This window comes from Dipodomys merriami, unplaced genomic scaffold, assembly GCF_024711535.1.
Source record: "Dipodomys merriami isolate MVZ:Mamm:240054 unplaced genomic scaffold, mDipMer1.0.p SCAF_22, whole genome shotgun sequence".
Lineage (NCBI taxonomy): Eukaryota > Metazoa > Chordata > Mammalia > Rodentia > Heteromyidae > Dipodomys > Dipodomys merriami.
This window is the reverse complement of record NW_027203604.1, coordinates 24684037-24828215: the sequence shown is the minus strand read 5'-3', so window position 1 is coordinate 24828215 and position 144179 is coordinate 24684037. Positions and strand designations below refer to the sequence as shown.

General features: G+C 42.2%; 1 protein-coding gene and 1 pseudogene across 3 annotated transcripts; one reads left to right on the top strand and one right to left on the bottom strand.

Moving 5' to 3' along the window:
• The first annotated feature begins 66576 nt into the window (after window positions 1-66576).
• Window positions 66577-102056, top strand: LOC138834949 (polyadenylate-binding protein 2-like; annotated as a pseudogene).
• LOC138834636 (uncharacterized) lies at window positions 77629-126786 on the bottom strand. 3 transcript variants are annotated; one of them, XR_011374225.1, is made up of 17 exons: window positions 126697-126786; window positions 124204-124241; window positions 122439-122463; window positions 121593-121633; window positions 120507-120531; window positions 120186-120251; window positions 119828-119868; window positions 118795-118837; window positions 118340-118447; window positions 106044-106081; window positions 104984-105017; window positions 104548-104655; window positions 103159-103202; window positions 102160-102376; window positions 82008-82032; window positions 79677-79908; window positions 77629-79383 (listed from the first exon to the last, which is right to left on the bottom strand). XR_011374225.1 is itself a non-coding variant. In XM_070033134.1 (15 exons), exons 1-14 carry the CDS (start codon window positions 126722-126724, stop codon window positions 102167-102169), a joined length of 849 nt encoding a protein of 282 aa, XP_069889235.1. In that variant the 5' UTR covers window positions 126725-126786; the 3' UTR covers window positions 101254-101895; window positions 102160-102166. The 3 variants fall into 3 exon arrangements, 1 of the variants encoding a protein (XP_069889235.1); XR_011374226.1 differs by having other exon boundaries at window positions 104984-105014; XM_070033134.1 differs by lacking the exons at window positions 77629-79383; window positions 79677-79908; window positions 82008-82032 and adding an exon at window positions 101254-101895.
• Between the last annotated feature and the right edge of the window lie 17393 nt (window positions 126787-144179).

Below are 144179 nucleotides of genomic sequence, written 5' to 3'. Positions count from 1 at the left end.
GGAGGCTGGGAAGGGATGTGAAGGGTAAACAAAGGAGGAGGCTGCAATGCTTGGTAAGAAATGTACGCATTATCCTGCCCATGTAATTGTAACTCCTCTGTACAGTATGTTCACAAATAAAATTAAATTAAATTTTAAAAAATTGGACTTTTTTCCGTGGACCTTGTAAGGGGCTTTCAGGCATGCTAGGATGCAGACCGGAGTTGCCTGGGCTAGAAAGATGCAGTCTATTTCTATTTAGCGGCTTGTCTCTCCTTTGGAGAAAGAGTAGATCATTCGGTATTTGAACCCTGATATACAATATTGTTTTAAGGCACCGAATTTCTGAGTGTTCTACCTTGTCATTTGCATCCTGTGCTACCAAACACTTTTCAGCTCTCCCAGAATTGCAAGGAATATAATTGGACCTGTTATTGTTGACAGTATGAGGCACTTTCAGTCTTGCTAGGATGTAGATTATGACTTAGTGGGAAAGGTCGGTGCTGTCCATTTCTCTTTGGAGGCTTGTTTCTCCATTGGGGAAGGAGTAGATCCCCCTCACTTTGGGACCTTAAAACTGTTTTAAGGTCACAAAATTCTGAGTGCTCTTTCTTTTTATTTGCATCCTGTACTTCCAAAACCTCCTCAGCTATCCCAAAATTTCAAAGAAAACTTTTGATCTATGGTTGGTGATACAGAGAGGAGCTGTGAACCATGCCACAATGCACATAAGAGCTACTAGAGGCCAAAATAGGCTGTCTATTTCTCTTTGGTGTCTTGTGTCTTCATTATGGAAAGTATAGAGTATGCACAGCTGAGGCGACAAAAACCAGTTCTGTTTTAAGGTCCCCAAGCTCTAAGGGTCTATCTTGTCGTTTTCATCCTGAACTCCCTAACACTGGTCAGCCCTCCCAAATTGCAAGGAAAAAATTGGGACTGGTTAATGGGGACAGTGTAAGGAGGTTTAAGCCCTCGTAGGATGCAGACCGAAGTTGCCTGGGATAGACCGATGCTGTCTAACTCTCCTTAGTGCTCTGTCTTTCCTTTGGGGAATGTATAGAAAATTCAGAACTTGGTCACCGTAAAATAATAATGTTTTAAAGGGCCGAAGTTCTTAGTGCTCTATCTTATTCTTTGAATCCTGAGTTCCTAAACACTTTTGACTTCTCTCAGAATTAAAAGGAATAAAAATGCACTTGTTATTGTAGACAGAATGAGGCACTTTCAATATTGCTAGTATGCAGAAAAGAGTTTCTTGGGAAAGATGGGTGCTGTGAATTGCACTTTGGAGGCGTGTTTTTGCCTTGGGGAAGGTGTAGAGCTCTCCTTCTTTGGGGGCCTTAAGACTGTTCTAAGTTCCCCACATTCTGAATTCTCTATCTTGTCGTTTGTACCTGAGCTCCCTAACACTGGTCACCTCTCCCAGAATTGGAAGAACAAAGTTTGAACTGTTTACTGTGGATAGTGCAAGGGGCATTAAGCCCTGCTAAGATTCAGAACACAGTTTCCTGGGACAGAACGATGCTTTCTAATTCTCCTAAGTGGCTTGTCTCTCTTTTGGGAAAAGTTTAGAGCACTCAGAAATTGGAGATCTTTTCTTTGTGGTCCTCAAATTCTGAGAACTCTTTCTTGTTTGCATGCTGGGCTCCCAAACCCTCCACAGCTCTCCCTAAATGGTAAGGAAAAAATATTGAGCTGTGGATGGTGACATCAAGAGGGACTTTGAACCATGCCAGTATACACACATGGGCTGCTAGAAACCGATCCATGTTGTCTATTTCTCATTGGGCGCTGGTCTTTCCTTTTTGGAATTTATAGAACATTCAGAACCCTGGCGCCACAAAACAATTCTGTTTTATGTTCCCCACATTCTCAGTGCTCTATCTTGTCGTTTTCATCCTGAGCTCCCTAACACTGGTCAGCCCTCCTTGAATTGCAAGGGATGAATTGGGACTTGTTACTGTGGACAGTGTAAGGGGCTTCAAGCCCTGCTAGGATGCAGATGGCTGTTGCCTGTGATAGAACGATGCTGTCTATTTCTCTTTAGTGGCTTGTTTCTCCTTGGAGGAATTGTAGAGCATTCAGAACTTGGGCACCATAAAATATTGTTTACCTCAGCTAAATTCTGAGTGCTCTGTCTCATCGTTTACATCCTGAGATCTCAAAAACTTTTCAGTCCTCCCAGTTGTAAGGAAAAAACTGAGCCTGTGATGGTGGACAGTATGAGACACTTTCTGTCTTGTTAAGATTCAGACCAGAGCTTCTTGGGAAGATTGGTGCTGTCAATTTCTCTATGGACACTTTTCCCTCCTTTGGGAAAGGAGTAAAGCCCTCATTGCTTGGGGCCCTTAAAACTGTTTCAAGGTCCCCGAGTTCTGAGAGCTTCATCTTTTCTTTGTTTTAAATTTATTTATTTATTTATTTATTTATTTATTTATTTATTTATTATTTTGAACATACTGTACAGAGGGGTTAAAATTACATCGGCAAGATAATGACTATATTTTTAAAAGTATTTTAACGTCCTCCTTTGTTTCCCCTTCCCATCTCTTCCCATCCTCCTCCTGCCCCCCAAACCAATTATCCCCACTGCCCCTGCCCCCCACCCAGCACCAAAGTTGTAAAATTCGTTTTTGACTTGTATTTCTCATTGGTGCAATGGGTCAACCTCTATCCCTAATTTAACGAATTGTTTTTTCCTTCCCCTCCACAAATTATGCCGACATGAAATCCAGTCAAAGCTGGGGTTATACTATGGGGGAGGGACTTACAAAGCAACAAAGAAATAATCTTATAAATGTGTTATAAATAATCGCATGAAAGAAAAAAAAACTTTTGAATACATATATTAGATTTCATTTCCCTAACATCACCTTCTCTCACTTTTTCTGCTTTACTCAAACTTTTGTTTGCATGCTGAACTCGCTGCCACTGCTCGGCTCTCCCAGAATTGGAAGAAAAACATTGGACTGGTTACTGTGGACAGTGTAAGTGCTTTCAGCCATGTTAGGATGCAGACCGGAGTTGCCTGGGCTAGAAAGATACGGTCTATTTCTATTTAGCGGCTTGTCTCTCCTTTGGGGAAGGTGTAGATCATTCAGAATTTGAGCCCTGATAAACAATTTTGTTTTAAGGCGCTGAAGTTCTGAGTGCTCTATCTTCTCGTTTGCATCCTGTGTTCGCAAACAATTTTCAGCTCTCCCAGAATTGCAAGGAACATAATTGGACCTGTTATTGTTAACAGTATGAGGCACTTTCAGTCTTGCTAGGATGTAGATTAGGGCTTAGTGGGAAAGGTCGGTGCTGTCAATTTCTCTTTGGAGGCTTGACTCTCTATTGGGAAAGGAGTAGAGCATATTCAGTTTGGGACCTTTAACCTGTTTTAAGGTCACCAAATTCTAAGTGCTCTATCTTATCATTTGCATCCTGAGATCCCAAACAATTTTGACCTCTCCCAGAATTAAAAGAAAAAAAAATGCACTTGTTATTGTAGACAGAATGAGGCACTTTCAATATTGCTAGGATGCAGAGCAGAGCTTCTTGGGAAAGATGGGTGTTGTGAATTTCTCTTTGGAGGCGTTTTTCTTCCTTGGGGAAGGTGTAGAGCCCTTCTTCCTTGGGGGCCTGAAGACTCTTCTAAGGTCCCCATATTCTGCGTACTCTATCTTGTCATTTGTACCTAAGCTCCCTAAAACTGGTCCCCTCTCCCAGAATTGGCAGAACAAATTTTGGTCTGTTTATTGTGGATAGTGCAAGGGGCATTTAGCCCTGCTATTATTCAAAACACAGTTGCCTGGGACAGAACGATGCTTTCTATTTCTTCTGAGTGGCTTGTCTCTCTTTTGGGAAATGTTTAGAGCACTCAGAACTTGGATACTTTAAAACAATTTTCTTTATGGTCCCCAAATTCTTAGAACTCTTTCTTGTTGTTTGAATCTGCAAGCCCTCCACAGGTCCCAATGTTCTGAGTACTTTATTTTTGGTTTGTACCTGAGCTCCCTAACACAATTGAAGGAATAAAATTTTACCTGTTATTCTAGACCGAATGACGCACTTTCAGTCCTGCTAGGATTCAGAGAGAGCTTCTTGGGAAAAATGGGTGCTGTGAATTTCTCTTTGGAGCCGTGTCTCTCCTTTGTGGGATGTGTAGTGCCTTCCTTCCTTGGGGCCCATAATACTGTCTTAAGATCCCCAAGTTCTGAGTGCTCTATCTTGTCTTTTGCATTCTGAGCTACCTTACACTGGTCAGCGCTCCCAGAATTGGAAGAAAAATATTTGGACTGGTTACTGTGGATTGTGCAAGGGCCTTTAAGCCCTGGAAGGATGCTGTCCGGAGTTGGCTGGGACAGACAGATGTTTTCTATTTGTCTTTAGCAGCTTGTCTCCCCTTTGGGAAATGTGTAGAGCACTCAGAACTTAGGAACTTCAACACAATTTTATTTTAAGGTCCCCAAGTTCTCAGTGCTCTATCTTGTCATTTTCATCCTGAGCTCCCTAACATTGGTCAGCTCTCCCAGAATTGCAAGGAAAAAATTGGGTCTTGTTACTGTAGACAGTGTAAGGGGCTTTAAGCCCTGCTTGAATGCAGAGCACAGTTGCCAGTGATAGAACAATGCTGTCTATTTCTCTTTAGTGGCTTGTCTCTCCATTGGGAAATTGTAGAGATTTCAGAACTTGGGCAACATAAAATCTTGTTTACTGCACTGAAGTTCTGAGTGCTCTATCTTGTCGTTTACATCCTGAGATGGCAAAAACATTTCAGCTCTCAGAGAATGGCAAAGAAAAAATTTGGACCTGTGATTGTACACAGTATGAGGCACTTTCTGTCTCGCTAGGATGCAGACCAGAGCTTCTTGGGAAAGACTGGTGCTGTCAGTTTCTCTGTGTAGGCTTGTCTCTCCTTTGGGGCGGAGTAAACCCCTCATTGCTTGGGGGGGTCTTAAAACTGTTTCAAGGTCCCCAAGTTGTTCGTGCTTTATCTTTTCGTTTGCATCCTGAATCTCAAACACATTTTATCTCTCTCCGAAATGCATGGAATAAATTGGACCTGTTATTTTAGACAATATGAGGCACTTTCAGGCTTGCTAGGATGTAGTGTAGAGCTTCCTGGGAAAAGTCCGTGTTGTCAATTTCTCTTTGGAGGCTTGTCTCTCCATTGGGGAAGGAGTAGAGCTCCTTATTTTGGTACCTTAAAACTGTTTTAAGTTCACCAAATTCTGAGTGTTCTATCTTCTCGTTTGCATCCTGAGCTCCCTATCAATGGTCAGCTCTCCCAGAATTGGAAGAAAAAAACGGGGCTTGTTCCTTGGGACAGTGCAAGGAGCTCTAAGCCCTGCTAGGATGCTGACTGGAGTTGCCTGGAACAGAAAGATGCTGTCTATTTGTCTTTAGTGGTTATTCTCTTCTTTGGGAACGGTTTAGAGCACTCAGAACTTAGGGACCTTAACACAATTTTATTTTAAGGTTCCCAAGTTGTCAGTATTCTACCCTGTAATTTTCATCCAAAGCTCCCTAACACTGGACAGCTCTCCCAGAATTGGAAGGACAAAGTTTGGACTGGTTACTGTGGATAGTGCAAGGGGCATTAAGCCCTGCTAGGATTCAGAATACAGTTGCCTGGGATAGAACGATGCTGACTATTTCTTCTTAGTGGCTGGTCTCTCTTTTGGGAAAAGTTAAGAGCACTCAGAACTTGGAGAGCTTAAAACAATTTTGTTTATGATCCCTAATTTCAGAGAGCTCTTTCTTGTTGTTTGCATCCTGTGCTCCCAAACCCTCCTCAGACCTCCCAAAATTGCAATTAAAAATATTGACCTGCAGTTGGTGACATCAAGAGGGGCTTTGAACCCTGCCAGGATGCACACAGGGACTGCTAGCGACTGAAAGATGTTGTCTCTATCTCCTTGGTGGCTGGTGTCTCCTTTTTGGAAGGTATAGAGCATTCAGAACTTGGGTGCCATAAAACAATTCTGTTTTAAGTTCCCCGCATTCTCAGTGCTCTATCTTGTCATTTTCATCCTGAGCTCCCTAACACTGATCAGCTCTCCCAGAATTGCAAGGAAAAAAAAAAAACCGGGACTGGTTACTGTGGACAGCGTAAGGGCCTTTAAGCCCTGCTTGGATGCAGAACGGAGTTGCCTGAGATAGAACAAGAGTGTCTAATTCTCCTTAGTGGCTTGTCTCTCCTTTAGGGAATGTGCAGAGCATTCAGAAATTGGGCTCCGTAAAACATTGGTTCATGGCACAGAAGTTCTGAGTGCTCTATCTTGTCGTTTGAATCCTGAGTTCCCAAACAGTTTTCCCCTCTCTCAGAATTAAAAGGAAAAAAATTGCACCTGTTTTTGTAGACAGAATGAGGCACTTGCAGTCTTGCTAGGATACAGAGAGCTTCTTGGGAAAGATGGTTGCAGTAAATTTTTCTTAAATGCGTGTCTCTCGTTTGGGGAAGATGTAGAGCCTTCCTTCCTTGGTGGCCTTAAAACTGTTTTAAGCTCCCCAAGTTCTGAGAGCTATATCTTGTCATTTGCATACTGAGCTCCGTAACACTGGTCAGCTCTCCCAAAATTGGAAGAAAAAAAATTGTACTGGTTACTGTGGACAATGCAAGGGGCTTTAAGCCCTGCTAGGATGCTGAACGGAATTGCCTGAGTCAGAAAGATGCTGTCTATTTGTCTTTAGCGGCTTCTTCCCCCTTTGGGAAATGTGTAGAGCACTCAGAACTTAGGGACCTTAACACAATTTTATTTTAAGGTCCCCATGTTCTCAGTGCTCTATCTTGTCATTTTCATCCAAAGCTCCCTAACACTGGACAGCTCTCCCAGAAATGAAGGGAAATAATTGGGACTTGTTAGAGTGGACAGTTTAAGGGGCTTGAAGCCCTGCTAGGATGCAGACCGCAGTTGCCTGTGATACAATGATGCTGTCTATTTCTCTTTAGTATCTTGTCTATCCTTTGGTGGATTGTAGAGCATTCAGTACTTGGGCACCATAAAATAATGTTTACTGAACCTAAGTTCTGAGTGCTCTATCTTGTTGATTACATCATGAGATCGCAAAAACATTTCCGCTCTCCCAGAATGCTAAGGAAATAATTGAACCTGTGATTGTAGACAGTATGAGGCACTTTCTGTCTCGCAAGGATGCTGACCACAGCTTCTTGAGAAACATTGGTGCTGTCAATTTTCTCTGTGGAGGCTTGTCCATTCTTTGGGGAAGGAGCAAAGCCCTCATTACTTGGGGGCCTTAAAACTGTTTCAAGGTCCCCAAGTTTTCAGTGCTCTCTCTTTTCATTTGCATGCTGAACTCGCTAACACTGGTCAGCTCTCCCAGAATTGGAATAAAAAAAATTGGACTCGTTACTGTGGACAGTTTATGGGGCTCTCAGCCCTGCTAGGAGCTAGAGCGGAGTTGCCTGGGCTATAAAGATGCTGTCTATTTCTATTTAGCTGCTTGTCTCTCCTTTGGGGAAGGTGTAGCTAGCGCATACAGAAATTGAGCCCTGAAAAACAAGTTTGTTATAAGGCGCCGAAGTTCTGAGTGCTCTATCTTGTCGTTTGCATCCTGAGCTCCCAAACAATTTTCAGCTCTCCCAGAATTGCAAGGAATATAATTGGACCTGTTATTGTAAACAGTATGAGGCATTTTCAGTCTTGCTAGGATGTAGAGTAGAGCTTCTTGGGAAAGGTCGGTACTGTCAATTTCTCATTGGAGCCTTGACTATCCATTGGGGAAGCAGTAGAGCCTCCTCACTTTGGGAACTTAGAACTGTTTTAAGGTGACCAAATTCTGAGTGATCTATCTTGTAATTTGCATGCTGAGGTCGCTAAAACTTGTGAGCTCTCCCAGAATTCGAAGAAAAAAATTGGACTTGTTTCTGTGGACAGTGTGAGGGACATTAAGCCTTGATGGACGCAGACCACAGTTTTCTAGAGCATTTTGTTTCTTCTTTGAGAAAGGTGTAGAAAGCTCAGAACTTAAGGACCTTAACACAATTTTATTTTAAGGTCCCCAAGTTCTCAGTCCTCAGTCATTTTCATCCTCAGCTCCCAAAACATCCTCAGCTCTCCCAATATTTCATAAAAACTTTTTACCTATGGCTGGTGATGCCTAGAGGTGCTGTGAACCAAGCCAGGATGCACATAGGAGCTACTAGAGACCGAAATATGTTGTCTATTTTTCTTTGGTGGCTTGTTGCTTCATTATGGAAGGGGTATAGGATGCAGACCGAAGTTTCCTGGGATAGAACGATTCTGTATAACTCTCCTTAGTGCCATGTCGTTCCTTTGTGCAATGTGTAGAGCATTCAGAACTTGGTCACCATAAAAAAATAATGTTTTAAAGAGCCGAAGTTCTGAGTGCTCTATCTTGTCCTTTACATCTTTAAAGCAATTTTCTTTATGTCCCCAAATTCTGAGAGCTCTTTCTTGTTGTTTGCATCCTGTGCTCCCAAATCCTCCACAGCTCTCCCAAAATTTCAAGGAAAAAATATTGACCTGCGGATGGTGACACCAAGAGGGGCTTTGGACGATGCCAGGAGGCACACAGGGGCTACTAGAGACTGAACGATGTTGCCTATTTCTCTTTTGGGGTTGGACTTCCCTTTTTGGAAGGTATAGAGCATTCACAACTTGTGCACCATAAAACAATTCTGTTTTAACTTCCCCACATTCTCAGTGCTCTTTCTTGTCCTTTTCATCCTGAGCTCCCTAACACTGGTCAGCTCTCCCAGAATTGCAAGGAAAAAATTGGGACTTGATACTGTGGACAGTGTAAGGGGCTTCAAGCCCTGCAAAGATGCAGACCGCTGTTGCCTGAGATAGAACCATGGTGTCTATTTCTCGTTAGTGGCTTGTATCTCCTTTCAGGAATTGTAGAGCATTCAGAACTTGGGCATCATAAAATATTGTTTACCTCACCGAAGTTCTGAGTGCTCTATCTTGTTGTTTACATCCTGAGATCTCAAAAACTTTTCAACCCTCACAGTGCTAAGGAAAAAAATTGAACCTGTAATTGTAGACAGTATGAGACATTTTCTGTCTTACTAGGATGCAGACCAGAGCTTCTTGGGAAAGATTGGTGCTATCAATTTCTCTAGGGAGGCTTGTCCCTCCTTTGGGGAAGGAGTAAAGCCCTCATTTCTTGGGGGCCTTAAAACTCTTTCAAGTTCCACAAGTTCTGAGTGCTTCATCTTTTCTCTTTTTTTAAACATATTTATTTATTTAAGTAATTATTTATTTATGTTTTTATTGTGAAAATAATGTACAGAGGCATTAACATTACATGGGCAAGATAATGAATACATTTTAATTAAGTATTGTAACTTCCTCCTTTGTTTCCCCTTCCCAACTATTCACATCTTCTTCCTCCCCCACACACACAATGCTGCCCGCTCCATCTGACCCCATGCACCAAAGTTGTGAAGTTCGTTTTCGACATAAGGACTTCTACTTCTCATTGTTGCAATGGGTCCACCTGTATAACTATTTAAACGAATTATTTTTCCCCTTCCCCTCCACAAATTGTACCATCCTGAACCTGATTCTGGATGTTCCTGGCAGAGGTCATTTGGCTGAACACAACCGTGGACTACTTAGAGCCTGATATATCCAGTGCCATCCATAGCAATGGATGGACGTTGGTCCCGTCCCAAACAACTGAGGTCCTGTTCTCCAAACTGTATCAGAGTGCCATAAGGAGAGGTTCAACTTACTCCTCAGGTTGAGTAGAGTGTAGCTGTAAAAGCTGTAATAAGTAGCACTCAGGTGAGAAGATAGAGAAGCAGATATTCCCAGTCAGCTGGAAGTGCCCTACGGGGACAAGCAATTCTAGCTGCCAGATAGGAATGTTTGCAACTGCGGCAGACCTCTGCCTGTGCCATTGTGCAGCAATGCAAACTGCTTAACCTTGACAAACGTCACGGGTGTAGAAGAAACCACAGAGGATTTAAAAGCAGATATTAACCCGAAACACCTGGAGGTTTACCGGCGGCAAGATTCTGGAATTCTTCCTAAGAAGAATTAAAAGTAGTGAAATGCTCTTATGTTGCAATAACTCAAAACCTCATTCTGAGTATTCCCAGCAGACTTCATTTGGCTGAACACAACCGTAGACTAATTAGAGCCTGATATATCCAGTGCCATCCATGGTAATGGATGAACAGTGGCCCCGTCCAAAACCACTAAGGTCTGCGTCTCAAAACTTCAACACAGTGTCATAAGTAGAGGTTCAACTTACTCCTCAGGGTGAAGAGAGTGTAGTCGTAAAAGCTCTAATCAATAACACTCAGGTGGGAAGAACGGGAAGCAGATATCCCCAGTCAGCTGGCAGCAAACTAGGGGGACAAGCACAAATGGATGACACTTATGAATGCTTGCAACCACTGCAGAGCTCTGCAGGTGCAATTGTGCAGGAATGCAAACTGAGTAACACTGCCAAACTTCAGGCATGTAGAAGAAACCACTGAGGATTTACAAGGAGATTTGAAGCCGGAACACCTGGCAGCCTGCCGGCTGCTAGAATCTGGAATTCTTCCTAAGAAGACTTGAAAGTAGTGAAATGCTGTTCTGTTGCAATAACTCAGAGCCTGATTCTGCATGTTTCCAGCAAAGGTCATTCAGCTGAACACAAACGTGGACTACTTAGTGCCTGATATATCCAGTGCCATCCCTAGCAATAGATCGAGGTTGGTCGTGTCCCAAACAACTGAGGTCTGCTTCTCAAAACTTTAACAGAGTGCCATAAGTAGAGGTTCAACTTACTCCTCAGGTTGAGTAGAGTGTAGCCATATAAGTTGTAATCAGTAGCACTCAGGTGAGAAGAACGGGAAGCAGATATTCCCAGTCAGCTGGCAGTGTCCTACGGGGACAAGCATATCTGGCTGCCACATCTGAATGTTTGCAAGTGCAACACAGCTCTGCAGGCACAATTGTGCAGCAATGCAAACTGCTTAGCCTTGCCAAACTTCACGGTTGTAGAAAAAACCATGGAGGATTTACAAGGAGATGTTAACCCAGAACACCTTGAGGCTTTCCGGCAGCAAGATTCTGGAATTCTTCCTAAGAAGCACTGAAAATAGTGAAACCCTCTTCTGTTGCAATAACTCAGAAACTGATTCTGCATGTTCTCGGCAGAGTCATTCGGTTGAACACAACCGTGGACTACTTAGAGCCTGATATATCTAGCGCCATCCCTAGTAATGGATGGACGTTAACCGCATCCCAAACTACTTAGGTCTGGTTCTCAAAACTTTAAAAGAGTGCCATAAGTAGAGGTTAATATTACTTCTCAGGTTGAGTAGAGTGTAGCCGTAAAAGCTGTAATCAATAGTACTCAGGTGGGAAGAACGGGAAGCAGATATTCCCTGTCAGCTGGAAGCATCCCATGGGGATAAGCACAAATGGCTCCCCCTTCTGAGTGCTTGCAACCACCATTGCAGAGCTCTGATGGCGTAATTGTGCAGTAAGGAAAACTGAGTAACATTGCCAAACATCAGGGGTGTAGAAGAAACCACTGAGGACTTACAAGGAGATATCAACCCGGAACACCTGGCTTCCTGCTGGCTGGCAAAATCTGGAAATCTTCCTAGGAAGACGTGAAAGTAGTGAAGCACTGTTCAGTTGCAATAACTCAGAATCTGGTTCTTGATGTTCCGGCAGAGGTCATTCGGCTGAACACAACTGTGGAACACCTAGAGCCTGATATATCCACTGTCATCCATATCAATGAATGGAATATGGTCGCATCCAAACAACTGAGGTCTGGTTCTCAAAACTTTAACAGAGTGCTATAAATAGAGGTTCAACTTAATCCTCAGGTTGGTTGAGTAGAGTGTAGCCAATCAAGCTGTAATCAGTAGCACTCACATGAGAAGAACAGAAAGCAGATTTTCCCAGTCAGCTGGCAGTATCCTATGAAGACAAGCATATCTGGCTGCCACGTCAGAATGTTTGCAACCGTTGCAGCATTATGCAGGCGCAATTGTGCAGCAATGGAAACTGGGAAACTTTGCCAAATTTCACAGGTTTAGTAGACACCACAGAGGATTTACAAGGAGATGTTAACCCGGACCACTTGGAGGTCTGCCGTCAGCAAGATTCTGGAATTCTTCCTAAGAAACCTTGAAAGTAGTGAAAAGCTCTTCTGCTGCAATAACTCAGAACCTCATTCTGAGTGTTCCTGGCAGAGGTCATTCGGCTGAACACAACGTGGACTAATTAGAGCCTGAGATATCCAGTGCTGTACATAGTAATTGATGGGCAATGGTCACGTCCCAAACAACTGAGGTCTGCTTCTCAAAACTTCAATACAGTGTCATAAGTAGAGGTTCAACTTACTCCTCAGGGTGAAGAAAGTGTAGTCGTAAAAGTTCTAATGAGTAACTCTCAGGTGGGAAAAACGGGAAGCAGATATTCCCAGTCAGCTGGCAGCATCCTAGGGGGACAAGCATATGTTGCTGCCATGTCTGAATATTTGTAACCGCTGCAGATCTCTGCTTCCCAATTGTGCAGCAATGCAAACTGAGAAACCTTGCAAAAATTCACAGGTGTAGAAGAAACCACGGAGGATTTACAAGGAGATATGACCCCGGAACTCCTGGCTGCATGCTGACTGGCAGAATCTGGAATTCTTCCTAAGAAGACTTGAAAGTAGTGAAACGCTGTTCTGTTGCAATAACTCAGAGCCTGATTCTGCATGTTTCCAGCAAAGGTCATTCAGCTGAACACAAACGTGGACTACTTAGTGCCTGATATATCCAGTGCCATCCCTAGCAATAGATCGAGGTTGGTCGTGTCCCAAACAACTGAGGTCTGCTTCTCAAAACTTTAACAGAGTGCCATAAGTAGAGGTTCAACTTACTCCTCAGGTTGAGTAGAGTGTAGCCGTACAAGTTGTAATCAGTAGCACTCAGGTGAGAAGAACGGGAAGCAGATATTCCCAGTCAGCTGGCAGTGTCCTGCAGGGACAAGCATATCTGGCTGACACGTCTGAATGTTTGCAACCGAGGCTGAGCTCTGCAGTCACAATTGTGCAGCAATGCAAACTGCATCACCTTGCCAAACTTCACAGGTGTAGAAGAAACCATGGAGGATTTTCAAGGATATGTTTACCCTGAACACCTGGAGGCATGCCGGCAGCAAGATTCTAGAATTCTTCCTAAGAAGCCTTGAAATTAGTGAAATGCTCTTCTGATTCAATAACTCAGAACCTCATTCTGAGAGTTCCCGGCAGAAGTCATTCCGCTGAACACAACCGTGGACTAATTAGAGCCTGATATATACAGTGCCATCCATAGTCATAGATGGACAGTGGTTGGGTCCCAAACAACTGTGGTCTGCTTCTCAATACTTCAACACAGTGTCATAAGTAGAGTTTCAACTTACTCCTCAGGTTGAGTAGAGTGTAGTAGTAAAAGCTGTAATCAGTAGCACTAAGGTGAGAAGAATGGGAAGCTGATATTCCAATCAGCTGACAGTGTCCTACTGGGACAAGGATATCTGGCTGACACTTCTCAATGTTTGCAACCATGGCAGATCTCTGCAGGCGCAAATGTGCAGCAATGCAAACTGAGAAACCTTGCAAAACTTCACGCATGTAAAAGAAACCAGGAAGGATTTACAAGGAGATATGATCCCGGAAAACCTGGCATCCTGGAGGCTGCCAGAATCTGGAATTCTTCCTAAGAAGACTTGAAAGTAGTGAAACGCTGTTCTGTTGCAATAAGTTAGAAACTGATTCTACATGTTCCCAGCAGAGGTCATTCGGCTGAACACAACCGTGGACTACTTACAGCCTGATATATCCAGTGCCATCACTAGCAATGGATAGATGTTGGTCGCGTCCCAAACAACTGAGGTCTGCTTCTCAACACTTCAACACAGTGTCAGAAGTAGAGGTTCAATTTACTCCTCAGGGTGAAGAGAGTGTAGTCGTAAAAGTGCTAATCGGTAACACTCAAGTGGGAAGAAAGGAAGCAGATATTCACAGTCAACTGGCAGCATCCTATGGGGACAAGCACAAAGAGCTGCCACTTCTGAGTGCTTTCAACCACTGCAGAGCTCTGCAGGCTTAGTTGTGCAGTAATGCAAACTGAGTAACATTGCCAAACTTCAGGCATGTAGAAGAAACGACTGAGGATTGACAAGGAGATATATACCCGGTACAATGGGCTGCCAGCCGGCTTCCAGAATCTGAAATTCTTCCTAAGAAGGCTTGAAAGTAGTGAAACGTTGTTCTGTTGCAATAACTCAGAACCTGATTTTGCATGTTCCCTGCAGAGGTCATTCGGCTGAACACAACTGTGGACTAATTAGAGCCTGATATATACAGTGTCATCCATAGTAATGGATGGACAGTGGTCACGTCCCAAACAACTGAGGTATACTTCTAAAAACTTCAACACAGTGTCATAAGTAGAAGTTCAACTTACTCCTCAGAGTGACGAGAGTATAGTCATAAAAGTTCTAATCAGTAACTCTCAGGTGGGAGTAACAGGAAGCAGATATTCCCAGTAGTCTGGCAGCATCATAGAGGGACAAGCAAAAATGGCTGCCACTTCTGAGTGCTTTCAACCACTGCAGAGCTCTGCAAGCGCAATTGTGCAGTAATGCAAACTGAGTAACATTGCCAAACTTCAGGCGTGTAGAAAAAATGACTGAGGATTTACAAGGAGATATGAACCGGGAAAACTTTGCTGCCTGCCGGGTGGTATGATCTGGAATTCTTCCTAAGAAGACTTGAAAGTAGTGAAACACTGTTCAGTTGCAATATCAGAACCTGATTCTGCATATTCCTTTTAGAGTTCATTTGGCTGAACACAACCGTGGACTACTTAGAACCTGATATATCCAGTGCCATACCTAGCAATGGATGGACGTTGGTCATTTCCCAAACAACTGAGGTCTGGTTTTCAAAACGTTAACAGAGTGCCATAAGTAGAAGTTCAACTTACTCTTCAAGTTGAGTAGAGTGTAGCCGAAAAAGCTGTAATAACTACCACTCAGGTGAAAAGAACGTGAAGCAGAAATTCTCAGTCAGCTGGCAGCATCCTATGGGGACAACCACAAAGAGCTGCCAATTCTCAGTGCTTGCAACCACTGCAGAGCTCTGCAGGCTTAATTGTGCAATAATGCAAACTGAGTAACATTGCCACACTTCAGGCATGTAGAAGAAACGACTGAGGATTTACAAGGAGATATGTATCCAGGACACCTGGTGGCCTGCCAGCTGCTAGATTCTAGAATTCTTCCTAAGAAAGCTTGAAAGTAGGGAAAGGTTGTTCTGTTGCAATAACTGAGAACCTGATTATGCATGTTCCATGCAGAGGTCATTAGGCTGAATACAACAGTGGACTACTTAGAGCCTGATATGTCCAGTGCCATCCCTAGCAAGGGATGGATTTTGGTCATGTCCCAAACAACTGAGGTCTCAAAACTTTATCAGAGTGCCATAAGTAGAGGTTCAACTAACTCCTCAGGTTAAGTAGAGTGTAGCCACAAAAGCTTTAATCAGTAGCACTCAGGTGAGAAGAACGGGAAGCAAATATTCCCAGTAAGCTGGCAGTGTCCTACAGGGACAACCATATCTGGCAGACACGTCTGAATGTTTGCAACTGTGGCTGAGCACTGCAGGCGCAATTGTGCAGCAATGCAAACTGCATAACCTTGCAAAACTTCACAGGTGTAGAAGAAACCAGGGAAGATTTAAAAGGAGATGTTTTTTTTATTTTAATTTTAATTTTTTGTGAACATACTTTACAGAGGGGTTACAATTACATGGGCAAGATAATGAGTACATTTCTTATCAAGCAGGTCAGCCTCCTCCTTTGTTTACCCTTCACATCACTTCCAAGCCTCCCCACCCACCCAATCCACCCCCCCTTCGCCCCAAATTGTAAAGTTCGTTGTCGACATGACAACTTGTACTTCTCATAGTTGCAACGGGTCCACCTGTATCCTTAAACGACTTGTTTTCCCCATCTCCTCCACAAATTATACCGACATCAAATATAGTGAAAGCATGGGTTATACTGTGAGGGAGGGACATACAAAGCAACAAAGAAATAATCTTATAAATGTGTTAGAAACAAATGCATGAAAGAAAAACATTTAAATACATATCTAAGGGTTCATTTTCCTAACATGACATTGTCTGACCTTTTCTGCTTGACTCATACATATACTAGATATTGCAAATAAGGGAAACCATGGGACCTATGTTTCTTTGGGATTGGCTTACTTCACTTAATATAATTTTTTCCAAACCTTTCCATTTCCTAACAAATGGGGAAATGTCTTTCTTTCTGATGGAGGCATAGAATTCCATTGTGTATATACACCACATTTTCTTGATCCATTCATCTGCTGAGGGGCATCTGGGTTGGTTCCATATCTTAGCTATGGTAAACAAGGCTGCAATAAAAATAGTTGTGCTGGTAGATTTAGTGTGGTCTTGTTTGTAAACATTTGGATAAATGCCCAAAAGGGGTATTGCTGGGTCATAGGGGAGCTCTATGTGAAGTCTTTTGAGGAACCTCCATACTGCTTTCCAAAGTGGTTGAACAAGTTTACACTCCCACCAACAATGAAGTAAGGTTCCCTTCTATCCACATCCCTCCAGCATCTGTTGTTGTTAGAGTTCTTGATTTTTGCCATTCTAAATGGGGTGAGGTGGTATCTCAATGTTTTATTGATTTGCATTTCTTTCATTGCTATACCACCAAGAAAGTCCGGTAACACATGGAGGCTGAACAACACACTGCTGAATCACGAATGGGTCATGGAAGAGATTAGAATGGAAATTCAAATGTTCATGCTATTCAACAATAATGAACACACAAATTACCAGCTCCTCTGGGACACTGCAAAGGCAGTGCTCAGAGGCAACTTTATAGCTCTGAGCTCCTACATCAACAAATTGGAGAGATCTGAAGCCAACAATTTAATGAAACATCTAAACCTCCTTGAAAAAGAGCAACAAGATAAACCCCAATCCAGTAAATGGAAAGAAATAATTTAAATTAAATCAAAATTAAATGAATTAGAATCCAAAAAAACTATAGAAAGAATCAACAAAACAAAGAGTTGGTTCTTCGAAAAAATTAACAAAATTGACAGACCCTTAGCAAATCTTATCAGAAAAAGAAGAGAACACACCCAAATAAATAAGCACAAGGATATGTTAACCTGGAACACCTGGAGCCCTGCCGGCAGCAAGATTCTGGAATTCTTCCTAAGAAGCCTTGAAATTAGTGAAACGGTCTTCTGATGCAATAACTCAGAACCAAATTCTGAGAGTTCTCGGCAGAGGTCATTTGGCTGAACACAACCGTAGACTAATTAGAGCCTGATATATACAGTGACGTCCATAGTAATGGATGGACAGTGGTCACGTCCCAAAGAACTGAGGTCTACTTCTAAAAACTTCAACACGGTGTTATAAGTAGAGGTTCAACTTACTCCTCAGGGTGAAGAGAGTGTAGTCATAAAAGTTCTAATCAGTAACTCTCAGGTGGGAGGAACGGGAAGCAGATATTCACAGTAGGCTGGCAGCATCCTGGGGGAACAAGCACAAATGGCTGCCACTTCTGAGTGCTTGCAACCACTGCAGAGCTCTGCAAGCCCAATTGTGCAGTAATGCAAACTGGGTAACATTGCCAGACTTCAAGCGTGTAGAAGAAACCACTGAAGATTTACAAGGAGATATGACCCCGGATCACCTGGCAGCCTGCCGGATGCCAAAATCCTGAATTCTTCCTAAGAAGACTTGAAAGTAGTGAAATGCTTTTCTGTTGCAATAACTCAGAACCTGATTCTGCATATTCCCAGCAGAGCTCATTTAGGTGAATACAACCTTGCACTACTTAGTTCCTGATATATCCAGTGAAATCCCTAGCAAAGGATGGACATTGGTTGCGTCCCAAACAACTGAGGTCTGATTCTCTAAACTTGAACAGAGTGCCATAAGTAGAGGTTCAACTTATTCCTCAGGTTGAGTAGAGTGTAACTGTGAAAGCTGTAATCAGTAGCACCAGGGGAGAAGAATGGGAAGCAGATATTCCCCGTCAGCTGGCAGTGTCCTACTTGGACAAGCCTATCTGGCTGCCACGTCTGAATATTTGCAACCGCGGCAGAGCTCTGCAGGCGCAATTGTGCAGCAATGCAAACTGGGTAACCTTGCCAAACTTCACGGGTGTAAAAGAAACCACAGAGGATTTACAAGGAGATGTTTACCTAGAACACCTGGAGGCTTGCCGGCAGCAAGATTCTGAAAATTTCTTAAGAAGCTTTAAAAGTAGTTAAACGCTGTTCAGTTGCAATAGCTCAGAACCTTGACCTCTCTCAGACTTAAAAGGAAATAAAATTGCACCTGTTATTGTAGACAGAATGAAGCACTTTCAATACTGCTAGGATGCAGAGCAGAGCTTCTTGGGAAAGATGGGTGATGTGAATTTCTCTTTGGAGGCGTGTCTCTGCCTTGGGGAAGTTGTAGAGCCCTCCTTCCTTCGGGGCCTTAAGACTGTTCTAAGGTCCCCATATTCTGATTACTCTATCTTGTCATTTGTACCTGAGCTGCCTAACACTGGTCACCTCTCCCAGAATTGGAAGAACAAAGTTTGGACAGTTTAATGTGGATACTGCATGGGGCATTAAGCCCTGCTAGGATTCAGAACACAGTTGCCTGGGACAGAACGATGCTTTCTATTTCTACGAAGTGGCTTGTCTCTCTTTTGGGAAAAGTATAGAGCACTCAGAAATTGGAGATCTTAAAACAATTTTCTTTATGGTCCCCAAAATCTGAGAAGTGTTTCTTATTGTTTGCATCCTATGCTCCCAAACCCTCCACAGCTCTCCCAAAATTGCAAGGAAAAAATATTGACCTTCGGATGGTGACACCAAGAGGGGCTTTGAACCATGCCATGATGCACACAGGGGCTGCTAGAAACAGAACAATGTTGTCTATTTCTCTTTGATCTTTCCTTTTTAAAAGGTATAGAGTATTCAGAACTTTGGCGCTATAAAACAATTCTGTTTTAAGTTCCCCACGTTCTCAGTGCTCTATCTTGTCGTTTTCATCCTGAGCTCCCTAACACTGGTCATCCCTCCCTGAATTGCAAAGAAAAGATTGGGACTTTTTACTGTGGACAGTGTAAGGGGCTTCAAGCCCTGCTAGGATGCAAACCACTGTTGCCTGTGATAGAACGATGCTGTCTATTTTTAGTGGCTTATATATCCTTTGAGGAATTCTAGAGCATTCAGAATCTGGACAACATAAAATCTTGTTTACCTCACTGAACTTCTGAGTGCTCTATCTTGTTCTTTGAATCCTGAGTTCCTAAACACTTTTGACCTCTCTCAGAATTAAAAAATAAATAAAATAAAATAATACAATGAAAACAAATAAAATTGCACCTGTTATTGTAGACAGAATGAGGCACTTTCAATATTGCTAGATACAGCGGAGAGCTTCTTGGAAAAGATGGGTGCTGTGAATTTCTCTTTGGAGGTGTGTCTCTGCCTTGGGGAAGGTGTAGAGCCCTCCTTCCTTGGGGGCCTGAAGACTATTCTAAGGTCCCCATATTCTGAGTACTCTATCTTGTTTGTACCTGAGCTCCCTAACACTGGTCACCTCTCCCAGAATTGGAAGAACAAAGTTTGGACTGTTTACTGGGGATAGTGCAAGGGGCAGATTCAGAACACAGTTGCCTGGGTCAGAACATTGCTTTCTATTTTTACTAAGTGGCTTGTCACTCTTTTGGGAAAAGTTTAGGATGCAGAACAGAGCTTCTTGGGAAGATTGGTGTTGTCAATTTCTCTATGGAGGCTTGTCCCTCCTTTGGGGAAGGAGTAAAGCCCTCATTGCTTGGTGGCCTTAAAACTGTTTCAAGGTCTCCAAGTTCTGAGTGCTCCATCTTTTCTTTTTTCAAAATTTATTTATTTATCTGTTCATTTATTTATTATGTTTTATTGTGAAACACTCTACAGAGGGTTAACAATTACATGGGCAAGGTAATGAGTACATTTTTTATAAAGTATTGTAACGTCCTCCTTTGTTTCCCCTTCCCATCTCTTCCCATCCTCCTCCTGCCCCCCAGAGTCCTCTATGCTGCTGCGCCCCCCACCAATGCTGCACCAAAGTTGTAAATTTCGTTTTGGACATAAAATCTTGTACATCGCATATTTGCAATGGGTCCAACTTTATCTCAATTTAAACAAATTGTTTTTTCCCTTCCCCACCACAAATTACACCGACATGAAATCCAGTGAAAGCAGTGGTTATACTATGGGGGAGGGACTTACAAAGCAAAAAAATGATTTTATAACTGTGTTATAAACAATCGCATGAAAGAAAAGAAAACATTTGAATACATATCTTAGGGTTCATTTCCCTAACATCACCTTATCTGACTTTCTCTGCTTTACTCAAACTTTCATTTGTATGCTGAACTCGCTACCACTCGTCAGCTCTCCCAGATTGGAAGAAAATTATTGGATTAGTTGCTGTGGACAGTGTAAGTGGCTTTCAGCCATGCTAGGATGCAGACCGGTGTTGCCTGGGCTAGAAAGATGCGGTCTATCTATTTAGCGCTGTCTCTCCTTTGGGAAAGGTGTAGATCATTCAGAATTTGAGCCCTGAAAAACAATTTTGTTTTAAAGCGCTGAATTTCTGAGTGCTCTATCTTGTCATTTGCATCCTGTGCTCCCAAACACTTTTCAGCTCTCCCAGAATTGCAAGGAATATAATTGGACCTGTTATTGTTGGCAGTATTAGGCACTTTCAGTCATGCTAGGATGTAGATTAGTGCTTATTGGGAAAGGTCGGTGATGTCCATTTCTCTTTGGAGGCTTGTCTCTCCATTGGGGAAGTTGTAGAGCCTCCTATCTTTGGGAACTTAAAACTGTTTTTAGGTCACCAAATTCTGAGTGCTCTATTTTGTCGTTTGCACTTCAGCATGCTAACACTGGTCAGCTCTCCCAGAATTGGAAGAAAAAAATTGGACTGGTCTCTGTGGACAGTGTGAGGGGCATTAAGCCCTGAAGGATGGAGACCAGAGTTGCATGGGCAAGAAAAATGCAGTATATTTCTATTTAGCGGCTTCTCTCTCCTTTGGGGAAGGTATAGAGCACTCACAACTTGGGAACCTTAAAAGAACTGTTTTAAGTTAACCAAGTTGTGAGTGCTATTTCTTGTTATTTGCATCCTGTGCTCCCCAAACCTCCTCAGCTCTCTCAATACTTCAAAGAAAACTATTGAATTATGGCTTATGACACCGAGAGGGGCTGTTAATCATGCCAGGATGCACACAGGAGCTACTAGAGACCGAAATATGCTGTCTATTTCTCTTTGGTGGCTTGTCTCTTTATTGTGGAAGGTGTAGAGTATTCACAACTGAGGCTCCAAAACACAGATCTATTTTAAGTTCCCCAAGTTCTCAGGGCTCTATCTTGTCATTTTCATAATGAGCTCCCTAAAACTTCTCAGCAATCCCAGAATTGCAAGGAAAAAATTGGGACTGGTTACTAGGGACAATGTAAGGAGGTTTCAGCCCTGCTAGTATGAATACCGAAGTTGCCTGGGATAGACCGATGCTGTCTAACTCTTCTAAGTGTCCTGTCTTTCCTTTGGGGAATATGTAGAGCATTCAGAACTTTGTCACCATAAAACAATAATCTTTTAAAGTACCGAAGTTCTGAGTGCTCTATCTTGTTCTTTGTATTTTAAGTTCCTAAAAACTTTTGACCTCTCTCAGAATTAAAAAAATAAAATAAATTAATAAAATATAATGAAATCAAATAAAATTGCACCTGTTATTGTAGACAGAATGAGGAACTTTCAACATTGCTAGGATGCACAGCAGAGCTTCTTGGGAAAGATGGGTGTTGTGAATTTCTCTTTGGAGGCGTGTCTCTGCCTAGGGGAAAGTGTAGAGCCCTCCTTCCTTGGGGTCCTTAAGACTGTTCTAAGTTCCCCATATTCTGCGTACTCCATCTTGTTGTTTGTTCCTGAGCTCCCTAACACTGGTCACCTCTCCTGGAATTGGAAGAACAAAGTTTGGACTGTTTACTGTGGATAGTGCAAGGGGCAGTAAGCCCTGCTAGGATTCAGAACACAGTCGCCTGGGACAAAACGATGCTTTCTATTTCTCCTAAGTGGTTTGTCTCTATTTTGGAAAAGTTTAGAGCACTCAGAACTTGGAGACCTTAAAACAATTTTCTTTATATTCCCCAAATTCTGAGAACTCTTTCTTGTTGTTTGCATCCTGGGCTCCCAAACCCTCCACAGCTCTCCCAAAATTGCAAGGAAAAAATATTGACCTTCGGATGGTGACAACAAGAGGGCTTTGAACCATGCCAGGATGCACACAGGGGCTGCTAGAAACCGAACGATGTTGTCTATTTCTCTTTGGGCACTGGTCTATCCTTTTTCTAAGGTATAGAGCATTCAGAACCTTGGCTCCATAAAACAATTCTGTTTTATGTTCCCCATATTCTCAGTCCTCTATCTTGTCGTTTTCATCCTGAGCTTCCTAACACTGGTCAGCGTTCCCTGAATTGCAAGGAAAAAATTAGGACTTGTTACTGTGGACAGTGTAAGGGGCTTCAATCCCTGCTAGGATGCAAACCACTAATGCCTGTGATAGAATAATGCTCGCTCTTTCTCTTTAGTGGCTTGTATCACCGTTCAGCAATTTTAGAGCCTTCAGAACTTGGGCACCATAAAATATTGTTTACCTCACCGGAGTTCTGAGTGCTCTATCTTGTCCTTTACATCCTGAGATCTCAAAAACCTTTCAGCCATTCCAGTGCTAAGGAAAAAATTGAACCTATGATTGTCACAGTATGAGACAATTTAGGTCTTGCTAGGATACAGACCAGAGCTTCGTGGAAAAGATTGTTGCTGTCAATTTCTCTGTTGAGGCTTGTCCCTCTTTTAGGGAAAGAGTAAAGCCCTCCTGGCTGGGGGGACCTAAAACTGTTTCAAGGTTCCCAAGTTCTGAGTGCTCCATCTTTTTTTTATTCATTTATTTATTTATTTATTTTTATTGTGAAAACTCTGTACAGAGTGGTTACAATTACATGGGCAAGATTATGAATACATGTTTTATAAAGTATTGTAACATCTTCCATTGGTTCCCCTTCCCATCTCTTCCCATCCTTCTCCTGTCCTCCCCAAATTCTTCCTAGATCCTACGCCCCCCACTACCCCCGCACCAAAGTTATAAATTTCATTTTGGACATAACGACTTGTATATTGCATTTTTGCATTGGGTCCAATTGTATCCTTATTTAAATGAATTGTTTTTCCCTTTCCTCTCCACAAATTATAACGACATGAAACCCAGTGAAAACAGTGCTTATACTATAGGGGAGGGACTTACAAAGCAAAAATGAAATGATCTTTTAAATGTGTTATAAACAATACCATGAAAGAAAAAAACTTTTGAATATATATCTTAGGGTTCATTTCCCTAACATCACCTTATCTGACTTTCTCTGCTTTACTCTAACTTTTGTTTGCATGCTGAACTCGCTAACACTGGTCAGCTCTCCCAGAATTGGAAGAAAAAAATTGGACTGGTTACTGTGGACAGTGTAAGGGGTTTCAGCCATGCTAGGATGCAGACCGGAGTTGCCTGGGGTAGAAAGATGCTTTCTATTTCTATTTAGTGGCTTGCCTCTCCTTTGGGGAGGGTGTAGATCATTCAGAATTTGAGCCCTGAAAAACAATTTTGTTTTAAGGCGCCGAATTTCTGAGTGCTCTTCCTTGTCGTTTGCATCCTCTGCTCCCAAACACTTTTAAGCTCTCCCAGAATTGCAAGGAATATAATTGGACCTGTTATTGTTGACAGTATGAGGCACTTTCAGTCTTGGTAGGATGTAGATTAGGGCTTAGTGGGCAAGGTCTGTGCTGTCCATTTCTCCTTGTAGGCTTGTTTCTCCATTGGGGAAGGAGTAGAGCTTCCTCACTTTGGGACCTTAAAACTGTTTTTAGGTCACCAAATTCTGAGTGCTCTATCTTGTCGTTTGCATCCTGAGCTTTCTAAGAGTGATCACCTCTCCCAGAATTGGAAGAAAAAAATTGGACTGGTCTCTGTTGACAGTGTGAGGGGCATTAAGCCCTGATGGATGCAGACCAGAGTTGCCAGGGCGAGAAAAATGCAGTCTATTTCTATTTAGAGGCTTTTCTCTCCTTTGGGGAAGGTGTAGAGGACTCACTATTTGGGGACCTTAAAACAATTGTTTTAAGGTCCCCAATTTGTGAGTGCTCTTTCTTATTATTTGCATCCTGTACTCTCAAAACCTTCTCAGCTCTCCCAATATTTCAAAAAAACTTTTAACCTATGGTTGTTGATACAGAGAGGGGCTGTGAACCATGCCAGGATGCACATAGGAGCTACTAGAGAATGAAATATTGTGTCTATTTCTCTTTGGTGGCTTGTCTCTTCATTATGAAAGTTGTGCAGTATTCACAACTGAGGCGCCAAACAACAGTTCTGTTTTATGGTCCCCAAGTTCTCAGGGCTCTTTCTTTTCGTTTTCTTAATGAGCTCCCTAACACTGCCCAGCAATCCCAGAATTGCAAGAAAAAATTGGGACTGGTTGATGGGGACAGTGTAAGGAGGTTTAAGTCCTGCTAGGATGCAGACCGAAGTTGCCTGGGATAGACCGGTGCTGTCTAACTCTCCTTAGTGCCCTATCTTTACTTTGGGGAATTTGTAGAGCATTCAGAACTTTGTCACCGTAAAACAATAATCTTTTAAAACACGGAAGTTCTGAGTGCTCTATCTTGTTCTTTGCATCTTGAGTTCCTAAAAATTTTTGACCTCTCTCAGAATTAAAAAAATAAAATACATTAATAAAATATAATGAAATCAAATAAAATTGCACCTGTAATTATACACAGAATGAAGCACTTTCAATATTGCTAGGATGCAGAGCAGAGCTTCTTGGGAAAGATGGGTGCTGTGAATTTCTTTTTGAAGACGTGTCTCTGCCGTCGGGAAGGTATAGAGCCCTCCTTCCTTGGGGGCCTTAAGACTGATCTAAGTTCCCCTATTCTGCGTACTCTATCTTGTCGTTTGTACCTGAGCTCCCTAACACTGGTCACCTCTCCCAGAATTGGAAGAAAAAAGTTTTGACTGTTTACTGTGGATAGTGCAAGGGGCATTAAGCCCTGCTAGGATTCAGAACACAGTTGCCTGGGACAGAACATTGCTTTCTATTTCCCCTAAGTGGCTTGTCTATCTTTTGGGAAAAGTTTAGAGCACTCAGACCTTGGAGACCTTATAGCAATTTTTTTTATGTTTCCCAAATTCTGAGAACTCTTTCTTGTTGTTTGGGTCTTGTTGTTGCCCTCCACAGCTCTCCTAAAATTGCAAGGAAAAAATATTGACCTGCGAATGGTGACACCAAGAAGGGCTCAGAACCATGCCAGTATGCACAAAGGGGCAGCTAGAAACCGAAGGATTTTGTCTATTTCTCTTAGGGCACTGTTCTTTTCTTTTTCGAAGGTATACAGCATTCAGAACATTGGCGCCATAAAACAATTCTGTTTTAACTTCCCCACATTCTCAGTGCTCTTTCTTGTCATTTTCATCCTGAGCTCCCTAACACTGGTCAGCCCGCCCAGAATTGCAAGGAAAAAATGGGACTTGTTACTGTGGACAGTGTAAGGGGCTTCAAGCCCTGCTAGGATGCAGACCGTTGTTGCCTGTTATAGAATGATGGTGTGTATTTCTATTTAGTGGCTTGTATCTCCTTTGAGGAATTGTTCAGCATTCAGAACTTGGGCATCATAATATAATGTTTACCTCACCGAAGTTCTGAGTGCTCTATCTTGTCGTTTACATCCTGAGATCTCAAAAACTTTTCAGCCTTCCCAGTAGTAAGGAAAAAAACTGAACCTGTGATTGTAGACAGGATGAGACTCTTTCTGTCTTGCAAGTATATAGACCAGAGCTTCTTGGGAAGATTGGTGCTGTCAATTTCTCTATGGAGCTTTGTCCCTCCTAGGGGAAGGAATAAAGCCCTCATTGCTTGGAATCTTTAAAACTGTTTCAAGGTCCCTAAATTCTGAGTACTCCATCTTTTCTTTTTTAAAAAGATTATGTATTTATTTATTTATTTTGTGAAAACTGTACATAGGGGTTAAAATTACATGGGCAAGATAACGAGTATGTTTTATAAAGTATTGTAACGTCCTCCATTGATTCCCCTTCCCATGTCTTCTGATCCTAATCCTGCCCCCCCACATTCCTCCGTGCTCCCTCGCCCCCCACCACCCCGAACCAAAGTTGTAAATTTCGTTTTGGACATAACGACTTGTATATCGCATTTTTGCATTGGGTCCAATTGTATCTCTATTTAAATGAATTGTTTTCCCCCTTCTCCTCCACAAATTATAACGACATGAAATCCAGTGAAAACAGTGCTTATACTATAGGGGAGGGACTTACAAAGCAAAAACGAAATGATCTTATAAATGTGTTATAAACAATACCATGAAAGAAAAAAAACCTTTGAATGTATATCTTAGGGTTCATTTCCCTAACATCACCTTATCTGACTTTCTCTGCTTTACTCTAACTTTTGTTTGCATGCTGAACTCGCTAACACTGGTCAGCTCTCCCAGAATTGGAAGAAAAAACTTGGACTGGTTACTGTGGACAGTGTAATGGGTTTCAGCCATTCTAGGATGCAGACTGGAGTTGCCTGGGCTAGAAAGATGCTGTCTATTTCTTTTTTTTTTTAATTTTATTTTATTTGAGAACATACTGTACAGAGGGGTTACAATTACATGGGCAGGATAATGCATACATTTCTTACCAAGCATTGCAGCCTCCTCCTTTGTTTACCCTTCACCTCCCTTCCCAGCCTCCCCCCTCCCCCCACCCAATTATACCCCCCTCACCCCCCACACCGACATTGTAAAGTTGGTTTTGACATGACATTTTGTACTTCTCATTGTTGCAACAGGTCCACCTGAATCCTTAACCGACTTGTTTGTCCCCATCTCCTTCACATGTTATAGTGACATCAAATATAGTGAAAGCGGGGGTTACACTGTGGGGGAGGGACATACAAAGCAACAAAGAAATAATCTTATAAATGCGTTAGAAACACATGCATGAAAGAAACGAAAACATTAAAATACATATTTAAGGGTTCATTTTCCTAACATCACATTATCTGACCTTTTCCGCTTGACTCATACCTATACTAGATATTGCAAATAAGGGAAACCATGGGACCTATGCTTCTTTGGGCCTGGCTTACTTCACTTAATATAATTTTTTCCAAACCTTTCCATTTCCTAACAAATGGGGAAATGTCATTCTTTCTGATGGAGGCATAGAATTCCATTGTGTATATATACCACATTTTCTTGATCCATTCATCTACTGAGGGGCATCTGGGTTGGTTCCATATCTTAGCTATAGTAAATAATGCTGCAATAAACATAGTTGTGCTGGTAGCTTTAGTGTGGTCTTGTTTGTAAACATTTGGGTAAATGCCCAAAAGTGGGATTGCTGGATCATAGGGGAGATCTATGTGAAGTCTTTTGAGGAACCTCCATACTGCTTTCCAAAGTGGTTGAACAAGTTTACATTCCCACCAACAATGAAGTAAGGTTCCTTTCTGTCCACATCCCCTCCAGCACCTGTTGTTGCTAGAGTTCTTGATTTTTGCTGTTCTAACTGGAGTGAGGTGATATCTCAATGTTGTTTTGATTTGCATTTCTTTTATGGCTAGGGATGTTGAACATTTCTTCATGTGTCTATTGGCCATCCTTCTTTCTTCTTCAGAGAAGCTTCTCTTTAAGTCTTTCACCCACTTATTTATTGGGCAGTTGTTTCTTTGAGGATTTGTTGTTGGGTGGTTTAATTTTTTGAGTTCCAAGTATATTTTAGATATGAGACCCTTGTCCGTTGTATGGCTAGTAAAGATCTTCTCCCAATCGGTGGGCTTTCTATTGATCTTGCTAGCTATGTCATTTGCCCTGCAGAAGCTCTGCAACCTTATGCAATCCCATTTGTCCAACCTTTCTTTGATTTGTTGTGCTTCCGGGTCTCTATTCAGAAAATTTCGGCCTGAGCCAAGGAGACCTAGGGTTTCTCCTCTTCCATCCTGTAATGTTTTCAGAGTGTCTGCTTTGAGTTCAAGGTCTTTGATCCATTTGGAGTTGATTCTGGTGCAGGGTGATATAGAAGGATCTAGCTTTAGTTTTCTACAAGTAGTTAACCAATTTTGCCAGCACCATTTACTGAAGAGGCTGTCTTTCTTCCATTCTATTGTTTTAGCTTCCTTATCGAAGATTAGATGGCTATAGGTCTGTAGGTTCATTTCTGTGTTTTCAATTCTATTCCATTGGTCCTGAGGTCTGTTCTTATGCCAATACCAAGTTGTTTTGATTACTATGGCTTTATAGTAGAGTTTGAAATTTGATATTGATATTCCTCCAGCAGTGTTCTTTCCGTTGAGGAGCGTTTTTGCTATTTGGGGTCTTTTATTGTTCCATATGAATTGATGCTGTCTATTTCTATTTAGTGGCTTGTCTCTCCTTTGGGGAAGGTGTAGATCATTCAGAATTTGAACCCTGAAAAACAATTTTGTTTTAAGGCACCGAATTTCTGAGTGCTCTTCCTTGTCGTTTGCATCCTGTGCTCCCAAACACTTTTCAGCTCTTCCAGAAATGCAAGGAATATAATTGGACCTGTTGTTGTTGACAGTATGAGGCACTTTCAGTCTTGTTAGGATGTAGATTAGGGCTTATTGGGAAATGTCGGTGCTGTCCATTTCTCCTTGTAGGCTTGTTTCTCCATTGGGGAAGGAGTAGAGCTTCCTCACTTTGGGACCTTAAAACTGTTTTAAGGTCACCAAATTTTGAGTGTTCTATCTTGTCGTTTGCATCCTGAGCTCACTAAAACTGGTCAGCTCTCCCAGAATTGAAAGAAAAAAATTGGACTGGTCTCTGTGGACAGTGTGAGGGGCATTAAGCCCTGATGGATGCAGACCAGAGTTGCCAGGGCGAGAAAAATGCAGTCTATTTCTATTTAGCGGCTTTTCTCTCCTTTGGGGAAGGTGTAGAGGACACACAACTTGGGGACCTTAAAACAACTGTTTTAATTAACAATTGTTTTAAGGTCCCGAATTTGTGAGTGCTCTTTCTTATTATTTGCATCCTGTGCTTTCAAAACCTCCTCAGCTCTCTCAATATTTCAAAAAAACTTTTGGCCTTTGGCTGTTGATACTGAGAGGGACTGTGAACCATGCTAAGATGCACATAGGAGCTACGAGAGACTGAAATATAGTGTCTATTTCTCTTTGGTGGCTTGTCTCTTCATTATGGAAGTTGTACAGTATTCAAAACTGAGGCGCCAAACAACAGTTCTGTTTTAAGGTCCCCAAGTTCTAAGGGCTCTTTCTTTTCATTTTCATAATGAGCTCCCTAACACTGCTCAGCATTCCCAGAATTGCAAGAAAAAAATTGGGACTGGTTAATGGGGACAGTGTAATGAGGTTTAAGCCCTGCTTGGATGCAGACCGAAGGTGTCTGGGATAGACCGATGCTGTCTAACTCTACTTAGTTCCCTGTCTTTTCTTTGGGAAATGTGTAGAGCATTCAGAACTTGGTCACCATAAAACAATAATCTTTTAAAGCACGGAAGTTCTGAGTGCTCTATCTTGTTCTTTGTATCTTGAATTCCTAAACACTTTTGACCTCTCTCAGAATCAAAAAAATATAAATTCATAACATATAATGAAATCAAATAAAATTGCGCCTGTTATTGTAGACAGAATGAGGCACTTTCAATATTGCTAGGATGCACAGCAGAGCTTCTTGGGAAAGATGGGTGCTGTGAATTTCTCTTTGGAGGCGTGTCTCTTCCTTGGGGAAGGTGTAGAGCCCTCCTTCCTTGGGGGCCTTAAGACTGTTTTAAGGTCCCTATGTTCTTAGTACTCTATCTTTTCATTTGTACCTGAGTTCCGTAACACTGGTCACCACTCCAAGAATTGGAAGAACGACGTTTGGACTGTTTACTGTGGATTGTGCAAAGGCCAATAAGCCCTGCTAAGATTCAGAACACAGTTGACTGGGACAGAATGATGGCTTGTCTCTCTTTTGGGAAAAGTTTAAAGCATTCAGAACTTGGAGACTTTAAAACAATTTTGTTTATGGTCCCCAAATTCTGAAAATTCCTTCTTGTTGTTTGCATCCTGTGCTCCCAAACCCTCCACAGCTCTCCCAAAATTGCAAGGAGAAAATATTGACCTGCGGATAGTGATACCAAGATGGTCTTTTAACCTTCCCAGGATGCACACAGGGGCTGCTAGATAACAAACGATGTTGTCTATTTCTCTTTGGGGGCTCGTCTTTCCTTTCTGGAAGGTATAGAGCATTCAGAACTTGTGCACAATAAAACAATTCTGTTTTAAATTCCCCACATTCTCAGTGTTCTATCTTGTCATTTTCATCCTAAGCTCCCTAACACAGGTAAGCCCTCCCTTAATTCCAAGGACGAAATTGGGACGTGTTACTGTGGACAGGGTAAGGGGCTTTAAGCCCTGCTAGGTTGCAGACCGCAGTTGCCTGTGATAGAATGATGCTATCTATTTCTCTTTAGTGGCTTGTATCTTCATTGAGGAATTGTAGAGCATTCAGAACTTGGGCATCATAAAACACTGTTTACCTCACAGAAGTTCTGAGTGCTCTATCTTCTCCTTTACATCTTGAGATCTCAAAAACATTTCAGCCCTTCCAGTGCTAAGGAAAAAAATTGAAGCTGTGATTGTCACAGTATGAGACACTTTAGGTCTTGATAGGATGCAGATCAGAGCTTCTTGGGAGGGATTGGTCTTGTCAATTTCTCTATTGAGGTTTGTTCCTCCTTTGGGGAATGAGTAAAGCCCTAATTGCTTGGGGGACCTAAAACTGTTTCAGGGTCCCCAAGTTCTGTGTGCTTCATCATTTTTTATATTTATTTATATATTTATTTATTTTTTTATTTTGAAAATTCACTATATAGGGCTTACAATTACATGGGCAAGATAATGAGTACATTTTAATTTTTTTATTTTTTGATGGTTTTAGCAGATTTATTACAGTAGATAATATTACTATTTTGTGTACAGAAATCTCATGCATTTTCCAGGCAATATTTTTTTTAATTTTTATTTTTATTTTTTGTGAACATACTGTACAGAGGCTTTACAATTACATGGACAAGATAATGAGTACATTTCTTATCAAGCATTGCAGCCTCCTCCTTTGTTTACCCTTCACATCCCTTCCCAGCCTCCCCCTACTCCCCCACCCAATCCCCCCACCCTGCACCAAAGTCGTAAAGTTCGTATTCCACATGACAACTTGTACTTCTCATAGTTGCAACGGGTCCACCTATATCCTTAAATGATTTGTTTTTCCCCATCTCCTCCACAAATTATACCGACATCAAATATAGTGTAAGCAGGGGTTATACTGTGGGGCGGGGGGACATACAAAGCAACAAAGAAATAATCTTATAAATGAGTTAGAAACAAATTCATGAAAGAAAAAAACATTTAAATACATATCTAAGGGTTCATTTTCCTAACATCACATTATCTGACCTTTTCTGCTTGACTCATACATATACTAGATATTGATTTTTGTTCCAATTCTGGGAGAGCTGGCCAGTGTTAGGGAGTACAGCATGCAAACAAAAGTTTGAGTAAAGCAGAAAAATACAGATAAGGTGATGTCACGGAAATAAACCCTAAGATATGTATTCAAATGTTTTTTTTTTCTTTCATGCAATTGCTTATAACACATTTATAAGATTATTTGTTTGTTGCTTTATAAGTCCCTCCCACACAGTATAACCCCTGCTACCACTGGATTTCATGTCGGTATAATTTGTGGAGGGGAAGGGGAAAAACAATTTTTTTGAATAGGGATACACGTGGACCCATTGCAACAATGAGATGTACATGTCGTTATGTTGAAAACAAACTTTACAACTTTGGTGTGGGGGGAGGGGTGAACAAGGGCAGTGGGGAGGGTTGGGTGAGGGGCGGGAGAAGAATTGGAAGAGATGGGACTGGGAAAAAAGGAGGACTTCATAATAATCTATGGAAAAATGTAGTCATTATTTTCCCATGTAATAAAAAACCCTCTGTACAGTATTAGCACAATAAAAATAAATAAATATATATATATATATATTTCAAAAAACAAAAGATCGAACACTCAGAACTTGGGGACCTTAAAACAGTTTAAAGGCCCCCAGCAATGAGGGCTTTACTCGTTCCCCAAAGGAGGGACAAACCTCCATAGAGAAATTGACAGCACCAGTCTTTCCCAAGAAGCTCTGGGCTGCATCCTAGCAAGACAGAAAGTGTCTCATACTGTCTACAATCACAGCTTCAATTTTTTCCTTATCACTAGGAAGGCTGAAATATTTTTGAGATTTCAGCCTGTAAACGACAAGATAGAGCAATCAAAACTTCGGTGAGGTAAACAATACTTTATGGTGCCCAAGTTCTGAATATACTACAATTCCTAAAAGGAGATACAAGCCACTAAAGAGAAATAGACAGCATCATTCTATCACAGGTTACTGTGGTCTGCATCCTAGCAGGGTTTAAAGCCCCTTACCACAGTAACAAGCCCCAATTTTTTCCTTGCAATTCAGGGAGAGCTGACCAGTGTTAGGGAGCTCAGGATGAAAATGACAAGATAGAGCACTAAGAATTTCGGGAACTAAAAACAGAATTGTTTTATGGCACCCGAGTTCTGAATGCTCTATACATTCCAAAAAAGAAAGACCATCCCCCAAAGAGAAATAGACACCATCGTTCGATCTCTATCAGCCCTGTGTGCATCCTGGCAGACTTCAAATCCCTTCTTGGTGTCACCATCCGCAAGCCAATATTTTTTTCCTTGCAATTTTGAGAGAGCTGTAGAGTGTTTGGAAGCACAGGATGCAAAGGACAAGAAAGAATTCTCAGAATTTGAGGATCATAAAAAAATTGTTTAAGGTCTCCAAGTTTTGAGTGCTCTAAACTTTTCCCAAAAGAGATACCAGCCACTAAAGTGAAATAGAAAGCGTCGTTCTGTCCCAGGCAACAGGGTTCTGAATCCAAGCAGGGCTTAATGCCCATTGCACTATCCACAGTAAACAGTCCAAACTTTGTTCTTCCAATTCTGGGAGAGGTGACCAGTGTTAGGAAGCTCAAATGCAAACGACAAGATAGAGTACTCAGAACATGGGGACATTAAAACAGTCTAAAGGGCCCCAAGGAGGCAGGCTCTACACCTTCCCCAAGGAAGAGACACGCCTCCAAAGAGAAATTCACAGCACCCATCTTTCCCAAGAAACTCTACTCTGCATCATGGCAATTTTGAAAGTGCCTCATTCTGTCTACAATAACAGGTGCAATTTTTTTCCTTTTAATTCTGGGAGGGGTCAAAAGTGTTTGGGAACTCAGGATGCAAAGAACAAGATAGAGCACTCAGAACTTTGGCGCCTTAAAACATATTGTTTTATGGTGACCAAGTTCTAAATGCTCTACACATTCCCCAAAGGAAAGACAGAGCACTAAGGAGAGTTAGACAGCATCCTTCTACCCCAGGCAACTTCGGTCTGCATCCTAGTAGGGCTTAAACCTCCTTACACTGTCCCCGTTAACTAGTCCCAATTTTTTCTTTGCAATTCTGGGATTGCTGAGCAGTGTTAGGGAGCTCAGGATGAAAACGACAAGATAAAGCCCTGAGAACTTGGGGACCTTAAAACAGAACGGTTTTTTGGCGCTTCAGTTGTGAATACTCTACAACTTCCATAATGAAGAGACAAGCAACCAAAGAGAAATAGAAAGCATATTTCAGTCTCTAGTAGCTCCTATGTGCATCCTGGCATGGTTCACAGCCCTTCTCGGGTTCACCAGCCAAAGGTCAAATGTTTTCTTTGAAATATTGGTAGACCTGAGGAGGTTTTGGGAGCACAGGATGCAAATAACAAGAAAGGGCACTCACAACTTGGGGAAAATTGTTTTAAGGTCCCCAAGATTTGAGTGCTCTACACCTTCCACAAAGGATAGAAAAGTGGCTAAATAGAAATAGACTGAATTTTTCAAACCCAGGCAACTCTGGCCTGCATCCATCAGGGCTTAATGCCCCTCACACTGTCCACAGAGACCAGTCCAATTTATTGCTTTCAATTCTGGGATAGCTGACCAGTGTTAGCGAGCTCAGGATGCAAACGACTAGATAGAGCACTCAGAATTTGGTGACCTTAAAACAGTTTTAAAATCCCAAAATGTGGAGGCTCTACTCTTTCCCCAATGGAGAGACAAGCCTCTGAGGAGAAATTGACAGCACTGACTTTTCCACTAAGCCCTAATCTACATCCTAGCAAGACTGAAAGTGCCTCATACTGTCAACAATAACAGGTCCAATTATATTCCTTGCAATTCTGGGAGAGCTGAAAAGTGTTTGGGAGCACAGAATGCAAAAGACAAGATAGAGCCCTCAGAAATTCAGCGCCTTAAAACAAAATTATTATTCAGGGCTCAAATTCTGAATGATCTACACCTGCCCCAAAGGAGAGAAGCCGCTAAATAGAAATTAACAGCATCTTTCTAGCCCAGGCAACTACCGTCTGCATGCTAGCATGGCCAAAAGCCCTTTACACTGTCCACAGTAACTAGTCCAATTTTTTTCTTCCAATTCTGGGAGAGCTCATCAGTGTCAGCAAGTTCAGCATGCAAACAAAAGTTTGAGTAAAGCAGAAAAAGCCAGATAAAATGATGTTAGGGAAATGAACCCTAAGATATGTGTTCAAATGTTTTTTTTTTCTTTCATGTGACTGTTTATAACACATTTATAATATTATTTCTTTGTTGCTTTATTTAGTCTCTCCCCCTTGCTTTCACTGGCTTTCATGTCGGTATAATTTGTGGAGGGGACGGGGAAAAACAATTCGTTTAAATAGGGATATAAGTAGACCCATTGCAACAATGAGATGTACAAGTCATTATGTTGAAAACGAAATTTACAACTTTAGTGTGAGGGGGGTCAGGGAGAGGGGAGCATTGGTTAGGGGGGGCAGGAGAGGGATGGGAAGAGTTGGGAAGGGGAAACAAAGGCAGTCGTTACAATAATTTATAACAAATGTAAGATTGGAAAGGAAATTCAAATGTTCCTGATATTCAAAAAAATGAGCACACAAATTACCAGCTCCTCTGGGACACAGAAAAGGCAGTACTCAGAGGCAAGTTTATAGCTCTGAGTTCCTACATCAACAAATTGGAGAGATCTGAAACCAACAATTCAATGAGACATCTGAACCTCCTTGAAAAAAAAGCAGCAAGATAAACCCCAATATAGTAAAGGGAAAGAAATAATTAAAATTAAATCAGAATTAAATGAATTAGAATCCAAAAAAAACTATAGAAAGAATCAACAAAACAAAGAGTTGGCTCTTTGAAAAAATTAACAAAATTTACAAATCCTTAGCAAATCTTATCAGAAAAAGGACAGAACACACCCAAATAAATAAACTTGGCGATGAGAATGGAAACATGACCAAAGAAACAACCAAGATTCAGAACATTATAAGGGAATACTTCTCAAAACTTTATGTTAATAAGTTTGAGAACTTGGCAGAAATGGACCTTTTCCTAGCAAATATTGACATGCCAAAACGAAACCAAGATGAGTTAAACCATGTTAACAGGCCTATATCAAGCATTGAAATAGAAACAGCAATAAGAGACTTCCAAGCTAAGAAAAGTCCAGGACCAGATGGTTTTCCAGCAGAATTCTACAAGGCCTTCGAAGCAGAGCTCACACCAATACTCCTCAAAATCTTCAATGAAATTAAAAGAGAAAATTCACTACCGAACACATTCTATGAAGCCATCATAACCCTCTCCCAAAACCAGGGAGGGACTCATCAAAGAAAGAGAATGCTCTATACCTTCCAAAAAGGAGAGACCAACTCCCAAAGAGAACAGACAATATCGTTCGGATTCTAGCAGCGCCTGTGGGCATCCTGGCAGGGTTCAAAACCCTTCTTGGTATCACCATCCCTAGGTCAATATTTTTACCTTACACTTTTGGTAGAGCTAAGGAGGGTTTGGGAGCACAGGAAGCAAACAACAAGAAAGAGTTCTCAGAATTTTGGGACCATAAACAAAATTGTTTTCAGATCTAAACTTTTCCCAAAAGAGAGACAAGCCACTAAGGAGAAATAGCATCGTTCTGTCCCAGTCAACTGTATTCTGAATCCTAGCAGGGCTTAATGATCTTTGCACTATCCACAGTAAACAGCCCAAACTTTGTTCTTCCAATTCTGGGAGAGGTGACCAGTGTTAGGTAGCTCAAGTCAAACGACATGATAGAGTACTCAGAATATGGAGACCTTAAAACAGTGTTAAAGCCCCCAAGGACGGAGGGCTCTACACCTTCCCCAAGGAAGAGACACGCCTCCAAAGAGAAATTCACAGCACCCATCTTTCCCAAGAAGCTCCGCTCTGCAATCTAGCAATATTGAAAGTGCCTCATTCTGTCTACAATAACAGGGGCATTTTTTTTCCTTTTAATTCTGGGAGAGGTCAAAAGTGTTTGAGAACTCAGAATGCAAAGGACAAGATACAGCACTCAGAACTTCGGCGCCTTAAAACATTATTGTTTTAGGGTGACCAAGTTCTGAATGGTCTACACATTCCCCAAAGGAAAGACAAGGCACTAAGAACAGTTAGACCGCATCGATCTATCCCAGGCAACTTCGGTCTGCATCCTAGCAGGGCTTAAACCTCCTTACACTGTTCCCATTAACCAGTCCCAATTTTTTTCTTGCAATTCTAGGATTGCTGAGGAGTGTTAGAGAGCTCAGGATGAAAACGACAAGATAGAGTTCGGGGAAGATGGAGGAGGAGAAGCTGGAATCTGAACAAGCTCTAGCATAGAAAGCAGTTTTCGAATTCCAGTCAACAGTCCTAAGCCAGAGAATCACACCAAGTGTGCCATCACAGGACAGAGAGTTAGGCCAGAGAGGGGAAACCCAGGCAAGGAGACACATCTGAACGCTTGCCAGGAGCCGTCGCAGTAGCTGCAGCGGTGGCGGTGGCGACCGCAGGGCACCATACCTGAGCCACAGAGAGTCCAGGATGAAGGAGCCAGACAAAGCTGCGAGCGGATTCTACTCAACACCAGCAAGAACCGACAAGGAGCGGACATCATCCTGCAGTTCTCAAACCAGAGGCGACCCAGGAACCAAGACTCGGTGTGAGTAGAAGCCTGACGTCCTCCCTCCTTCACAGGGAGCAGAGGATGGAAGGCCACCCCTCCCCTCCAATATCGGAGATCTCCATCTTGGATACTGACAAAGCTCGGCGGAGCTGCTAGCTCCAACTCAGGCCTTGGAATAAAACGACTCATTTAGCAGGTCACAAGATCTTAATGGCAGTGTGACCTGCCAGACTCAGCTCCACCGAGGGAAAAGTCACCCAGCTTGGGCGCCAGCCCTGATTACCCTAGTCACTGGGTAATCAGAGCCAGAGGCTGTCCCTCCCTCTAGCAGCCTCGACAATCAATTGAAATTCAGTAAACATAAACCCTGAGAATGGCTCCAGTCTGGGCTCTGTGAGTTTTTCACAAAATAGCCCCAGGGAAAAGCTACTGTTTGTTGAAAGGCCTCAACTCTACCCAGAACCTAGCCTCATCACTGCATCCCCCTCTTTTGTGATTCTCAAAGCAGATCAGCCTCATATTAAACTAACCTGGGAGGAGGATCTCAAAATCCTGGGTAAAACAGAGCACTTTTCTGCCTGTTCAAACAAACTGACTTAAGAAACCAACCAAGCCACAGGACCACAAGCAGACCAGAGACTTCAACAAGAGTCTGGTTAGAAACACAAGGGAGATACAGGATTTTTCCCAACCCTCCCCAAAAAATCAAAGATCTTTTCTTCTTCTTCTTCTTCTTCTTCTTCTTCTTCTTCTTCTTCTTCTTCTTCTTCTTCTTCTTCTTCTTCTTCTTCTTCTTCTTCTTCTTCTTCTTCTTTCTCTTCTTCCTCTTCTTCCTCTTCTTCCTCTTCTTCCTCCTCTTCCTCCTCTTCCTCCTCTTCTTCTTCTTCTTCTTCTTCTTCTTCTTCTTCTTCTTCTTCTTCTTCTTCTTCTTCTTCTTCTTCTTCTTCTTCTTCTTCTTCTTCTTCTTCTTCTTCTTCTTCTTCTTCTTCTTCGGTACCTTATATAAAATTTTTTTTTCTTCTTTTCTAAAACTTTTTTTATTCTTCATTTTTTGCCTTTTTAAAAAAATTGTTTTCCAATAACTTTTTTTTCCTCTTTTAATTTTTATTTTAGGGATACGTGAATTTGCGTTTTTCTTTCTTTTTTGTCTTCTTTCTCTTTTTTTCTTTTTTAATTATCTTTTTGTTTAGCTCTACTGAACTTCTGATCTTTTTTCTTCCTTTCTTATCCTTTTAACCTTTTCCTCTCTTTTGTTCTTCTTTATCTGACTTAACTCTTGTCCTGCACATCCTCAGATAAACCCATAGTTAACTAGTAGACCCTATCCCCCATTGTGTACACATTTAATCCACAAATTTATTACTCAATTCAAAACCTCTGAAACTTAAATTCCTTAATAGCAGTACTACCTCTTTATACCTATATAATAGCTTAAACATTTTTATTTTAAGTTTTTCACATCTCCTCTATGTCCTCCCCTTCTCTCAATATATTCACGTTCTTCTCTAAATAGATTGTTTTCGTTTCTCCATAATATTATTAATTTTTACTTTTCTATTTTTTCTGGTCTCTTTTCTTTTCCCTTTCCCTTTCTTCTTTTTTCTCTCTCTATATTTTCATCCTACCCAACCTATTTCCTGCATTGAGATTAGGACTTAGTTAACTCTCCCTGTGCCTCCCCACACCAATCTATTTCTATTTTTTACCCACATCTCGCCCTAACCCTAACAATTACTAGTTTTCCAAATTCTTCTCTGCAGTTTGAAGCCCATTAACATACAGTTGTTTGATGTTGAAAGATGTATCTGTTGAACTAGATTGTATCTGTAAACTATTGACTGTACAAATTCAGACTTTGGTTAATGGGTGCCTTAAATAGCACAAAACTGGTGCTATTTTCATCTCAAATGGGCAGAGTAAGCCGGAAAAACACAAGAAAAATGGCAAATCCGGGTATCTCAATTCCCAATCTTGATAATCAGGGGACAGAACAGATAATGAGAAATCCAGAGGAGAGTTCCCAAATAGCTATACAAACACTGCTGGCAAACATGATAAATGAAAAGATAGAAAATATACAAAGGACTCTGTATGAGGATGATAGGGAGAGAGAGGAGGGAATCCAAAAGTTTATACAGGAATATCATAAAGTGTGAGGAAGCTACTCAAAAACTGATACAGGATTTGCATGACCAGCTTGAGAATACTCAAAGAGAAAGGCAGGAATGGCAAGAGCAGGCTGAGAACACTAAAAGAGAACTGCAGGAATCCCACGAATGGGAGGAAGCTAATCAAAGAGTAATACAGGAACTGAGAGAGCAGGAAGAGAATACACAAAGATCACTAAAGGCATTCATGGAATCCATTAACAAAGAGCTGAAGGAAGTCAGGGAGACCACAAAGGGAATGCTGAATGGAACCCAACAGAAGGAATGGGAGTCCAAAGAAACCATAACCAATCAACTAAGTGATTTGAGAATAAACACTGAACACCAAATTAAAGAAGAAATTAATACAAGATCTAAAACAGTTTCAACAAAGAATTTGAAGCCATGAAAGCTGACCAATTAGAAGGAAAAGAAATTTAAGAAAAACAAGGTAGAAAGTCTTGACAGCAGGTTAAACCAGGCAGAAGATCGAATCTCAGGGATTGAAGACAGCCTAGATATTATAGAGAAAGAACATACAACCATCCAAGACAAGTCCAAGAAATATGATAGATCTATCCAACACTTGGAAGACACCATCAGAACGCCTAATCTAAGGATAATGGGTATAGAGGAGCACCTATAAACAGAAGTTAATGGTGTAGGAAATTTTTTTAACAGGATCCTAGCAGAGAACTTCCCAAACATACAAAAAGAGAGGACTATTCAGATACAAGAAGCTTTTAGAACCCCAAATAGACTAGACCAGAATAGGACATCCCACCAACACATTATAATCCACGCAGGATCAACTCAGACCAAGGAAAAGATCCTTAAAGCTGTCAAGGAGAAAAGGGTAATCACCTATAAAGGGAAACCAATTAGAATCACCTCAGATTTCTCAGCAGAGACAATCAAAGCAGGAAGAGCCAGGAATGATGTATTCCATGCCCTAAAAACAAACAACTATCAACTATGAATACTATACCCAGCTAAACTCTCCTTCATAACTGAAGGCCAAATAAAAACCTTCCATAGCAAAGAAAAAATGAAACAATACATCTCCACCAAACCAGCCCTACAAAAGATTCTTAAAGATGTCCTACACATAGAAAACCAACAAGACCACAATAAAGGTCAAGAAACTGCACCCAAACTGAGAATCCAAGAACCATAGGAAGAACCGAGTTTTCGCAGCCCCCAAGAAGGTGGATAACATGGCAGGAACTCCCAAATACCTCTCAGTCCTATCTCTTAACGTTAACGGACTGAACTTTCCAATTAAGCGACATAGACTGTCTAGTTAGATTAAAAAACAAGACCCTTCTATCTGCTGCCTGCAGGAGTCACATCTTGCCCATAAAAACAAAAACATTTTCAATGTGAAAGACTGGAACAAAATCTACCAAGCAAACGGCCCCCATAAACAGGCGGGAGGTGCAATCCTAAGAGCAGATAAAATAGACTTCAAATTAAAATTCATGAGAAGAGATAAAGAAGGTTGCTACATACTAATTAAGGGATCTCTCCTTCAGGAGGATATTACAATTCTAAATATCTATTCGCCAAACAATGGAGCACCCAAATTTATGCAAGAAACACTACTTTCCCTCAAATCCCATATAAATCCAAAGACATTAATTGTTGGGGATTTTAACACACCACTCTCCCCACTAGATAGATCAACTCGGCAAAACTCAACAGAGGAGCTGCAGATCTAAACAGCTGCATAGATCAACTAGACTTAACAGACATCTACCGAACATTTCACTCAGCAGCATCAGAATACACGTTTTTCTCAGCAACACATGGAACATTTTCTAAAATAAACCACATTTAGGCCACAAAGCAAACTTGTCTAAATTCAGAAACATTGAAGTTATACCTTGCATCCTCTCTGACAACAAGGGAATGAAAATAGAACTCAACACAAAAGCCACCAAAGAAAGTCCGGTATCACATGGAGGCTGAACAGCACATGCTGAATCATGAGTGGGTCATGGAAAACATTAGAAAGGAATTTCAAATGTTCATGCTATTCAACAAAAATGAACACACAAATTACCAGCTCCTCTGGGACACAGCAAAGGCAGTACTCAGAGTTAAGTTTATAGCTCTGAGCTCCTACATCAAAAAATTGGAGAGATCTGAAACCAACAATTTAATGACACATCTAAACCTCCTTGAAAAAGAGCAGCAAGATAAACCCCTATCGAGTAGAATGAAAGAAATAATTTAAATTAAATGAGAATTAAATGAATTAGAATCCAAAAAAAACTATAGAAAGAATCAAAAAAAGAAAGAGTTGGTTCTTCGAAAAAATTAATAAAATTCACAGACCCTTACCAAATCTTATCAGAAAAAGAAGAGAACACACCCAAATAGATAAACTCAGATATGAGAATGGAAACATCACCACGGAAACAACCAAGATTCAGAACATTATAAGGGAATACTTCTCAAAACTTTATTCTAATAAGTTTGACAACTTGACAGAAATGGAATTTTCCTAGCAAATATTGGCATGCCAAAACTAAACCAAGATGAGTTAAACCGTCTTAACAGGCCCATATTGAAATAGAAACAGCAATAAGAGTCCTCCCAGCTAAGAAAAGTCCAGGACCAGATGGTTTTAGAGCGGAATTTTACAAGGCCTTCAAAGCAGAGCTCACACCAATACTCTTCCAACCCTTCAATGAAATTGAAAGAGAAAGCTCACTACCCAACACATTCTATGAAGCCATCATAACCCTCTCCCAAAACCAGGGAGGGACTCATCAAAGAAAGAGAATTATAGATCCATTTCTTTGATGAACATTGATGCAAAACTTCTCAACAAAATTTTGGCCAATCGAATTCAACAATTCATCCAAAAAATCATACACCACGATCAAACACGATTCATTTCAGGGATGCAAAGCTGGTTCAACATACTCAAATCAATTAATATTATTCATCACATCCACAGCGACAAGGATAAGAATCACATGGTTATCTCAATAGATGCAGAAAAAGCATTCGACAAGTTCCAACACCCCTTTATGATGAAGGTTTTGGAAAAATTAGGAATCCATGGAACATTCCTCAGTACAATAAAGCCTGTATATGACAAACCTACAGCCAGCATTATACTTAATGGTGAAAGACTAAAGCCATTTCCTCTTAACTCAGAAACAAGACAAGGATGTCCACTATCTCCAATTCTCTTCTATCTAGTATTAGAATGTCTAGCTACAGCAATAAGACAAGATGCAGACATAAAGGGGATCCAAATAGGGAAACAAGAAATAAAACTCTCTCTCTTTGCAGACGACATGATCTTGTACTTAAAGAATCCCATAGACTCCACTCCCAAATTACTCAAGCTGATTCAAAACTTTGGCAAAGTAGCAGGGTATAAAATTAACCCCCAAAAACCAATGGCTTTTCTATATGCCAACAATGAGAAAAGTCTGGCTGAAATTAGGAAAGCAACTCCATTTGTAATAGCCCCACAAATAATAAAATACCTAGGAATTGACTTAACCAAAGAAGTGAAGGACCTCTATGATGAAAACTTTAAAATCTTGAAAAAGGAAATCAACACAGAACTTAAAAAAGGGAAAACCTCCCATGCTCCTGGATTGGAAAGATTAACATCGTGAAAATGGCAATACCTCCCAAGACTATCTACAAATTCAACGCGTTACCTATCAAAATTCCACCATCATTCTTCAAGGAAATAGAAGAGGCAATCCAAAAATTCATATGGAACAATAAAAGACCCCTAATAGTAAAAACGCTCCTCAATGGAATGAACACTGCTGGAGGAATATCAATACCAAACTTCAAACTGTACTATAAAGCCATAGTTATCAAAACAGCTTGGTATTAGCATAAGGACAGACCTCAGGACCAATGGAATAGAATTGAAAACACAGAAATGAACCTACAGACCTATAGCCATCTAATCTTTGATAAGAGAGCTAAAATAATAGAATGGAACAATGACAGCCTCTTAAGTAAATGGTGCTGGCAAAATTGTAGAAATCTTGTAGAAAATTAAAGCTAGATCCTTCTATATCACCCTGCACCAGAATCAACTCCAAATGGATCAAAGACCTTGAACTCAAAGCAGACACTCTGAAAACATTACAGGGTGGAATAGGAGAAACCCTAGGTCTCCTTGGCTCAGGCCGAAATTTTCTGAATAGAGACCCGGAAACACAACAAATCAAAGAAAGGTTGGACAAATGGGATTGCATAAAGTTGCAGAGTTCTGCTTGGCAAAGGACATAGCTAGCAAGATCAATAGAAAGCCCACGGATTGGGAGAAGATCTTCACTAGCCATACAACAGGCAAGGTTCTCATATCTAAAATATACTTGGAACTCAAAAAATTAAATCCCCCAACAACAAATCCTCAAAGAAACAACTGCCCAATAAATAAGTGGGCTAAAGACTTAAAGAGAAACTTCTCAGAAGAAGAAAGAAGGATGGCCAATAGACACATGAAGAAATGCTCAACCTCCCTAGCCATAAAAGAAATGCAAATCAAAACAACATTGAGATACCACCTCACCCCAGTTAGAATGGCAAAAATCAAAAACTCTAATAACAACAGATGCTGGAGGGGATGTGGACAGAAGGGAACCTTACTTCATTGTTGGTGGGAGTGTAAACTTGTTCAACCACTTTGGAAAGTAGTATGGATGTTCCTCAAAAGACTCTACATGGACCTCCCCTATGACCCAGCAATTCCATTTTTGGGCACTTACCCAAATGTTCACAAACAAGACCACACAAAAGCTACCAGCACAACTATGTTCATGGCAGCATTATTTACTATAGCTAAGATATGGAACCAACCCAGATGCCCCTCAGTAGGTGAATGGATCAAGAAAATGTATATATACACAATGGAATTCTATGCCTCCATCAGAAAGAACGACGTTGTCCATTTGTTAGGAAATGGAAAGACATGGAAAAAATTACATTACATGAAGTAAGCCAAGCCCAAAGAAACATAGGTCCCATGATTTCCCTCAATTGCAATAGTTAGTATATGTATGAGTCAAGCAGAAAAGGTCAGATAAGGTGATGTTAGGAAAATGAACCCTAAGATATGTATTTAAATGTTTATTTTTCTTTCATGCATTTGTTTCTAACGCATTTATATGATTATTTTTTTGTTGCTTTGTATGTCCCTCCCCCACAGTATACCCCTGCTTTCATGTATTTGATGTCGGTATAATTTGTGGAGGGGAAGGGAAAAAACAAGTAGTTTAAATAAGGATACAGGAGGACCCATTGCAACAATGAGAAGTACAAGTTTTCATGTCGAAAAAAAACTTTACAACGTTGATGGGGGGTGGGGAATATTTGGGTGGGCAGGAGGCTTGGAAGGGATGGGAGGGGAAACAAAGGAGCAGGCTACAATGCTTGATAAGAAATGTGCTCATTATCTTGCCCATGTAATTGTATCTCCTCTGTACAGTTTTTTCACAATAAAAATTAAAAAAGATTAAAGCATAGAAAAATAATAAAAAATGTATTCATCACCTTGCCCAGGTAATTGTACCCCTCTGTACAGTATTGAAACAATAAAAATAAATAAATTTTAAAAAAGGAAAAGATGGAGCATTCAGAACTTGGGGACCTTGAAACAGTTTTAAGGACCCAAGCAATTAGGGCTTTACACCTTCCCCAAAGGAGGGACCAGCCTCCATAGAGAAACTGACAGCACCAATCTTTCCCAAGATGTTCTGGTCTGCATCCTAGCAAGACAGAAAGTGTCTCATACTGTCTACAATCACAGATTCAAATTTTTCTTTACCACTGGGAGGGATGAAATGTTTTTGAGATCTCAGGATGTAAACGACAAGATAGAGCACTCAGAATTTCGTTGAGGTAAACAATATTTTATGGTGCCCAAGTTCTGAATGCTCTACAATTCCTCAAAGGAGGTACAAGCCACTACAGAGAAATAGACAGCATCTTTCAATCACGGGCAACTGCGGTCTGCATCCTAGCAGGGCTTAAAGCCCATTACAGTTTCCACAGTAACAAGTCCCAATTTATTCCTTAAAATTCAGTGAGAGCTGACCAGTGTTAGGGAGCTCAGGAAGAAAACGACAAGATAGAGCACAGAATTGTTTAATGGCCCCAAAGTTCTGAATGCTCTATAACTTCCAAAAAGGAGTGACCAGCTCCCAAAAAGAAATAGACAACCTCATTAGGTTTCTGGCAGCCCCTGTGGGCATCCTGGCATTGTTCAAAGGCCCTCTTGGTGTCACCATCTTCAAGTCAATATTTTTTCCTTACACTTTTGGGAGAGTTGTTGAGGGTTTGAGAGCACAGGATGCAAAAAAACAACAAAGCTCTCAGAATTTGGGAACCATAAACAAAAATTGGTTTAAGATCTCCAAGTTCTGAGTGTTCTAAACTTTTCCCAAAAGAGAGACAAGCCACTAAGTAGAAATAGAAAGCATCGTTCTCTCCTGCGCAACTGTGTTCTGAATCCAAGCAGGGCTTAATGCCCCTTGCACTATCCACAGTAAACAGTCCAAACTTTGTTCTGCCAACTCTGGGATAGGTGACCAGTGTTAGGGAGCTCAGGTACAAATGACAAGATAAAGTACTCAGAATATGGGTACCTTAGAACAGTCTTAAGGCCCCCAAGGAAGGAGGGCTCTACACCTTCCCCAAGGAAGAGACATGCCTCCAAAGAGAAATTCACAGCACCCATCTTTCCCAAGAAGCTCTGCTGTGCAGCCTAGCAATGTTGAAAGTGCCTCATTCTGTCTAAAATAACAGGTGCAATTTTTTTCCTTTTACGTCTGGGAGAGGTCAAAAGTGTTTGGGAACTCAGGATGCAAAAACAAGATACAGCACTCAGAACTTCGCTGCCTTAAAACATAATTGTTCTACGGTGACTAAGTTGTGAATGCTCTACACATTCCACAAAGGAAAGACAGGGCACTAAGGAGAGTTAGACAGCATTGTTCTATCCCATGCATCTTCGGTCTGCAACTTAGCAGGACTTAAACCTCCTTGCATTGTCCCCATTAATCAGTCCCAATTTTTTTCTTGCAATTCTGGGATTGATGAGCAGTGTTAGGGAGCTCAGGATGAAAACGACAAGATAGAGCCCTGAGAACTTGAGGACCTTAAAACAGAACTGTTTTTTGGCACCTCAGTTGTGAATACTCTACACCTTCCACAATAAAGGGACAAGCCACCAAAGAGAAATAGACCCCATATTTCCATCTGTAGCAGCTCCTATGTGCATCCTGGCATGGTTCACAGCCCCTCTCGGTATTACAAGCCATAGTTCAAAAGTTTTCTTTGAATTATTGGGAGAAATGGGGAGGTTTAGGGAGTAGAGGATGCAAATAACAAGAAAGAGCTCTCAAACTTGGGGATCCTAAAACAATTTTGAGTGCTCTACACCTTCCCCAAGGAGAGAAAAGCCTCTAAATAGAAATAGACTGTATTTTTCTATCCCAGGCAACTCTGGTCTGCATCCATCAGGGCTTAATGCCTCTCACACTGTACACAGAGACCAGTCCAATTTTTTTCTTCCAAATCTGGGAGAGCTGACCAGTGTTAGCCAGCTCAGGATGAAAATGACAAAATAGACCACTCAGAATTTGGTGACCTTCAGACAATTTTAGACTTCCAAAATGAGACGCTCCACTCCTTCCACAATGGAGAAAAAGGTGCAATTGTGCAACAATGCAAACTGTGTAACCATGCCAAACTTCACGGGTGTAGAAAAAACCATGGAGGATTTACAAGGAGATATTTACCCGGAATTAACGGAGACTTGCCGGCAGCAAGATTCTGGAATTCTTCTGAAGAAGCCTTGAAAGTAGTGAAATGCTCTTATGTTGCAATAACTCAGAACCTCATTCTCAGAGTTCCTGGCAGAGGTCATTCAACTGAACACAACTGTGGACTAATTAGAGCCTGATATAACCAGGGCCATCCATACTAATGGATGGACAATGGCCGACGTCCCAAACAACTGAGGTCTGCTTCTCAAAACTTCAACACGGTATCATAAGTAGAGGTTCAACTTACTCTTCAAGGTGAAGAGAGTGTAGTCCTAAAAGCTCTAATCAGTAAAACTTAGATGGGGAGAACGGGAAACAGATAATCCCAGTCAGGTGGCAATATCCTAGGGTGACAAGTACAAATGGCGACCACTTCTCACTGCTTGCAACCACTGCAGAGCTCTGCAGGCACAATTGTGTAGTATTGCAAAAGGAGTAACATTGCCAAACTTCAGGCGTGTAGAAGAAACCACTGAGGATTAACAAGGAGATATGAACCCATAACACGAGGCAGCCAACCAGCTGCCAAAATCTGGAATTCTTCCTAAGAAGACTTGAAAGTATTAAAAGGCTGATCTGTTGCAATAACTCAGAAACTGACTCTCCATGTTCCCAGCAGAGGTCATTCGGCTGTACACAAGTGGACTACTTATAGCCTGAAATATCCACTGCCATCCATAGCAATGGATGGATATTGGTTGCATTCCAAACAACTGAGGTCTGTTTCTCAAAATTTTAACAGAGTGCCATAAGTAGAGGTTTAACTTACTCCTCCAGTTGAGTAGAGTGTCACCGTAAAAGCCGTAATCTGTAGCAATCAGGTGAGAAGAACGGGAAGTAGATATTCCCAGTCACCTGTCAGTGTCCTACAGGGAACAAGCATATCTAGCTGCCACGTCTGAATGTTTGCAAACGCAGCAGAGCTCTGCAGGCGTAATTGTGCAGTATTGCAAACTGTGTAACCTTGGCAAACTTCATGGGTGTAGAAGAAACCACGGAGGATTTACAAGGAGATATTAACCGGGAACACCTGGAGGTCTGCCGGCAGCAAGGTTCTGGAATTTTTCCTAAGAAGCCTTGAGAGTAGTGAAACGCTCTTATGTTGCAATAATGCAGAACCTCATTCCCAGTGTTTTGGCACTGGTCATTCGGCTGAACACAACCGTAAACTAATTAAAGCCTGATATATCCAGTGCCATCCATAGTAATGGACCTACACTGGTCATGTCCCAAACAACTGAGGTCTGGTTCTCAAAACTTTAACAGAGTGCCATAAGTAGAGGTTCAACTTCCTCCTCAGGTTGAGTAGAGAGTAGCTATAAAAGCTGTAATCAGTAGCACTCAGGTGAGAAGAACAGGAAGCAGATATTCCCAGTCAGCTGGCAATGTCCTATGGGGATATGGGACAAGCATATCTGGCTGCCACGTCTGAATGTGTACAACTGCGGTAGAGCTCTGCAGGTGCAATTGTGCATCAATGCAAACTGCATAACCTTGCCCAACTTCCTGGGTGTAGAAGAAACCACGGATGATTTACAAGGAGATATTAACCCGGCATACCTGGAGGCCTGCCGACAGCAAGATTCTGGAATTCTTCCTAAGAAGTCTTGAAAGTAGTGAAACGCTCATCTGTTACAATAACTCAGAACCTCATTCTGAGTGTTCCTGGCAGAGGTCATTAGGCTGAACACAACCGTGGACTAATTACAGCCTGATATATTCAGTGCTGTGCATAGGAATGGATGGAAAGTGGCCGCATCCCAAACAACTGAGGTCTGTTTCTAAAAACCGTGGACTAAGTAGAGCCTGATATATCCAGTGCCGTCCATAGTAAAGGATGGAGAATGGCTGCGTCCCAAACAACTGAGGTCTGCTATGCAAAACTTCCACACAGTGTCATAAGTAGAGATTCTCTTTACTCCTCAGGTTCAGGAGAGTGTAGTGGTAAAAGCTTTAATCAGTAACACTCAGGTGGGAAGAAGGGGAACCAGATATTCCCAGTCAGCCGGCAGCATCCTAGGGGGACAAGCACAAATGTCTGCTACTTCTGAGTGCTTTCAACCACTGCAGAATTCTGCAGGTGCAATTGTGCAGTAATGCAAACTGAGGAACATTGCCAAACTTCATGTGTGTAGAAGAAACCACTGATGATTTACAAGGAGATATGAACCTAAAACACCTGGCAGCCCGCCTGCTGCCAGAATCTGGAATTCTTCTTCAAAAGACTTGAAAGTAGTGAAACCCACTTCTGTTGCAAAACTCAGAACCAGATTCTGCATGTTCCCGGCAGAGGTCATTCGGCTGAACACAACGGTGGACTACATAAAGCCTAATAAATCCAGTGCCATCCATGGCACTGGATGGACATTGTTCGCGTTCAACACAACAGAGGTCTGGTTCTCAAAACTTTATCAGAGTGCCATAAGTAGAGGTTCAACTTCCTCCTCAGGTTGAGTAGAGTGTAGCCATAAAAGCTGTAATCAGTGGTACTCAGGTGAGAAGAACGGGAAGCAGATATTCCCAGTCAGCTGGCATTGTCCTAAGTTGGCAGGGACAAGCATATCTGGCTGTCACCTCTGAATGTTTGCAACTGAGGTAGAGCGCTGCAGGTTCAATTGTGCATCAATGCAAACTGCCTAACCTTGCCAAACTTCACGGATGTAGAAGAAATCATGGAGGATTTACAAGGAGATATTAACCCAGAACACCTGGAGGCCTGCCAGCAGCAAGATTCTGGAATTCTTCCTAAGAAACCTTGAAAGTAGTGAAACGCTCTTCTGTTGCAATAACTCAGAACCTCATTCTCAGTGTTCCCGGCAGAGGTCATACGGCTGAACACAACCATGGACTAATTAGAGCCTGATATATCCAGTGCCGTCCATAGGAATGGATGGACAGTGGCCACATCCCAAACAACTGAGGTCTGCTTCTCAAAACTTCCACACAGTGTCATAAGTAGAGGTTCTACTTACTCCTCAGGATGAAGAAAATGTAGTGGGAAGAGCTCTTATAGTAACACTCAGGTGGGAAGTACGGGAAGCAAATATTCCCAGTTAGCTGGCTGCATCCTAGGTGGACAAGCACAAATGACTGCCACTTCTGAGTGCTATCAACTACTGCAGAACTATGCAGGTGCAATTGTGCAGGAATGCAAACTGAGTAACATTGCCAAATTTGAGGTGTGTAGCAGAAACCACGGAGGATTTACCAGGAGGTATTTACCCGGAACACCTGGAGGCCTGCTGGCAGCAAGATTCTGGAATTCTCCCTAAGAAGCCTTGAAAGTAGTGAAACACTCTTTTGTTGTAATGAAACAGAACCTCATTCTGAGTGTTCCCAGCAGAAGTCATTCCGCTGAACACAACCGTGGACTAATTAGAGCCTGATATGTCCAGTGACGTCCATTGTAATGGATGGACAGTGGCCACGACCAAAACAACTGAAGCCTGCTCCTCACAACTTCCACACAGTATCATAAGTAGAGGTTCTACTTACTCCTCAGGGTGAAGAAAATGTAGTGGTAAAAGGTCTAATCAGTAACACTCAGGTAGGAAGAACAGGAAGCAGATATTCCCAGTCAGTTGGCAGCATCCTAGGGGGACAAACACAAATGTCTGCCACGTCTCAGTGCTTGCAACAACTGCAGAACTCTGCAGGTGCAATTGTGCAGTAATGCAAACTGAGGAACATTGCCAAACTTCAGGCATGTAGAAGAAACCACTGAGGATTTACAAGGAGATATGAACCTAATACACCTGGCAGCCCGCCTGCTGCCAGAATCTGGAATTCTTCTTAAGAAGACTTAAAAGTAGTGAAACGCACTTCTATTGCAAGAACTCAGAACCTGATTCTGCATGTTCCCGGCAGAGGTCATTCTGCTGAACACAACGGTGGACTACTTAGAGCCTAATATATCCAGTGCCATCCAGAGCAATGGATGGAGGTTGGTCCCATCCCACACAACAGAGGTCTGGTTCTCAAAACATTAACAGAGTGCTATAAGTAGAAGTTCAACTTAATACTCTGTTTGAGTAGAGTGTAGCCGTAAACGCTTTAATCAGTAGCAGTCAGGTGAGAAGAACAGGAAGCAGATATTCCCAGGCAGCTGGCAGTGTCCTACAGGGACAGGGACAAGCATATCTGGCTGCCATGTCTGAATGTTTTCAAACATGGCAGAGCTCTGCAGGCACAACTGAGGTCTGCTTCTCAACACTTCAACACAGTGTCATAAGTAGAGGTTCTCCTTACTCCTCAGAGTGAAGAGAGTGTAGTGGTAAAAGCTCTAATCAGTAACAATCAGGTGGGATGAAAGGGAAGCAGATATTCCCAGTCAGCTGGCAGCAACCTAGGGGGACAAGCACAAATGGCTGCCACTTCTGGGTACTTGCAACCACTGCAGAACTCTGCAGGCACACTTGTGCAATAATGCAAACTGAATAACATTGCCAAACATCAGGCGAGTAGAAGAAACCACTGAGGATTTACAAGGAGATATGAACCCGGAAGACCTGGCAGCCTGCAGGCTGCCAGAATCTGGAATGCTTCCTAAGAAGACTTGAAAGTAATGAAACGCTGTTCTGTTGCAAGAACTCAGAACCTGATTCTACATGTCACCGGCAGAGGTCATTCTGCAGAACACAACGGTGGACTACTTAGAGCCTGATATATGCAATTCCATCCATAGCAATGGGTGGATGTGGGTCGTGTCCCACACAACTGAGGTCTGGGTCTCAAAACTTTAACAAAGTGACATAAGTAGAGGTTCAACTTATTCCTCAGGTTGAGTAGAGTGTAGCCATAAAAGCTGTAATCAGTAGCACTCAGGTGAGAAGAACCCGAAGCAGACATTCCCAGTCAACTGGCAGTGTCCTATGGGGACAAGTATATCTGGCTGCCACGTCTGAATGTTTGCAACCATGGCAGAGATCTGCAGGCGCAATTGTACAGCAATGCAAACTGCGTAACCTTGCCAAACTTCCCGGGTGTAGAAGAAACCACGGAGTATTTTCTTTTTTTTTTTCTTTTCTTTTTTCATTTATTTATTTTTTATTGTGAAAATACTGTACAGATGGGTTACAATTACATGGGCAAGATAATGAGTGCATTTCTTTTTTTAATTATTTTTATTTTTAGTGAACACACTGTACAGAGGGGTTACAATTACATGGGCAGGTTAATGCGTACATTTCTTATCAAGCATTGCAGCCTCCTCCTTTGTTTACCCTTCACATCCCTTCCCAGCCTCTCCCCGCACCCCCCACCCAATCCTCCCCGCCTTCCCCCCCCTCGCACCAACATTGTAAAGTTCGTTTTTGACATGAAAACTTGTACTTCTCATTGTTGCAACAGGTCCACCTGTATCCTTAAATGACTTGTTTTTCCCCACCTCCTCTACAAGTTATACTGACATCAAATATAGTGAAAGCAGGGATTATATTGTGGGGGGAAGGACATACAACGCTACAAAGAGATAATCTTATAAATGCATTAGAAACAAATGCATGAAAGGAAAAAAACATTAGAATACATATCTAAGGGTTCATTTTCCTAACATCATATTATCTGACCTTTTCCGCTTGACTCATACATATACTAGATATTGCAAATAAGGGAAACCATGGGACCTATGTTTCTTTTGGCCTGGCTTAATATAATTTTTTCCAAGTTTTTCCATTTCCTAACAAATGGGGCAATGTCATTCTTTCTGATGGAGGCATAGAATTCCATTGTGTATATATACCACATTTTCTTGATCCATTCATCTACTGAGGGGCATCTGGGTTGGTTCCATATCTTAGCTATAGTAAATAATGCTGCCATGAATAGTTGTGCTGGTAGCTTTTGTGTGGTCTTGTTTGTGAACATTTGGGTAAATGCCCAAAAATGGAATTGCTGGGTCATAGGGGAGCTCTATGTGAAGTCTTTTGAGGAACCTCCATACTGCTTTCCAAAGTGGTTGAACAAGTTTACATTCCCACCAACAATGAAGTAAGGTTCCCTTCTGTCCACATCCCCTCCAGCATCTGTTGTTGTTAGAGTTCTTGATTTTTGCCATTCTAACTGGAGTGAGGTGGTATCTCAATGCTGTTTTGATTTGCATTTCTTTTATGGCTAGGGAGGTTGAGCATTTCTTCATGTGTCTATTGGCCATCCTTCTTTCTTCTTCAGAGAAGTTTCTCTTTAAGTCTTTAGCCCACTTATTTATTGGGCAGTTGTTTCTTTGAGGATTTGTTGTTGGGGGATTTAATTTTTTGAGTTCCAAGTATATTTTAAATATGAGAACCTTGTCTGTTGTATGGCTAGTGGAGATCTTCTCCCAATCCGTGGGCTTTCTATTGATCTTGCTAGCTATGTCCTTTGCCGTGCAGAAGCTCTGCAACTTCATGCAATCCCATTTGTCCAACCTTTCTTTGATTTGTTGTTTCCGGGTCTCTATTCAGAAAATTTCGGCCTGAGCCAAGGAGACCTAGGGTTTCTCCTATTCCACCCTGTAATGTTTTCAGAGTGTTTGCTTTGACTTCGAGGTCTTTGATCCATTTGGAGTTGATTCTGGTGCAGGGTGATATAGAAGGATCTAGCTTTAGTTTTCTACAAGTAGTTAACCAATTTTGCCAGCACGATTTACTGAAGAGGCTGTCTTTCTTCCATTCTATTGTTTTAGCTACCTTATCGTAAAAGCTGTAATCAGTAGCACTCAGGTGAGAAGAACAGGAAGCAGATATTCCCAGTCAGCTGGCAGTGTCCTATGGGGACAGGGGAGAAGCATATCTGGCTTCCATGTCTGAATGTTTGCAACTGTGGCAGAGCCCTGCAGGCGCAATTGTGCAGCAATGCAAACTGTGTAACCTTGCCAAACTTCACGGGTGTAGAAGAAACCACGGAGGATTTACAAGGAGATATTAACCCGGAACACCTGGAGGCCTGCCGGCAGCAAGTTCATGTGTTCTAGAAACTTGGTTACCTTTTTTCTAGAAGATGCCAGTGAGAGGGTTCCTCTGAATTTGTATTTCTTTGATTACCAGCAAGTTCTTTTAGCATCTCATGCATCAGAAAATGTCTTCAAACCAGGGTGTGAATGAAGTGATCCAAAGGAAGGCTTGGCTTCATCCATACGTTTTAGAAACAGCCTGTTGGCATTGGTGGCAGCTCAAACCGCCTTCTCCTCGACCTTTCATGTCCCTCTGTGTGGTGTTGAAGATCACTGGTGCCTAGAGGAAACGGATGAGTGCTGCTAGGGAATATGCTGGTCTGATTCACATGGTTGGCATTCTGTTTCCATGAGCTTTCTCCATTTGATAGACTCAGAGCAGACTGCAGGTTATTTTTGCCTCTGTAGCACCAGTACCTTGTTAAAGTTGTTTCTTCATCTATCTACTGAAAGCATTGACAGGAGACTCAGGGTGGGACCAACTTTTAGGGAAGTTTGGCTCCTGCCCTGTACTGGCTGCCCTGGGCTCTGTATCCCTGGCCCCGTGTGCTACTCTGTGATGGTGGGTAGCCTTGCATATCCTCAGTAAAGTGAAGAGGTGGGGCAAAGAGAAGCCCCTGTGGCTGTTCAGTCCTGAGTCAGAGCCTGCCTGTGGTTGCATTGTCCTTTACCCAGTTTATGGTTCTCCTCAATATGAAGCTCTGGCCCCAGCCCCCTATGACACTGTCCTCCCTCACAGTGTCCAGTGCCTGAGTGTTTTCCTGAATCCAGTGAGACATGCTCCTTGTTGGACATGGCTTAATACCTCTGTCCTCTGCGGGATAAATCAACGTGCACTGTTGTGACAGAGGGGGAGATCACTCCTGTGTTCCTTCCCAGAGTGTATAGGGAACAGTGTTGCTGTGTTCCATTGGGTTGTCGAGGATAGGGAAAAAAATCTGTGGCCTCTTTGCAGGGGGTGCTGAGATACTTTGGCCCACACTACCCAGCATCACTGTGGTGAGGCTGCTGGCTGGGTCCAGTGCCTTGCCCTCTGTGTGCTTGTTCTGTGTTGTGATGTCAGGTCTTATTTGCATGCTTGTTTATGCAGCTGGTCTGCCTGTTCTCATAGCCTGGCCAGTATGGACTTCCCTCAGGTGTCATAGGAACTGTTGGCCCAGATAGGCCCCAGAGTGAAGGTTGCTTCAGATGGATACACATTGTTCTGGAGGCTGCTGAATGGTTAGCTGCTCTGGGACTGCCCTCCTTTTGAGTGCTCTGTTTACCCAGTAGCTTCTGGCCCAGCTTGCCAGCTTGGCAGTTCTGTCCCTGAAGCCATCTTTCAGCTTTCCAGTCTGGATGGCGTTCACAGCATAGTCTCAAGGATGACATAAGTGTCCTATGTCCAGTGTTCCAGAGAGGAATTTTCTGGGTTACTTCATTATGTACTGTTGGAAGACAGCACAGGGAGAGAGCTCAAGGCAGAGGGTCTACAGATAAGAGACAAGGTGTTGAAGTGGGTACATGGTGGTCAGGAATGCTGGAAGGTACCAGGCATGGAGGCTACCAGGCCTCAGGTCAGCTCCATCCTGGTTGGAGGCACCTTTTGCTCCAGAGCCCCTCAGTGGAACCAGCTTTCTTTGTAGCCTAGCTGTGCCCACATCTGTCAGCTTGTAGCAGACAAGGCCAGTCCCAGGCTGGGAACCTCCCCCAAGGAATTGGTTTTGTATAGCTAGCATGAATTCCCCAAGAAAAGGAACTCTATCTCTACCTCCAGGTAGCAGAGGGGAAGTGATGATCCCATACTGTTGGTTCTACTTCCTGTGGAAGCTGCATCTACTAGTCTGTACACACTGGGCCTCAGTGAGGGGTACATTGGTGCCCCTCTGTTTTCAGACCGTCAATGCATTGAAAAAGCAGTCTCAGAGGTGCAGTGGTACATGCTGGACCAGGAGGCACAAGTGACATGCCTACTGTCTGAGAAGCAGGAGCTGGACCTGATGCACTGGGGAGGGACTCTGCCTTGTGGTCCTCCTGTGCTGTCCTCATCCACACATTGCAGGAGAGATACACATTGAGGTCTCTGAAGCCAGGACACTAAGTGTCAGACAGGGTAGCATCTTACTATTTCTGAGCTAGAACTGGAGCTCCTTCCTTTCCTCTGTCTTGAAGTGCAGTGGCCCTTAGAGTGTGATTACAGAGAAGGATTACAATGACCATTAATTTCTCCTGGGTCCAGTGCCATTGGCTGGGAAAGGCATTCTAGAGGCAGAAGGCACACCAAATCAGGCATGTGACTTGTGGAAGGCCATGTGCTTTCCCCAAAAAGCTAGCCCTGTCTAGAGCAGTTATTATCTGAGGAGCATTTTGTCCTTGGAGGAGAGGAGTACACAGGTCTCAGTGGGCCCTTGCTATCTGTAGCCATACCAGGACTGCACAGGCTCACCCATTGTCCCATGCAGATGAGGATACTGAGGCCGCAGTGCTGGCATAGAGGCTACTTCAGGACTTGGCATACCCCTGAAGCAGGCATGTATGGTTCATGCCGGGGGCTGGCCTTGCATGTGACACTCTCCTTTCCATAGACAATGACAAGAAGCAAATCAGAAGGTCAAGGAATTGCAGGCCATCTAAGAAGCAAGAAGCAGACCTCAAGCAGAAAGTCAAGGTGTGTTTCCTCACATCAGCCTACATGTGCGTCCTGCAGAAGCTGGTGGCTGCTCTCCTGCCACCCCAGGCCTTTCTTAGCTGGGAATGCATGTGCACTATTCGGAATGTGATAACATTAGCTGATTGTCCCTGTGTATCAGTGAGACAGTGCACAGGTACTGTGCAGGCCAGTGGAGCACAGCAAGTACTCTGGGAGGCTCACACACTAGTAACAGAAAATCCATAGAAACCTGAGGGGTAAAAAGCTATCAAAGATAATATGCAGTAGAGCGTATAACCCTAACAAGAGTTGAACTGCCAGAACACAACTGAATTGGGTCTCTATGTCAGGCCACCTGACCTGCATGCAGGCTGTGCTGCTTTGCTGGACTGATATGCCTTTAGATCCTTCCTGTCGCTTCTGTTGTCTGAAGGAAAGGATTCACCCTCTGTTGGAAGTCTGGCCAGCTGATTCCCTACATCCCCTGTTCCTTCAGCTGCTGGCATTTTCCTTCCCCATTTGCCTTCTTTGTCATCTTCTCCCTGACTTTTATCTCTCCCTCTGCAGCCCTTGGTCCTCCTCAGAATTTGTGTAGACAGCCAGATTTGTCCTCTGTGTCATTTTGTTCTCCTGACTTGACCAGGTACCTAGGCAGGGGTAGCTGCATTGGGCTTGTTGATTGGCTGACTACTTGGTCTTAGTTTTCTACCCATCCTATTCAGTGACTTGTTGAATCCCAAGGTGAGAGATGCAGTAAAATCTGTCCTGTCCTTACAGTTGTATATGTGTGCTGATTATGAGCAGCAGCAGACTTAAGAGGCAAGGAGGTATCTTGGGTGATAGGCACATCATACTGTTAGGGAACTGAGGGCTGGATGATAGTGAGTTACCACAGACATGGCTTCAGGTGTGTAGTGGACAGAGATGCTCTAGAAGTGGATGACAAAGGTGTTACCTAGAGGCACTCGGTGCAGGCAGGGTAGGCTTCTGTAGTCACCTGTGGTGACTGAACTGAGAGGTCACTGGTCCTGGGAAAAGCTGGCACAAGATTGTTGTTGCTTGTATGACATTCATTTATTTTTTATCTATTCATTTTTGGTAGTTGTGAAGTTATAACTCAGGGCTTCACAGTTGCTATCAGTTGACCTACCCTGTGACTCATGCCTCCATTCTTTTCTGCTTTGATTGTGTGAAAGAGAGAGAGAAACAGAGAGAGAGAAAAACAGAGAGAGAAAGAGAGAGAGAGAGAGAGAAACAGAGAGAGAGAGAGAGAGAGAGAGAGAGAGAGAGAGAGAGAGAGAGAGAGAGAGAGAGAAGGTGAGAAGGTGCATGGGTATACCGGTGCTTAAACTCAGGGTCTCTTGCATAGCTTTTTTGCTCAAGGCTAGTTAGTGCTCTATATTACTTGAGCTACACCTTTACTTTCAACTTTTTGCAAATTGCAATCCTCAGATCTCAGCTTCTCCTGGCTTTTCAACTTGCAGAAGCAGTTGTCCTGTCTCCTAGAGCTTACTGTCCCCTGTCCTCTATGCCTGCCTCCCACAGGATCTGAAACGGAAGCTATGCAGGAGCAGGATGTAGCATGCAGTTGTCATGAGAAACATGAAGTCTGAGCTGCTGTGGCTGCCCAGGGTGGATTGCTAGCTGAACTGACTCCCAGCAGGAAATGCACCATGATGTGGCTGTGCTGCCTCCAGCTGAACTAGTTCCTGGTGCCTCGTTACGGTGTGGCTGTTGGAGTGACTCTTGCCAGTCCTATAGGAAGATGAGGTAAAGTGGATAGGTTTCTCACAGAGGAGCTGGGCCACCAGGAGAAGCTGCAGGAAGCTCTAGTTGACCTGGAAGTGGAGAAGGAAGTGAGGGCCAAGTGAGTGAGCTAAACTTGTGGGGCTGCCTTCTGCTCTGTCCAAATGATCCTGGTCATCTTATTCACACCCAAAATCTGCTAATCTGAAGTTTGGCTGCTGCTGTGCTGGTGGGAATGTATGACTATGAGTTTGCCTGTCAGTTGTGTTGTGGCCAAGGATGATCCTGGGTTGTCTGGGTGGGCCAAGTACCTCAGGGAGGTGGGGAGGAAGGCCTGCCCCAGCGACTGCCAACTGTGTGGATGGTGGAAAGGGTCCCTGACCCTAGGGATGTGGGTGTCTCTTGCTGATGGAAATCAGAAAATAGATCCTCTCTGGAGCTTCCAGAAGGATCATAGCTGGTACCTTGTGTTTACCCAGTGAAACCCAGTTTGGATTTCTCAAGACTGGATTTATTGAGGCTGCTGAATGTGTGCAGTTGCCCTAGCATCAACAGAGATCTGGCTCAGGAAAAAAAAGGCACATAGCATCTGTGAGAGAGATGTAGTGGGCACTGTGTGTTTTCTCTCAGCCTCTGCTGGTACTTGGCAGGTGCTCTGTGAATATATCCCATACTGGCAGCATTGAAAAGGAAACCGAGGGTCAGAGAAGCCTCTTCTTACCCAGTATATATCAAGTTTGGTCTGCACTAAGCCTGCTGCTTTTCCCACTGCTTCTCCCTGGTGACTCTTGCTGGCCTTGCATGCTGTGCCCAGCACACACCAGGCTACTGTTCATAAATCATGTCCCAGTCTCGAGGAGAGCTAGTGCCTGTCCATCACCTTGGCCCTTGTCAGCTGTCCCCACCTCACTGCTACTTCCTGAGCTGCCCCCATTTGGATGGTGAAGAGTCTATTCTTTCAGGAGAGCTGAAGGCTTGGGGTACCACAAAGTCTCTGACCCTTGTGCTGTGCCTCAAATCCAGCTAGTTTATCAGGTGCCAAGACATCTCCATGCCAAGTACCTTTCCGTTTCTCTATCCATAGCATCATTTGTTTGAAATTAGGGCTATAAAGTCATTGAAATTCTGCAGGAATGATTATTGGCTATGTGAAATTTGTCTGTCTGCACTATAAAAGGTGCTCAGATAAGACCTGCCATGTGGTGATGTAAAAGCACTGGCTTTGAAAAATTACTCACCTTGTACCTGCTGGCCCATAGATGGCTCCATAAATTCCAGTCCTGTGCTAGGCACCCCAGGAGTGATTGGAGGCTGATCCAATCCACATGGTCCTCATGCCCTGCTTCAATTCCAAAGGAGCAATGAGGATTAGCTTTCTGGAATATGGATCAGCAATGTGCAAGCAAGTTGGAAAGTGGTGTCCCTTGCCTAGTTCTCTAGGCCTGCTGGTCCTAGCTTGCCCAGCATTGGAAGAAATACAGTTGTGGCATTAAATCCATCTGTATGAGACTTGGCATCCTGCGAGATAGCTGGAAGATGGAGAGCAATGGATCCTCAGGGTTCAGGACTCAGCCTACACTGTGGGCACAGGCAGCTACAGGACCATTGCACTCTGGTTTTCCTGTGACTTGAACTTGAATCTGTGAGGCCAGAAAGGAATGAAGCTGAAGTATGCCTTGGAACTTTAGCAGCTCAGACCAGCAGGACTGAGTTCGTATGACTGGGCTCAGGAAGGGGCAGAATGGCTTCAAAGATCAGGAAACTTGGCTTTGTCATTGTCATCGTCGTCAGTTGTACATGGTATTTGTTTGGTCTGTAGTGAAAGGCCCATAGTTGTCTTTTCAGAAGTTGCTGGGGAAGCTGTGGAGAGGGGAGAGATTGGACCAGACCATGGGCTTGAACCTCAGGTCGGTGGGCTGCTGCCCTTATCTCACTCCTTTGGCAGCTGGCTTCTGCTGTGGTCCTGCCTCTGGCAGGCAGCCTCAGCTCCTCGTTTGGGTTTTTTTATCTCTCTTTCTGAATGGGAGCAGGAGCTTTTGTTCCACACTGCCCAGGTTTATCATGGTATTTTGACCGTGGGAGGGAAATAGAGCTGAATTGTTCAACTTGTTATTCAAACAAAAGCACAAGTTAGTTAACCTTTGTGGAAAATTCCAACAGTGGAGATCCAGTGTCTATCCCTCTTTCAGGACTCAGTGTATGCTGAGGAAGTTACTGCTTTGGGGGATAATCATTCCTTTTAGATAATGGTAATCAGTGGGAGTGCACTGAGATTTAGGGCTAGAATCCTATCATGGCTGAACAGTCTTGTCCCACTCTGGTCCCTGTAGCAGATTGTTGCTGATTGACAGCAGGCAGGGAGAAGGATAGAGAGTGAGCTGTAGATTGGAGCTGTTGAGTGGTCTGCCCCTAAATGCTGGTATTGTGACACAGCACAGGGCTGTTCTCATTACTCATCCCTCTGTCTACTGTCTCATCCCTTTGAGGGCCACTGTTTATGTTCTTCCAGCATAAGTTCTGCTTGCCATTCTGCTGTGATCTGCAGACTGGCCACTTCCCATCTTAATCCCTGTGCTCTAGGTCTCAGTGAGGTGGAGGACTCATCCTTCCAGATGAGCCATTGAACATGGGCCGAGGCCCATGTTTGTTTTCTGTGCTCAGATTTAAAGACTTCCAGCTTCCTGGTTCTCTTTCCTGCTGTTCTGGGAAGCAAGGCCAGGACTGAGACTGTCTTATAGAGCTGAGCTGTCATTAATTACGATGTTCACCACTGGCTTAGAAATCTGCCACTGCTCCATGGCAGAACTGCCTTCAGTTCAATGTCTCTTGGCAATACATCTTGATTTCCTTCTTGCCTTTTGAAGTCACAGGGTGCCTTTTGGGCCACTGTTCCCTTTGAACTCCACTTGCAGAACTGAGGCTCATGGAGGCTGTCCCAGCAGGCTGTTGGTGGGGGCTTCTTTCTGCTCCTGGGGCAGCTTTGGTCTGGTGAGAAACCTCTGGGTCTTGTTTCTTGTTATGAAGAACACAGGCCCTTTGTGCCCATCTGGACTAGCCCTGTTGAGTAGATGGCATACTGGTTTGCCCAATGTCTGCAAAATACCATTTGCTTCATGCCGCGGACCGGGTTCTGTCGGGACGACGGAGGATACCTAGGGGAGGAACCTGGAATAGGATGGGGAGATGGCAAACAGACAACTCACACACATTAGGAGTGGATGCTGAGTGCTGAGTGCTGAGTGCGATTTAATGCAGAGGATAACAAACTTTTATAGCAAAAAGTCTCCATAAGAAAAGGCAAAAGGTTACATAATCTTGCTGCAGGGCTTCATTCTTGGGCGGTCACCAGCTGGTCGCCTGATAGGCACTTGTTTCCGGCTTTACCTCTATTTTTAAGAAATACAATTGGTTTCAATGATTGTCACCAATTAACCACTACTTTTTTCTATAGAGGCCTTAACTGTCTCATTAAGATCTTTCCTGTTCCTTCTTTAATAGTAAGCACCACGGAGGCCTAGATCTATACTTTTTTCTATAGAGGCCTTAACTGTCCCATTAAGATCTTTCCTGTTCCTTCTTTAATAGTAAGCACCAAGGAGACTTAGATTTAGCAAGTCTCTTAGTAAATGAGGAAGTTCTTTCTCCTAAGTAGTTATCTCAGCAATTGCCATACATTCTTTCTGTTCTAGCCGCGCCTACAACTTTTTGTAAATTTCTCACAATTCCTTCTGCTGGAGTGACTTTGTGAAACCCCCAATACTTTTATATTTACTTATAACTTGTCTACTAGCCTCCATAAGAGGGGTTTCAGGGTAGCACTTAACTCTGGTGAGTTAGTCATATTTTTAAGACACTCATCAGATATTGGAGTCGTCAACACTCTTAAAGAGCTTTGAATAAGGGAATGTTGACAATGAGTAAGTACAATGAGCAGTAGAAACAGTAAAAGATTAATAGGCACTCTTATGAGGAAAAGATAGGCAGAAACACATCTTTTCCAGGGGTTTTGCCAGCCTTCTCCCAGGAGTAGGCCTCTTAGAAGCCCTATTCTCCGAGGTAGACTTCGGTGAAGTCCCAAAACTTGGAGATAGGTTTCTGTAAAGCCCCATTCTCTGAGGTAGACTTCGGTGAAGTCCCAAAACTCAGAGATAGGTCTTGAGGCCCCTATCATGGTCTGATAGATGGTTTCCCATGCTAAGCAGACTCTACTGGGGTCGGCGTGGCAGCTTCAAGCACTAGGAGCTGCTGCTCTGACCAGAGTAGCATAGGCTTCCATGGCCAGTTGCAGTTTCCACTCTCTTAGTCCTTTGCAACTATTTCTATGCCCAAGAGCCCTGTTGTAAGCATGGCTGATCCTTGAGTGCTGTGTGCAACAGCATTCTGTGTTCTCCTCTCTGTCCTGGTCTAGGCCCCAAGTAGGGTTGCCTGTATCTTCTCCAGGACTGAGTAGAAGGGTGAACCTCCCCCAGGTGATGAGGTTCCCTCAGATGAAACACCCCTCCCCAAGGTGGCTGCCCTGCTTTGGTGGCAGGATCAACACAGGAGCACAGTACTGCTCCTGGCTCCTGCTGTGATGAGCTGGCAGGATCACATCTTGTCCTAAGGAAGTATCTTCTGGCCTGACTAGACTTTCTGAGAGGCAGAAGGAGTAAACCTTGTTGTGGCCCTGGTCTCCAGAAGCTCCGTGGTTAGTGGCTTCTGTTCAGGGAAGATTCTTCTGTGCTTTACCTGTTGTCCTGCAGCTTTGTGGGGAGCTAGTATCTTGGAAGCCTCAGTGCTGCAATGTGCCCGTCTCCTGTGCAGCCCTGTTGTGTTGTACTTGTTGTCTGGTCAGCCTTGAACTCAGTAAACCTGGGCTCCACGCCCATGTTATACTCTTCTCATGGGGGAGGCAGACCTACTAAATTTTGTCTCACCAGAATCATCTTGAGCTTGAGGGCAGCGACAGCATGTGCATAGCATGTGTGTGAGACCCTGAATTCAGATCGCATGTGCTTCTTGTCGCAGCACCAAGAAGTCGAATAAAAAGAATACTTCCACATTAAGGTGGTGTACCTGTAGTCCTAGGTACTTGGAAAGGTGAGGCAGGAGGACTGCTTGAGCCCAGGATTTCCATGCCAGCTGAGGTGATCTAGTGTTGAGTCCTAGGTACTCCACAAAAAACAAATCCCATGGAGTTTGGAGAAAAAGAAAATTTTTTTTTCTTCCTCTTGCTTTTCTTGGGGGTGGGAAGTTAGAAGTTTTAGGCCACCTATTGGAACCTTCTGTGCAAGGAAGGTGACTTGGAAAATCTGTGCCTAATGAGATTGAACATGCTGCAGGGAATGGGTGGAAGGGGTTGTAGGAACAGAGAAGAGTTGGACCCTCTCCTGTGGTGTGTCCCTGCAGGCGAAGTTGCTCATTAGTACATTGGAAAGTCATGCCCAGGTATGTGTGACAGCTAGTTCAAGGACCCACTCCTAAAGCAGCTGCACCAGTGGCCTGGGAGTGTGGCCTTATTGAAGGGAAGGGGTGCACTTGTACTAGGGCCAGTACTAGCGACAGTACTAGGGCTTGAATTCATGGCTTGGGCATTGTACCTTAGATTTTTTCCTCAAGGCTGGCACTGTACCACTAGAGCCACAGCTCTTCTTCCAGCTTTTTTGGTGGTACGTTGGAGATAGGAGTCTTACCATCTTTCCTGCTTTGAACCACAATCCTCATATCTCAGCCTCCTGAGTAACTAGGATTACATGCATAGGCCACTGGTACCTGGACATTTATTTTTCTTTCTACCCTATGTTTTTATTATCTTTAGTTGTCAAATGGGTTACTAGTCATTTTGAGTACAGTGCCTCTTATTGGTCTTTTTAGCCTTGCCATCATTTGTGGTAGTCAGATCAAGCATTGTGGCTACCACTAGGTGGCACTGTTCCCTTTTTTCTTTTTTTCTTTTCATATAGTTTTAATTGTAAAAAATACGGTACAGAGGGGTTAGTTACATGAGTAGGGTAATGAGTATATTACCTATTGAGCATTATTACCTCCTCTTTTGTTTTTCTCCTACCATATCTTCCCTCCCACCTCCCCAACTCCTCTCTCCCCAAAGTTGTAAAGTTCGTTTTCAACATAGTGTCTTATACATCTCATTGTTACAATGAGTCTACCTGTATCCTTATTTCAGTACTTTATTTCCCTTCCCCTCCCCAAATTAGAAAAATATTGATACAAGATGCAGGGAACCAGAATCAAATACAGTGAAAATGAGTTATGCCATGGAGGAAGAACATCATTTTTACAATTTGGATTTCTGTGTCTGAGAAATCCAGAGGGATTAGGGGAGGTGGAGGCAGATGAACAAGTTGGCTGGGTAGGTCAGTTAGAGTAAAGCATGAGGAAGAGGCTTTGGACTGTCCATCTCATGACTGTCCAAGCTGTGATATGTCCTGAGCACAAGGTCACATGGCTTGGGGGAGCTTAGGCTTGACATTGAGAGTCACTGGGTAGAGAATGATAGTAAGTATATATGATGCTGTGATATGGGACATCAGGGCCTAGTGTGAGCCTGGTGTGTTGGGTGGTGGCTAAAGGATTTAAAGTTGAGGGCAAACATGGACAGTGGCCATATGATGAACTTGGTCTCATAAGGTAGTCTGTCTGGAGAGTGACAAGTATGGAAAATGGATGAACAGAGACCACTATTAACTACACAGGGCTGAATAGGGGATCTAGAGGAAGAGTAGAAACAGGCCTATAGGAAAGATAGGGACAGTGCAGTTCATCCAGGACAGGAATGCAGCTGCTGTTCATAGAATATTAGCTATTTTAGTAGAGTAAGGCAAGGACATGTACATATCTCACAGTTAAAGCAAAATGTCACTCATTTATGATTGAAATCTCAGCACATGGGAAAAATGGGAAACTCAGTAAATGATTGATTCCCAGTACTTGTGCCTGAACTCAGGGCCTGGGCACTGTCCTTTATTAGCTTTTTTGCTCAAGGTTGGTACCACTTAAGCTCCACTTTTTGCCTTTTTTTGGTGGTTAATTGGAAGTGAGAGTCAGGCAGACTTTCTTACAGGGGCTGGTATCAACCATGAGTCCTTAGATCTCAATCACTTACATAGCCAAAATTCCAGGTATGAGCCACAAGGTTTATATAAAACATACAGTAAGCATAATACTGAATTTTAGACTGATGGTTGCCCTGACTCTGAGGATGAGACAAAGGTGTATTGAACATCCTCAACTGTGCAGTCAGGTAAGGGATAGGAGGTCATGTCAGACCAAAGCGGTAAAACTCTCTCCATTTAGAGAACACATAATTATATAGGAATTCTCCAGATATCAATAAAAAGTTATTTGCCTAATTAACAAGGTTAATCAGGGTTACTGGAACCAGGGGACAATGGACATTCCATATAGTAGCAGTTTACAATAACATCAATACAGGCTGAGAATGTGGCTTAGTGGTGGAGTGCTCGCTTAGCATGCATGAAGCCATGGGTTTGATTCCTCAATGCCACATCCACAGAAAAGCCAGAAATGATGCTGTGGCTCAAGTGATAGAGCACTATCCTTGAGCAAAAGAAGCTCAGGGACAGTGCTCAGGTCCTGAGTTCAAGCCCCAGGACTGGCAAAAAATAATACCACAAAACAGGAAATACCTCTCCCTCCTTGGCCTTCCCCTCCTCTCTTGAAAGTACCCATTTTTTGTTGGCTTTGACTTAGTCTTGTAAAAGAATTATACTGTTTGTGCTCTCCACAGTCTCTTACACTTAATTAATTTGTAATCCATTGCTTACCACCTAGTGTGTTTACTTGTAGATTTGTAGGCTGCCAAAAATGTTGGGAAACCATGCAACTTACATTACTCTGGATCTGGTTTGCTTTGCTTAATGTTGAGTGAGAATGCAGGCAAGAATTAAATGTATATACCACAGAATTGAGATATATAAGGAAAGGGGTGGGTTGAAGGAGGGTGAAGATGTTCAAATGGCAACACAGATCAATATGCATTGTACACATGGCAAAAAATTCAAAACATACCTTAAAATTATGTAAGGGAAGGGGGTTTGGATGGTTGGGAAGGGTGGGTAAGACTGTTGAAAGGGAGCGGTGATGGGGGGGGGGGCTGCGGGCCGTCAGGGATCTGGGCCGGGGCAGTGGCGCCATCTTCTGCTGGGGGGGCGGTGGGGCGGCCAGGGAGGGGGCCCCCGAGGGTCGCAGGGGACTAAGGGAATGGCCTGGAGACTGAGGAAGTGGATCCTGGGGAGTTGCTGCTGGAGCTGGAGCTGGAGCTGGAGCCCAAGCCTGAAGAGGAGCTCCCATGTGCCCGCCCCCCTCCCTGGGAGCTCCAGGCCCTGGGCCTGGCTCGGGAATGCCTGGCAGCCAAGAGGAGGAGGAAGAGCCGGGACTGGTAGAGAGTGATCCAGGGGACAGCACCATTGAGGACTCGGAGCTGGAAGCGATCAAAGTTCACGTCAGGGAGATGGAGGAAGAAGCTGAGAAGCAAAAGGAGCTACAGAACGAGGTAGAGAAGCAGATGAACATGAGCCCACCTCCAGACAATGCTGGCCCAGTGATCATGTCTATTGAAGAGAGGATGGAGGCTGATGCCTGCTCCATCTATGTTGGCAATGTGGACTATGGTGCAACAGCAGAAGAGCTAGAAGCTCACTTTCATGGCTGTGGTTCAGTCAACTGGGTTACCATACTTTGTGACAAATTTAGTGGCCATCCCAAAGGGTTTGCATATATAGAGTTCTCAGACAAAGAGAGTGAGGACTTCCCTGGCCTTAGATGAGTCCCTTTTTAGAGGAAGACAAATCAAGGTGATTCCCAAATGGACCAACAGACCAGACATCAGCACGACAGATGGGGGTTTCCTGCTACCGTGCCAGGACCACAAACTACAACAGTTCCCGATCTTGATTCTACCGTGGTTTTAACAGCAGGCCCCAGGGGCACGTCTACAGGGGCCGGCTAGAGTGACATCATGGTATTGCCCTTACGAAAAAAAAGTGTGTATTAGGAAGACAGAGAGGGGGAAAAAAAGAGGAAAGAAGGGGGGAAAAAGAATTTTAAAAAAAAAGAAAAACAGATGACCTTGAGGGAAAAAAATATTTTTTAAAAAAAGATATACTGTTGGAAGGGGGGAGAATCCCTTAACTAACTGCTGAGGAGGGACCTGCTCTGGGGAGTAGGGGAAGGCCCAGGGGGTGGGTCAGGGGGCTGCTCATTCACTCTGGGGATTCGCCATGGACACGTCTCAACTGCGCAAACTGCTCCCCATGTTTCCCTGCCCCCTTTATTCCCTTGGGGGCTGCTCAAGGGTAGGTGGGCTTGGGTGGTAGGATGGTTTGTTTTTTTTTACCCAGGGCTCTGGAAGGACATCAAACTGTTCTGCTTGTTACCTTCCCTCCATCTTCTCCCTGCCTTTCCCAGACCCCACCTGCCTGCTCCTGTCCTGCCAGGTCTACCACCCACCCCACCCCTCTCTCCAGCTCTCTGCCTCTCCAGATTGCCTGGTGATCTATTTTGTTTCCTTTTGTGTTTCTTTTTCTGTTTTTAGTATCTTTCTTTGCATGTTTCTGTTGCCATAAGATCTCCAGTTCAGCTCCCAGCAGCTCCAGTGTAAATTTCTCTTCCCCCTGGGGAAATGCACTACCTTGTTTTGGGAGGTTTGGGTGTTTTTGTTTTTCAGTTTTTTGTTTTATTTTGTTTTTTCCTTTGCCTTTCTTTCCCTTTTTTTGGAGGGAATGGGAGGAAGTGGGAACAGGGAGGTGGGAGATTGGATTTTGATTATTTTTTTTAGCTCATTTCCAGGGGTGGAATTTTTTTTAATGTGTAATGAATAAAGTTGTATTGAAAATTTAAAAAAAATGTTGAAAGGGATGGCATTGATCAAGATGCAGTGTACTCATAATCTGCTTCAGTGAATGGCAACTTCTTTGTCAGTACTTTCCTTTGCCTCAGAGCACTGCCTGAGTGCTGTGAACCTCTTATTTTTTGGTTTGCATGGTGGTTTCATCATGTAGGCATTAACCACTGATGATCCAACACTGCCTTGGCCTCTGTTTCTCTAGGTGAAAAGCCCCAGCCTTTTGATCCAGCCTTTGGCTTTCTGGGGCCCAGCCCCAATCTGAGGCTTCCATGGACTGCCCCCCATCAGCCAGCTCAACAACACACAGCAAGTGTCATCACTGGGGATCTCAAGAGTAGTAGCAACTGCACACGGGCCAGACCTGCCTCATGGTATCACAAGGTACTACTTTCATATAGTGAATTTCCAGTGCTGCCAGAGTGGCAGTTTACTTAACTATGTCCTAGCAGGCTTTTTGGATAGAAATTAACAAACTAGTTTCTAAAGTTTGTATAGATGTGTGTAGAATGGGCAGGATAATTTTGAAAAGGATCAAGTTCAAGAAAGTTACAAAGTGCTTGGGACACTGAAAAGTTGGGACAAAGACAAGACAGGTAAATGAATAGAACAGAATGAAAAGTTCAGAAGTAATCAAGAATATAGTGTCCATTATTTTTTTAATTGAAAGTGTCATGATAATTCAGTGAGAGAAAGAGGATCACTTCAAATGGTGGTACAACACAGAACATCTGTGTGGAAGTAGATGAGCCCAAACTGCAGCTTATACACCAAACAGAACTCCAAATGTCATGTAGGCCTATAAAGAGAAGCCAAAACTCTGAAAACATACAGAGCATGAATTAATTATACTTGGGAAAAATAGAGTGTATTGGACTTTAGTTTGCTTTCAAAGGGATCTAACAAAAGGACAGACTATTGTGTATTGGCAATGTGTGTGTGTGTGTGTGTGTGTGTGTGTGTGTGTGTGTGTGTGTGTGTGTGTGTGTGTGTGTGTGTGTGGCTGAAGATGTATACCAAAACTATGTAAAGATTTCTTTTCTCTAGTATTGGGGATTGAACTCAGGACCTAAGTACTTGCTGAGGCCAGGTTAGAAAGGCAGAAGTTGGGGCTCAGTGGTGGACTACCTGCCCAGTATGTACATGGTCTTGGCTTTGAGCCCCATCTTACTTTTTTGAACTAGTACTTTTTTGAAAAATTGATTTATGAGATGTGGTATATGATTGCTAAATAAGGACATGAATAGCTGTAGCATTAGTAGGCCTTAGGGGAGTCACATGTTAAGATCACAGGGTACTGAACTGGTATGAATGTTCCCTAAAGACTCAGGGTGCTAGAGGAAGAGGGTGGAATCTTTGATATGTAGGGCTTGGTGGAAAGAGATTTATGTTATTGAGGTGTGCCCAGGAAGGGACTCTCGCTCTCTCTGTCTTTGCCACCGCATTGCTGGAAGTTGAGCAGGCTCACTTCTACCAAGGTGCACAGTGTTGTTACAGGACCCAAAGCAGTGGTGCCAACTGACACAGACTGACACCATGAATGAGTGATCATCTGTTGTTGGTAGAGAATAATACAGAATATATGTGTTGCTGTTGAGCATAGAAAATGATACAAATAGTCACTTTGGAAATAATTGACAGCTCTTTGTGCACTTGGAACGTAACCCAGCAATTCCGCGCTTAGATATTTACCCAGGCTACAGTGTAGCCTCATAAGGACTTGTTTAAAGACACTTATAGGAGCTTTATTTATAGTATCAGCAAAGAGCAGAAACAGAGAGATGTGTGTCAGCAGGTGACAGGATATGTGAGCATGGTACATCTACACAAGGAATAACATACAGAGCAGTGAGGAGCAGACATGCAAGAGATATGCTGAGAGGTGAAGCTTGAATTCATAAGGTTTGTGATTCTGTTTACCTGAGGTGTTGTAAAAGGTGACACCAACTGCTTTCAATGGAAGCACTACCTGGATGCATATGCAATATTGGTGCAGCTTTTTTAAAAAAAAAATACATTTTTATTGGAAAAATACTGTACAGAGGGGTCACAGTTACATGAGCAAGGTGATGAGTACATTTCCTATCAAGCATTGTTACCTCGTCCTTTGTTTTCCCCTACACTCCCTTCCCTCCCCCACCACCCCTCACCCTTGCCTAAATTGTAAAGTTCGTTTTTCAACAGTGTCTTCTGTCTGTCATTGTTACAATGGGTCAACCTGTATCCCTATTTAAGAATTTTGTTTTTTCCCTTCCCCTCCCCAAGATAGAGAAGTGCATATACAAGATGCAGGGCACTGACATCAAATACAGTGAAAACAGGAGTTATGCTGTGAGGGGGGAACATACAAAGAAACAGAAAAAAATCACATGGTATATTATAAATACATTAAAAACAGTAGCAAGAAAGAAAAACCACTTGTGTCCCTATCTTGGGGTTCATTTTGCTTAACATCATCTTAGCTGGTCATATGTACATAGCTTTTGAACTTTTCTGCTTGTCCCAGACATATACTAGTTATTGCAAATAAGGGAAACCATAGGACCTATGTTTCTTTGGGCCTGAAAGACTTCACTTAGTACAATTTTTTCCAAGTCTTTCCATTTCCTAACAAATGGGGGGATGCCATTCTTTCTGATGGAGGCATAGAATTCCATTGTGTGTGTGTGTGCGTGTGTGTGCGTGTGTGTGTGTGTGTGTGTGTGTGTGTGTGTGTGTGTGTGTGTGTGTAACATTTTCTTGATCTATATATCTACTGAGGGGCATCTGGGTTGGTTCCATATCTTAGCTATGGTAAATAATGCTGTAATAAACATAGTTGTGCTGGGTAGCTTTAGTATGGTCTTGTTTGTGATCATTTGGATAAATGCCCAAAAGTGGGTCATAGGGGAGCTCTATGTGGAGTCTACTGAGGAACCTCCATACTACTTTCCAAAGTCATTGAACAAGTTTACACCACCATCAACAATGCAGTAGGGTTGCCTTCTGGCCAATGCCCTTCAGCATCTGTTGTTATTTCTTCATAATAGCCATTCTAACTGGGGTGGGGTGGAATCTCAATATTATTTTGATTTGCATTTCTTTTGTGGCTAGAGAGGTTGAGCATTTCTTCATAGATGTCTATTGGCCATTCTTATTTCTCTTCAGAGAAGTTTCTCTTTAAGCCTTTAGCCCACTTATTTATTGGGAAGTTGTTTCTTTGAGGATTTGTTGTTGGGGGATTTAATTTTTTGAGTTCCAGGTATATTTTAGATATGAGACCCTTGTCCGTTGTATGGCTAGTGAAGATCTTCTCCAATCTGTGAGCTTTCTATTGATCTTGCTAACTATGTCCTTTGCCATGCAGAAGCTTTGCAGCTTCATGCAATCCCATTTGTTCAACCTTTCTTTGATTTGTTATGATTCTGGGTCTCTACTGAGAAAAATTCAGCCTGTGCCTAGGAGCCCTAAAGTTTTCTTATTCTGTCCTGTAATGTTTTCAAGGTGTCTGCTTTGACTTTGAGGTCTTTGATACATTTGGAGTTGATTTTGGTGCAGGGTGATATATGAGGATCTAACTTGAGTTTTCTACAGGTATTTAACTAATTTTGCCACCACCATTTACTGAAGAGGCTGTCTTTCTTCCATTCTATTTTTTTAGCTCCCTTATCAACGATTAGGTAGCTATAGGTCTGTGGGGTTCATTTCTGGGTTTTCATTCTATTCCATTGGTCTTGAAGTCTGTTCTTGCGCAGTACCAAGCTGTTTTGATTACTAGGGCTTTGTAGTAGAGTTTGAAATTTGGTATCTATATTCTTCCAGCACTGTTTTTTCTGTTAAGGATCATTTTTGCTATTTGGGGTCTTTTATTGTTCCATATGAATTTTTGGATTGGTCTGTTCATTAAAGAATGAGGTTGGAGTATTGATAGGTATTGCATTGAATTTGTGCTGTGCCTTTTTCTAGAGTAGATCCTTTGTTGTGTCCTCCCATTGTCAGTGCCCAACACTTGCTCTTTTGCCAATCTTTTGGAGTCATTGTGGTGCAGGGTGCACTGAAGCAGACCCACTGTACCTGTTCCTCCCTTGGTGGCTGGCTGCTGGTGGTGAACACCACCTGTGTGTCTCCTGCCCGTATTTTGGCTGGATGGTTGACAGCTATGTTTGAGACAAAAGTCCTAGGCCAGAAGCCTGAGTCTATCAATTGCAACCTATCAGGTCCAGCCCTTCCCCCAAGGAAAGAAAACAAAAACAATAGGGAAAGGTAGGAAAGGATTTTGGTGAAAATATCCATTTTGAGAAGATGGAACAGAAACATTTCAGCTCATCTTTGGCATACAGAGATAGGTGAGCTTGTAGGTATAAGTAGCAGAAGAACTGGGGTGTTTGAGTTATGTGTATGTAGGCAATTTTGATTAATCAGAGCAGTCTGGTTGATCATGACCTCAGCTCTGGTTATGTAGCCGGGTCCTGGAGAGATCCTCATCCCTGGAAGGCATGGTACGGCTGTACTTGTGCTTGTAGGTGATCATGTCCAGTGATGTCTGTGAGGCTCTGTCCTTCCTGGAATCCAAGGTGACTGCAGGTTTAAGACAGGGACTGGAGACATTTAGGCACTTTTTCAGGGAACCTGGATGTTGTAAAAATCTGTCAAGGAAATACCCAGTTATTATCTTTAGCCATGAAAGAGAATGACAGGTCATGTGTCACTATTTAGGCAAACCTCTTTAGTGACGTGAGAGGCTTCTATGCAGTGACAGATATTAGATATACTGAAACTAGCAAAACTCCTCTCATTTGGTGAGACAAATTTTCATAGTCTCTTGCGTTGACATGTTTGTTTGGGTGTGTGCCTGTGTGTGTGTGTGTGTGTGTGTGTGTGTGTGTGTGTGTGTGTGTGTGTTAGAGATGAGTCAGAGTTTCCTACCCTGGCTGACTTTGAAACATGATCCTAAGATCGTAGCTTCTTTACAGGTGTGAGCTACTGGCACAGGCTCTAATGATGTCTGGTTTTTTGTTTGCTTGCTTGTTTTATTTTTTGTTTTTAAGTTTTAAAGAGTTTACTTAGTAAAGAGAAAGTAAGGCAACTTAGAAAAATGAGCAGCAGGACCAAAAAACTGGTTGTCCTTCTAATGTTTTTTGATAAGTGAAAATACTTGATTTTGATTAGATCTACCTAGTTTGTCATTTTTTTCTTTTGAGTGATTTTTCATAGGCTGCATGGTTTCCCTCATTTGTACTAATTAGAATATGCCTATAAATCTTCATGTAAACCCAATGGATAGCAAAAGACAATAAATTACACTTGGACATGATTGATTTGAGGAGGACAGAGGTCTCAATAGCTATGTGCATATATGATCATATAAAATGATGCTTATTGAAATGAACCAAGAAATGGAAACAAGAGGTTTTTTATTGTACTGTTTGTGGTTCTTTTTTTTCTTTCTTTCTTTCTTTCTGTTTTTTTTATTTCTGTACCCCTTGTCTTTTATATAAGTGTATCTGATTAGGGGAGGGGGGTAAGGAGGAGGCACAGAAATGGTGGAACAAAGGGTGAACCAATTCAGCAATGAAACCCACTAGTCACTACATTGGAAATGATCTATACAACTTGGGGGGGGGCAGGAGAAATGGGAGGGTAGGATTAAGGATCATCTTCTCCCCACAGTTTGTCAAGTTTCAACATTTTTGAAAAGTTCAAATCTTTAAAGAGCTTTGAATATCTTTATCACTTTTGTCAAAAAATTTGTTGTGTGCATGGTGGTCTATTTCTTATGCTGTTAAGAAGTGTGTGTGTGTGTGTGTGTGTGTGTGTGTGTGTGTGTGTGTGTGTGTGTGTGTGAGTGTGTGTGTGTGTGTAACTGGGGTTTGAACTTGACCTTGTACTTGCTAGTCAGGCACACTACCATTTGACCCCCAACCCTAGCCATATACTGACTGTAAAAATGGTAGTACTGCTAGCCTCCTAATTTTTTTAAGATTGTCCTGCTGTTAAAGATTTGCTTGTTTAAAATATGTTTTAGAAATAGGTCATTGATATATGAAAAATGCCTTGTGTATGATGGTTTTACAGTGAATTTATGGATTCGTTTGGAGAGAGCTGTCATTTTAACCACAAACCTTCCAATCCCTGACACAGCATACCTCTACATTCATGTCAGTTTTTTCAGCAATCCTTCATAATTTTTTTAATTTAATTTAATTTTATTTGTGAACATACTGTACAGAGGGGTTACAATTACATGGGCAGGATAATGCGTACATTTCTTACCAAGCATTGCAGCCTCCTCCTTTGTTTGCCCTTCACATCCCTTCCCAGCCTCCCCCCTCCCAATCCCAACCCCAATCCTTCCCCTCTCCCCCCACTCCCCCTACCCCCGCACCGACGTTGTAAAGTTTGTTTTCTACATGACAACTTGTACTTCTCATTGTTGCAACAGGTCCACCTGTATCCTTAAACAACTGGTTTTTCCCCATCTCCTCCACAAGTTATACTGACATCAAATATAGTGAAAGCAGGGGTTATACTGTGGGGGAGGGACATACAAAGCAACAAAGAGATAAATGCGTTAGAAACAAATGCATGAAAGAAAAAAACATTAAAATACATATCTAAGAGTTCATTTTCCTGACATCACATTATCTGACCTTTTCCACTTGACTCATACATATACTAGATATTGCAAATAAGGGAAACCATGGGACCTATGTTTCTTTGAATCCTTCATAATTTTAAATGTACTGCCTTTACAGATTGTGTTTGTTTACAGGTGCCAAGTCTTATCAATTCATGAGGAATAATGTGTGCTCTTACAGCTAATCCAAAGAAGAATTAGAAGTATAAAATGTCTTCAAAATTTAAAATAAGATATGGAACCCTGAGACGAATTCTTAAGTATATGCCACCCTGGGAAGCAAGTTAGTATCCTGAGGCCTATATGCAGCTTCAGTTTACAGGACAAGCTTCTGTAGCAGAACTCATTTCTCTTAGACTCCCATTTTTTTCAACTCATGTTGTGAATAGCTTGATGGTAATAAATGTTAGCTGTGTGTGGTAGAAAAGATACAATTTTCCCTTTTATTTGTGTTCACGTTCAAGGCTTCTGAGGCCAAAATACTTCCACTTTGTAATTGTGAAGTGCAGGTTTCAGGGTGACCACTGCCTTTTTAAGTCTGTTATGCCAATTGGCATGACTCTTGTCTAGTCACAGAACTAATCACTGCAGTGCCCTGGATAAGCATCTCTGAGTAGTTTTACCCACACTTAGATCAGGAGGCTTCTAGAAAATAAGCCTTCTTCCTGCCCATTAGAGGTCTGTTGGTCCCTATTCTTTGTTTTGTGGTGTGAGGGCTCTGGTTGTGTATTCGTCTTCTGAGATTCTCAGCAACTCAGCCTGAGTTGCTGTTCTCAAGAGGAGCTTAGGGTTTCAGATGGGCCACCAAAAATTGAGAGCTACACTCTTTCCAGCAGACTGAACTTGGTTCCTGAATACCAGGGCTTCTTGATCTCCCCACCCCCATCTTCCTTTTTCATGTGCCCTGTTCCTTTTGATCTGCTGTCCAGCGTCATGCTGGCCTGAACAGTGTGTGGTGAGTATAATATCTTGCCAGAGCTCTTAGGGGACATTTCAGTAACTTACTCCACTCATTAGCTTATTCCCCCCCCCACACACACACTAAGTTGTCCTATGTTTTATTTATACATAAATAGCATGTATTACATAAAAAGTATGTATTCTCTTTACAAGATTACATAGTACACATGACATTAAAGCTCCCTGTATTGCCACTCCTGACCCCAGCTCTGACATGGCAGTGAGCAATCCATGATGTATTTGGGGTGCAGCTTTCTAAAATATGTTCTGTAGTAGTAGTAGTAGTAGTAGTAGTAGTAGTAGTAGAGCTGGGTTGAGCTATGTCCCCAACCCTAGGGTATATAATGTAAGAGTATCCTTTGTACTCCTTTCCTAGGATGCACATTTGTGCAAGCACTTTGGTACACGCAGTCATGCTCTCTGCTTGAGCCCTTTGCTAAACATCCTTTGTAATGGCTCATGTGATTGGTCCTTCTGCAAGAGCAGTGTCCCAGCCTCTGTGCCTTTGCTGCCTTGCTTAATCCATAGGCAGGGCTTGAAGAATAGGAGATTCTTGCTGTAGTTCTGGAGACAATTCTCCACCTCTGAGGCTGGCTCTTTTCCTATCTTACAAATAGTGCCTTCTCTTTTTCTTTGGTCCCGATCTTGGGTCCAGAACCTGGATACTGTCGCTGAGCTTTTGTGCTCAAGGATAGGACTCTACCACTTTGAGTCCCAGTGCCATTTCTGGCCTTTTGGTAGTCAACTGGAGAGAAGAGTCTCAAGGATTTTTCTGCCATGGCCTTGCTTTGAACTTTGACCCTCAGGTCTCAGCCTCCTGAGTGAATATCTAGGATTACAGGCCCAGTGACTATTTTGCTTAGCAAAGAAAGTTGATTTTTATATAACCTGTGCAGCCCAAGAGAACTCAGTTGTCTGTGGAAGCGAGTGGTAAATGGTGAGCAGTGAGTGCTGGAGTAGTACTGAGGAACACGAAGGAACAAGCTACAGTGAACCCAACAGTCTCTGCGGGTATCTGGATCATTAGCCAATCCTTAACAGTCTCATTTAGTGTCAGATGGTAATTGTGACATCATTTTGTCCAATGTCAGCTTGAGTGCGGCTGGTAAACCCTTCATATGATCTCTACTGTTTTCCACAGAGGCATGCAAGTCTATGATTCTGTCAGACTGAGGAGTTTAGAGTCATACCCAACAGCAACCACAGAAAGGAAACCAACACAGTAATGGGGCCACAGAGTTAAGAAATGTAAGACTATATAAAAATTCATTTTCAGAGATCACATTTCCCCCTCCCTCAATTAGCTCCCTACATAGGCTAAGTGTGAATATACCATTAACTGAGCACCACAGACATTTGAGTGGAGTTCTTATTAGATGGCCACATCTAATAAGAGAGAATATTCTCAAGGATTTTCCTTCCTCAGCTGCTTTCATTGTGTGTGACAAAGTTAGGTGTTAGGAAAAACCTCAATATAGGAGCACATGTAGGTATGGAGCAGACATTTATGCCTCCTCACTAAAGTCACTTTTACTATCCTCCTGTTATTACACCTATGAAATTACTTCTTTTTTCTAGGAAAAGAACTTGTCTCTGCTTCAATATGCATAAGAAAAAAAACCCACAGGTCTTTCACTGAAAAGATCACTGAAGATGCAGAGGATAGACATAGTATGTGATGACCCTTCCTCTAGGAATAAAGGATGATGAGGAAGACATTGCGGACTGAGGTACCTCAGTGAAGAAAGAAATGGCTGTGAACCTTCTGTCCCAGCAGAGCTAGTTGGGACATTGGGGTCCAGTCAGGTGGGGCAGCTGTCAGAATGTGTCCTGTCTCCTGGGACTGTCTTCATGTCTGGGTCGAGTGGGGCTAGGGATTCTTTGGTTTCTATGTCTGCTCACAGGTGAACATCTCAAGCGCATGTGGTGCTTTCTGCTCTCCACAGTGACATGTCCACAGCTGCCTTGTCAGGGAAAAGGGTTTTTTGCTAGGCTTCCTGAATACTCTGTGACAGAGAATGGGCCCGCCCAGCCTCCTCTCCTCCTCCTGCTGCTGCAGCAGGTAACACTACCACACAGTGTTCCCTGGTAGCCATGGACCAAGTGTGCCCATCAGTGCTTTCTGTGCGGATGTTCTAGAGCTTACCGAATTCTTGCTCTTCCCAGTGCTGTCAGGAGGAAGTTGTGTTGCCAAAATATCTTAAAAGTTGTGCAAGAGGCCCTGGGGCATGAATCCCCAGCATTGGCTCCATTAGTTAATTCAGGTGACCTGTTTCTTAAGAGCTTAGATGGGTTCTCTGATCTACCCCAGATTTGTCTAGGGAGGGTTCTCCCAGGGGTCTGCCTCCCCCATATTCTCTTCTCTTGAGTGCTGGCCAGCAGCTCCTTCCACCCCACCTGCCAAGGTGCTGGCCAGAAAATGAAACCCGAGGACTCTGTACATTGGTTCGCACATGGGTTGGTGGGTGGGTTGGTTTTTCCATCCATGTCTGCATTAATTTAGACCATTTGTGTGTAGTCATTGGGCAAAAGAGAGGAGATGGGCTGGCCATGTTCTTTGGATTGAAAGGCTCTCCCTCATGGATTCCTGAGCAAGAGAGCTTCTGGTAGGACCTTTTGTGTACTTCCAGCCCAAGGAATGGTCTCTTCAACATGTACTCCTGGGTAGTTCTTCCTCAATGGACCCAGGTAACCGCTGGAATAGGCCCTTCCCTTTGTGTGTGCCTTTGCACTCCTGACCTCTCAAAGTCCATGCACCCTGGGAGAATGCAAAGAGGATTGCCAGGCTTTCTCTTTTACCCTGTGAGTTTTGTTCTCTTTCATTTCCCATTGGAACACAGAGACCTGTGACCTGAATCAGAGCTTTCCTCCTCCTCCTTTTTGTCTTCCTACTCCTACTCCATGTGCAGATAAGAATCCACCAGCAAGGGAGGTGAGCAATCTAGAATAAGGTTGTCTAGTCTGTTGGCTGCCAAGAACAAGGAGAGATATGGGGCAGGGGTGTCCTCTGAAAGCTAGCTGTTTGAGGACTGTGCTCCCTAGTGGACAGGCCCAGTGACTGTACCACCTTGAAAATGACTTGAGTCCACAGATTTGAACTGTTTGGATTGGGGCCGGGGGGGGGGAGGTTGGCTAGAGAGTGGTTATTGTGTACCTTGTTTTCCTAGAAATAAACTTTAGTTGTAAGAAGAGTAGATATAAAGGAAACAGCAGGTCATATGGGATAGAAGGCAAAGGATTAGTGAGGCAAAGGGCAGGTGTGTGGCAGGGGCTGGTGCAAAGTGGAATTTAGCTCTAGAGTTGGCTGAAGAGTAAGGAGGAAGTTTCCATGTATGTAGCAGATTGTGGTCAAGGCATTTGTGCTGGTGCCTATTGCTCTAATGCTGAAGATGATGAGGAGTTGCCAGTGCTGGCCACAGTGCTGGTGTAAGGTCCGTGGATGCTTAGACAGCTGGAGCTGGTCCTGCAGCTGCAAGCAAAGCAGAGAAGATCCAAAGTCCATGTTGGTATAGGGACACAGTCCTGCCCACTGCCTTGCAGAAGGAGCTCTGCTTACTAAGGTACCCTGAGGTCGATGTAGGTCCTGATGACACTCATGAAGTTATTGTCCTTTCATGATGTCATCTCCCCACCACACCCAAAAATATTCTGCTGTCTGTTTTCCATACAGTATGCACACTCCTCCTCTGCGCTTGAATAACCTTGTCTTGTATACATAGTAGGATTCTTTTCTTTCCCACAGAGCCAAAGGGCCAAACTTACCCTCAAGTGTGACTGATGTGTCAAGAGGTTCCAGATGTTCTGGGCATGTTTTTGACATATATATCCAGCCCTTCTCTCCACTTAACTTTTCCTTTCAAAAGTTATCTTTCAAAATCTTCAGTGAGCTTTGAGTTTTTTGCATGTGCATCCAGCCCTTCTTCCCATGCTATTTTTCCTTCCAAATGATATCTTCTGTATTCTCTTGTCTGGTTGAAGGCATGTCACACAGCTCCTGAAGAAAATATAGGGATAGGGTTGACAGCAATTCTTTGATGTCCCCTTTCTGGGTAGTGCCCATGTCTGTCCCCACCCAGCCCAGCACAAGTTGTTGGGGTCCTGGGTCACAGAGGAGTTCCATATGGAAGGTTCCCTAGTTGGTTCAGTTTAAAGCCCTCCCTTCTAAAGGAAGCCTCTCTATCTCTCTACCAGTTGGACACTGGTCTGTCAATTCTGTCTTACAAGGAAATTGTGTTGTGCACATATACTTGTGCATGTTGTTACCTACCTACTTGCCTGTCGGCCTGCCTTCCAGTACTGGGGCTTTGAACTCGAGTCTCATGTTCTTACTTGGCTTTTCTTTGTTTTATGTGGGTTTTTTGTTGTTGTTATTTGTGTTGTGTTGCACTTAGTGCCTAAAACTGAGGGTCCGGGCACAGTCCTTGAGGATATTTGCTCAAAGGTATTGCTCTAATCCTTGAGTCACAAGCTGTACTTCTTAGTTTTTTCTCTTATTTTATTGTAGATAAAACTTTCATGGGCATTCCTGCCTAAGCTAGCTTTACACCGTGATTCTCAGCTCTCCATTTCTCAGTAGCTAGGATTACAGACAAAATTTGAGCCTTTTATTGTTCATGGAGACAATATTCTAATTATTCTAAAATATTTGGTCAAGATTTTGAGTCCAGCTTCTCCTTCCTCCCTCCTTACCACCTCGTCCCCCTCATCCCCTTCCTCCTCCTCCTCCTCCTCCTCTTCCCTCCTCCTCCTCCTCTTCCCTCCTCCTCCTCCTCCTCCTCTTCCCCCCTCCTCCTCCTCTTCCCCTCTCCTTCTCCTTCTCCTTCTCCTCCTCCTCCTCCTCCTCCTCCTCCTCCTCCTCCTCCTCCTCCTCCCCCTCCTCCCCCTCCCCCTCCCCCTCCCCCTCCCCCTCCTCCTCCCCCTCCCCCTCCCCCTCCCCCTCCTTCTCCTCCTCCTCCTCCTCCTCCTCCTCCTCCTCCTCCTCCTCCTTTCTTCTTCTTCTGTTGGAAAGCTTGATTTCTGGGCTTGGTCACTGTCCCTGCACTCTTCAGCTCAAGGTGAATGCTCTACCACTTGAGCTACCAAGCTACTTCCGGTTTTCTAATGGTTGATTGGAGACAAGAGTCTCACAGACTTTCCTACCCAGTCTTGCTTTGATCCATGATTCTCAGATCTCAGCCTCCTGAGTAGCTAGGATTATAGGTGTGAGCCACCAGCGCCTAGCAAGAGTCCAGGTTCTTCTAAGACATGAATCAAGAGCTTACAAAATTTGGCCATGCTGTCTTGTAAGATCACTTGTACCTCAAAGGATACATGAACAGGCCAGAAATAGTCACAGTATATTATGGAGTATATTATGTGCTTTCTGTTTCAAAGGCTGTGTGTAAAAACTGATTACTACCTTGGTTTATGTGACAATAAAAGGCAACTTGATATCCCTGGCAGAAAGCATCTATGAACTCCATGGGCTGGAAGGTAGTCAAGCACAGTTTACACAGGGATACTAAAAAAATTATCTGCTATGACTGAATCTTAAGTCCATTTTGGCAGTTGGGAGAAACGGCATTGGCTGAGTTCACAGTTTGTATTTCCTACATGAAGATTTTTGAGTTCAGACATTAATTTGCTTGCATTAGTTTCTTCCCTGGGTATGAGCAGTGGGGGTGACAAATCTAACTTGTTGCTTCTCAAGAGGAATAGGCAACTTCATACATAGAAAGTTTGAAGTGTGTCTTTTTTATGGATTTTGTATCTCAGGAGGTTATTGAGGGCTATTGTTTGCTTAGGTGTAAGGTCGAAGTAGTTTCTGAGAAAATACATGTACCTCATACAGTGGTACACGGATTAACAAATCAGTCAGGAAGCACAGAATCACATAAAATCCTGGCAGTCTCAAAGTATACAAACCCTTCATGAACCAGATTTCTTCCAGAAATTGGAGAAACCAGATTTCTTCCAGAAATTGGAGTTTTTACCTAAATGGCCAATTTTTATCCAATGCTTGTATAAAAAAGAAACTAGTAAGGCTATTACACTTAGCCTTACTTGGAATCTGACTTTTTTTCCTTAACACAATCATAATGGTAGAACACTTACTTGATTTGAGGAACTGGGATGCCAACTGAAATGAAAGGAATATAGATATCAGCAGGATGACTTACACTTTAATTTTGACATATTTGCACACACTCTTAGTAGTCTGACTGACTATTGGAAAGATATGAGAAATCATGGCAAAGTCAAAAGGATCTCAAAACCAAAGGTAAGGTAATTGTATAGAGAACCCCAGCAGTCTTTTCTAGATGTGTATCTCAACTCTGTTTAGGTCATTTATCAGTCATGAAATACTTAATCCAAACAACAGAAGATCCCTTGCATGCAGATTTTAATGCAATCCTACCACTCGTAAGTGTCCACTTGCAACAGATATTAGTTGTTAAGGGCCTACTCTTCTACCACACCAGCAGCAGAATCTGTTGTGCACAGTGGACATTGTGGGGGTTTCCTGAGACTGGTGTTACTGTGGTGGGTGAACTCAAACACACATTATGCAAACGCCTTACCACTTAAGCTGTGCTCCTGAGTCCCTTTTTTGGCTTTTCTTAATGTTGAATAAGGTCTCCCTTTTGGCCTAGATTACTAGTGTGCACTACGATCTTCTAACGATTGCTTCTCAAGTGGCTGAGATGGCAAGTGTACACTGTCACACCAGGTGTTTTATTGGTCAAGGTGGGTCTCATGGACCCAGGCTCAGGCTGCCTTGAAAGGCAATCTTCCCCCTCTAAGCCTCCTGAGCAGTAAGACTATAGGCGTGAGCCACTGCAAATCAACTGTGTTTTCTTTTCTTTTTTTTTGTGGGTGGGGGTTCCGGTCGTGGGGCCTGAACTCTGAGCCTGGCTCTGTCCCTCAGCTCTTCAGCTCAAGGCTAGCACTCTACCACTTGAGCCACAGTGCCACTTCCAGCTTTTTTTTTTCTGCTTATGTGGTACTGAGGAATCGAACCCCAGGGCTTCATGCATGCAAGGCAAGTGCTCTACCACTGAGCCACCTTCCCCACCTTCCCAGCCCTCAAATGTGTTTTCATAACTAAACCTTATTTAGAAAGAGATAATGGAGGGGGGGAAATGACTGCTCTAAAACATAGTTTTCCAAACTATAACCAGTGAGTTATAAAACCAACTTACTAGATTGTGACCAGCATTTTTATGGGAAGAAATAGAACAGGATAGAAAACATGAAAAGGAAAGCGTCCATTATTTTGGTGAGACAATGGATTACAAGGAGTATAAACTCCATCACAAGGAGTGTAAACCCCATCACAAAGTCATTATGTTGAATACTTACAAAATTGTGGAAAAAAATGTTTAATTAGAATTTACCACCTGAAAGAACCCTCAAAATTACAAAGATTCTAATCATAACTTATTCAATTGAAGACAAGGGGGCGCTCACAGCAGGGAGTTCCCCACATCCCCTCGCCCCACTTCAGTGACTTGATGGCAGCAATGGCCCCTCGGAGCCCAGGTTCCACCTTGGCAGGCTCAGACAAAGGCCTCTCCCCGCTGCCAAAGACGCAGCACCCTTGGGTGGTGGCAGGCAGGGCACAGCGAGGCAAGAAGAATGGCAGAAGCTTTCACAGGCTGGAGGATGGAGACCTCCGATGGCCTTGGAAGCTGGCCAGCATTCTAGGCCATGGAGCCAACAGATCTGGCACCAGGGGTGACCTCCCTGCCCCACAGGGACCTCACCTCACCACAAAGACAGACAAAGGCCCTAATGGTCCTGGAAGGTCAGCAGAGCCCTGGATGACTAAGTGCAATGGGTGGTGGCCCAAGCCGTTGTGCCCACCGGAAGCCCCAAAAATTTACTGGCTGCTTGTAGGTCTGTGTATATAATATGAAAAAGCTGCTCTCAACTTCCCCAGCCTTTTAAAAAATGACTTTTAGTCCATCTGAACATCCCAGATGTGAGGAGGTTGCTGATGTATGACGAAGTTGAGGTAGAAAGTCACACCTGTCAATGCCCATTTGTTTGTAAAGACCACAGAACTGTCTTCTGGAAGTGACTTTGAATGGACAGCCTCCAGGTGAGATAGCCAGGGAGACACTCATCTATGTTTGTCCTATGGATGGAAGACATGCAACAGAGGACACATAAGAAGGAAAAAGAGAGGACTAGCAAAGACTTTTTCCAGTGACAGCCATTGATCTGTGGACATCTCATTCCCCTTGCTGTATAGAGTTGACTGTGCTTAAGGACCTTTGATATTCTGAAGTACCTGTTGTATTGTGCCTGTTCTGTTGGTTCAGGTTGTCTAGCTTTGTTGTATATATGTATTTTAGTTAATATTGTTACATATTAGCAATAAGTAGTAGCTAACTCGTAAATATCTGTTTTGGATGGATTGTGCCACCTCAGGGCAATGAAGTCAGGACTTACTTCAAGGTTGGCAGAGGGTAGGAGGAAGAAGCGTGCAGGGAGAGATATGTGCAGCTGTGATCAGATTAATACTTTGATTACAGCCATTGATGATTATGGTTCTGGTTGTACCATAGGGATGCAAATATTTAGTAGAAACAGTCTTGCTAATACTTTAATAGTATACCATAAACCTACTAATGAGCTTAGAAATTTCTTAGTATATCTTGCTTTTGTCTCATTTTAAACTGAGCATAAAGAAAATGCAGTATTTTAATTGTAATTCTTCTGTCTAGAAGCCTGATGCCATTTTTGTCTTCAGTGAAATTCTTTCCCTAAGAAAAGCAGAAATACCTTTTTTTACCAGAAAGATATTTTCTGTAATGCAATGTTAAAGGTTATTTTTTAAAAAACATAATAAACAAAGCAACATTTTGATTTCAGGCAAAAAGGGTTGTCTTACTAATTCAATGGAAGCTTCAACAGGCACATTTGGGGCATCTAGAAATAAAACTAAGAATTTTATGTTAATCTTTTTTTTTAATTTAAATTTTATTTTATTTTATTTGAGAGCATACTGTACAGAGGGGTTACAATTACATTGGCAGGATAATGCATACATTTCTTACCAAGCATTGCAGCCTCCTCCTTTGTTTACCCTTCACCTCCCTTCCCAGCCTCCCCCCTCCCCCCCACCCAATCATACCCCCCTCCCCCACCACACCGACATTGTAAAGCTTGTTTTGACATGACATTTTGTAATTCTCCTTGTTGCAACAGGTCCACCTGAATCCTTAAACGACTTGTTTGTCCCCATCTCCTCTACATGTTATATTGACATCAAATAAAGTGAAAGCGGGGGTTACACTGTGGGGGATCTTTAATTAAATGTGACTTGGTAGTTTCTCCAGCAAATCAAGTTGACTACCAGGACTAATGAGCACAGGTAGCCTGTATAGAGACATAATCCTTTTTACTGATCTTCCCAAAGAACCAGATTGTAAGTTTCATTGCTTTTCTAACAATTATGTTTTATTTCAAAGTATCAGCCACTTTCATTACTGTATAAATTACTTGAGTTTCTTTTGTATTGCTTTCCTTACCATTTCCTAAACATTTTAATTACCAATTTCAAATCTCTCTCTCTCTCTCTCTCTCTCTCTCTCTCTCTCTCTCTCTCTCACACACACACACACACACACACACAGACATACACACACAGACATACACACATATAACTTTCCATTCTCTAAATTACTTTGTAAGCATTGCTTGCGTTTCACAAATTTATTCTACTGGAATTTTTACTTCCTTTAACTCAGAAATCTATGAATGTCAATGGAGACTTCTTTGTTCCAAGGGAATTCAAAAGCAGGCATGTGACAAAATTATTCCTCCTATACATCTGTCACGTGACTACTGATATCTCCTTGAAATAAAACAACTAATGATTGTGCTGAAACTTTCTTTTTCATTTGGTAGTACTAACATTTGAGCACAAAGCTTTGTGCTTGGGAAGCAGGCACTCTCCCAGCCCGTTCTGCATCCCCTCGGTGTTCCATACTACTGTCCAGAAAGAGTAAGTACTCAGCCTTTTTCATGGAATTCTATTTTTGTGGTAAGAAACAGCATCACCTCTTGGCTTTAGTGTTTAGAAATTTATCTGAGGCTCCCTTCCCACCTGAGCAAAGTCTCTATCAATTGCAGGTAAGATACTAGGACATCCCAGGGTTTTTTCCTGATTTCATAGCCTGTGTATGTGGATAGCCCTATGCAAGAGTGCATTACTCACTATGTACTCAGTATTTCCTTCAATATTTGTCCCATCACCCTATATAACCCCAAGAGAAACATTGCATATAACTTTTTACACCAAATGTCTGTAAGACAATACTGTCTTCACTATGGAAGTTGGCCTTACTTCAAATACACACCAATGTGCATATAGAAATATCAGACAGACAGAGTGATACCTTGCATGAAAAGAGGCACTGAGGGAGCTGCATTCCTGTCATATTCCCTTTCCTGTGGTTTCCTCATCTTCACCATAAATATTGTCTCTCTCTTTTTATATTTGTTTCTTTTTTTGCTGGTCCTGGGGGTTGTCCCTAAGCTTTTCGTGCTCAAACCGAGTACTACCGCTTGAGCCGCAACTCCACTTCCAGCTTTTCAGTAGTTTATTGGAGATGATACATTATACAGGTCTCTGGGCATTCACACACAGGGAGACCAAAGAAGAATGTTCTCAGGAAAGGAACACAAAGGTATACCTTTACAATAACAGTTTTTAAAATGCATCTGCCCTGAAGTGAGATGTGAAAATAACATTCATGATCAAACTCTGCTTGTAGCAGTACTGATTAGGTCAATGAAAGCTTTCACTGATTAAAAATTCTCCTGCAAATCTTCAGTTTCCTCTCTCTCTACTGGCAACAGTATGTCACATAATTCTTGTCCCTGACTTAAGCTAATGATTAAATTTCCATAGCACCTTTCAGGATGTCTGGTGTTGACAGCACCACGGGGAATGGATAGACTTCATTTGGGGTTTCTGGTGCCACCTTTGGATCTTTGGATCTCATCTATCATGAAGGTTACTAAGAAAGATAGTTGGGGAGGGGGGAGGCAGGGAAGGGAGGTGAAGGGTAAACAAAGGAGGAGGCTGCAATGCTTGGTAAGAAATGTATGCATTATCCTGCCCATGTAATTGTAGCCCCTCTGTACAGTATGTTCTCAAATAAAATAAAATTAAATTAAAAAAAAAGAAAGATAGTTGCAGAAAATGGTGTAATAAATCAATTTCACATACCAGAAAGCCACAGACTGGCAGATCTTCACTAGCCATACAACAGACAAGGGCCTCATATCTAAAACATACTTACAGCTCAAGAAATTAAATTACCCAAAAAACCCAAAGTGGGCTATTAGTCTTCTCTAAAGAGGAAATAAGAATGGCCAAGTGTAACCAGGTGCCAGTGGCTCACGCCTGTAATCATAGCTCAGGAGGCTGAGATCTGAGTATTGAGGTTCAAAGCCAGCCCAGGCAGTAAAGTCCCATGAGACTTTGATCTCCAATAAACCACCAGAAAATCAGAAGTGGTACAGTAGCTCAAGGGGTAGAGCACTTGCTTTGAGCTGAAGAGCCAATAGACAGTGCCCAAGCCCAAAGTTCAAGCCCCACAACTGCAAAAAAAAAAAAAAAATCGCCAAGTGGTACATGAAGAAATACTAACAAGCCTGGCCATAAAAAGAATGCAAGTCAAAACAACGCTGAGATTCCACTCATCCTAGTTAGAATGGCCATTATCAAGAAATCTAATAACAACAGATGCTGGCAGGGATGTGGCCAAAGGAGAACACTACTACACTGTTGGTGGGAAAGCAAACTGGCCCAACCACTCTGGAAAGCAGCATGGAGGTTCCCCTATGACCCAGCAATCCCCCTTCTGGGCATTTACCCCAATGACCATAAACAAGGCCATACTAAAACTACCACCACAACCATGTTCATTGCAGCATTATTTACCATAGCTAAGATATGGAACCAACCTAGATGCCCCTCAGAAGATTAATGGGTCAAGAATATGTGTTTTATATACACAATAGAATTCTATACTACCAACAGAAAGAATGGTATCACCCCAATAAGGAAATTGAAAGACTTGTAGAAAATCATACTAAGTAAGCCAGTCCCAAAGAAACATAGATTTCATGTTTCCCCTCATTTGTAATCATTAATATATGTCTAAGAGTGTCCTAGCAGATGATCACAACAGTTCAAAAGCTATGAACATATGATCATATAAGATGATGACAAGCAAAATGAACTCCATGGCATGGAAACAAGCTTTTTATTGTGATTTTTAATGTATTGTGTGAAGTTACTTCTTTTTTCTATGTTTTTCCCTATGGTTTGTCCTCTGTTGTCACTATATTTGATTTGGTTCCCTGGGTATTGTATATATGTTTATCTGAATTAGGGAAGGCGGAAGGGTAACAACAAAATGGTGAGACAAAGGTCAAAGTGCAAACCAATGCAACCGCATTACAAGACAATATGTTTAAATGAATTGGAGGAGCAGAAAGGGAGAAAAACGAGGGAAAGGGTAACAAGTTTGACAAGAAATGTACTCACTACCTTATGTATGCAACTGTAACCCCTATGTGCATCACCTTGACAATAAAATAAAAAATAATCAGCTTCACGACAGAAAATCAAAAGAAAATAAGTTATAGGATGGAGGAAGATAGTGGAGGAGCAGCTGGGGTCTGAGCTCTTGCAAAGAAACCAGTTTTAGTGTTCCAGCAAAAAATCCAAGGCTAGAGAGTCACACTAAGTATCACACTAAGTAAGCCATCATAGTACAGAGATTTTGTCCAGACAGGAAAAATTCAGGCAGCCTGCTTACAACACAGATTTGAGCATATTCTGGTAGTGGTGGAATTGGAAATAGCAACAGACAGAGCCCAGGACACACGTGCCAGAGATAGAGTGTGAGCGGCTTCTCGCTACCAGAGAGAACTGAATAAAAGCAAAAATCTTGACCCTGCTGGCCACAGACAGACTCAGATCATGGATGGTCTGAAAAACCAAGGTTAACTACTCCACAAAAGACATTCCCACTCTTCACAGAACAATGTTTGGAAAGTAGCCCTTCCCCTACCACCCGAGGATACTGGCAAAGATTGGGCCAGAGCAGCTAGCAGAAAACTCAGGCCTGTAACTGTGGTGCCATTTTTCATCAGGGCAAAGGAATCTGACCAGTGGGACTCAACTCCACCCATGGGAAAGCTGCCTACACCAGAGAGTGTACCTCCTCCCAGGGTGGGGTGACTTTAGGTAAACAAAGCCAGAGGCAGCTCTGCCACTCTTAGCCAGCTTAGCCAGCTGCAGGGTAAAATAATTAAAAACTGGATACACATAAACCCGAGAGTTGGCTCCATGCTGGGCCACAAGAGTGTCTCAGAAGCTTGTCCCTCTGGGAAAAGCCACTGATTCCAGACAGCCCACAACCCCACCCACACAAGCTCCCTAATGACCACTCCAAGCTAGAGAAAACAGCCACCTCCCTCCTGTGTGACACACTAAACAGATTGCCCTCCCACTGAGCTAGTCTGCTCAAACTGATTTAAGAAACCAACTAAACCACAGGAAAACTGAGCACCACAAGGAAATCAGAGGCTTCATCAAGAGACTGGATATGGACACAGGGGAGACATAAGATCCCCCAAATGAATTGAAGATTAATTTTTTGTAATTGTATACTTTTAAATTTTGTCTAATTTTTCATTGTTTTTGTTTTATGTTTTTCTCAGAGATATAGCTGACAGTTATTATTAGGTCTACTCTTTGTGGGCATACTTAATTTAGACTTTACTCAGTTTTCTATTTCTCAATCTTAGTACTTTATACTTCTATCATTCTTTAAGTTTTCCATTTATTTTTTCATCTTTTTCCTCTCTGAATTTAGGTCTTAGTTATCTTTTCTTCCTTCCCTACATTCCTCTATAATCTTATTTTCTCCTCCTAATGTTCCTTATACCTCTTAATGTCTGACACTCTGCTCCTTTCTTGATTTTCTTAGTCTATTGATCCCGAGTTGTTTTTTAGCTAGACTGTATCTGTATTCATTTTGACTATGTCAAAGTGGCTCATCAGGTTATCCTTTTGGTTCAGATTGATTTAAACCTCATGACAGATTGGTTCACTGGTTACAACTGTATATAATCCCCACTCAATTCACAATAACCCTCCCCCCCCAACACAAAGAAAAGCAGAGATGGATAGGGGAATACCTACCTATGATTTTGTACATTTAAAATCTGTGCAAATACATGGCGTAGGATTGGATTTTGTCTTAAAATTGTGCTCTGAAGTGTATTGGACTTACTTACATATCCAAAAAAGAGATATAATGAGAAAACTTATCTTTGGTTGTAACCTCAAAGTCTGTGCCACTACAGGGCTCTGGATTGGTTGGTGCTTAAGAATGTGTGCTGGCATAGAATTGGATATACTCAAAAAAAAAAAAAAAGGAGAGAGTGAAAATACCCATAGTTGATTGTAAACCTCCAAAGTCTGTGCAATTACAAGGCTCTGGGTTGGTGCATGCCTTAAAATAGTGTTCTAGCATGGAATTGTTTTTGTTTTCATTCCCAAATTGGCAGAAGAAGCCATAGAAACACAAGAAGAATGGCAAGTCAAGAAACCTCAAGTCCCTCAAGATAAACAGGCAACAGAGCAGGTAATGAAAAATCCAGAAGATAGTTCTTAAAAGTGCTCTACAAACACTATTAAAACCATGCTGAATGAAGATTGAAAGCCTGTATAGGGCTATGCATAAGCATGATGAAGCTAACAAAAGATTAATAGATGATTTCATGGAATCCACAAACAACTGAATGAATTCCAACAGAAGGAAAGGGAGTTCAATGGAAGTATAGCCATTCAACTAAGGGATTTGAGAGTAAACACTGAAAAACAAATCCAGGAGATAAAGAAGTCCATACAAGATCTAAAACAAAGTTTCAACAAAGAAATGGAAGCCATTAAAACTGAACAATTGGAAGGGAGATTAAAAAAAAAAAACAAGTAGTCTCTACAGTTGGCTAGATAATGCAGAAAATTGAATCTCTGGAATTGAAGATAGCCTGCAATTTACAGATTAAGAACAATTATTCAAAACAAATCCAAGAACAATGATAGATCCACTCAAGAGAAGACAGTATCAGAAGGCCTAATTTAAGGCTAATGAGTGTAGTGAAGGCCCTAAAGGACTAGGAAATTTATTTAACAGAATCCTAACAGAGAACTTCCCAAACATCAAAAAGGATGGGCCCATTCAGACATAAGAAGCCTTTAGGACCCCAAATAGACCAGACCACAATAGGACATCCCACCACCACAGGATCAATAGAGACCAAGGAAAAGATCCTTAAAGCTGTCAGGGAGAAAACAATCACCTATAAAGGAAAACCAATAAGAATAACTACAGCTTTCTCAGCAGAGAGCATGAAACAAGAAGAGCCTGGAATGAAATATGCCATGCCCTAAACACAAACAACTAAGAATAGTGTACCCAAGATAAACTCTTCTTCATAACACGAGGACAAAAACCTCCCATAGGAAAGAAAAACCAAAACTATATCTCTCCAGCAAACCAGCATTACAAAATATATTTAAAGATGTCTTACATGTAGAAAACCAAAAAGAACACAATAAAGGCAGAGAAATGCCTCCTAAACAGAGAATCAGATAATCATAGCAAGAACCCAAGAGGCACAGTCCCTAAGAAGGTGGATATCATGGCAGGAACTACCAAACATCCCTCAATCCTAACTTTCCATATTAATGGTGTTAACAACATAGCTTGTCTAGTTGGATCAAAAAGCAAGATCCATCTATCTTTTGTCTTCAAGAGACACACCTTGCCCACAAAAACATATTCTGAAAATGAAAGGCTGAAATAAAATCTACCAAACAAATCACCCCCATAAGCAGGCTGGAGTTGCAATCCTAATACAAGATAAAATAGACTTCATATTAAAATTATCAAGATGAGAGAAAGAAGAACATTACATACTAATAAACGGATCACTCCTACAGAATAATATAACAATTCTAAATATCTATACACCAAATCTGGAGCACCCAAAGTTATCTAAGAAACACTGTTTTCCCTAAAACCACACATAGATCCAAAGACATTGATTGTTGGTGACTTTAACACACCACTTTCCCTGCTGGATAGATCAACCGGAAAAAACTCAACAGAGAAACCTCAGATCTCAACACTTGCATAGACCAACTATACTTAACAGATATCTACAGAATATTTCCCCCAGCAGCATCAGAATGCATGTTCTCAGCAGCACATGGAACAAAGCAAATCTGTACAAATTCTGAAATACTGAAATTCCCTGCATTTTCTCAGACCACAATGGGATAAAATTAAGAGCTCAACACAAAAGCCACCAAAGCAACTCAAAACAACATTGAGATTCTACCTCACTGCAACTAGAATCACTATAATCAAGAAATCTAATGACAACAGATTCTGGAGGGGATATGGCCAAAAGGGGACCCTACTACGCTGTTGGTGGAAATGTACACTTGTTTAACCACTCTGGAAAGCAGTAAGGCAGTTCCTGAAAAGACTACACAGAGAGCTCCCCTATGACCCAGCAATCTCACTTCTGGCACTTACCCAAATGGCCACAAACAAGGTCTACCAGCACATCTGTTTATCAAAGCATTATTTATATTATTTACCAGAGCTAAGATATAGAACCAGCTATGGAACCAACCAAGATGTTGCTCAGTAGATGAATGGATTTAGAAAATGTGGTGTACGTATACAATGGAATTCTGTGACACTGCCCTATTTGTAAGGAAATGAAAAGACTTGGAAAAAAATCAAGCAAGCCAGAACAAAACAAACATGGAACCATGGTTTCCCTCATTTATAAAAATTAGTATAAATCTAGGACAATCCTAGCAGATGAGCAAAATAACTCAATAGCTACGTATATATGACCAGGTAAGATGATGCTAAACAAGACATGGAAATGAGGTTTTTCTTTGTTGTTCTTGTTTTCAATGTACTATGTGATTTTTTTCCTTTTGTATTTTCCCCCTATGTTTTATCCTATTGTCACTCTATTTGATTTTCGTACTCTGGGTATTGTATATATGTTTATCTGAATTAGAGAATGGAAGGGTAACAACAAAATGGTGAGGCAAAGGACAAAGGGTGATACAATATGTTGGAAATGAACTGTACAACCTGGGGGTAGGGGTTGGGGATGAGGGAAAGTGGGAGAAAAATGAGGGAGAGTAAGAAGTTCAACAAGAAATATACTCACTACCTTACATATGTAACTGTAACCGCTCTATATCACCTTGTCAATAAAGGTTTAAAAATGTAAAAAAAATAAAAGAAGCTATAGATGTGCAGACCCCATACCTGTAAGACGGGGGGCTCCAGAAGTTCATGGTTACTGGGTTGTGGTCCCTTTTCCCTTCATCCATCACTCCAAGCACACTTTCAAACTGGGTTTCAGCTCTGCTAATTACACAGAATCTACTCCATGGAGTTTCACTCCTGCATCTATTATACATTCTTTATATAGAGGCAGTGTCTTCAGGCAGTGATTCAAAAATACATACCAACTTTCTTCTTTTCCTTTCATACCTCCTGCTGATAGGGGAAAAAAGAAACTCACAGGGTACGGCTCATGGTGAGTTCTGTTTGCACAGCAGTTTGGTTCTCCTGGTAATCTTTCTGTGTGTCTGTGTGCCAATCCCAGAACTTGAACTAGGTCCTAGGTACTGTCCCTTGAAATTCTGGCTAGTGGCTGGCACAGCCCCCCAGTTCTAGCTTCTTGCTACATAATTGGAGCTAATTCAGAGCTTGGAGGACTTTCCTGCAGAAGCTGGCTCAAACCTCAATCTTCAGATCTCAGCCTCCTGAGCAGCTAGCTAGGATAACATGTATGAGCCATGGGGACTGAACGCCCCTGGTGACCTAAGTAAATGAGACTTCGGGACACAGTGGTTAGGACAAAAGACCAGTGTTACTTTGTTAGGCTTTCCTCTCAGGAAAATGGCCGAGTTATAACATATTTCTACCATCTTGCTGATTCAGAGTTGAGAATCAGAGTGTCCCCTCTGTTTAGCCTCCAATGAGATTTCCCTAGTTACCAGCCCACCTAGTGAGAACTAACATACCTGACCAGGTACAGGGCATGACCACCATTAATCCCTTCTGAGAGGAGGTGTGTTTTATCTCCTTATCTGCTAATGCGGACCTGGTGACTTCGACACCTCTCTATTCTGTGTTAGGAAGCTTTCAGCAACACCACCCATGGAAGAATACAGTCAAACCATGCCTAGACCACAAAAGCCCTGGAAGCAATCACAGGCCACACAAGCTTTTCACTGTTGTTGAGTTTAATAGTTGAGTGAAAATTATGAAATTATGCTTAAACCTAAAGAGAAACAATTTCTCCAGATAAAAAGTCCTAGTGTGAGGGGGGACCAAGATGGTGACGTGGCAGTAGGGAAACGCCACAGCTCTCCCCAACCAAAAAGAGAGTTCGAGTTCCAACGCTTAATCTCCCCAAGAGACCGTCAACAACAAAAAGACGAACACTCAGAGAAAAACCGGAGGTGGAAAATAACAAAAAAAGAAAGAGGAAAAGAAGAATTTCAGAACAGAGAAGAGCGAAGACCCCTCCCCCAACCTTTACTGGCCGCGCGGCAGTGCGCCAAGCCACCGGCCAGCCAGCCCGGCGGGTGCTGCCGGAGCCCCAGAGACACAGGGGGCCGCCTGCAGATCACCCGTGCAGAAGCCACCTGAGCTACCAGTTTGCAGAACAACCGATCACCAGGAACAGAGAAACCTACCAGCCGGGAGTCTCCACGAGAATCCCACCCCCACCCCTCACAATCCACCCAAGCAGAGAGGCTCCATCCCGCCAAAGCTGCCCACCACCGGCAGCGTGACAAAGGGACCTGTCTGCAGACCAGAAGCCGCCTGAGGCACTAGACCCAAAGACCCGGCGGGGGTCGCCCAGGTCCCAGAGGCACAGGGGGCTGCCTGCAGATCACCCGCGCAGAAGCCGCCTGAGGCACCGGACCTGCCTGATCGTGATCGCAATGACCCAGTGGGGGCCGCCCAGGTCCCAGAGGCACAGGGGGCTGCCTGCAGATCACCCACGCAGAAGCTGCCTGAAGCACCGGTGTCAGACCCACCGGATCTCTACAACCCACGAAGAGGCCACCTGAGCGTGGACACTGTGGACCCGACAGCTTTGATAGAGGCAGAGACAGAAAAAAATCACACAGAGCCACCACCGCCCAGCCCAGCCCGCAACCACCCCAACTGAACTCGGATTGCAACAACAACTGACGACCTACACCACACAGAAACAACCAGCTCCAGGGTGAGTACCCCACAGGGAACAGTGTATCCCTCAAGGGAGACCAGAGCTGGAGGGAATCCCCAGACCCTGACCTAGACTCCCTACCCCAACACCCGGACCACAGGACCCACTAAAACTGGGAACTGTTCAAGAGCTCCACCAGCCCGTGGAGCACACACCACTGGCCAGGCCAGAGCAAGAGTGCCCCTGGAAGGGAGCTTAAATGCCCAATCCAGGAACAGTGCCCCTGGGTCAAGACTACCAACAGTAGAAGAAATTTGAACTCTGTCCTCCAGGCTGCATAACCTAGGTGGTATACACATCAGCACAGGCCTAACGAGCGTGCTCCAGGCTGGGGCCGGAACCAGGCCCGGGGATCTGGCACCTGAACAACACAACCAACTCCTCCCAATTGAAGTAAAAAGCTGAGCATATGCCTCAACAGAGGGGAGAAAATCAGGAAACAGCACTCCCCGGGAAGCACGCCTGTGACTACAAAAGAAGCCCAAACCCCACCAAAACTCCACCCATATACCCTAGGCTGGAAATTGGGCAACACAGGCTGCCAGCACCTGATAGTAAGCAGGAGCTCAGGCTGATAAGGCGGCTCAGCAGTAGAGTGATAGTCTTGGATATATGAGGCCCTGGATCTGATTCCTCAGCATCACAAAAGCAAAAAGGGTCAGAAGTGGTGCTGTGGCTCAAATGGTAGGGTGCCAGCCTTGAGCTGAAGAGCTGAGGGACAGCACCCAAACCTAGAGTTCAAGCCCACAACCAGCCCAAAACAAACAAACAAACAAAAACACATCAGGAGCCCATAGCAGACTCCAGTATTTGGAAGAGTGCATCCAGAGCATCTGATCTTCCCAAGAGCACCCGTAGGAGCAAACACAAGCAGTCTAGGCTGCTCAACCCTTCCAAAGGCGGGAATTGCCAGCAATCTACAGCAGACTGCTGAGAATCCTAAGTAGGTCAGAATAGCAGCTGGAAATAGGCTCCCAACAGAACCCAGATCAGGCACAGACTCTCTCTAGCAATACAGAATCAGCAACCAAGCAAAGACAGACACACCAAAACAAAATTGCAGAAAAGTCTCCTGAACCCCCATGCAAAAATCACAGAGAAAAATCACAAGGTTTACCACCACCCAGGACAGCAAGCTCACCTCAAAAGCCAGCAGCCATGCAGGGGAGAGCCTCAGTGGGAGCAAAGCAGGAATGGAAGACAAAAGCTACATCCAAGGGTTGCTGGAGGCAATGACTCAAGAAATAAAGCGAGAAATTGATCAGAAATTGAAAGAGCACAAGGATGAACTATCAAAAGAGATACAGGATATCAAACAAGAGTTGGATGCAAAAATAGAAGCTGCACAAACCTCAGTAAGAAGTGAGATAAACACCAAATTAGAGGTAATACATACTGAGATCAGTACTCTGAGAACCAACATTGAATCCATAAAGGGATCCATTTCCTCCATGCAAACCACAATAGAAGCCACGGTCAACAGAGTGAATGAAATGGAAGGTAGAGTGTCAGATACGGAAGACAGAATACACCAACTGGACCAAAAAGTGACAGATATGGAAAAATCACTCAAATTAAACCAAAGGGAAATTCAAGAGCAAGCAGATAATGCCAAGAAATTTAACCTTCACATAATTGGAGTGGACGAAGGTGAGGAATTCCAGAGCAAGGGAATGCAACACCTATTTAACAAGATAATCAGTGAAAATTTTTCCCACCTCAAAAACGACCATCTTACCTACATTACAGAAGCTTATCAAACACCCAACAAGCAAGATCCCAGGAGAAACACTTCTAGACACATTATAGTAAAAATGATAGATCTGAATAATAAGGAAACAATCCTACATGCAGCAAAAATGAAGAAGGAGCTATACTACACCGGGAAAAAAATTAGAATCACTGCAGATCTCTCCACACAAACAATGAATGCAAGAAAAGCCTGGGAAAGTACCATACGAGCCCTGAAAGCCAATAACTGCCAACCCAGACTGATATATCCGGCAAAGCTAGCATTCACATTCGATGGAGAACTGAAAACTTTTAATAGCAAAGAAAAACTAAATAAATACATAAACATTAAGCCAGCATTACAAAGAATTCTAAGAGGGGGGACACAACCTGAAGAAAGCAACCAGGAACTGGGACCTGCCCCAAACAGGCATTACTCAAAGTCTAACTGAGCAAGCACAGGAGGAAAGGAAAGAAGAAAAACTTAGGAAAATGGAATGGGAGGGACAACAATGCATCTCTCTATACTTTCTCTTAATATAAATGGGCTGAATTCGCCAATTAAAAGAAAACGAACTGAGGACTGGATCAGAAAACAAGACCCATCCATCTGTTGCCTTCAGGAGACCCACCTCTCAGCCAAACATACAAACAAACTCAGAGTGAAGGGATGGAAAAGGATCTACCAATCAAACGCCCCCAGTAAGAAAGCAGGTGTAGCTATCCTGATATCTGACAAAATAAACTTTTCATTAAAATCAGTACAGAAAGACAAGGACGGACACTACATATTAATAAAGGGAACAATCCAAGAGGAGGATATAACCATCATCAACTTATATGCCCCAAATATTGGTGCACCCAGATATGTCAAACAAATGCTCTCAAACTTACAGAATAAAATAGATCCCAATACGATAATACTAGGAGACTTTAACACACCACTCTCACCAAAGGACAGGTCTACCAACCAGAGGATTGGCAAAGAAGCTACCGAATTAAGTGAGGCCATACTTCAAGTGGAATTAACTGACATCTACCAAGTATTTCACCCTAAAACAACACAGTACACATTCTTCTCAGCAGCTCATAGAACTTTCTCCAAAATAGACCATATCATAGTTCATGCAAGGAATTTAAGCAAATACAAAGGGATTGACATAATCCCCTGTATCCTATCTGACCACAGTGGAATCAAGCTGGCTCTCAATAACAAAGCATACCGCAGAAATTTCTCTAATACATGGAAATTGAACAGCATACTCCTTAACAATGCCTGGGTAATGGAAGAGATCAGAGAAGAAATAAAGCATTTCCTACAACTCAATGAAAATGAAAACACCTCACAAAGAAACTTGTGGGACACAGCAAAAGCAGTCCTGAGGGGCAAATTTATTGCCCTCAGTGCCCACATCAAGAGAATGGAGACAGACCAAGTAAATAATCTCATGTTGCAATTAAAACAGCTAGAAAAACAAGAAAAAATGGGACCTAAAGTTACTAGATGAAGCCAGATAACCAAATTAAGAGCAGAGATTAACCAATTAGAAAATCAGAAAACCATAACCAAAATAAACCAAACAAAAAGCTGGTTCTTTGAAAAAATAAATAAAATTGATGGCCCATTGGCTAGATTAATTAAAAAAAGAAGAGATGAAACCCATATTAATAGGATTAGGGATGCCATGGGAAACATCACAACATGTACCCAAGATATCCAAACAATTCTAACAGACTACTTTCAAAAGCTATATTCTCTAAAGGAAGAAAATCTGGCAGAAATGGATGCATTTTTAGAGAAATACAAGTTGCCCAAACTGAGCAAATAAGAAGTTAACCAATTAAATAAGCCAATATCCTATAATGAGATACAGGAAGCTATCAAAAGTCTTCCAACAAAAAAAAGCCCAGGACCAGATGGATTCACAGCAGAATTCTATAAGACATTTAAACAAGAACTAATACCCATACTCCTCAAGCTCTTCAGAGAAACAGAGAAGGAGGGAGCTATCCCAAACTCATTCTATGAAGCCAATATCACACTCATCCCCAAACCAGGCAAAGACCCAACCAAAAAGGAGAATTACAGGCCAATTTCCTTGATGAACACAGATGCAAAGATCCTTAACAAGATTCTAGCTAACAGAATCCAGAAACACATAAAAAAAAATTATACACTATGACCAGGTAGGTTTCATCCCAGAGACACAGGGATGGTTTAACATACGTAAGTCAATAAATGTAATCCAACATATCAACAGAGCCAAGGTCAAGAATCACATGATTATTGCCACAGATGCAGAAAAGGCCTTTGATAAAATTCAACATTCATTCATGCTAAAAGCTCTGGAGAAAATAGGAATAGAAGGAACATTTCTAAAAACAATAAAAGCCATTTATGACAGACCAATAGCCAATATTATACTTAATGGGGAAAAGCTACAACCAATTCTCCTAAAATCAGGAACAAGGCAAGGATGCCCACTGTCTCCACTCCTCTTCAATATAGTCCTGGAATCCTTAGCCAGGGCAATAAGGCAAGATAAAGACATTAAAGGGATTAGCATAGGGAAAGAAGAAGTTAAACTATCCCTTTTTGCAGACGACATGATACTATACCTTCACAATCCCAAAAACTCCATCCCCAAACTCTTAGAAATCATAAATCACTTCGGTAAAATAGCAGGATACAAAATAAACCCACAAAAATCAGTTGCCTTCCTGTACACTGACAATGTACAAGAAGAGAGGGAAATAAAGGGAGCAATCCCATTCACAATAACCTCCCAAAAAATAAAATATGTAGGAATTAACCTAACCAAAGATGTAAAAGAACTATTTAATGAGAACTATAAAAAGTTAAAGAAAGAAATTGCAGAAGACACTAGGAAATGGAAAGACCTCCCATGCTCCTGGATAGGCCAACTTAATGTAGTAAAAATGGTAATACTTCCAAAACTAATATACAAATTCAATGCAATTCCTATTAAAATCCCAATGATGTACATCACTGAAATACAGAAAACAGTCCAAAAATTCATATGGAACAACAAAAGACCTAGAATAGCCAAAACAATTCTAGGGGATAAAGACAATATGGGAGGGCTATCCATGCCGAACTTCAAACTCTACTACAGAGTTATAATAACAAAGACAGCATGGTACTGGCACAAAAACAGACCTGAAGACCAATGGAACAGAATAGAAGATCCAGAAATAAATCCACAGGCCTACAGCCAGCTGATATTCGACAAAGGAGCCAGAGACATACAATGGAAGAAACACAGCCTCTTCAACCGCTGGTGCTGGGAAAACTGGGCAGCCATATGCAGAAAACTAAAAGTGGACCCCAGCCTATCACCATGCACCAACATCAACTCAAAATGGATTAAAGACCTTAACATTAAACCTGAATCTCTGAAACTACTGCAGGACAGAGTAGGAGAGATACTTGAACTAATAGGCACAGGAAGGAACTTCCTGAACAGAGTCCCAGGGTCACAAGTTGGAGAGAGACTCGACAAATGGGACTACCTTAAAATAAAAAGCTTCTGCACAGCTAAATCTATCGCAACTAAGCTAGAAAGACAACCAACTAATTGGGAAAAAGTATTTACCAGCAACATATCAGACAAGGGGTTAACATCCTGTATATACAGGGAACTCAATAAACTAATCCCTCCCAAACCTAACAAACCAATTACTAAATGGGCAAGGGAACTAAAGAGGGACTTCTCAAATGAAGAAATAAAAATGGCAAAGAAACACATGAGGAAATGTTCATCATCCCTGGTGGTGAAGGAAATACAAATAAAGACAACCCTGAGATAACACCTTACCCCAGTCAGAATGTCCCACATCCACAAATCAGCCAACAACAAATGCTGGAGGGGATGTGGAGAAAGAGGAACCCTATTACACTGCTGGTGGGAATGTACACTTATACAACCACTTTGGAAAGCAGTCTGGAGGGTCCTTAGAAAGCTAAAGATTGACCTCCCTTACGACCCAGTCATACCACTTCCAGGCATTCACCCTGAACAACAGGAACCAATATACAAGGACACATGCATGTTTATTGCAGCACTGTTCACAATAGCTAGGATATGGAAACAACCCAGATGCCCCACCACAGATGAATGGATCCTAAAATTGTGGTATCTATACACAATGGAATATTATGCAGCCATTAGAAATGACAAGATAATGGCATTTGCAGGGAAATGGATGGAGCTAGAAGGAATCATGTTGAGCGAGGTAAGCCAAGAATGAAGAGACAAATGGTACATGGTCTCCCTGATAAGTGATGCTAAATCCAAAATGTTAGGTGATACGACAAAACTAACAGGACTTAAGAAACAAAGAACTCCCACTCATCTGGTTGAACCACTACTAAATATCCCCATGCTGCTGATCACATATATGGTATATAACATGTGAACACCGTTATATGTTACAGACTGTGATAGACAATTTGCTCCCGGAAAGTTAGAATGAACTTGTGACTTTAAATGAGCATCATTATTACACAATACTGTGAAATTCCGGAAATTATGTAATCACTTAATCACACAAAAAAAGAACCTCGGGGAAGGGAGGGAGGGGATGGTAGGGGGAAAACAATGGAGGGGGTAACAATATTCAAGAGGAAGTGTACTCATTACCTCACTCATGTAACTGTAACCCTCTGTATAGTATCTTTACAATAAAAAAAAGTCCTAGTGTGTGTGTAACAACCTAACATTTCCAATGATTAAACTTCTTGCTTCAGATCCAGATCCAGAGCTGGAAGATGGTGCTAGTCCCTATGCTGGTTTCAGTTCTGGTTGGTTCCGGTTGGAGTTCAGGAGTTGCTTGAATAGAATGATTGGAGCTGGCCCTGCAGCTGCAAGAGGTATAGAGAAGATCCAGAACCCATATTGATGCCCTCTGACTTTCAGATCGAGCTCTGACCTGTTTGTCACCCCAGAAGTTGATGTCAGCCCTGACTGCATCCACAAAGTGATTGTCTGGTTAATTGCCACCATCCACAAAACTTTCCCATAGGTTATACAAACCCCTGTCCCCTTGTATCATCTTGCCTTGTGTGCATAGTAGGGCTAGCTTTTCTTTCCCTCAAACCCAAAGGACCTAGCTTAGTCACCCTCACCTGTGTCCTATGCCTCAGAATTTCCAGATGTTCCAGGTGAGTTTTTTATATAAACATTCAGGCCTTGTCTCCAGTTCGCTTTTCGTTCTAGAATATACCCTTCAGTGAGCTCTGAGTCCTGGGCATTTGCATCCAGCTCTTCTGCCCACGCAGTTTTAGATTTCAAATGACAGCCTCTGTCATCTGCAGTCTGCTGTGGAGGCATGTCACAGAGTTCCTGAGGATAATCATGGGATAGAGTTGGCATCAGAGTGTGTCCCAAACAATTCTTTGATGTCCCCATCTGGGCACTGCACTGCTGCTGGGACTCCTTCCTCTATTAGCCAGGAGGTCATGCCTGTCCCTTCCAGCCCAGTGGAAGTCATTCAGGTCCCAGGTCATAGAGGAGTTCCTGATAGAAGCTTCCTTAGTTGGTTCACCTTAATGCCCTCCCTTCTCTGCCAGTGGACACTGGCCTGCCTGTCAACTCCATCTTATGAGGAAATTGTGTGTGTGTACACAACACTCTTGTGCATGTGGTTACCTACCTACTTGCCTGCCTTCCTTCCAGTACAGGGGCCTGAACTCAGTGTTTCATGTGCTTACCTGGCTTTTGTTTTTGTTTGTTTGTCTGTGTTTTGTGCTGCACCAGGGCCTTGGACTCATGGTCTGGGCAGCCCTTGAGTTTTTTTTGCTGTACTTTGCAATGTTTTTCTTAAGCATTGCTGCTTCAGCTACCTTTGAACCGTGATCCTCAGCTCTCTTATCTTCTCAGTAGCTATTACAAACCTTACTCAGCTTTCTTGTTCAAGGGTGGTACCATGCCACTTGTGCCACACACTCTAGTTCCAGGTTTTTGCCTGTTAATTGGAGATCAGTTGCATGGCATTTTTTCCCCTGTGGTGGGTTCAACCTTGATACTCTAGTCTCAACCATGTGAGTTACCAGGATTACAGGCATGAGCCACCAATGCTAGGCTAGAACTTCACTTCTATACAAGACACAGAAAGATGCTCTTACCTCTTCATCAAGTTCTGGGTATTCCACACCGTCTTTCATGGGACCTGGGAAGAAATAGAGTAACTGTCAGTGTGTTGCTAGTCCACTGACTGAAAAGTGCTCAGGGAGCTTTTCTGGCTCAGGATATTGGCCCATGAAGCTAAGTGGTTGATGATCATAGACTAAGTTGTTGCTGTATTGTCTTCCTGCATGGAGAAGAGATGGAGAAGATGACCAGCAAAGAAATTTAACACAGAAACCCAAACCATGCATCTAATGACATCTGAACCCAAAATGGACAATCTAAAATTACATTATATATACAAAAACTTCCAATAGAAGCGTCTCCTCATTCTTTGTACACACTTTGAAACTCATCTCGAAGCTTGTTCAAATATTGAAAGGCAATTTCAGTTTTTGAGCATTCCATCATGGTCCTACCTATTCCAACATGGTCCTGTGTTTTAGAGGATTCCCAGTTAAACGCCATCAGCATGAACTGGACTCCATTTTAGTAAATTTCTTGTATCATATTTTATCACGCCTTTTTGTCAAAATATGTCAAATATAGAAGATGAGGCAATATTAAAATAGAACAACATTTAACAAAAAATAAAATAAAATAAAATAGAACAACATAGCCAGGCACCAGTGGTACCTGTAATCGTAGCTACTCAGGAGTCTCAGATCTGAGAATCATGGTTTAAAGCAAAGCTGGGCAGGAAAGAAAGTCAATGAGACTCTTGTCTCCAACAAACTGCTCAGAAAAAGCCAGAAGTGGTGTTATTACTCAAGTGGTAGAGGGCTAGCCTTGAGGAAAGACGAGCTAAGGGACAGAACCCAGGCCCTGAGTTCAAGCCCCAGGATTGACCAAAAACTTAAAAAAAAGAACAACTTAATATGACAACCTTTTTTTTTTCAGTTTGTCATCCTCATAGTAATGTGTGCATACCACACCCTTACATTTTCCCTGTGGTCAGGAGAAGCAGGCAACTTTGAGCCCCTCTTCCTGAAGTTGTGTCCTTAACAACACAGAACCTAGCCGGGTATCAGTGGCTCATACCTGTAATCCTAGCTACTCAGGAAGCTGAGATCTGAGGATCATGGTTCAAAGACAGCCTGGGCACGAAAGTCTGTGAGACTCATCTCCAATAAACCACCAGAAAAACAGAAGTAGTGCTGTGGCTCAAGTGGTAAAGCACTAACTGAAGAGCTGAAGGACAGTGCCCAGGCCCAGAGTCCAACCCCCATGACCAACAACAACAACAACAAAAATAAGAAGACAGAACCTTCCATCCCTACCTTAGCTTAGCTTCAGCTAAGTTTTCAGTTTCCTCTCTCTCTACTGGCAACAGTATGTCACATAATTCTTGTCCCTGACTCAAGCTAGTGATTAAATTTCCATAGCACCTTTCAGGATGTCTGGTGTTGACAGCACTACGGGGAGTGGATAGACTTCATTTGGGGTTTCTGGTGCCACCTTCGAAGATCTTTGGATCTCATCAATCTTGAAGGTTACTAAGGAAGATAGTTGCAGAAAATGGTGTAATAAATCAGCATCACAACAGAAAACCAAAAGAAAATAAGTTAGGCAGAATTTATACTTCTCATGTATGGTTTCCCATTTTTCTAAAGCACAATCCATGCTTGTAAGATGGGGGCTCCAGACGTTCATGGTTACTGGGTTGTGGTCCCTTTTTCCCTTCATCCATCACTCCAAGCACACTTTCAAACTGGGTTTCAGCTCTGTTAATTACTCAAAGGGTCTATTCCATGGAGTTTCACTCCTGTATCTAGTATTATACATTCTTACCTAGTCTTCAGGCAGTGATTCCAGAATACTCACCGAATTTTTTCTTCCTTTCCTTTCGCACCTCCTGCTAACAGGGAAAAAAGAGACTCACAAGGTACCGCTCATAGCAAGTTCTGTTTGCACAGCAATTTGGTTCTCCTGGTAACTTTTCTTTGTGTCTATGTACCAGTCCCAAAGCTTGGACTCAGGTCTCTTGAGGTTCTAGCTAAAGTCTGGCAGTTACCCCACCCCTTCCAGAGCACCCCCCCCCCAAGTTCTGGCTTCTTGCTATGTAACTGGAGCTAATTCAGAGCTTGGAGGACTTTCCTGCAGAAGCTGGCTCAAACCTCAATCTTCAGATCTCAGCCTTCTGAGCAGCTAGCTAGGATAACATGTATGAGCCATGAGGACTGAACTCCCCTTGTGACCTGAAGTAAATGAGACTTTGTGACACAGTGGTTAAGACAAAAAAAATCAGTGTTGTTAGGCTTTCCTCTCAGGAAGATGGCCGATTTATAACATATTTCTCACCATCTTCCTGATTCAGAGTTAAGAATCAGAGTTCCCCCTCTGTTTAGCCTCCAATGAGATTTCCCTAGTTACCAGCCCACCTAGTGAGAACTAACATAACTGACCAGGTACAGGGCATGACTATCATTAATCCCTTCTGAGAGGAGGTGTGTCTTATCTCCTTATCTACTAAAGTGGACCTGGTGAATTCCAAGTTTCCCACTTCTTCAACACCTCTCTATCCTGTGTTAGGAAGCTTTCAGCACACCACCCTTGGAAGAATACAGTCAAACCATTCCCAGACCATAAAAGCCCTGGAAGCAATCACAGGCCACACAAGCTTTTCACTGTTGTGTTGAGTAGTTGAGTGGAAATTATAAAATTACATTTAACCTAAGTGCAACAATTTCTCCAGATAAAAGGTCCTAGTGTGTACTTTATAACCTAATGTTTCCAATTATTAAAATTCCTCCCTCAGATTTGTTGATAAGATTCTATCTCTGTTTCATTTTTCATAACTGGTGTTATTTTTATGTGGTGGCATTAACAAAATTAAAGAGAAAAACAAAAGTACCATTTATATTTCAAAGTACAGTTATCTTACCTCCACAGGCTGGTTGGTCAATTTTTCTTCACATGAATCTAGAAGGACACAAAATAATGCTTAGCTCATTGGAGATTATTTCTCATTAATGTCTCAGAGAACTTAGTGTGTTGTGGAGGAAGGTTTGCATGACGGCTCTATAGGGCCTAACTCTATAGGGCTATGGTTGACCAACAACCACAGGTTGAACTGCAAAAGCTGCAGAAGCAAAGGAACAATAAAGAACAGGGCTTCTAGCTTTCCAAAGAAGTCCAACTACTCTAAGCAATGTAAAGCAACATATCTTTCATGGAGTCAAAACTTAAATTGACCTGAAAATTAAATGACTAAATCTTGTCTCTTCTTCAGATCATTTTGACGGTAGGTAGAATTGACACTGCCTTGGCATCTATCAAGCCTTCAATTTCAATCAGGAATTGCTTCTGGTTGAAATTGGCTTGACATCTGTCGAAGTCCATATATTGAATTTATATTGAATTTGCCTCAGGTGCTGTATACTTTTAATTTGTGTAGTGGAAAGAGCAAGATATAGGTACATGTATCCATTTACCCTCTGTTATAGAAGCATTACTTAAGAATTTTTTCAGTATTATAATGTTATTTTTTTAATAACCACTGTAAGTGGGTATTGAATCTGTTTACTCCATTTAGGAATAAATGTTAAAGAAATTAAATATTAAAATAAACAATAAATTCCATTAAAGAAAAGAAATGGCTGAATCTCAGTAACAGCAACAAGCATTCTGGCATTTTAACCCATGCTAGTTCAGCACAGTCCTCCACAATCGGTTTCTGTGGTCAGCTGAAAAGCAGCAGATATATTCATGGTGTACATTCTGAAGCCAGGAGACAGGGAGTACAACTGGGATTCAACTCCCCCAATTCCTCTTTCCATGGTAAACATGGTCATTTTTTCAGTCTGATAGAGCTGTATGTATGTCTGTTTTCAAATAAGTCCAACTTCCTCAGTGAAGAAGCACTTTCTTTTAGACATGTGATGTAAAACATTACATGCAAGTGTTTCTCTTGGGGTTACATAAGTCGAGGGGTAAATATTAGAACATATATCAAGTAAAAAGTGAGAAATGACCTTTCAGGTATCTAAAAGGCACACTCCCATGTACAGCTACCTACATACACAGGGCTCTGAGAGTGATCAGAGAAGATCCTGGGGATGCCCTAGTCTCTCACCTGCAATTGATATTGAGGATTTGCCCAAATAGGAAGGGGAGCCTCAGGTAAATTTCTAAACACCAAGGCCAAAAAGTGATGCTGCTTCTCAACACAAAAGCAAAGAGTCCTGAAAAATGCTAAGATGTTTACTGGTTTTACACGGGAAAAGAAAACAAGTATGGCTCATGTGGTAAATATAGGGTGCCTGCTTCTCAAGCACCAAACCCTGAGTTCAAACTGTACTACTGCCCAGCTATAAACAAATTAATTTGTAAAAAGGAAGAAACTTCAGTGCAATTATTGTTATCTACTGCAAAAAGACATTAGTCATCACAGTGACATATAATCAATGACTTTGTGGAACTTGTCCAGCAAAGTAGGGGAAAAAATTAACTAAAATGTAGAGTAACTACAATAAGAGTAACAATCTTGAGGTTTCTAGAGAATGAGTTTGTCACACGCCCACTTTTGAATTCCTGTGGAACAAACAAGAACCTCAACTGGCATTTCTAAAATTCCTATAAAATTCCAGTAGAATAAATTGCTGACACAAGGAAAGAATTGAAGCAACATATTATAAAATGACAACTGAAATTAATAATTGAAGGCTTTAATTAGGTCTGGATTAAAAGTAAGGCAATCCAACAAAAATTCACAAAGTAGATTTTTAAAACCATAAAATTCTCAGAAGTTCTCTCAAATTTTGAATGAAACATAATTATTACAAAAGCAATGAAACTAAAATCTGGTTCTTTGAGAAGACCAGTAAAACTGGCATGTCCCTATAATGGCTACATAATGATTATTCTTAGTCGTGGGTTATCAACTTGATACAATGAGAAACAACCACTGCATGACTAGCATGCTTCAGAATGTACCTATCAAGATGTTTCAAGAAAGAATTGAGGCATCAGGACTTTGACCTTATGAGTAGATCGATCCCTTGGTGGGATTCAAAATAGGTAGGGCTAGTGGACGACGGTGAACAGTACGAAAAAGGCCCTAGGAGGAGGATGGAGGTCACTACGGGTGAAATTAATGAATGAATAAGTGAGTGGGGACATCTCTGCTGACCCATGGATACGGCAAGCACACACAGAACATTGTGAACAATTTTATGCCTGATCAATGAAATATACAAATCTTGAGATTTTTACATTTCAAGGCACAGACAAGACAATTGGAATTACATCATACCTATTAAATAAGTTGAAGCAGTCTTCGTAACATTAAAGAAAGTGCTAGGTGATGATGATCAAGTTAGTGGAATCACCAAATTCTCAAATGTTAAAACATATATTAGCCATGCTATGAAAAACTGTGTTCCTTAGATATTTTTATCCCATTGAGATAAAAAGTTAAATCTACATGAACTGTCCCACAGGAATGGACCCATAGGCTTTACCTATAGACATAAACTGGAAGAAAACATGATGGCCTTCACAAGGTGGATGGAATGGACATTTTCATTTCTTCATATGGTGCAATATCATTCCATGTTGAAAGAAATAAGCTCTCGTGGTCAAAAGGGCATGAAGCAACCATAAATGAACACTGATTTGTGACACCGGTTATGTAGAAAAAGCTACATAACCTAAAATTCCATTTATATAACATACAAATTGTAGATACCAAGGTGAGTACACATGAGAATCTGGTGGATACCTCACTGATGTGGATATTAACTTATACTTCTACAAAAAGGAAAAACAGCTGAGTTACAAGAATTATCGAATCTGTCAAGGTTCAGTACAATACTTGGGTAAGTTACAGACATAAGCTGATCTCTAGCCATAAAGGAAATGCAAATCAAAACATCACTGAGATTCCACCTCACCCCAGTTAGAATGGCCATTATCAAGAATACTAACAGTGACACAGAGATTCCGGGACGAAGGAGCCAGACGCAGTGGGCGAGAGGATTCTACTCAACACCAGCAAGAACTGACAAGGAGCGGACATCTTCATCCTGCAGTTTGCAGACCAGAGACGACCCAGGATCCAAGACTCGGCGTGAGTACAAGCCCGACGTCCTCACTCCTTCTCAGGGAGCAGAGGAGGGAAGGCCAGCACCGGTGATCTCCATCTTGGATACCGACAAAGCTCGGAGGAGCTGCCAGCTCCAACCCAGGCCTTGGAATGAAACAAGTCATTTAGCAGGTCACAAGAACTTAACGGTGAAGTGACCTGCCAGACTCAGCTCCATCCAGGGAAAAGTCACCCAGCTCAGGCGCCAGCAATTGGAGTGGCTTTCCTCACTGGGTAACCAGAGCCCCAGGCTGCCCCTCCCTCTAGCAGCCTCCACAATCAATTGAAAACCAGAAACCCTGAGAATGGCTCCAGGCTGGGCTCTGTGAGTTTTTCACAAAATAGCCCCAGGGAAAAGCTACTGTTTGTTGAAAGGCCTCAACTCTACCAGAACCTAGCCTCATCACCCCTCTTTTGTGATTCTCAAAGCAGATCACCCTCCTATTAAACTAACCTGGGAGGGGGATCTCAAAATCTTGAGTAAAGCAGAGCATTTTTCTGCCTGTTCGAACAAACTGACTTAAGAAACCAATCAAGCCACAGGACCTCAAGCTGACCAGAGACTCCAACAAGAGGCTGGTTACAGACAAAAGGGAGATACAGGATTCTTCCCACCCCTCCCAAAAAAATCAAAAACAAAAATCAAAGAACTTTTTTTTCTTCTTCTTCTTTTCTTTTTTCTTTTTTTTTTTTTTGGTACCTTATATATATAAAAAAAATTTTTCCTTTTCTAAAACTTTTATTAATCTTTAATTTTTGCCTTTTTTGAAAAAATAATTGTTTTCCAGTAACTTTTTTTTCCCTCTTATAATTTTTATTTTAGGAATACGTGAATGTGCGTTTTCCTTTCTTTTCTTGTCTTCTTTCTCTTTTTCTTTCTTTCTTAATTATCGTTTTGTTTTTTGTATAGCTCTACTAAACTTCTGATCTTTTTTTTTCCCTTTCTTATTCTTTTCACCTTTTCCTCTCTTTTGTTCTTCTGTATGTGACTTAACTCTTGTCCTGCACATCCTCAGATAAACCCATAGTTAACTAGTAGACCCTATCCCCCATTGTGTACACACTTAATCCACAAATTTATTACTCAATCCAAAACATCTGAGACTTAAATTCCTCTATCTCCCTCCTGTTTTCTCAATATATTCACATTCCTCTCTAAATAGATGGTCTTTCAATCTCCATAACTATATTAATTTTTACTTTTCAATTTCTTGCTGGTCTTTTTCATTTCCCTTTCCCTTTCTTCTTTTTCTCTCTCTACTTGCATCCTACCCAACCTATTTCCTCATTGAGATTAGGACATAGTTAACTCTCCCTGTGCCTCCCCACACCAATCTATTCCTATTTTTACCCACATCTCTCCCTAACCCTAAAAATGTCTGGTTTTCCAAATTCTCCTCTGCGGTTCAAAGCCCATTAACATATAGTTGTTTGATGTTGAATAGATGTATCTGTTGAACTAGATTGTATCTGTAGACTATTGACTGTATAAATGCAAATGGTGCTTGATGGTTGCCTTAAGATAGTGTTCTAGCACAAAACTGGTACTATTTTCATCTCAAATGGGCAGAGTAAGCTGGAAAAACACAAGAAAAATGGCAAATCCGGGTATCTCAATTCCCAATCTTGATAATCAGGGGTCAGATCAGATAATGAACAATCCAGAGGAGAGTTCCCAAATAGCTCTACAAACACTGGTGGCAAACATGATAAATGAGAAGATTGACAACTTACAAAGGACTCTGTATGAGCATGATAGAGAGAGAGAGGAGGCATCCCAAAAGTTTATACAGGAATATCATAAGCGTTAGGAAGCTATGCAAAAACTGATACAGGATTTGCGTGAACAACTTGAGAATACTCAAAGAGAAAGGGAGGAATGGCGTGAGCAGGCTGAGAACACTCAAAGAGAACTGCAGGAATCCCACAAAAGGGAGGAAAGAGAACTGCAGGAATCCCACAAACGGGAGGAAGCTAATCAAAGAGTAATTCAGGAATTGAGGGACCAGGTAGAGAATACACAAAGATCACTAAAGGCATTCATGGAATCCATTAACAAAGAGCTGAAGGAAGTCAGGGAGACCACAAAGGGAATGCTGAATGGAACCCAACAGAAGGAATGGGAGTCCAAAGAAACCATAACCAATCAACTAAGTGATTTGAGAACAAACACTGAACACCAAATTAAGGAAGTAAAGAAATTCATACAAGACCTAAAACAGAGCTTCAACAAAGAACTTGAAGCCATCAAAGCTGACCAATTAGAAGGAAAAGAGATAAAAAACAAAGTAGAGAGTCTTGTTAGACCATGCAGAAGATCGAATCTCAGGGATTGAAGACAGCCTAGATATTATAGAGAAAGAACATACAACCATCCAAGACAAGTCCAAGAAATATGATAGATCTATCCAACACCTGGAAGACACCATCAGAAGGCCTAATCTAAGGATAATGGGTGTAGAGGAACACCTAGAAACAGAACTTAATGGTCTAGGAAATTTGTTTAACAGGATCCTAGCAGAGAACTTCCCAAACATACAAAAAGAGAGGCCTATTCAGATACAAGAAGCTTTTAGAACCCCAAATAGACCAGACCAGAATAGGACATCCCACCATCACATTATAATCCACACAGGATCAACTCAGACCAAGGAAAAGATCCTTAAAGCTGTCAAGGAGAAAAGGGTAATCACCTATAAAGGGAAACCAATTAGAATCACCTCAGATTTCTCAGCAGAGACAATAAAAGCAAGAAGAGCCTGGAATGATGTATTCCATGCCCTAAAAACAAACAACTATCAACCAAGAATACTGTACCCAGCTAAACTCTCCTTCATAACTGAAGGCCAAATAAAAACCTTCCATAGCAAAGAAAAATTGAAACAATACATCTCCACCAAACCAGCCCTACAAAAGATTCTTAAAGATGTCCTACACATAGAAAACCAACAAGACCGCAACAAAGGCCAAGAAACTGCACCCAAACTGAGAATCCAAGAACCATAGGAAGAACCCAGTTTTCCCAGCCCCCAAGAAGGTGGATAACATGGCAGGAACTCCCAAATACCTCTCAGTCCTATCTCTTAACGTTAACGGACTGAACTCTCCAATTAAGCGACATAGACTGTCTAGTTGGATTAAAAAACAAGACCCTTCTATCTGCTGCCTGCAGGAGTCACATCTTGCCCGTAAAAACAAACACATTTTCAATGTAAAAGGCTGGAACAAAATCTACCAAGCAAACGGCCCCCATTAACAGGCGGGAGTTGCAATCCTAATATCAGATGAAATAGACTTCAAATTAAAATTCGTGAGAAGAGATAAAGAAGGTCGCTACATACTAATTAAAGGATCTCTCCTTCAGGAGGATATTACAATTCTAAATATCTATTCGCCAAACAATGGAGCACCCAAATTTATCAAAGAAACACTACTTTCCCTCAAATCCCATATAGATCCAAAGACATTAATTGTTGGGGATTTTAACACACCACTCTCCCCATTAGATAGATCAACTCGGCAAAAACTCAACAGAGAAACCACAGATCTAAATAGCTGCATAGAACAACTAGACTTAACAGACATCTACCGAACATTTCACCCAGCAGCATCAGAATACACGTTTTTCTCAGCAGCACATGGAACGTTTTCTAAAATAGACCACATTTTAGGCCACAAAGCAAACTTGTCTAAATTCAGAAACGTGGAAGTTATACCTTGCATTCTCTCTGACCACAAGGGAATAAAATTAGAACTCAACACGAAAAGCCTCCAAAGAAAGTCCAGTATCACATGGAGGCTGAACAACACACTGTTGAATCAAGGGTGGGTCATGGAAGAGATTAGAAAGGAAATTCAAATGTTCATGCTATTCAACACAAATTACCAGCTCCTCTGGGACACAGCAAAGGCAGTACTCAGAGGCAAGTTTATAGCTCTGAGCTCCTACATCAACAAATTGGAGAGATCTGAAACTAACAATTTAATGACACATCTAAACCTCCTTGAAAAATAGCAACAAGATAAACCCCAATCCAGTAGACGGAAAGAAATCATCAAAATTAAATCATAATTAAATGAATTAGAATCCAAAAAACTATAGAAAGAATCAACAAAACAAAGAGTTGGTTCTTCAAAAAAATTAACAAAATTGACAGACCCTTAGCAAATCTTATCAGAAAAAGGAGAGAACACACCCAAATTAATAAACTCAGAGATGAGAATGGAAACATCACCATGGTAACAACCAAGATTCAGAACATTATAAGGGAATACTTCTCAAAACTTTATGCTAGTAAGTTTGAGAACTTGACAGAAATGGACCTTTTCCTAGCAAATATTGACATGCCAAAACTAAACCAAGATGAGTTAAACCAGCTGAACAAGCCCATATCAAGCATTGAAACAGAAACAGCAATAAGAGTCCTCCCAGCTAAGAAAAGTCCAGGACCAGATGGTTTTACAGCGGAATTTTACAAGGCCTTCAAAGCAGAGCTCACACCAATACTCCTCCAAATCTTCAATGAAATTGAAAGAGAAAGCTCACTACCCAACACATTCTATGAAGCCATCATAACCCTCAACCCAAAACCAGGCAGGGACTCATCAAAGAAAGAGAACTATAGACCCATTTCTTTGATGAACATTGATGCAAAACTTCTCAACAAAATTTTGGCCAATCGACTCCTACAATTCATCCAAAAAATCATACACCATGATCAAACAGGATTCATTTCAGGGATGCAAAGCTGGTTCAATATACACAAATCAATTAATATTATTCATCACATCAACAGGAACAAGAATAAGAACCACATGGTTATCTCCATAGATGCAGAAAAAGCATTCGACATGATCCAACACCCCTTTATGATGAAGGTTTTGGAAAAATTAGGAATCCATAGAACATTCCTCAATACAATAAAGGCTGTATATGACAAACCTACAGCCAGCATTATACTCAATGGTGAAAAACTAAAGCCATTTCCTCTTAACTCAGGAACAAGACAAGGATACCCACTCTCTCCACTTCTCTTCAATCTAGTATTAGAATGCCTAGCTACAGCAATAAGACAAGATGCAGACATAAAGGGGATCCAAATAGGGAAAGAAGAAATAAAACTCTCCCTCTTTGCAGATGACATGATCTTGTATTTAAAGAATCCCATAGACTCCACTCACAAATTACTCAAGCTGATTCAAAACTTTGGCAAAGTAGCAGGTTATAAAATTAACCCCCAAAAATCAATGGCTTTTCTATATGCCAACAATGAGAAAAGTGTGGCTGAAATTAGGAAAGCAACTCCATTTGTAATAGCCCCACAAAAAATAAAATACCTAGGAATTAACTTAACCAAAGAAGTGAAGGACCTCTATGATGAAAACTTTAAAATCTTGAAAAAGGAAATCAACACAGAACTTAAAAAATGGCAAAACCTCCCATGCTCCTGGATTGGAAAGATTAACATCGGGAAAATGGCAATACTTCCCAAGGCTATCTACAAATTCAACGCGATACCTATCAAAATTCCACCCTAATTCTTCAAGGAAATAGAAGAGGCAATCCAAAAATTCATATGGAACAATAAAAGACCCCGAATAGCAAAAACGCTCCTCAATGGAAAGAACACTGCTGGAGGAATATCAATACCAAATTTCAAACTCTACTATAAAGCCATAGTAATCAAAACAGCTTGGTATTGGCATAAGAATAGACCTCAGGACCAATGGAATAGAATTGAAAACCCAGAAATGAACCTACAGACCTATAGCCATCTAATCTTCGATAAGGAAGCTAAAACAATAGAATGGAAGAAAGACAGCCTCTTCAGTAAATGGTGCTGGCAAAATTGGTTAACTACATGTAGAAAACTAAAGCTAGATCCTTCTATATCACCCTGCACCAGAATCAACTCCAAATGGATCAAAGACCTTGAACTCAAAGCAGACACTCTAAAACATTACAGGATGGAATAGGAGAAACCTTAGGTCTCCTTGGCTCAGGCCGAAATTTTCTGAATAGAGACCCGGAAGCACAACAAATCAAAGAAAGGTTGGACAAATGGGATTGCATACGGTTGCAGAGCTTCTGCAGGGCAAATGACATAGGTAGCAAGATCAATAGAAAGCCCATACTAGCCATACAACGGACAAGGGTCTCATATCTAAAATATACTTGGAACTCAAAAAATTAAACCACCCAACAACAAATCCTCAAAGAAACAACTGCCCAATAAATAAGTGGGCGAAAGACTTAAAGAGAAGCTTCTCTAAAGAAGAAAGAAGGATGGCCAATAGACACATGAAGAAATGTTCAACATCCCTAGCCATCAAAGAAATGCAAATCAAAACAACATTGAGATATCACCTCACTCCAGTTAGAACAGCAAAAATCAAGAACTCTTAACAACAACAGATGCTGGAGGGGATGTGGACAGAAAGGAACCTTACTTCATTGTTGGTGGGAATGTAAACTTGTTCAACCACTTTGGAAAGCAGTATGGAGGTTCCTCAAAAGACTTCACATAGATCTCCCCTATGATCCAGCAATCCCACTTTTGGGCATTTACCCAAATGTTTACAAACAAGACCACACTAAAGCTACCAGCACAACTATGTTTATTACAGCATTATTTACCATAGCTAAGATATGGAACCAACCCAGATGCCCCTCAGTAGATGAATGGATCAAGAAAATGTGGTATATATACACAATGGAATATTATGCCTCCATCAGAAAGAATGACATTTCCCCATTTGTTAGGAAATGGAAAGGCTTGGAATAAATTATATTAAGTGAAGTAAGCCAGGCCCAAAGAAGCATAGGTCCCATGGTTTCCCTTATTTGCAATATCTAGTATAGGTATGAGTCAAGCGGAAAAGGTCAGATAATGTGATGTTAGGAAAATGAACCCTTAAATATGTATTTTAATGTTTTCATTTCTTTCATGCATATGTTTCTAATGCATTTATAAGATTATTTCTTTGTTGCTTTGTATGTCCCTCCCCCACAGTTTAACCCCCGCTTTCACTATATTTGATGTCACTATAACATGTGGAGGAGATGGGGGCAAACAAGTCGTTTAAGGATTCAGGTGGACCTGTTGCAACAATGAGAAGTACAAAATGTCATGTCAAAACCAGCTTTACAATGTCGGTGGGGGGGGGAGGGGGGTATAATTGGGTGGGGGGAGGGGGGAGGCTGGGAAGGGAGGTGAAGGGTAAACAAAGGAGGAGGCTGCAATGCTTGGTAAGAAATGTATGCATTATCCTGCCCATGTAATTGTAGCCCCTCTGTACAGTATGTTCTCAAATAAAATAAAATAATATTAAAAAAAATGATTATCTCTTTGTTGCTTTGTATGTCCCTCCCCCACAGTATAACCCTTGCTTTCACTATATTTGATGTCATTATAACTTGTGGAGGAGATGGGGAAAAACCAGTTGATTAAGGATACAGGTGGACCTGTTGCAACAATGAGAAGTACAAGTTGTCATGTCCAAAACGAGCTTTACAAAGTCGGTGCGGGGGGGGGGGGGGGAAGGGGGGGAAGGAGATGGATTGGGATTGGGGAGGAGGGGGGAGGCTGGAAGGGATGTGAAGGGTAAACAAAGGAGGAGGCTGCAATGCTTGGTAAGAAATGTACACATTATCCTGCCCATGTAATTGTAACTCCTCTGTACAGTATGTTCACAAATAAAATTAAATTAAATTTTAAAAAATACCAAGTAAAAAAAAAAAGAATACTAACAGTAACAAATGGTGCATATGTCCAAAGGGGAAGAATACCTATTATACTGTTGGTGGGAATGTAAACTTGTTCAATGACTCTGGAAAGTAGTATGGGGATTCCTCAAAAGACTACACATAGAGCTTCCCTATGGCCCCAGCAATTACACTCTTGTATATTTATCCAGTAGAACACAAACAAGGCCATATTAAATCTTCCAGCACAACCAGGTCCGTTGCAGCATTATTTACCATACCCAGTATATGGAATCAGCCTAGATGCCCCTTGATAGATGAATGGATGAAGAAAATGTGGTACATACACACAGTGGAATTAAACTCATCCATCAGGAAGAATGATATTGTACCATTCATAAGGAAATGGGGGAAAAATCATATTAAGCAAAGCCAGACCCGGAAAAACACAGGTTGCATGGTTTCTCTCATTTGTGGTAGCTAGAATGTCCCTATAATTCTGTAAGTAAACACACTGATGGTTTCAAAAAATAAAAACACTGGGACATTATATAGGTCTTTAGATATTCACAGACAGTAAGACCAAAGGAAAGAAAGACAAAGGCACAATACCCATGTGCATCTGATCATGTAAAATAATAAAATAAAAAATATTGAAATGACCTCCATGAAATGGAAATAAGGGTTTTTGTCCTTTATTGCTGTTATTGTTTTCTTCTTTTTGTCTTCTTTGTTGGTTTATCTCACTTTGGGATGGTAAGGAGGGGCCATAGAAATGGTGAGCAATTTGTGAGCAAATGTAGCAGTGGTCATCTCTAGACAATAGGTTGAAAACTAACTATACAACTTGTGGGTTGGCATGGGAGGGAAAAACTGGGAGAGAGTGAGAGAAGGGGTAACACTGTTCAAAAAGAAATGTACTATTTATCTGGCTTATGCAACTATAACCCTTCTTTTTTCTGATTGCATTTTTTAATACTTTTTGTTGTAAAAATACTGTACAGAGGGGTTACAGTTACATGAGGAAGGCAATGAGTACATTTCCTATCAAGCACTGCTACCTCCTCCTTTGTTTTTCCCCTACCATCCCTTCCCTCCCACCTCCACAACTAACTCTCCTCGCCCCACCCCCAGACTCCACCCCCACTGTACATCTCATTGCTACAGTGGGTCTTATATCACCTTTTAATAACAATTTTTTAAATACTGTTGCCATGAATTGAGATGTAAGAATGACATTCATGATAAAACTCTGCTTGTAGCAGTACTGATTAAGTCAATGAAAACTTTCACTGATTGAAAATTTTGATGGAAATATTCAGTCTTTCTCTCTCTAGTGGTAACAGGCATCACATAATTCTTGTCCCTGACTCAAGAATTCCCACAGTACCTTTTAGTATGCCTGGTTTTGACAGCACCATGTGAGGTGGACAGACTTCATCTGGGATTTTTGGTGCCACTTTTGAAGGTCTGCGAATCACATCTAACATGAAAGTTACTAAGGAAGATATTTACAGAAAATGTTGTAATAAATCAGCTTCACCACAGAAAACCAAATCAAAATAAGTAATGCGGAACTTAAACTTCTGATATGTGGTTTCCCTCTTTTGCAAAGTAGAGCCCATACATGGAAGACTGGGGTTCTAGAAGTTCATGGTTACTGTGTTGTGTTCCCTTTTCCCTTCATCCGTCAATCTAAGCACACTAGATCCTCCCTCCCATTAAAATCTGGGTTTCAGCTCTGCTAATTACTCAGAGTTTACTTCATGGAGTTTCACTCCTGCATCTATTATACATTCTTTATCTAGGGGCTATGTCTTCAGGCAGTGATTCCAGAATACTTACCAAATTTCTTCTTATTTTCCTTCTTCTTTGTTTGTACCTCCTGCTGTTGAGGGACAGCGGGGAGACACTCACAATGTACTCTTGGCAAGTTCTTTTTGCACAGCTATTTGGTTCTCCTGGTAATGTGTGTGTGTGTGTGTGTGTGTGTGTGTGTGTGTGTGTGTGTGTGTGTGTGTGAGCTTGAACTTAGTCCTAACACTGTCCCTTGAGCTTTATGGCTGAAGGCTGGCACTTTTACCACTTGAGCCACACCCCCCATTCTGGTTTCTTGCTAGTTAATTGGAGATAATTCAGAGGCTGGGGGACTTTTTTGTCCAAGCCAACTCAAACTTCAATCCTCAGATTGAGATAGGATTGCATAAGCCACAGGGCCTGAGCTGCTTTGGTGACGAAGTAGGATAGACCTCAGGAAAGAAGTCAAAGGACCTATATTCCTTTGCTATGATTTGCCCTCATGAAAATGTCAGCAGGTGGCCACTTTATAATAAGAGTATATTTTCATCATTTTGCTGATTCAGAATTCAGGATCAGTTTTCCCTACTTACCCTCATAACAGGGTTAAGAAAATAGGAGCTAACAGTCCCATGGAGAAGTGCCTGAGCTTATGTGGTAGCCTTGCTTTATAACAGCCCCTCTTGTGAGAACTAATATATCTGGCAAAACCATCCTCAATCCCTGAACTTTTGACTTCAAGTTCCCACTTCTTCATCATCTCTCTATGCTGGGTTAGGAATCTTCCAACGTACCACCCTTTGAAGGAACATGGTCAAACCATACACAAATCACGGAGGCCCCCAAGCAGAGAACAATTACGGAAAACACACAAGTCTTCAGGATTATTGAGTCAAGCCTCACCTCCACTTTCAGCTTTTTTTCTGGTTAACTGGAGGTAAGTGTTTTCACAGCCAGCCCAGGCTAGCTTCAGACACCAATACTATCAGCCATTTTGGATTTGCTAGGATTATAGGCATGAGCCACCCATTCCAGCCTGGAATTTCATTTGTGTGTAAGAAACAAAAAAAAGTGCACTTACTTCCTCAAAATCCTGGTTTTTTGCGCCATATTTTGTGGGACCTAGGAAGAAATAGAGCAGTTGGCAGTATTTTGGTAATTGGTGATGCAAATCACTCAGGAAACATTTCTGACTGTGGATGTGGGATGGGACGTGTGGGTGGTTGACAAGGATAGATTGAGTTGTTCCTGACCCATTCTTCTGCTTAGAGGAAGGATAGCCATGAAAATATGCAGACATTTAAAAATATGACACTACTACCAACAAAAACCCCACATGTAATCTGTTGTTCTGATTCCTTTCTTTCCTGTCAGTCTTCCACATAGAGGGTCTACCACTGCATCTCACACGGCTTCCCACCTGGGATGCTAGCACCTACCTGGGCGGTCTCTGTCATCATTCCTCAAGCTCAGATACTTGTCTGAGTCCAAAAGTGGTCCTGCATCTGGAGAAAAATCAGTAGAGACTATGGCTTGGCCCATCCTGACTCCAAGCAGGCAAATCCCTGCTGGTGTACAGAACATCAGCCTTATCTTTCCTTCAGTTTACAGATTTTCCCAAAAACCTCCATGTTCATAGCCTTACTGCCAAAATCATTTCTTTCGCTCAAATCCAACCTTCCTGATCAATGAGAACCCAGAATCAGGCTTGTAGACATAAGCCAGTAAGGTATTCCAACAGCAAGTGCATGAATACATACCACTACCACATGGAGCTTCGGATATCTGCAATTACAAAAATGAAAAAGTAAAAAACTGTGAAGATCACATCAGGCTGGATGCTTTACACTTTACATGGTTTTTCTCCTCAATACTTAGAAAACCAAACCAAAAACAACTGTTTAGTCAATGGCCATGTGCCCCCCCACAGCCATGGGGTAGTATACTTGTGGCAAGGGGAAGAGCTTTTCCTGAGAGGATATTTCTCAAAATCCATTAAGATATTCAAATGTATAATCCTTAAATCAAGGAGGAAAATCTGCGTGGTCAAAAGTACTTCTGAAAGTGATTTCAACTGTCCTAGAGTCAGGTATCCACAGGGAGGAGATTTTCACTCAACTATATCTCTCTAAAGGAATTACTGTCCATCCATGGTTGGACTGTCATATCTATTTTGGTTGAAAAGAGAACATTATTTTTGGTGTGTCTGTGGTCTGTAAATGTGCCAGCACTGGGGCTTGTACTCAAGACCTTAGGGTGTGTGTGTGTGTGTGTGTGTGTGTGTGTGTGTGTGTGTGTGTGTGTGTGTGTGTGTGTGTGTGTGTGTGTGTGTGTGTGTGTGTGTGTGTGTGTGTGTGTGTGTGTGTGTGTGTGTGTGTGTGTGTGTGTGTGTGTGTGTGACTGGAGGTGGAACTCTGGACCTAGGTGCAGTTTTGCTCATGGCTAGTATGCTACCACTTGAGTCACACACTTCTAGCATGTTTTTGGTAGTTAATTGGAGATAGAGTTTCACAGGCTTTCTTGCCCAGTCTGGCTTCAAACCACAATTTTTTCAGATCTCAGCAGCCTTCTGATCAGCTAGATTATAGGCTTGAGCCACCCTACTGGGCTCACTTAGCTTTTTTATTCAAAGCTGGCACTCTGCCACTAAAGCCACACCTCCACTTTCAGCCATTTCCTGGTTAACTGGAGATAAATGTTTCACAGAGTTTTTTTCTGCCCAGGCTTGCTTTGAACCATAATCCTCAGATCTCAGCCTCACAAGTAGCTAAGATTGATTATAGGCATGAGCCACCCAATTCTAGGCTACAACTTCCTTCCTATAAAAGACTCAGAAAAGTTCTTACCTTATCACATCCCTGATATTCTACACTTTCCTTTGTGAGACCTGGAAGAAACAAACAGTTGTCAGTATGTTGGTAATTGGTGATTGCAGATCACTGGAGGAGTTTTCTGACTATAGATGTGGGACTGGACCTATGGAGGTGGGTGGTTAATGAGCATAGACTGAGTTGTTGCTGGACCATCCTCTTGCATAGAAGGATGGCCACAAACATATGTAAACATTCAAAAGTAACAACAGAAATTCCACACAGAATCTGCTGTCCTGATGTGATTTCTTTCCTTCCTGTCTTCCACACAGAGGATCTAACTTGACTGCTCCTGGGTCCATCTCACATTGCCTCCCACCTGGAATACTGATTTCTACCTGTGAAATCGACCCTGGTAAAATTCAGGTACTCCTCTACATGTTCAAGGGAGGGTATATCTGGAGAAAAATCAGTGGAGGTTGTGGCCTATCTATTCCTGCCTGTACCGGGTGATGACATGCTCGTTCACAGAAGATCGACCTTATCTTTCCTTCAATTTACAGACTTTCCCATGAACATTCGTGTTCATAGCTCTTGTAGCAAAATCACGTTCCCGCTTCTTCAACTTCAACTTCTATGCTATATTAGGAAGCTTCCAACACACACCCTTTGAGGAACTCCAACCCTCTGGGTCATCAAGAACCCAGAATCAGGAAGTGGAGCAGTGGTTCAAGTGGTAGAGCACTACCTAGTCAGTGCTTAGGCCCTGAGATGAAGCCCCAGGATTGACACAAAAGAGAAAGAAAGAAAGAAAAAGAAAACAATTAGGGTTGTATATATAAACTAGTAAGGTATTCCATCAGCAAATAGATGAATACATACCACTACTACTCGGAGAAGCTGACACCTGCAATTACAAGAAAACTGTGAGAACTGTGAGGCTCAGGCCAGGCTGGATACTTTACACAGGTTTTTCTCCAGAAATATATAGAAAACTAGACAGGAAATAATTGTTCAGTCAATGGCCATAGACTTCCCTCCCCAAAGCCACCGCAAAGGGTTAGAGCTTTTGCTGCAGAGTATATTTCTGAAGATCTAATAAGTTATTCAACTACAATCCTTAATTCAAGAGGGAAAAATCTGTGCTGTCAAAAATACTTCTATCATTCACTTGATAATCAGTGAAGTGATTTCAATTGTCCTAGAGTCTGAATCAGTAGGTAGATTTCCACTCAACTACATCTTTGTAAAGGAATTATGACTTTCAAAGATTAATGGCCTAATGGTTAGTCTTTCACAGCTAAATTTGGTGAAAACTACAACTTCATTTCTTTGTGTGTGGGGGGGACATGTGCTGGTTCTAGGGCTTGAACTCAGGTTGCAGGCACTGTTCCATAAGCTTGCTCACTCAAGGCTGGCACTCTACCACTTGGACCACACCTCCACTTTCAGCTTTTTGCTTGTTAATTGGAGGTAAGAGTCTCATGGATTTTCCTGCCCAAGAAGCTGGCTTTGAACCTGTGTTTCCAGATTCTAGCCTTCTGTGGGTAGGATTTACAAGTAAGCCACTGGAGCTTGACTCTCTGGGAGAATTGAAGCAACCCAGACTTTGGGAAAGAGTGGGTAAGTCAAAGGACCTGATTAATTGGTTCTGATTTGCTTTCAAGAACATGTCAGAGGTTGGACACTTTATAACAAAGATAGTTTTCACCACCTTGCTGATTCAAAGTTCAGGAACAGACCTGTGCCCTCTGTTTGGCTTCCACTGAGTTTCCCCTAGTTACATCACAGTAGGGCCAAGAAAATGAAGGTGACAGCAGTCCTGGAGAAGTGCCTGTGTGTACTTTATATCAGCCTGTCTTGTGAGAACTAATGTGCGTGGCTGGCATTTACCATTTACCTGTCCTATCTCCTCATCTCCTTGTGACTTCAAGTTCTCACTTCAACAGTTCAACACGCTGTTAGGAAACTTCCAACACCACCATCCTTTGAGGAATACAGTCACACCATACCAAACCACAGGAGTCCCCAAAGCAATAGTAGAGGACACTCCATTGTTATGTTCTTCACTAGTGGAGTGAAAATTATAAAACCCTTCATCTAAAGAGGAACACTTCCTCCAGATAAAGTCTTCTTAAGTGTGTACTTTACAATCTGACACTTGCAATACTTTAATTCCTTCTTCAGATCTGTTGGTAAGATCCCATAGGATCTCTTCCTAACACTCCTGAACATTTAATGATTAGTTTTATTTTTATATGTGATATTAATTGAAAGGTTAAAAAATAGCCTATCACCAGTGGCTCATGTCTGCACTGCTAGCTACTCAGGAGGCTGAGATCTGAGGATCACAGTTAGCCTGGCAGGAATGTCTATGAGACTCTTATCTGCAGTTAACTACCAAAAAGCCAAAAGTATAGTTGTGACTCAAGTAGTAAGGTGATACATTTCAGCACAAAAGCTAAGGGACAGTGCCCAGACCCTGAATACAAATAAAAGACCCAGCATACACTGAGAGAGAGAGGAGGGGAGAGAGAGGAGGAGTGTTACAGAGAGAGAGAGAGAGAGAGAGAGAGAGAGAGAGAGAGAGAGAGAGAGAGAGAGAGAGAGAGAGAGAGAGATAAAAGTACCAGAAAGGCTATCTTACCTCTACATGTTTAGTCTTGGATTCTTCATGTAATAAATCTAGAAGGACACAAAGTAATAGCTTACTGGAGGTATTTCTCAGGCAACTTTGGGTGATATGGGAAAAGATTTATTTTACCTACTCTATAGGGCACACCCTAATAGCTGTAGTTGACTAACAACCACAGGTTATGCTCCTAGACTATCCCTCCAGAATGGTCCAAAGGAGGCAAAGGGAGGATGATAAACAGAGCTTTGAGCTTTCCAAAGAAATAGAACCCCTAAATCAGTGTGAAACACCTTACCTCTGATGGAGTAAACACTCAAATAAACCTTACAGCAGAATGACAGAACCTTGTCACTTCTTCAGACCATTTTGATATTCAGTAACACCAACACTTCTCTCTTGGCATTTTTCAAGCTAGTTTTAATCAGAAACTGCTTCTGGTTGAAATTGGCTTGGTAAATGCCAAAATACACATATGCAAATCTGAACTTATTATAGAGGGTTTTGCTTTTGGTACTGTGGACCTTCACTAGTGTAATGGATATAATACTAGAAGGAAGATATAACCACATCTTATCCATTTGCCCTCTGTTATAAAAGTAATACATTATTTAAGAGAGAAAATTACTGACATTAGTATAGTTTAAAATACTACTATACATGATAGCTTTATCCTTCTAGTCTTTCTTCCTCTGCTCTGCATGTGTCCATAGTCACTCTGTGAGGTACTGTTTATGTGCAAGCAAGCAAATCAGCCAACCAACAGGGACCAGGGGTGTTTGGCCCCTGTGGAGCCTGAGGCTCTTTAACTCAGTGAGGGTGGCAATTCCACTGATAGGGCAAGACCTAAAATTCAGGGGAACTCGGGTTCTTGTCAGAGGCAGCTGGTGAAGCTCACAGGGTGTCAGCACTTCTAGGGGCTATAATTACAAGAACATTAAGTATTGTTCATTTCTTGTTAGGTTTGTGCTGAGGAGTGAGCCAACACTGATAGAGTTTCTCTGTCCAATCAGTAACACAACTAAGATTATTGGGGCTTTGATAGTCTTTGCACCTAATTTCTTCTCAAAATCTGTGTTGTCAATGCAGTAATATCTACAACTGACTGTGGAACTACTGGCACTGCCTTATAGAAAGTAAATAATATATACGATTTCTACAAGCTTGGAGAAAGTTATAGACTCTTTTGCAGATAATGGGACCTGCTGTATAGTGAGTTACCAAAGAAATACAGATGAGTGTTGCACCCGGCACTGTGAGCACATGGTCTCCCTGATAAGTGGATGTTAAATCCAAAATGTAAGAAGATATGACAAAGTAAACAAGACTGGAGAAAAAAAGGACCTCTACTCATCTGATCAAATCATTACTAAATGACCCCATGCTGCTGACCACATATATAGTATATATGTGCACATCTGAGGCAAACTATGGGGAGGACAGAGAAACAGAGGGAAATGGGAAAACATACAACAGCGGGTCATTGGTCATTGATCAGAACAAACTAAGCAATTCAATGGCAGCGATGGGAGGGAGGAAATGAGTGGGAAAGAGGGAACCACTGACACTAAGCAAAAGGAAAGAAATGTACATATTACCCGATGTGGAAGAAGTAACTATTGTCAAAGTTCATAGAATTCATAAACTTCATAGGCCATGATAAAGACAATTTGCCTCATAAAGGTTAGAATGTGTTTGTGACTTTAAGTATCACTATCTCACAATACTGTGGAATTTGTGAAATTAATGTAATCACTTAATCACAATTTTTAAAAAGTTGCTATAAAAAATGATGCTTGTGTCTGCCCAAGTGTACACTGAGTATCCACTCCTGAAGTTGTTGTCTATAGACTATATCCATTACTTGAGCACAGACAATGGATACCCATTTGGAGGAGATGAACCCCAGTGTACTATATTAACCCACACTATCCACTAAAAGGGCTAATAAAATATAAAATAAAAATAAAAATACCACCTTCAAGTTTCTATGCCTCACAAATGCAATTGTCTCTTCATTAAGGTCATTGCCAAGCCATTGTGTGTGACTCAGTTTACTTCCAGAATGGAAATGGGTTGGGAAGTTACCTATAATTAATATCTCTGGAATTCTAGATTTACCACTGACCACACTGTATTATAAGAAATGTCTCAAAATGTCCCCACCATTCTAAAGTCACATTAAGTTTCCAAGATTAATCATTTTAAATATATAGGGCATAAGTAAGTCTTCATTATAAAAGGCTATAGTTTTTACTTCAGGGAATACTTATTTTTTATGGGAAGCTTGAAGGGTACAGGTTGTAATAGAGTTTAATATATACTTTTAGACTAGGAAAAGTTTTCAAAGCTTAAAGGCAAAATATTTGATAGAAAATTCAAATATATAAATTGAAGAATAAAATATAAAAGTTTCTAGTATAATACAGAATAAATTTAAATAAAATATTTCACAGATATTAACAAATCCATTAGAAGAGCAGCATACAGCGGGGAGTATTAACCTACCTCTCAAACAACAAAATGCATTACCCATTTTCAACTCTTTTTAGAATGAATCCCAATAAATGCACTGAAAATCTCCCAGCTTATCAGCTTTGAGATCTCAGCACAAATACTGACTGACATTCAGAGGCAAAGCCAGTATTTTAAAGGTATTATTACCATGGTGATAGCATGTCATAAAGTTTACAGTCACAAAGCTTACTGTGAGGGTCCAAGAGCTACTATACAGACAAGTATTTCTTTTGAAAGTACAGGTATGTCATTTAAGCCAGGTTTTGGGGGCTCATGCCTATAAGTCTAGCTACCCAAGACGCTGAGATATAAAGTTTGATGTTTGAAGCCAGCCTGGGCAAGCACATAAGGAGAGACTCTTTAGCCCCAACTAACCAGTGAAAGCTAAAACTGGAGGTTCAAATGGTAGTGTGCCACCCATATGTAAAAAGAAAAAACAAAAAGCCAAGTGGGAGAATATGAGGTCTAGAGTTCAAGACCTGGTACCAGGAGCTTGAACAGAGGAAGCGAGAGAGCAAGAGAGTGAGAGACAGAGAGACAGAGAGAGACAGAGAGACAGACAGACAGAGAGAGAGACAGAGAGACAGAGACAGAGACAGCGAGGGGGGAAACAATTCTAAGCCCACTTTTTTTATTATACTGTCTTTTAAAATAAGATATGAAAGAAGAAATGCTATCGTCTAAGTAAAGTCAATGGTGAGAATTTTAAATTGAAGAGGCACCAGTTACTCATGCCTGTAATCCTAGTTACTCAGGAGGCTAAAATCAGACGATCACAGTTTAAAGCTGGTTCAGTCTGGTCAGAATCTTATCTCCAGTTAACCAACAAAAAGCCAGCAGTATGGCACCAGCCATAGAGCACCAGCCTCAAGAAAGCTGAGGGACATTGCCCAGGCCTAGAGTTCAAATCCTAGTAACTGGCATTAAAAAGAAAACAAAGAAGAATAAATCTAACATCCTAAAACAGAGTCCACAACTTTATTTAACATCTCACCTCATTCACCCGTACTATTCTTGAACCAATTATTTTTAGAACTTTGTTTTATTTAGATAAAAGAGAGCATTAGTAGAACTTCATTTACACAAAGATAATTTCCACCCTAGAATACAACTATCAATATGTTTTGTCTCTTATTTGTTTGCTATGAAGTTATTTGCCTCTCAGTGTCTAACTACTCAATGAGTAAATGAGGGGGAAAAGATATTTATCCAAGAATACTTTTATGAGGGAGAAATATTTTTGGCATGAACATACAATTCCTTTTTGTGTAGTGGTTCTGGGGTTTGAACTAAGGGTTCCCACTTGTGTTTTTTTCCCTCAAGTGGCACTCCACCTCCTGTTACAGCTTTAAATACAGATTTCAATCCATGTTCAACATATAAAATTACCTAAGTATGAAACATTGTAAATGGACACCTAATCACATAAATTCTTATAATCTTCTCCTTAAAATAAACTATTAAAATAATGTGACCTTGCCAGATGCCAGTGTACATGTCTATAATCTTAGCTGCTCAGGAGGCAGAGATCTGAGGATTGCAGATTGAGGAAGCCAGCTGGAGCATAAAAATTTAAGAGAATCTGCACTGAACAAAATATCATCTAGCCAGGCACCAATGGCTCATGCCTGTAATCCTACCTAATCAGGAGGCTGAGAACTGAGTATTGTGGCTTGAAGCCAGCTCAGGCAAGAAAGTCCCATGAGACTCTTACTCCAATTAACCACTAAAAAGCTGGAAGTTGAGGTAGAGTACTAGCCTTGAGCAGAAAATGCTAAGGGACAATGCTGAGTTCAAGCCCCCGTACTGGCACGCACGCACACACACACACACACACACACACACACACACACACACACACACACACACACACACACACACACACATATCAAATCATCCCCAACTGCTACATTAGTATAGATGGGACATATTTTTTTCTAATGATTACTAAATGGAGGTAATAAATTGGATAGTTTCTGAAACAACAGGAAATTGTATATCACTGTAAAGTATTCAAGGTCTCTCTCTTGAGCATACACATATATTTAACTGATTATATAAATATATATATATATATATATATTTACATTTTGTTCTTTTGTACTAGTCTGGGGCTTCAACTCAGAGACTGAGCCCTATCCCTGACCTTATTTGCTCAAGACTAGCACTGTACCACTTGAGCCACAGCTCCACTTGTAACGTCTTTTGGTGATTAATTGAAGATAAGAGTTTCATGGGCTTCCTTGCTCAAGCTACACTGAACTGAGATTCTCAGAACTCAGCCTCCTGAAATAGTATCACAACGGGAATCTAGCAACACTCAAGTATTTAACACTTTATATTTTTAGATTTTTAAAAATCTAAATGGGCAAATTCAAATAAAACTAGAATATGGAGTCATGCATCTAAATCCCAAAATGATGGAGAAAAAGCTGGAAGGATTTGCAAATGTTAAGAAAATTAAAGCCATATCATCAGAGAAGAAGCCTTGAAAAGGTAATAATGAACAATTCATTTAGGGAAAATGCCACGCAACTCATCACAACAATGAAGAATAAGTGAGAAATACAGGCAAAACTCAGGAAAAAAAGACTGTCCCACTGCAATTGCTAAAATATTTGCAGAACATAGTAAAAATGCATTAGGAATGAACTTTATTAAGTGTATATACTGACCAAGAAAACTCAGGCAACAGTGATATCTCAAGATATTAGAAAGTGAAAAATAAAAGGGAACTAAGCTAAGAAGTGATATAGTACACATAATAGTAGAAACCAGAGGAAGTAAAAATAGAAAATTAAGGTTTCTTTGAAAGTATCAGTAAAAATGCTGAATCCCTGAAAAACTGAATGACAGATAACTAGTATGATGAATGATATGACAGATATTCCAGACGTAAGTACAATGGTAAAGGAAATGTTTGAACTGTACCCACTACATTTTAACTACTTTGGCATATCTGAATACCTGCTTCATAAAATTCAATTATCTTTTATGATCAAAACATCACCTAATTAAGCAACCAAAAATGCATGATAAAAAGGAAAACTTCTTGTTACCAAGGAAAAATAATAATCCCTCTAGCTTCATTTGTTCTTAGTTGATTTGAAATCACTAGTTTTGGCTGGGCACTAGTGGCTCAGATCTGTAATCCTAGCTACTTGGGAATTTAAGAGCTGAGCACCACAATTCAAAGCCAGCCTGGGCAGGAAAATCCCTGACTCTTGTCTCCAGTTAACCAGCAAAAGGCTGGTAAGATAACAGTCTCGCTGACTTTTCTGTTGGAGAGATCTTCAAACCATAAACCCTCAGAACTCAGTCCTCACAGTCTTGATCTTGGAGATTGGAACTCTGGCTCTAAGACTTACACGCTCCTTCTTTTTTTTATCTTTTTATAAATGCTGTTTTTACTTTTTTTCATAAAAGTCCCATGCTTTTGCTTTGGTATGAGCAAACAATTCTAGTTACTTGACTAGAATTACGAAAGCCTCAAGGTTGTGTTAGGCAGATACGATTTCAGAAACTACCTAATTTGGAGAGTGAAGCAGGTATATTCTTTCTTGCATCCTGGCTCCCTTGACCCTTCATGGCCCTGGATATTCTTTTGTAAGGACATAGATATACTTACAAATAGGGAGGTTGTAAAAAGTACAAGGTGCAGCAGGTGGCTCACACTTGTAAGCCTAGGTACTCAGGAGGCTGAGGTCCAAGGATTGCAGTTTGAAGCCAGCCTGGACATAAAAGTCCATGAGGCTCTAATCTCCAATTATCTACCAAATCTATATAAAGAGAGTTGTGGCTCAGCGGTAGAGCACTAGCCTTCAGGGGGGAAAAAATAGCTCAGGGATAAAGTGCAGCCCATGAGTTGAAGCCTCAGGACCAGTAAGGAAAGGAAGAGAGAGGATAGAGAAGGTTTGTTCCAGAAATAACAGGAGCCAACATTTTCATGCTTCTTAAATGTTAAAAGGCAATACTTGCCTCCATGAACCTACACAACTAAGCTGCTTCATTTTCAAGTAAGAAATCTTACACCCAAGTGACACGACAGATTACCTGGGACTTCTGCTCCCAAGCTCATGTCCTCAGTGGGCTACCAGCCTTGTGCTTTGTGGCAGGTTCATGGTCATCATACACAGTGGGTGCATTCTTGTTCCTACAGCATCTACCCACAAGAACTTGGCCCACCAATGATCCCCCAAGTCCTAACCTGGCAGCAAAAAAAGAGACTGATTACTGGCCCTGATTGGAGAATTTACAAAGATGTTCCAGCTTGGGGTGTTCCTGAGACCTTCTGTCCTACCCCCTGGACACAGCCCTCTACAGCCCTACACCCCCTATACCTGATTCAGGGCTCCACAGCTCCACATTACCTCAACCGCCTATGCTCCCCTCAACCTGGAGAGGATGAAAACCAGGAACTGTGTTTTTTGAACATGGGCCGAGGAGGCGTGGCCTATTTGACCACAGGTCCAAACCTCCCTGGCCCAAACCCTTCAGAACTACATTTCCTAGAAGGTACTGCGCCAGCTCATACTAGTTTTCTTTTGTTTTGTTTTGGAAGGTTTAAGAAAGGCTAGACAATCTTCATAGCAAAGAGGCAAAGAAATTGGCTGCACTGTTCTTGTATTTTATTTTATTTTTTTTTTTGTCAGTCATGGGGCCTGAACTCTAGGCCTGGACACTGTCCCTCAGCTCTTTCAGCTCAAGGCTAGCATTCTATCACTTGAGCCATAGTATGGCACCACTTCTAGTGGGGGGAAAAAAGGAGGAGGTAACAATGCTCAATAGGAAATGTACTCATAAAGAATCCCATAGACTCCACTCCCAAATTACTCAAGCTGATTCAAAACTTTGGCAAAGTAGCAGGGTATAAAATTAACCCCCAAAAATCAATGGCTTTTCTGTATGCCAACAATGAGAAAAGTGTGACTGAAATTAGGAAAGCAACTCCATTTGGAATAGCCCCACAAAAAATAAAATATCTAGGAATTAACTTAACCAAAGAAGTGAAGGACCTCTATGATGAAAACTTTAAAATCTTGAAAAAGGAAATCAAAACAGAACTTAGAAAATGGGAAAACTTCCCATGCTCCTGGATTGGAAAGATTAACATCGGGAAAATGGCAATACTTCCCAAGGCTATCTACAAATTCAACGCGATACCTATCAAAATTCCAACCTCATTCTTCAAGGAAATAGAAGAGGCAATCCAAAAATTCATATGGAACAATAAAAGACCCCGAATTGCAAAAACGCTCCTCAATGGAAAGAACACTGCTGGACAAATATCACTACCAAATTTCAAACTCTATTATAAAGCCATAGTAATCAAAACAGCTTGGTATTGGCATAAGAACAGACCTCAGGTCCAATGGAATAGAATTGAAAACCCAGAAATGAACCTACAGACCTACAGCCATCTAATCTTCGATAAGGGAGCTAAAACAATAGAATGGAAGAAAGACAGCCTCTTCAGTAAATGGTGCTGGCAAAATTGGTTAACTACTTGTAGAAAACTAAAGCTAGATCCTTCTATATCACCCTGCACCAGAATCAACTCCAAATGGATCAAAGACCTGGAAGTCAAAGCAGACACTCTGAAAACATTACAGAATGGAATAGTAGAAACCCTAAGTCTCCTTGGCGCAGGACGAAATTTTCTGAATAGAGATCCAGAAACACAACAAATCAAAGAAAGGTTGGACAAATGGGATTGCATGAAGTTGCAGAGCTTCTGCATGGCAAAGGACATAGCTAGCAAGATCAATAGAAAGCCCATGGATTGGGAGAAGATCTTTACTAACCATACAACAGACAAGGGTCTCATATCTAAAATATACTTGGAACTCAAAAAATTAAATCCCCCAACAACAAATCCTCAAAGAAACAACTGCCCAATAAATAAGTGGGCTAAAGACTTAAAGAGAAACTTCTCAGAAGAAGAAAGAAGGATGGCCAATAGACACATGAAGAAATGCTCAACCTCCCTAGCCATAAAAGAAATGCAAATCAAAACAACATTGAGATACCACCTCACTCCAGTTAGAATGGCAAAAATCAAGAACTCTAACAACAACAGATGCTGGAGGGGATGTGGACAGAAGGGAAACTTACTTCATTGTTGGTGGGAGTGTAAACTTGTTCAACCACTTTGGAAAGCAGTATGGAGGTTCCTCAAAAGACTTCACATAGAACTCCCCTATGACCCAGCAATCCCACTTTTGGGCATTTACCCAAATGTTTACAAACAAGACCACACTAAAGCTACCAGCACAACTATGTTTATTGCAGCATTATTTACCATAGCTAAGATATGGAACCAGTCCAGATGCCCCCCAGTAGATGAATGGATCAAGAAAATGTGGTATATATACACAATGGAATTCTATGCCTCCATCAGAAAGAATGACATTGCCCCATTTGTTAGGAAATGGAAAAACTTGGAAAAAATTATATTAAGTGAAGTAAGCCAGGCCCAAAGAAACATAGGTCCCATGGTTTCCTTTATTTGTCTGAGTCAAGCAGAAAAGGTCAGATAATGTGATGTTAGGAAAATGAACCCTTAGATATGTATTTTAATGTTTTTTTTCTTTCATGCATTTGTTTCTAACGCATTTATAAGATTATTTCTTTGTTGCTTTGTATGTCCCTCCCCCACAGTATAACCCCTGCTTTCACTATATTTGATGTCAGTATAACTTGTGGAGGAGACAGGGAAAAACAAGTCGTTTAAGGATACAGGTGGACCTGTTGCAACAATGATAAGTACAAGATGTCATGTCGAAAAATGAGCCTTACAATGTTGGTGTGGGGGGGGAAGATTGGGTGGGTGGGGGAGGCTGGGAAGGGATGTGAATGGTAAACAAAGGAGGAGGCTGCAATGCTTGATAAGAAATGTACGCATTATCCTGCCCATGTAATTGTAACCCCTCTGTACAGTATGTTCACAAAAAATTAAAATAAAATGAAAAAAAAGAAATGTACTCATTACCCTACCCATGTAACTGTAACTCCTCTGTACAGTATTTTTACAATTAGAAAGTAAATAATAAATAAATAAAAGGCTAGACAGCCTAATCTGATACCTGAAATCCAGATTCTGCCAGAGTCCCCCATTCTAAGTTATGAGTTATATTTTGTGACAGAACAACAAATTCAAATGGCTGGTCCTCTATAAGCATCCTGGTTGCAGAAGAGCTGTGGAATACCATCTGAGGACTGATGCGCAAGCATGGTGGGCTTTTGTTCTCCAGTAGTATAGAAATAAAACTAGGAACAATGAACACAGTTTTAAGGCATGTATTCAGTAAAGAGCAAGTAAAGGCCACTCAAGAAAGGGAGAGTGGGACTTGGAAAGCATCTGTCTACCTGTACTATCCCTTCCTGGTCTCCTTTTCTCCATTTTGGCAATCTGTTACATGATGATTGCTTTGTATGAAACAAGCTACACCCTCCCTTGGGCAGTAGCTGCAGGATAGTTGCTTATAGGAGGGCTGGCCTGAGGTCTGGTAAGACCTAAGACCCTCCCTTGGGTAGTGGCCACTGGTTGGAGGTGAGGAGGCCAAGGAACAAGCTGACCTGGACCAGTTGGCTGATGTTTTCCTTCAGGACCAGTTGGGGAAATCTTTCTATAGGCTGGATAGTAAATATACCTAGAGTCAGTGCTGGTAGTCCTAGATACTTAGGAAACTGAGACGTGGAGGATCTAGGTTCAAAGCCAGCTAGGGCAGTGAAGGCCAAAATACTCCATCTCCAATTAACCAGCAAAAAACAAGGATGTGGCTATGACTCAGGTGGTAGAGTACCTGTCATAAATAAAAAACACCAACAATATCCTGAAAACCCTAAGATCAACCTGGGATGGTGGCAAAACAAACAAACATCAAAGACTGAAGGAAGCTAAGGAATGTCTGTAAGTTCTTTTACTGCGAATGTCTATATTTTAAACTTTTGAAAAAGTTTAGATGGGGACGATCTGAACTACCTTTGTTGGAGGGGAGAGCAAGGCTGGACCTGAGCAACCCAGATGAAGCACACACCAGCAATTATTATTATTGTTGGCATTCTATTTATAAGCACTTGCTCTTCTTGATCGGATCCATTTTAGAGCTGCTCAGAGCTATTCCTGCAGCCATGGGGAGAGAAAGGGGTGATCCTGTGTATACAGCCTGGTGGACATTTCTGTTGCATCTTAAGATGGGTACAGGGCCCATTAAAACCAGGAGAGAAGGAGATAGAGATGGGGATCCTGAAGGTCAGCTGCAGTGGCAGGAACACAGAGTTAAGGGAGGTGAAGGAGAAGGGTGTAGGACAGTGGGACAGAATGGTACCCATGGCCATGTCCCAGACTTGGAAACCAGGGTGAAGGGAAAATCTTTAGCACAAGCTGCTCTGCTCTTGGGTCTTGGCCAGAGATGACACAACTGCCCTCTCTGCCAGCACCCACATTCCATGAGGAGGCAGCAGGAAAAAAGCCAAATAACCTCTCACTACCCATCTCCCACACTCACAGGCAGGTGGTAACAGACACAGAGGCCTGGGCACAAACACTGGCTGTCTCTCCTCATTTGTTCTATGACTCTTGGCTCCTGAATTTCCCGCCTTGAGCTTGAGTTTTCTCAAAGTAAAATGGTCAAATGCCAGGTGCCCTCCATTAGAGGACTAGTGGCAGTTCAGATGATACAACCTGCCTGCCATGCTTGGCATGAATCCTGGCAAAGGTGAGACACAGGGGCAGGCTCCCTGACCATCTGAGACAGTCAAAACTTGAGGCTCAACACACTATACCACACAAGACAAAAGGCATAATCTGGTGACAGCCTCTCTGGGATGAGAGGACAGGGATGAGCCTGGGTGACCAACATGGCCATTGATTGCAGGGCAATGTCAAGAGGGGGAAGCAAAGGGGACCATGCAGAGTGTCAGAACAGAAAAGCTACCCGAGAAGAGTTCAACAGGACTACAGAAAAAAAACACAAAAACAGTGCCTATCTTACTCACTTCAGGACTGGGGCAAAGTGAGCCTAAAATGCTATCAGGGCACTGCATCATTAACCTTAAACTAGGACCTGAAAGGATCAAACTCATCCCAAGTAACTGAGCTGCATCCCTGAGCAAGGCTGGAGAATATTATCAGGAACACAGGAATATCCATACCCAGCGGGATGAGGTTGGTCTGGGTATAGTACTTTGGCATCCACTGCTGGTCAATGGGCACATGGTCATCAGGCCTACAGTTAGGAAAACATGGTACACAAGAAGGAGAGCAGACCCAGAACTGACACTGATCTCAGAACCAGGTGGCACTGAGTCATTAAATTTCTTCCCTGGGACTGAATGCTAAGAGACCTATAACAACAGAAAACAGCTGTGCTTGACTAGAGATAAAAGGGCACTTGTGAGAGGAAACAGGACAGGTTGGACAGTGTAGGGAAAGATTAGTGAACCTAAAGATATGGCCAGCAAAGGAAGAAGCCAGCAAAATGAAATGCCAAGACTGTGCATTAGCAGGCAGTGGGGACCATATCATGTGGTCCACCAGTGTACCTAAAGCACCTAAAGAGAAGACTGGAGATGGGGAAGGGGAGTGTTATCTCTGAAATGGCTCCTGACAACCAACTTCAGGTGTCACAGTCTGTGCAAGTTCTGCTTCTGCAAATGCCAGGGAGGGTCTTCTGAGGTCAATTATACTCAGTATTAGTCTGCTCCTGCTGTCTCCCTGGTCCTCAGGGCTCTGATAAAGCCAGTGGCCTGCATGGCTGTGTGGCAGGGAATTGAAGTTGGCTCCCAACCTTGTCACTTAGGTATTAAGTGGCAGCTCAGTGGCTCAGTAGAAAGGAAATCTGCCAACAGTCATGTGAGATTTGGGGGCTGATGCTCCCCATAGAGGCCTAAGATGACAACAGCAGCTCACTTGAGATCCTGGCCTAAAGAAACATGAGCACGGGGTTTTAGTAACGTGCAGGAAGAGATATTGACATTCCGCACCATAGCTGATAGAACGGGCAGAGGAAGAACTGGGGAGGATGTGGAAGTCCCTATACCTCCACCAGCAAACCACCTCCCTACACTCATATCATGTTTCACAACCAGACACCTCCCCTTCAGGAGTGGACAGGAAGCTCATGCACAGAACACACCAGACTCTGGATGGACTTTAGAGCCAAACTCAACAAACTTAATGATCCATATCAGTCACTATCTTCTAATCATTAGGGAATCAAATTAGAAATTGTTAGAAAACAAGTATCTGGAAATAGACTGATTTACTCCTAAATGACTTGTGGGTCACAAAAGAAATCAAAAAGGATATTATTAGCACTGTGAACAGAAAGAGAATAAAAGAAAAATGCCAGAAGTGCCAAAATGCTACAAAGGCAGAAATCCGAGAGAAATTCACAGTATCAAATATGTCTACATTCAAAGAGGAAAATGCCTCAACCCAATAACTACAGTCAAAGAAGCCAAAACAAGAATGTAAATTAGATCTAATGTGAAAAGAAGAAAATATTAGCCTAAGTAGAAATCAGTGCATGTCTTTGTATACACATCTTTGTCTTGACTAAATATATCTACAACTGGATCACACTGTGACTCTGTGTGTGTGTATGTATGTGTGTGTGTGTGTGTGTGTGTGTGTGTGTGTGTGTATGTGTGTGTGTGTGCGTGCGTGCACATGCACGTGTCATTTTCAGGCAGGGTCTTGTGCCCTTTTTGTCAGGCCAGCCTCAGACTGTGATCCCCTTACCTTTCAAGGACTTGGGATTACAGGCATGCACTATTACTGTCTGTCCTTCTGTCCCAAATGCACAGTTTCAGTGATGAAACATTAGCAAACATATATGAGGGCAATTCCAGAGATTGGCAGCCAATGCTCTAAGAAAAGACTCAGAGCTTGTCCCAGAGCAAATGGGCAAGGATCCAGAGAACAGATGTCACTGTGGCACACAGCATTGGATACTAATGACACAATGGAGACTAGTCCACAATGACCAGTGGTCAGTGGTCAGATTGTTAACAGCAAGCAAGATAACTTGGCAAGGAGTGTAGTGGAGCTTTCTGATCTAGTGCCACAATGTCCTACAGGTCAAAAAATCTTACAAAATGGTAAGACAGCCAGAAAGAAGAAAGGAAGGAAGGGAGGAAAAACAAAAGAAAGGAAACAAGAAGAGAAGAAAAGAAGAAAAGGAAAAGCACCAGAAAAAATAGACTTTAAATAATTAGCTCATTACCACCAAAAAAGGGGGGCATGACATAAACATGAGCAGGTTAATTCAACAAGAAGATGCCCTATATGCATTATTAGAACTTCCAAACACGGGCAGCTAAGTGATACCCTGAAAGGAGACAAGCAGTGCAGGACAGGTAGTGACTCCCACTGCCTTTGGAGGGCACAAAGCAGCAACAGGGCTGGACACTGAAGTACCTGACTTAGAGCCTGCCTAATACAATGCTCTGAGTTCAAATCACAGTACACACACACACACACACACACACACACACACACACACACACACACACACACACACACACACACACACACACACACACACACACACACACACACACACACACACACACACACACACACACACACACACACCTCTTCTTCCCCTGCTAAACCTCCAAACTGAAAAGGCAAAACTCTAAAACACTTTAAAGGTGCTATACATCTTATGACTTGCTCCTGGATGGATGATAGCTGCTGCCCCAGCCTTGATTCACTCATTAAACCACAACTGAAACAGGTACAGTGTCTCACACCTGAAATCCTAGCTATTCAGGAGATGGAGATCAAGAAGATAGTAGTTCTAATAGACACAAGGCTACAGGAAATGAGAGAATCACAAAGCACCCCAATGCCCCTGAGGATAGCCAACGTCTGCACATTCCCAGAGCATGGAAAAGCCCATGAGGACTGTCCAGGAAGCAGGCGGTGTGGCTGGGAAATGGAGGGACTCCAGAGAATGGTGCAGAAAGGCCAACTTCTGGAATTACAGACAGTCTACTTGAAGCTGGATAAACCAGGGAAAATGAGGAATGGTCCACTTACAGCAAATAAGGAGATAGTCTTTCATATACTTCCCTTAAGATTAAGAGAACAAAAGTCATTTTAGGGGAAATGAAGCAGGATAATTTAAGAAAACTAAGGCCTGGTGAAGGCAACACAGAAATATGGTATTTAGAAATGTTATCTTTACTTCAAAGAGAGACAATAGGATGTATTCATTCCTGAGGGATCCACTTTTGTATGCCTTCCTGAGGAAATGCTTCCCCAAACTTAAGCCGCCTGTCCCAAAATGCAGATAGCAGGGCACCTCCTTGTACCAAAGATAAGGATGTTTTATGGGAGGATGCATTCTAACCTGGAAACTCAGAAAATAATGATGCAAGGTGTGGTTAGAGCAGACAAAGAACCCAGCTTTGCATTACTTTGAAGCCAGACCCCACTGCCTTTACCATCTAATGTCCCATATAAATATACTAACATAGCTAATATTCTACAGAACAGCAGCTGCATTCCTGGATGAACTGCACTGCCCCATCTTTCATACGGGCCTGTTTCCACTCTTCCTCCAGTTCTCCTAGGTAGCCCTGTGCAGTTAATAGCTGCCTCTGTTCATCTACTTCCATATTGTCACTCTCAAGACAAACCACCTTATGAAACCAAGTTCATCATATGGCCACTGTCCATGTTAGCTCCCCACTTTAAATCCTTCAGCCACTACCAAACCCCTAAGGATATCAGGAGGGCCCCAGGCTCACACCAGGCCACCAGGCCACTTCTGTGCTATATCACAGCATCATACATACCCACTGCCCCTACCCAGTGACTCTCAAAGTCAAGCGCAAGCTCCCCCAAGCCACATGACCTTGTGTTCAGGACACATCACAGTGAGGGACATTCCAAAGGCTCTTCCTCATGCTTTACTCTAACTGGCCTACCCAGCCAACTTGCACATCTGCCTCCACCTCCCCTAATCCCTGTGGATTTCTCAGATATCAGAAATCCAAATTGTGAATATGACCAGTGTTACACTGTAGGAAATAATATTAAGTCAGAGTGCTGTTCCCAATGTGAAACTGAAGACACAGAGCCCTCTGGGAATCTTAGGGAAGCCAGAGCCTTGTCCACAGAGGTCTTTCTGCTCTGGACTTCTGGGAGAAGGGTTCCCTAGAGAAAGGAAGGGAACAGATTAAATAAAGTAGCTATGTGCTGCCCAGAAACAGGCAGACCGTAGGACCAAGACCACTAACTCTCTAGTCAGCCGGACCTCTGGAGTTGGCAGGAAGTCCCTTATGGGAAAGCAGTGAGACTGAGGGAAGCTTGCAAAAGGTGACCACAAAGCTTCCTAAAAAAGCCAGATCACAAAGGGAGCAGTGCCACCTAGTGATAGCCATGCCTCAGAACCCACAATTCTGGGTCAGACTGACCTAAAAGACCAAATAAGAGGCGTTGTACTCATAAAATGAGTACATAAAATGACTCATAAAATGAGTCCTCTTTGACAACTACTTAAAGATAATAAAAACATAAGTATATAAAAAGAAGCAGGAATTGGTAGCTCATGCCAGGAAAGCCCATGAGACTTTTACTTCCAGTTAACCACCAAAAAGCTGGAAGTGGAATTGTGTCTCAAGAGGTAGAGTGCCAGTCTTGAGCAAAAATTCTAAAGCAGGGTGGCCCAAAACTGTTCACCTCACAACTCCCCCTCCCCCAAGAAATGCAAGAAGGAAAAAACCTGCTTTTCTTCAAACTCCATTGTTTTGGGGGGGGGGAAGGTTGAGAGGTCTGGTCATGGGCCTGGGCGTTGTCCCTCAGCTCTTCAACTCAAGTGCTCTACCACTTGAGCCACAGCGCCACTTCCGGCTTTTTTTTCTGCTTATGTGGTGCTGAGGAATCAAACCCAAGGCCTCATGCATGCAAGGCAAGAGCTCTACCACTGAGCCACCTTCCCAGCCCTCCATTGGGTTTTGTTGGAGGCATGTGGTTTTGTTTTGGGAATGGGTAGGACTCACATTATACTACCTAGGCTGGCATGGAAATCCCGAATTCAAGCAACGTTCCTGCAAATGCTGGTTGGTGGTGTTCAGGTTCTGCTTGTGCTGCCCCTGTAGTTCTCCAGGTGCTCCTGCATCTTCTCCTCCACCTGGACCTCTGACTACTGAAGTTGCTGAATGCATGCCGGCAGCTCCTGCTTGCAGTCCACTTCTTGCTCTGAACAAGGAAAAACTTGGCCAGAGTGAGAGGCAAACACAAAGAGGCATCAAGATAGCAGCACTACAGGGCAATCAGGCCCACAGAAGAGCCACAGTCCCATTAGCCCAGTCAGAGCAAAAGTAAGACAAGACCTAGAGCCCCATGCATGAGCTAGTGCTCCTGTCACAGCAGCAAGATAGGCTGTACTCTAAGGAGCCAGGCCCCAGAAGACACAAGTATGAGTCACACCACACTCTACACTGTGTGCTTACAGAGACCATTTCTGCAGAGAGAAGATAGAAGGAGGAAAAATTCAGAATTGTAAAGAAGCTAGGCTTCTGGAGCAACAATGTATCTTCTTGAATACATTCAGGTAGTCCTTATATAAGTACACTCCTGCAACCACCCAGATGACTAAAACAAGACAAGGCACAAATACTGACCTGCAGACACAATCACTTTAACCTTGGGCTGCCTACAATTGCCACATCATGCAGACCTCTAAGAGCCACGACCTACCATTAAGCTTGGGGAAGCTGGTTAGAAAGGGACAAGACTCTGCTTAGACCTTTTACTCCATAATCCACAGGGACCAGACAAGGTCTCTGTCAGTCACAGAGAAGAGGGAGAGCAAAGGGCAGGGAGTCTGGAGACAATGGTTTAGCTCTGCCTGAGGCTTATAAGCATTTCCACACTGAGCACACTTAGCAAGGCCTCTGGCAAAGTGCTGTTAACCAAAATGCTGCAGACAGAAGTTCTCATTCAGCACAGGGCTGCTAGGAAACCAGCAAACAGACAGATGCTCCGCCAAGGCCCTTGTAACCACCCAAGCAGACCCAACATGGACCCCATGCATCCTATACCCAACCTCCCCACACCACCTAGTATTCCCTGCGACACCCACATTCCAAGTCTTCCAGAGGAAGGATGAGACAAAGAGGCCCAGCACAGGCAGGTCTGTTGGTACTATGGCCTCATAGTGAGGAAGCACAGTGAGAAGCTCCATTTTGAGGCTGTTACTTCAGGCAACCCTACCCCAGCAATGCTGGCACCTGCCCCGTAACACAGGTGGCTTCAGAGGAGCAGCCTAGCAGAGCCCCTGGAGCCTCCCCAGCCCTTCTCCCTACCATGATCTTTATAGCCTGGTAGATGTTATACACAGCTCCTTGCCTCCCAGGCTGGCTAACTTGCTGCCATCCCACCTGAACCCACCTCACAGTTCCTGGCATTGCTGCTGGCTGCCCTCTCCAACTCCATTTGCACCTCCTTGTAACGCAGCTGTATCTGCATCTTCTCCAGCTCCATCTGGATGAAGAAGGTCTTTGAATGGATGTGTTCTGCTTTTTCCTCCAACTGAGTCCAGTGTACCCAGAGAAAAGAGAATTCTTAGCAGCCACATCAATCGTCAATCAGGCAAATAGCTTGACTCCACACCATACTCCCCAAGCACCACTCTACACTAGGCTCCGCCCCAAGCCTGGGTCCCTGCTTGGGAAGTGGGTGGGAGGCAATGAGCAAGGGGAAGATCCAAAAGAATAAGACAGCTGGGAGCAGTGTCTCACACCTGTCATCCTAGCTACTGAGGATGAAGAGATTGGCAAAATTTTAGTTCAAGGCCAGATCAGTAAAAAGAGAGATCTTCATCTCAACTAGTAGAGAGTAGGATGTGGTGGTTCCCCATCCCTCTCCATGTCATCTTACCTAAAGAAGCATAAATAGAAGGATCATGGTCCATGCAGGCCCAGGCCAAAATGTAAGACTCTATTCAAAAAAAACCTAAAAATGAAGAAATGACTATGGCTATCTGGGGTTCAGGTGGTAGAGCACTTGTCTAGCATGTATGAGGCTGAGTTCAAATATCAATCTGGAGAGGGGTCTGAGAAGGAAGAAGGGAGAGAGATTCACAGAAGAGGAGATGGATGAATTTTAAGATGACAGTGTTGGAGCTTGTTTGAGGATAGAAAGTTTGTTTTTAATAGCTGTGTAACAAATCACCATAAACTTGGGAGGTAAGACGCTACTCATTTACTAGCTAATTTTGGTTGTCACAGCCAACTGGGTTCTCCAATCAAGGTCACCCATGGTTAAAAGCATGAGCCAGGACTGTCCAGAGCTCAGGACCTTCGGGCAGGGTGGAGGCCTGAGGCCTATTTCCCTACTGACTGTACACAGACTTTTGTAGGCACTGTGACCTGCCCATGCCTAGCCACACAGCACTCTCCCTCTCCTGCTGAGTATGAGAGTCTGACTTCTACCTGACATCAAAATACAATTTTTTTCCTTTTGGGGAGTAATGAGCTACAGCTACACACCCAGCCCTCCTCCACTACCCAGGTACCCTCAAGCTTTTTTTCTTTTTTTTTAAAAGACAAGCTCTATGAAGCCCAGGCTGCCCTGAATCTTACAACCTGCTGAGCTCATACTCTCAAGTGCTGAGATTACAGGTATATACCATCACACTCAACTAGGCCCAACTTTTTTTTTTATAATACTGGGGTTTTAAACTCAGTGCCTTCAGTTTGCTAGGCTTGTGCTCTACCACTTTAGCCATGCACCTGATCCAGAACCCCAACTTTTGGACGGGCTCTGGGGATTAAATCAGTGCCACTAGTTACATACACTCTCAGGTAATTGACACATACAGAATGTCAAGCTATACCATACTCACTCATTTACTCAGAATCTCCTAGAGACATTACTGGAAGACTTATGAGTACTTAAAACTAAGAACCACTGGATGACAATGGCAATTCCCCACAAGGGACAATTCACCCCAGGGGACACTGGATACTGTTTAGAGGCACTTCTGTTTAGAGGCCACAGAGGAGCAGTAACATGTACCTGTCACCAATACATGGTGGGTAGAAGCCAGAGTTATTGCTGAACATCCCAGGGTGCACAAGCCAATTCACAGAAGCACCAGATCAGGGAGCTGAGGCTTTGCCTGGGCAACAGCCAGCATTTCCTCCATCCCTCCATCTAGGTATGATTCTTTTTTCTTTATTCCTCTTGTATTTACCTCATCTCACCTCCCCAATTGTTTTCCAGGGGATCCTATGCCAAGTCTAAGCCTCTGCAGAGAAGGGTAGGCCCCACCACACTACACAGTGATGATGCGTGTCAGGAGCCCCTACACACCTAATCCATGTTTCCATCTTTCTGAGGCACCAACTATATCCCAAAGAGAATGCACTTTCTTTCTGTTTACACACACGAAGTCATAACAGAGTATGTGCCTTACACTTATATCTCAATGAGGAGGAAGGCCTAGCTA

Excerpts from the sequence above, each read along its gene's own strand:
- LOC138834636 (XM_070033134.1), bottom strand. The coding sequence starts at position 126,724 with ATGGGTAATGCATTTTGTTGTTTGAGAG. Across the intron at positions 118,838-119,827 it reads AAAACCAGGATTTTGAGGAA|CAGGAGGTACAAACAAAGAA; the intron begins GTAAGTGCACTT and ends GTCCCTCAACAG. Across the intron at positions 102,377-103,158 it reads ACCCAGAACTTGATGAAGAG|GAACTCTGTGACATGCCTCC; the intron begins GTAAGAGCATCT and ends GATTATCCTCAG.